This window comes from Plecotus auritus (assembly GCF_963455305.1).
Source record: "Plecotus auritus genome assembly, chromosome: 8".
Classification (NCBI taxonomy): domain Eukaryota; kingdom Metazoa; phylum Chordata; class Mammalia; order Chiroptera; family Vespertilionidae; genus Plecotus; species Plecotus auritus.
Genome location: NC_137782.1, coordinates 29140660 through 29284838, shown reverse-complemented (window position 1 = coordinate 29284838; position 144179 = coordinate 29140660). Strand labels below are relative to the sequence as shown.

Below are 144179 nucleotides of genomic sequence, written 5' to 3'. Positions count from 1 at the left end.
ATTAATGCCATATAATAGTTGGCTCATAGATAAATTCAGAGACATTTTTAAATTCATAATTTTTCCCATCTTTTTTTTTGAACTTTGTCAGACATGGTGGGCACTGGAGAGGAACAAAAATGCACAAAGACACTGTGTGGGTGAGGCTGGGGGCAGTGGCATGTCCTGCCCTCCTGGAAGGATAAATCAGAGGGCAATGTGGCAGACATGGGTCTTTTGATCCAGCAAACCCACGCCCAGGAATTAACTGTATGGCGGGTATATCAGAGTGTTCTGTAGGAACATCTGAAATGTCCATCCCTGGGACAGTTCATTCAGTCAGGGTGATGACATGCTCTGGGACCTCTAACAAGACCCAGAAAAACTAAATGCAGTCCCTGACCCTCGGCTGGGTCTGTGTCTGAAGGGACATTATTGGGTTAATGAGCAGACTAGGATTACAGACAGATCAGAGAAAAGTGCTATGCTAAGACTATTGACTGTGCTGTGTTTAGATATTAAAAAAAAAAAAGTAATCTTTATTCTTAGGAAATGTATACTGAAGTCTGTAAAGAACCCTGATGCATGCAACTTATTCTCAAATGGTTCAACAATGTATATTATATTTGCACAATATACTAATACTGTGTGCTTACATATACTTACAGGGGCGGGGGAGGAGAGGGGAGAAGAGAAGAAAGGAGAGCAAAGAGACAATGATCAGTAAAATGTAAATAATGGATGAATTGGGGTAGATGATATACAGGTGATTTATATAGGTACTATTCTTATTCTTAACTTTTTATAAGTTTACATTTATCCCAGAATAAAAACTTCAAAAATAAAAGAATGAGGCAGATAAATAAAACCAATATTCACAATCTCCAGGAAGAAGACCCTTCTTTTGGGGCGTCTTTTGCAGGCAGTGTGGTAGCACCGGCTGTTGTTTACGGAAGAACACAGTTGCCTGGATCTGAGCCCACAGATGCACAGACCACCTAGTGAAGCACTCAGAAGGGGTGAGGGCAGAACAGTCATCCCCATTCAAAGAACAAGAAAAAAACAAATGGGTGGGGGGACTAATTTAGTTAGTCCCTCGGACTTGCCATAAGGACAGAAGTCTTTCTTGGGTTTGCTGGGACCACCCCAATTTCAAATACTCCCTCCATCACCTTACTAGTGCCCTCAGGAGGGACAGGGCTGCCCAGGACATGGGCCTGCTTCCTCATAGGCAGGGTTGGCACCGGGCTTGGCTCAGGGCCTTTATAGCAACCCCACAGGTGCTCTGGCCCAGCCTGGCCAATGTCACCCGTGAGCATCTGGCTGAGCAGACGGCCCAGAATCTTGGACCCTTGTAAGAAGCAAATACTGTGCCAGCCAAGCCCAGGCCTCTCCATCAAGTCTCCCCACCCCACACGGGGGCTAAGGCTGCCTTGCCCTGGTCTGAGGGAACCTTACAGAGGAGATGGGATTGGCCCTTTCAATCCCTGCCCTGCTCGGTCCTCTGAGAAGGCAGCCCCCTGGAAAAGGGGCCAAGACCTTTCTGAAGATTTAGAAAACATGAAGCAGAGTGCAGACAACTTGCCCTGCCAGTTTTCACCACTCCCATCAGTTGGGGCCAGAATAACAAAGAAGCTTCCTCTCATGTGCCTACTCTGGTTGGTTGATAGTGTTGCCCAGGAAGCGTGATGACAAGGATTCTGAGGTACCGTCCAAGCTTGAAGGAGAGAGTGTATTGATGGTCTCTTGGCCATGTCTGCATGATGTGGAATGAGACTTGCAGCGTACAGACCATATATTTGCCACCCGGAGTTATAAGCATGACCTCAAGAAGAGAGAAATAGGGAGAGGTCATTAGCAGAATCACCGCTATTACTACTGCCACTCCCCTGATTACAGCTAGAGTTACTGAGCACCTACTATTGGCCAGGCATTTATAGATGCATCCCATAGCAGTCCTAAAGGTGTTGTAATTAGCAAGACTGGAGTCTTACTGATCTCTGAATGTCTGTTGAACCGAGGAATGGGTAGCATAACCCCGTTTTACAGTTGAGGCAACTGAGGCTCACAAAGTGCTTGCCAAGGTTCCACTGCTCGTAGGTCGTGGAGTCGGAGATGCACCCCTAAATCTGGGTGCTTTCCATCCCCCACTCTGCCTCTCTCCCATTCACCCTTCCCATTCCAGGGCCCACCCCTGGCTGCCTTTCATGAAACCACCCCCCCAACCCTAAGTCCCTCGTAGACATCGTGTCCACTGCCTACAAAGCCATGGGTGCCCCTGGGAGGCACAACAAGGTGGCCAGGGACTCATTGCCCCCACATTCAGTGGACAGGGGCCTCCCTGTATCCGTTACTTGTCCCCAACCCAGGTTCTTCCCACCACACAGCAGTGATAGATAGTTTGTGAAATACCCCGAGCTTGCGGTTGACCAGAATTCTGAAATAATTCCATTGAGACCGGAATTCATGCAATGGTCTGTATCCTGATGTGGTAAAGAAGGCAGCCCGCAGGGGTGGGCGGGGGAGGGAGTGGTGGTGGTGGTGGTAAGAGGATGTGAAGGCCCAAGAATGGTGAGGCAGCCTCCAGGCCCTGCAGAGCAAGGGCTCCTGCTGCCACCCCTCCCCTGGCCCACGGGCTCCGGAAGGCCCATCTGACAGGAGCGGAACCCTGATAAGCACCACCTGACCAGGAGGCCCCAGGCAGAGAGATTAATGCAAAATTGTCAACAACCTCCCAACGCTGCACCCCCACAAGGGAGCAGGGGCATAAGGAGGCACATTGGGAAAGGAAGGACAGAGAGGCCTCAACCAGGCATAGGCGAGAGAACGGACGGCCTGCCCCAACCCCTCAGCTTCAGCCTTGCCCCCAAACCCACAGGGCCTGGGGCTGGGCAACCTGATTGGGAAGAGGCTGACGTGTGAGGCTGAGTGATCATCATGGCGGCCGGGTTTATCGCTGAGCTGGGCCTTGGCCTGAGCAGGCCCTTGAAGTGCAGGGGGATGGAGGAGAGTCTTTGGAGGCCCTCTCAGTCTGGAAGCATCCCACAGCTGGGTTGACTCCTGAGTTTCTGGGGCCTCAGGCCATGGGGTCTCCACCAGACCTGGCCAGCCTCCATGACCAATGGGGCTTCCCTCACACGTTTCCTCACCTGGAAACCAGAAACCTGAGGGCAATCCCGTGGGTTTCCTATAGAGCAAAATGCACCCAGTGGAAGGGCTGCCCTGTACTCCAAGATTATGAGATTCACTTTTTAGGGGAAAAGTAAAAAATAAAACCTTTTCTCTGAAGAAATGATGGTACTACCAATCAGACATGGTGTACTGAAGACCCACTGGTATATTTCATTTGCTACATAGGTAATTAATTGGGTTTCCATATTTAAATCTTTAAGTCTATTTTTTTAAGTTGTATTTCCAGCATTGTTTGGGAAGCTCTGAGCCACAGGTCCCATGTGCCCCAGGCCCCACCTCCTCCAATCCACCCCTGCCCCTGCTCTTCCCTGCAGCAAGCAACCTGTGCCATGCTGCTTATTTAGGTCCTCAGTGCCATGTGGAGTCAGCCACGCCCCCACACGTTGTCCACCTGCCCCTGGCTCATGTGTCCCAAGCCAGGGCACCTCAGTCCAAGTCCCATCTATCACCCTCAAACAACTGTCCCGTGTGTCTGCACCCATTGGACAGGGCCACTGGCACCCACAGCAGGTGCAGGCACTGCCCCGGGTCGCACCATCTCTGTGCAGCCAAGGTTTCCACCCACAGAATCTAGAGTGTAAGCCCAGTGCTATCCTGGGTGGCACAGTCCCAGGAGTCTGCAGATGACACCTGGTTCCTTCTCAATCATTCCTCCACCCCCACTCGGCACTCAGCTGGTACAGACCCCCATCCCTGCTGATTTCCCTACAAGCCCGTCTTCCTCAGTGGCCAGGTACGGCTACACATGCAGGGCCCGAATACTCCAGCACAAGGACCAGAGCAGTAGTGGCAGTGGGAGCACAGGGTGCTGTTTGAACTGGGCAGCGCACAGGCCCCAAGTGGCCCAATCATCTGAATTTTTTCAAGAGGTGAAGAAAATTCAAAATTTTAGTGAGTCTCTCCTGACTTTTAAAAGTTGACCATGAATTCAACTTTTCATAACGATAATAACATTCTGCAGGAAAAGAAAATGCATCTGCTGGCCAGCTGGTGCAACCTGCAGTCAGCAGCCAGGCCTCACTGGGTCCCGCGTTACATGCGGCCAGGGTTGTGAAGGTGCAAAACCAGCTAGGCAACGTCTTCTGAGCGTCTTTTCTGGGACCAGCCCAGGGTTGGTGTGGGGCACCCACCTAAGTCAGACTCAGTCAGATCCAGGCCTCAGGGGGCTAGGCTTGGAGCGGTGCAGAGACAGATCATGGCAGCACAACGAAACAGTGTGATCTCTTGTAGAGGCATGGAGAGTTTCCCGGGGTTTCACAAGGCATTGCTAACAAGCTTTCCCCTGGGAGAGGGTTGGTAACTGGGGGACCGAAGAAAGGGGGAGGGACTTGTACTCTTCTCTTTATACTCTTCTGGTCTGCTTGAATATGTATCATTAGCATGTATTACTTTTACTGTGTTTACAACACATGACACGAATGTAAACCAATGCAGTGACACTGTTATGACATTGTAACTTGAAGCCCAGAAAGCCCAATGAAGTAGTAACTCTCCATCTAGGAGAGGGGAGGGGAGTGGCAGTAAGCCTTCTCAGGAGTGATACTGGGGGCTGGGTTTTAGAGAATGAGTAGGAGTTTTTCCAGGCAGACAGGAAGGGAAGCTTCCTTGCAAACCAAGGAAATGAGTGGCTTTTGGGGTCACTGGGGAAGGTTTCACGAGGTTTATGGAGGGACATACTTCAACTGGACTTAGAAGGATACAGAGGATTTGATAGGAAAGGGGGTTAAGGTAGCGGGCACAGCACAAGCATCGAGAAGAGGGATAAATGAGCCTGGCACATGACCAGAACCTTGGAATCTAGCTGGGATTCCTCAGGGTGGTTCCAGAGCAGGGACTGCAGCCTGAGAATGTCCCTGGTCCTCAGAGGACCTGAGTCAGAGCTACCTCTCAGAGGACCAGGAGGCCCTCGGTCTATCCTGGCAAGACAAACAACCACTTCAGCCACCCTGCAGGTTCTGAGCAATGTAGCATGACTTGCCCCCGACTGGGAGCTGATCGATCAATCACTATATTCAAAAAACTGCTGGGACCTTTACTCACCTCGGCGGGACCTTTAGCTGTCTTTTTTTTTTTTTTTTTTTTTTTTAAATATATTTTATTGATTTTTTACAGAGAGGAAGGGAGAGGGATAGATAGTCAGAAACATCGATGAGAGAGAAACATCGATCAGCTGCCTCTTGCACACCTCCTACTGGGGATGTGCCCGCAACCAAGGTACATGCCCTTGACCGGAATCGAACCTGGGACCTTTCAGTCCGCAGGCTGACGCTCTTCCACTGAGCCAAACTGGTTTTGGCGCTGTCTTTTTCTTAACTCCAGTTTCCTTAGGCACCTCCACCTGCGAGGTAATTGTGAGGAACCAATGGTATGAGGATGTCAAGTTACACCACGGGGCCTGGCTTGGACCAGGAACACCACAATAATTGCTGACATTGACCTGGTACCCACTTGCTTAAGTGCTCTACCACCAGCAATTTGTTTGGTCTTCACAAGAACCCCATGTGGCAGTTCCAGTGATAAGACTTTGTAACAGATAAGGAAACTGAGGCAAGCATGGCTACACAAAGCCAGTGAGTGTGGGAGCCGGAATCTAAACCCCAGCTGGCTGGCTCCAGCACCCACACTGTCACCTACCACACCCTTCATGCAGACACCACACTTCTTCATCCTTTCAAAGTAAAATTGGCCACCACCATCAACAGAGATTCTCCATGCCAGAGCACCAGCCATCAACTGGCAAAAGTGACCACAGCCAGCAGGGAATGCCCAGCCTCTGTGCTCTGGGCACTGCCCAGCCAACCCTTAGAGAAAGGAGTGGATTTCCTGAGCAGGGGTCGCCCTCTGGTGGTGATGGGCACAGAGTCACCACTGACCCCAGGTCTTTGGAACGAGGTAGCAAGATGAGGTGGGCCCAGCTCATACCTGGACCTCTCTCACCACTCAGGGGCCAGGAGGCCCCACATTGTGAAGGGGAAACCAAGGCCTTGAAAAAGGAGCAGAAACTTTGTCAGGGCCATAGAACATGTCCATAGAAGAACTGGAAGAAGCCAGACTTGATGCCCAGTGGCTGGCCTGTGGGATGAGGGGGGACAACAGCATTTATTGAGTGCCTGCATCGTGTTCTACATGCATGGTCTTCCATGACCCCTATTAAATAAAAAATTATTCATGGTACTTGTTAAAGACAGTAAGCATGCTTTATTCAAGGGGGACCATTACAATAGGCTCCTTTTTTTTAGAGAGAGAGGAAGGGAGAGGGAGAGAGAGAAACCGCAATGTGAGAATGAAATATCAATCTGCTGCCGCCTGCATGCTGCCTACTGGAGATCAAGCCCACAGCCCAGGCATGCGTCCTGACCAGAAATCAAACCCGCAACCTTTTGGTGCACAGACTAATGCCCAACCAACTGACCACACTGGCCAGGGCCAACAGGGTCTTATTGTGGGGGAGAGTGATGGAGCTCACCCTGAATACAAGGAAGAGGGAATTTATAACCACAGAGCAGGGTGGGGTCAGTGGATGGAAAATGACTAAGAGGAAATATCAGGGGAAAGGGGGGATTCTGGCTCAATCAACCTAACAGGATTCTTGTTGAAGGTTAACCAGGTGATCAGACATCACTTGGTAGATGGTGGTGGGTAAGGAACCTGATCACATATAACGTGTGAGAGATTCTGGCTACATTGACTTACCAGGATTCTTGCTGAAATGGGACAATGTAGTGATGAATACAGAAGCCCAAAAGTCAGGGCCTAGTTGAGAAGAGAGTTCAGAGGAGCCGAGTAGAGTTTGTCAAGGAGAGTCTTTGTCCCTCTCTCTGTGATCATCCCATTCTACGGATGAGGCCCAGGGGCTCAGACACCCTGCTGATTCCAGAGCCATCCCAAAGACCGACCTCCCAAAGAGCCACCTCTTAACTGCCTTGTGTTCCATTGGGTCCAGTGAGGTGTGGCTTAAAGCAAGACTCAATTTTTCCTTTAAAATGGGACCTGAATTAGATATGTGTTTTGCCAGCATTCAAGTTCCACCTTCACACCCTGTGCCATATGCTCCCATAACAACAATAGACCCCTACCTAGTGTTTACTGGCCCCTGTCACCTCATTTGAGCCTCACACCAACGACTCTCTCAGTTAGAAATTAATATGCCCATTTTATGGATGGGAATATTGAGGCACAGGGCAGTTGAGTACCTTGTCCATGGTCACACAGCTAGAAAGTAGCAAAGCTAGCGATTCACTGCAGGAAACTTGCCCAGAGCCAGGGAGGCTGAACTCTCTGTATACCACCTCCTCCTTATCAGGTCAGTCTCATGGTCTAACTTAGTTTTAAATGAAACTTTATCACCACCATAAGTGGAAAACCAATTGTACTTGCCTAAGTAAAAGGTAACACACACAAAGAATGTAAACCAAGTAAAAAGATTCCATGCCCCACGAAGAGTCAAGTGATTGGAGAGCCTGGAGTTCAGGAGAAGCTCTGTTTTTGCAAAGAGATTATGTGTTTAGAGGAGTGCTAGACGAGCACAGGGTCTAACCTATTACAGATTTAATAACCTGGGCCTCCACTTCTAGCAGTGGACCCTGGGTAAGGTCATCTCTCTGGGTACCCGTGTCTGTGTCTGTCAGATGTAGGAAGGGCCATGATCTGTGCCCAGCCCACAGGAGGCAACTCGGGGTCCTAAGTTATAGGTGGGCAATGCCCCTAAGTCACAGGATGGCCACATTGGCCATTAATTCAAAAGCCTTTACAGGGCCCTGAAATCCTACACACACACACACACACACACACACACACAACTAAATCACACTGCTATGTATTAAGCACATATACTCTGTGCCAGGATGTTTACTTACATATTTTTTATCCTCATAACACAGGTATCATTTGGCTCATTGTTTGAGTTAGAAAACAGGTAAAAAGAACGTAAGTGACTCGCAGAACCAAAACTCAATTCCAGGTAAGTCTGATGCCACCCTCATCCAACTGTCCCAGGCTGCTTCCTACCACCACCAACACACACACACACACACACACACACACACACACACACACACACACACACTACAGCCTGAACTAAAACCTCTCTCGAGTTTTCTCTGGCCCTCCTGTGCCCTGGGTGTGCATTAGATACCTCAGCCCAAACTGACCCTCTCTAGCCCTGTCAAATTCAAAGGGGTCTCCTCCTAAGGGCTCAATCTTCATCTCTGACAATCACCCCCTGCCCCATTCTGCTGCAGTCCCTCACCTGAGTCCGCTCATCGCAGAGCCCATCTTGCATCTGGTCTCCTCCTGGTTCCTCCTGGCTCCGAGTGGCACCCCACCCCGTGACCTGGCCTCACAATGCAGAAAACCTGAGCTCTCTAGAAGAGCTCTGGGTACCAGTGGGTGAGAGGCTGTGTCTTGGTCATTTTCATCCAATACTTCCTCACTACATGCACAGACCCACCTTCCCCACTCCAGGCCTTCTGCTGGGCAGCAAATCCAAGTCCTGCCCCTGGGTTCCCAGCCTGGTGGACGGAAGCGCCAGGCCCCAAGAGGGATGGATCAGAGAGACGGGAGCCGGGGCTGACTCAGAAGAGAAGCCCCATGAGGAAGGCAGGGCACAGGAGCAGGGAGTGGGCAAGCTGTGTGACGAGATGGTGGTGTGAGAGCACCATGTGGAGCGTCTGAGGGTGCACAGACGTGTTTCTGCAGTGAAGGTGCTCCTGGAGCACCCTGCATGCCCTGCATGCTCCTGGAGGAAGACTGTGGGTGAGGAAAGGTGGCCCAGAATGCCAGGCCTACCTGCTGTGCAAGTTCCCTCGGCTGCAAAGTGGGATAGTAGTATCTGCTGAAAGAGTGGCTCTGTTAACAGCCAGATGCATAGGTGACCAGAGCGGTGACTGGCACCGAGTAAGTGCTGAGTGTAGGCTGTTATTATGACAGTGTCTGTGGGCTTCCAAGGTCCATGAGGGTGGGAACAGTCAGCACAGCAGTGGGTGTACACCTGCCTGTGAGTCTGAGAAAAAACCATGGGTGTGGGAAGAGCACGTACACCCAAACATTGAAATGGCTGCTCACCTGTGGCTGTGTGCCTTCGCTGTCCTTTATGAGGATACACATGAAATAGAGACAGAGAGACCATCCTCCTCTGCTACTTCAGGTCATGCCAGGGCAGGAAGTTTCTGCTGCATATCACAGTGCCCCCAGCGCTCACTGGCAGGGCAGCAAGAAACCAAGATGGGCCCCACCTCGTAGAGACTAGGCTCAGCTCTCCCCATTGAGAGCCCAGCCAGCACTGGGGGAAAGCCAGAATTTGGCAAAACAGAAAAAAATCCCTGTGCCTCCTCCCTCTTCAACTGAGGATGCTCCTGGGCTCTTCCCACATGACTGGCCCCAGTACCCAAAGTATCAATACTAGAAGGGCCCTCGGATATCTCATTGTGCAGGGAGAATCTAGGCCTGGAGAGGGAAGGGACTTGCCCACGATCGCCCAGGGGCTGGCTGCAAAGTTAGACCTCAACCCAATGTATTGAGACCATCTGCTGCTAGAAACGTGAGAAATGGACACCTCTAAAGGCACTTTGTAAACAGCTACACATTTCCAACAAAAGGGTTATGCAGATCATTCTCAGAGCTGTTGAGGGAAGAGATTCCATTTCTTGAGCCAGCACTATTGGAAGACTTTACTTGCATCCTATTAATGAGTTATTTCAGGCCTCAGATCACATTGTCCCCAATTCCAGGTGAGCAGTGTGAGGCCCGAGTCTCGATTGGGTGGCACACCCAGTCAGAAGCCTGGCATGGGTATGACCACGCCTTGATGCAAAGGCAGTTGGGGGTGCGGGGGGACAACAACAGGGACTGGGGAAGATAGTGAGTGCCAGGGCCATGAGAGTGCCAGGACCAGGCCTGGGGAGGGAAAGATGGGGCCACCCTGAAGAGGTGTGCCATGAAACCTAACTTGCAGCCACCAGGGCCTGAAGGGGGCAGGGCAGGGAAGAGACCAGAAGGGAAAGAGCAGCATTCACTCACCTTTATAGCTAAAACTCTGCTGTGCTGTCCACCTTCCAAGCTGTCTCTTCCCAAGGATGTCTACCCAACCCTTCAGACTAAATCCATTGATCACATCACCCTATTTTATTTCCTTCATAGTATTCATCACTACCTGCAAGAATTTATTTTCTAGTTTCTTGTCTTTCTAAAAATCACACAAGACTTTGTCCCACTTACTGTAACACTGGTGCCTTTAGGCACAGTGCCCGATACATAGTAAAGGTATTTCTTAAATGAATCACAGGCATTGATGCGCTGCCTCCTTAACTCTGCTGAGTGAGCTCCCACTCTAGGGAGGCAGTACTTCAAAGAGCAGTGCCAAATAGTGTAAGGTAGGAACCCCCCAGAGGATTAGGGAAGGCCACCCAGGAGGTGAAGCTTGTAGAGTTCTCTGCCAGCTTCCTGCAGGTACTGGTGGGAGGCAGGCTCAGCTGCTCAGAGATCACCCTTGAAATCTCTCCCTCCAGCTGTCAATCACATCCCAGGACTCTCTCAATTGGACCCTTCTCACCTAGATCTGTAACCTTTTCCCTCCCTATGACCTCCTCACTTCCCAACAGAATTTGAATTGGCTATCTTTCTCATCCTAAAACGAATCTTTTTGGATTCCATCTCCTGAATGAAAGACAAAAAAGGGGGCCAGAATCAAGATTCTTCCCTCCCCATCATCACCTACAGGCAAATCCTATAGACCCTGTGAATATTCCAAATTCTGTCTGCTTTTCCCGATATCTATTTTGTTTATTTCTGTGTTCCCTGCATTTAGTTCAGGGCCTGCTATGGTAAATATGGAACCAGCCACTGGATGGAAACTGAGAATTTAAAGGGCTTGGCTGGGGGCACCATGGAGGCATGGCCATGGTAGGGGAGAGGCTGCACTCCACTCTGGTTCTTGGCTAGCCCAGTCTGGAGGTTCCATCTTCCCTCCCTGTCATTTCCCAAGCCTGTGCAGACAGGTATCAGACCAGTCCCCAGATCCCAGGCCAGAGCCCCAGAATTCAGCCCAACTTCAAAATGGCGCCAGGCCTGGTCCGAGGCAGCAAACCTGTGCCGAGGCCATGGGCCCTGGAGTTCATCGGGGGCGTTTCCTGTCTGAGCCTGCCGCCCCCAACTGCTGGCAGCATGGTTTCCGCAGGGCTGCGGCCGGGGCCTGCGCTATCAGCTCGGCACCAGATGCCCGGTCAGGATACTTGTGGTGAAACTGTGAGGGTACATTCAGCCCTTTGGGGTTTTCTCCCATGTCAGCCTCCAAGACAAATGGAGGAGGAAAAGTGACACCCAGCCCTCCTTCTTCAGCTGTGTTTTCCCCCTTCTAAGCCAGGAACAGGGCTGCAGGCAGCTGCTCCAGGTCAGGGGCCTGCTGAACAACCACCTATGGCTGTAGGGGCACTTGAAAGCTGCGGCCATGATGGATGCTGGGGTCAGGCCACTGGGATCGGGCATCTTGGTCAAGTATGGACAGATGGGTCTGGCCTGGGGGTATGAACATTATTCTGGAACCCTGAGGAGATGGGAAAGCGCTCCTCTCCAGGCACACACCATGTGTTAGGGCCACAGATAGGGTAGACTGGGTCTGAGACCAAGTAAGAGGTGTCAGGTACCTGGGACACCTCACTTTGCCTGGGGTGGGGAGTAAGTCTTGGTCAAGGCTTTATACACAGGGCCTCACTTCACCCCTAACCCTAGGAGTTACTGAGGCCATGTTTGCCACAGGGAAATCAAGGATTAGGGAGGTGCAGGATTACCCATGGCCAAAGACGCTACACCCAGAGCTAAGGATGAGAGGAGGCTGGGGAAGAAGTTGGGCGCGGGATGCTTCACTATAGCCCCTAGCCCAGGGCACTGGGTGAGCCACGGGCTCTGTGCCATCCAGCTAGCCCACAGCCAGCACAGGGAATCGGGGAGCCCAAGTCCCCATCGCTAGACATCTGTGCTGCAGCCCAGCTCCCACGTTGACCCCAGACCCAGTTCTAGTCTAGGTGGGGGTGGCAGTTCCCAGACCTGCGCCTCTAGGTGGTGCCACAGCCAGAGCACCTATCCTGCCTTTAACACAGGTGCAGCATCGCGCATGCGCTGCTTTTCTAGCCCAGCTGGCCATCTGCGCCTGCACACTTGGCCTCACTTCAGTGACGTGTCCACGGGGTTGAGAGACACGAGGGCACAGTGCAGCTCCCTGCCCAGGCCTGCAAGAGGCCCACCAGCATGAACCCTTGCCAACTTTTCTTTCTTTTCCAGGCTGGTGAAGTAACTGGCCAAATGGGCCGGGGTGGTACCTGGCCAGGGTGACCAGGGCCCCAGCCCTAAAGCACATAGCTAGCTGCACCGGGGTTTCCTTAGAGAAGCAGAGGCGGCGCTGCAGGGCTGCTGGGCCAGTCAGTTGGGCAATTCTAGGGGAACAGGGGGAAGCCTGGCTTGGTCCTACCTAGGAGCACCAGAAACTAGGTGTGAGTGGGCCAGGCTCACGAGGAGAACATGTAAACACTGGTCAAGTGCAGCCTCCAGTTTCCAGCCCTAGAGGACAGGATACCCCAAGGACTCAGGCTCAGGCCAGAAACTGACTGGAGAAATGGAAAGAGATAAAATGAGAGGAAATGGAAACAATTGCTAATTCTTAACAAGCAGTTGCAATATGCAACTTTATAATTACCTCACGTGATCCTTAAAGCCATCCTACCAAGTGGCTAATATAACACTGCTTCATTTTACAAATGAGGGAACTGATGCCCAAAGCCTTGCCTAAGGTCACAGTGGAAGGCAGTATTTGGATTTCCATGCAGACCCATGACTGCAGGGCTCCACTACTGAAGGAGTGTCCTCTCTCATACTAAGTCCCCATCCTTCCAATGTCCTTTTGACCGCATACCTCAGATTGTCCACAATCACTCTCTCCTCTATATTCCGTCTCCGATTTTCCACTGAATTTTCAGCTGCACATTCTTCTAATAGCTACCCTGGTCTCATCCCTTTCACAACTAGATGTGAAATGCAGACAGTATTCAAAAGGAGCCCTAGCTGGTTTGGCTCAGTGGATAGAGTGTTGACCTGTGGACTGAAGGATCCAGGTTCGATTCCGGTTAAGGGCACATGCCCAGGTTGCAGGCTCGATCCCCAGTAGGGGGCATGCAGGAGGCAGCCAATCAATGATTCTCTCTCATCATTGGTGTTTCTTTCTCCCTCTCCCTTCCTCTCTGAAATCAATAAAAATATATTTTAAAAAATAAAATAGCCGAAACCGGTTTGGCTCAGTGGATAGAGCAGCCGTGGGCAAACTACAGCCCGCGGGCCGGATCCGGCCCGTTCGGCTGTTCTATCTGGCCCGCGGAGCCGAAAGAGTGGAGGGTTCTCTTGCTCTCCCCTCCACTCCTTTACTTTGAATTTATATTAGTTCACACAAACACTCCATCCATGCTTTTGTTCCGGCCCTCCGGTCCAGTTTAAGAACCCATTGTGGCCGAGTCAAAAAGTTTGCCCACCCCTGGGATAGAGCGTCGGCCTGCGGATTGAAGGGTCCTGGGTTCGATTCCAGTCAATGGCATGTACCTTGGTTGCGGGCACATCCCCAGTGGGAGGTGTGCAGGAGGCAGCTGATCAATGTTTCTCTCTCATTGATGTTTCTAGCTCTCTATCCCTCTCCCTTCCTCTCTGTAAAATATCAATAAAATATATTTTAAAAATAAATAAATAAAATAAAATAAAAAAGGAGCCTCACCTCAGGCCAATCCCATTCCTACCACTCCACCAACAGTTCTAAGAATGTTGAAAGAATGATTTCAATGACCCTCCTAAAACCAACAGACCTCTCCCATTCTTCCTGTTGCTTGGCAACTCTAAGCAGCACACACTGATTGCTCTTCCTTAAAACATCTTTCCACTTGGCTTCCATGACACCACATGGTCCAAGCCTTTCTCTTACCTCACTGGCCACTTTCTCAACTTGTGTGCAGCGGTGTGCTCCAAGTGGCCACTGTACTTTAAAATCCTAATGTTCAGTTCTGGGTCTCTTCTTACTCAGCACCCGTCCTAGGCACCCTCACCCACCGCAACCTCCATCTCACCATTTCCACAGCCATCTTTATGCTGAACGACCCCATTTATCATTTCCACGCCAGCCCTCTCCTCTGAGCTGCAGGCCTGAATATCCACTTGGATGTCATAAGCACACTCACCTTACCATGTCTGAAACAGATCATCATTATCTCCCTCAAACCTGGCCTTACAGATCTTCCCATATTAAATGAATGGCACAAATATCCCTCAACCAACCACACCAATATTTAAGCTATTCATTCATTCAGTAAGCCACCTACTATATGTAATACACTGATCTGAACAGCTAGCTGGTAATGTAAGGGTGAGCATACCAGACAAAACCCCTGCACTATCAGAGCTAGTCCAGTAATCACACATTCTAACTGTGCAGTACGATGTGGAGATAGAACAAGAGGGTACAATAGGATTGATTGAGTCTGAGAGATCCTAGAAGGCTTCCATGAGACAGAAACTTTAAACCAGGGGTCCTCAAACTTTTTAAACAGGGGGCCAGTTCACTGTCCCTCAGACCGTTGGAGGGCCGAACTATAGTTTAAAAAAAAAACTATGAACAAATTCCTATGCGCACTGCTGGCCCGGGACGAGTCGGCTGCTAAGGACAGGCAGCGGCACCCGGCGGGCCGGATAAATGTCCTCGGCGGGCCGCATGTGGCCCGCGGGCCGTAGTTTGAGGACCCCTGCTTTAAACTGTTTCCTGAAGTATGCATAGGAATTAACTAGGTGAAGGTGAGGTGTATATACCAGAGAAGAGTGGGAGAAAGCATAGCACTTTTTTATTACTGCTCATTTCCCCATCTAAATCTCTCAAATCCATCCACGTTGGCACATCACCACCCTTGCCCAAACCATCACCTTTTGCCTAGATTACAAAAGGCTCTCAGGTTTTCTCCCCACATCCTCCAGCCTTCAGTAGTTCATTCTCAGCCCAAAATATAAATCTAAGCATGTCTCTCACACATTGGTCTGTCTTCCCTTCATTTGAGGATAAAGCCAAAAGCTTTAACAGAGTTGTACAGCCTTACCTTGTTCTGTACTTTTCCTCTGTAGCCCTTGGCTGTACCGTCCACCTGACTCTCTGCATCCAACTTCATGCCAAGCCTCAGGCTGCTCCAGGGCTTTTGCACATGCTAAGCTCTCTACCTGGAACTCTCTCTGCCGCACCATCCCCTGCCATCTATGTAACTACTACAGAGCTCAACTCAAAAGTCACTTCCCTCCCTGGCCAGTTTGGCTGTGGATAGAGCATCAGCCTATGGACCAAAGGGTCCCAAGTTTGATTCTGGTCAAGGGCACGTACCTCGTAGGCTCCTCCCCAGCCCGGGCCCTGGTCAGGCGTGTGCAGGAGGCAACCACTCGATGTGTTTCTCTCACATCGATATTTCTGTCTTTCCCTTTCTCTTCCACTCTCTCTAAAAATCAATGGGAAAATATCCTCCGGTGCGTATTTAAAAAAAAAAAGTCACTTCCTTCAATGGATCTTTCCCCAGCTCCCTTGCAGATTAAGTGTCCAGTACTGTCCAGTATATAACATCAGAGGACCCTGTCCCCTTTCCTCACAGGTTTTGTCAGTTTGTAATTATGAATTTGTGCTTGATCATTTTACTATCTGTCCTCCATAAGAATCATTCTGCTTTGTTCATCATTTCTTTAGTGCCTAGTATAGCATGTGGTGAAGAATAGGTAATCAAAAACTGCAAGAACAGAGCCCTCACTTCCTCCACTCTGTTCTGCAATCTTTTTTAAAAAATATATTTTATTGATTTTTTTAGAGAGGAAGGGAGAGGGATAGAGAGTTAGAAACATCAATGAGAGAGAAACATCGATCAGCTGCCTCCTGCACACCCCCGACTGGGGATGTGCCCGCAACCAAGGTACATGCCCTTGACTGGAATTGAACCCGGGACCCTTCAGTCCACAGGCCGACGCTCTATCCACTGAGCCAAACCGGTCAGGGCTGTTCTGCAATCTTATGAAGGCCACTTCACCTTTGTGGCCTCAGTGTTCTAATATATAACCAACTATTAGCCCGGTGCACAGAGTCGTGCACATTGAAAGGAAAATGATTCGAAGAAAGATTCGTGTGGTAATTTTGTTATTGCAAAAAATTACATGTCAAAATAGTATAATATCTATAATAATCTATAATAATAAAAGCATAAGGGAGAAACCAAGATGGCGGCATAGGTAAGCACCTAAACTGCTGCCTTGCACAACAATTTCAAAACTACAACTAAAAGACAGAACGGACACCATCCAGAACCACAGGAAAGCTGGCTGAGTGGAAATTCTACAACTAGAACGAAAGAGAAAAGCTCAGAGAATTGGAGGTACGGCAAAGGGTCTTTGTGCGCGCAGAGAGGAAGGGCGGCTGAGAGCCTGGCTGACTTTCTCTGGCGGAAGGGAGAAGGAAAGCCCCGACTGCACTGAACCCCAGTTCCAGGCGAAACCCCGTGGACCCAGGCTCATACAGGGGGAGTCTGGACTGTCAGATAGAGAGAAAGGCACCCGGAGACTCCGAGACCCGGGGGAGACCCGGGGGAGCCCCGGCAGGCAGGGGTCTGGAGGCGCGCACGCCAGAGCGCACAAAGGCTGCGGAGGTTGCCACAGGCTTTCCCTAGTGGAAGGGAGTCGGAAGCTCCTGACTGCACTGAACCCCAGTTCTGACTGCACTGAACCCCAAGCTCCAGGCGAGCCCCTGGGGACCCATGCTCTTGTGGGGGGAATCTGGACTCTCGGGCGGAGACTCGGGAGCTGGGGAAGGCAGAGGTCTGGAGGCGCGCGCACACAAGGGCAAGGCTGACGGGAAGCCAAGACTGTCTGCTCTGCCCTGACTCCACCCCATCCAAGCTGAGCACAGAGGCTTTTGCAATTTGGCAAGTCTAATCCTATAAGGCTGTCTCCAGCACCGAACTTCTCCCAGTGTAGACACAGCTGATCCTCACAGCCAACTGCCCTGGAGGTCAATTCCTCCCAGTGATACCAACAACAATCAAGCCTTAACTACAACAAGGCTGTACACACAGTCCACAAAGGGGTGCACCAAGAGTGACCACCTCAGGTTAACTGGGGAGGCCGACCCACTGGGCCATATAGGAAACCTAGCACACAAAGTTACCCTACCAACTCAGGGAAGCAGTGAAAATGTGGTGACAAAGAAACAGATCACAAACAAAAAAAATGGAGGAAAACAAACAACTGGATATAGAATTCAAAACCACAGTTATAAGGCTTTTCAAGAATATCCTAGAAAAGGCCGATAAATATAACGAGACCCTCGAAGATATGAAAAAGGACCAACTAGAAATTAAACATACACTGACTGAAATAAAAAATATTATACAGAGACCCAACAACAGACTAGAGCAGCCGTGGGCAAACTATGGCCCGCGGGCCGGATCCAGCTGTTCTATCCGGTTCTCTTGCTCTCCCCTCCGCTCCTTTACTTTGAATTTATATTAGTTCACAAAAACACTCCATCCATGCTTTTGTTCCGGCCCTCCGGTCCAGTTTAAGAACCCATTGTGGCCCTCGAGTCAAAAAGTTTGCCCACCCCTTGACTAGAGGAACACAGAATCAAGTCAAAGAATTGGAATACAAAGAAGCAAAAAACACTCAACAGAAGCAAAAAGAAAAAAAAAATCCAAAAAGTTGAAGATAGTGTAAGAAGCCTCTGGGACAACTTCAAGCATACCAAAGTCAGAATTATGGGGGTGCCAGAAGAAGAGAGAGAGCAAGACACTGAAAACCTGTTTGAAGAAATAATGACTGAAAACTTCCCCCACCTGGTGAAAGAAATAGACTTACAAGTCCAGGAAGCGCACAGAACCCCAAACAAAAGGAATCCAAAGAGGACCACACCAAGACACATCATAATTAAAATGCCAAGAGCAAAAGACAAAGAGAGAATCTTAAAAGCAGCAAGAGAAAAACAGTTAATTACCTACAAGGGAGCACCCATACGATTGTCAGCTGATTTCTCAACAGAAACTATGCAGGCCAGACGGGAGTGGCAAGAAATATTCAAAGTGATGAACAGCAAGAACCTACAACCAAGAATACTCTACCCAGCAAAGCTATCATTCAGAATTGAAGGGCAGATAACGAGCTTCACAGATAAGAAAAAGCTAAAGGAGTTCATCACCACCAAACCAGTATTATATGAAATGCTGAAAGGTATTCTTAAAGAAGAGGAAGAAGAAAAAAGTAAAGATAAAAATTATGAACAACAAATACATACCTATCAACAAGTGAACCTAAAAATCAAGTGAATTAAAAACCTGAGGAACAGAATAATCTGATGAATATAATAGAACCAGGGGCATAGAAAGGGAGTGGACCTGATAATTCTCAGGGGAAAGGGGTATGGGGGGGTTCAGGAAGAGAATGGACAAAAATCATACACCTATGGATGAGGACAGTGGGGGGGAGATAAGGGGAGAAGGTGGGGTGGGAACCGGGTGGAGGGGAGCTATGGGGGGAAAAAGGAGAAACAATTGTAATAATCTGAAAAAAGATTTATTAAATAAAAAAAATAAAATTAAAATAAATAAAAGCATAATATGCTAATTAGACCAGATGTCCTTCCTTCTGGACAAAGCCACAGCGGGCAGGGGCCGTGGTGGAGGCAGCTGCTGTGGCGGTGGGGGTCAAGGCCCTTGCACAAATTTCGTGCATCAGGCCTCTAGTAGTATTATTATAAAATTAAAACACACGTGCGATTGGCACCAGTGAGAGCTTTATATGTATCACGCATGCACAAGTCAACGTTTACTTTTAAATTGCCAGTGCGCATATGTACTGGCCCCTCGGTCAGTCGGATGATCGATGAATAAATTGCAATGTGGTTCACACTGAATGTCAACAAAAAACAACCAAATTCACCATCGACAATGACAGATCAAAACACATGCGTGTGATTGGCGCCAGCAAGAGCTTTTTATGTATCACGCATGCGTGAGTCAGCGTTTATTTTTAAATTGCCAGTGCGCATCATATGCACCGGTAGTCGGTCGGTCGGTCAGACGTACAGTCAGACGTACGTACAGTCGGTCACTTTGCCTTTTATATACATAGATAGATACTTGTATGCACACTTGCTCTAAGGAGTAAGTCCATTATTTAATGAATAAAAATCACTTGATAAGAGCATTACTAAGTTATGAGAGATTGTCAACAGGACAAAACAAATGTTTCACAGTCCCTGTTTTATTTTCTTTTGTTAGCACATGTTTTAAAAAACATGCGTACACTTGCAAAATACTCAAACATCAGGAATTAGAAGGGCATAAAACAAGGAGCTTATAGGCTTGAAAGAATATCCTAGGCTTCAGAATAAAACAAAACCAATCAAATATTGAAAATTTATTTGTTCAAAAACACAAAGATATTTTATTTTTAATGGAATTTAAGTTTTTGGGGTGTGTGTGGTCTTAGTTGTTTGTTTGTTTTTAAATTTTTTTAAAGGAACAGTTTAGGGGAAAAAACTAAGCTTCTTGTTTTGTCTAAGGCAGGGCCTGGCTTCTCTTCCTTGAAGGCCTTTTATAAAATACAGATGCCAGCATTCACTGGCCTCAACGTTCATCCCCCCACCCACACATACACACACACACACCTGCCATCTGTAAGTGCAGCACCCTGGGCCCACCCAGTAGACAACTGGCAGGGCCTACAGAGCATCCATGATGTGGTCAATCTTGGTGACCAGCTCCTGTCGCTTTCCTAAGATGAGCTTTTCGTTCTCGATATACGTGTCTTTCTTGAGCTTGCCAGCCACCAGCCGCTCAGCTTCCACTGCCGACTTCAGCACCAGCTCCTTGACCTGTGCATCCAGTTTCTGCATTTCGCTCACCTGGCCAAGGCAAGAGCAGGGCAGGGCTTGAGAGTGGTCCTCTCACCCTCATTCAGCAAGGCCCACCACCTCCCATGCCTATAGATTCCAGAACTCCCAGGCCACAGGGGCTGGCTATGAAGGGAGACAGGCTTGGCTTCAAATGCCAGCCTTACCCCCCTACCCCAAACCCTGTTCCTTCAAGCTCTGACCTTTGTGAACAAAACCCTTCACCATCCCTGTGCCTTAGCTGTAGAAGAGGATTGCAATAAATGAATGGGAAAATATGTAAAATCACTTACTGTGTGCCAGGCACACAGTAGGTACTCAAGGAACATTCATTCTCTTCCCTTTGGCTTATCAAATTAGGTGCAGAAATTCACATAGGCAAAGGACTACTGGCAGGGGTGTGGTATTAGGTCTGACTGACTCCCATGTTATCACCAACTCGATGTCAGCCTGAGGACTTTTATAGCCATATTCACTCAACATTCAACAAATATTTAGTGAGCCATAGTGCTAGGCATGATTCTAGGTTCTGGAAAAAGCACTAAAGACAGATAAGGCATCTGCCCCACAAGAAGCTGACATATTATAAATACTTAAGCACATGAATAAACAGTTTCAGAAAATGGTAGATGCTATAAAGAAAACAGCACAGGATAAGGAGAATGCTCAGGCGAGGCACATGGAGAATGTGGTCAGGAACTCTAAAGGATACCTCCAGGAGGAGGGGAGGTTCCCATCCTCCTTTATAAGCCACAAGAACTCACACAGCACGTCCCAGGCAGGATTCTCAGCCCTTTACATCAAGCATGTCAAACTTATTTCACCTTCACAACCACTATGAGGTAATACTAATAGCATTCCAGTTTACAAGTGAGGCAACTGAGGTACAGAAATGAGATAACATGCCTAGGTTTACAAAGTCTGAATCAGAGCCTGGACTTAACCCCTTCTCCTAAGTCTGGTTCTTCTCACGTGGTTCAGTCTGGCTTCCAAGGAGGAAGCAGCTGCTGTCAGTACCGGCCGTGAGGACAGACAGTGCTATGTAATCCAGCAGAGCTTTCTCCACACCCAGCTCAGATTCAAGACACCCAAACTTCCTGTTCCACCACAAGGATCGACACAATGCCACTGGGTGCAGTATCACACCACAAGCCAGCAGTGAGCAAGAGTGCCTTGTGTCTGACTGACCCAGACAGAGCAGCCATATGATGCTCTAGATAGTGGGGTACAACTATAGCAACGAGCCAAGCGACTCGGTGCTGAAAGACACTTACCTTATCGCACAGGTCAGAGCCCTCCGTCTTCAGCCTGGACTGCAGCAGTGCAATCTCACTGGTCAAGGCTTTGTGTTCCGTCTCCAGGCTCTTCTTGCCACTGTTGAGGGTGGACACATCCCGGGACTGCTTATACCTATTGACAGTCTCGTCGAAGTGACGGTAGAGACCTAGTCTCTTATTGACCAGGGTCAAGACCTGCTCTGTGATGCAAGCCACCTTCATCCTGGCTTCCGCAGCTGGATCCTGGAGGAGAGAGAGTATGAGACGAAACCAGGCCTGAACCCACTCCAACCTTCACCTCCCAAAGATCACCCACTCCCAGCTGTGCAAACAAAAATCGCCATCTTCTTGGAAAGTCAGAGAATCAAACTTGTACTAACACTGAATCTGGGCCACTTCAGCAAGGGGAAAGACTGGGGACATGAAGATGAAACAGATGTTCACTTCAAAGTCCAGCAGGGCGGACAAACGGATGTACTAATGCCAGAGTGCACCATGAAACACATAAGGTGCTGAGGAAAGAGAAATCTCAGCTCGGGTAAGGGCAAGATTCCAGGATGTTCATTATGTCTCTCCTTAAAATACTTCAAGGGAGCACTAGCCGGTTTGGCTCAGTGAATAGAGTGTCAGCCCATGGACTGAAGGGTCCCAGGTTCGATTCTGGCCCAGGATGCACATACCTCGGTTGCAGGCTCGATCCCTGGCCTCTGGTCAGGTATGTGCTGGAAGCAACCAATCAATGTGTCTCTCTCACATCGATGTTTCTCTCTGTCTCTCCCCCTCCCTTCCAATCTCTCCAAAAATCAATGGAGCCCTAGCCAGTTTGGCTCTGTCTGCCTATGGACTGAAGGGTCCCAGGTTTGATTCCAGTCAAGGGCACATGTCCTGGTTGCGAGCGTGATCCCCAGTAGGGGGTGTGCAGGAGGCAGCCAATCAATGATACTCTTTCATCAGTGATGTTTCTATCTCTCTCTCTCTCTCCCCATCTCCCTTCCTCTCTGAAATCAATAAAAAATGTATTTTAAAAAAGTGTTAATATCACCAACACTAGGAACTCCTATTGAGACACACTGCAAATGCAACATCACTTTATAGTGTTCTTGCCAAAAATGCGAAAATGCGTAATCTGAATTTAATCAGGAAGAAACCTAAGATAAATGTAAACTAAGGACAGTCTACAAACTTCAAAAGGTCTCTAAACTTCAAATATGTCAAGGTCATTGAAGACAAAGAAAGGCTGAGGAACTGCGCCAGATTAAAGGAGACTAGGGAGCTATGATAATTAAATGAGCTGCATGATCCTGAATTGGATTCTGAAGTATGAAAAATAATTGCTATAAAAGTTATCACTGGGATAGTCAGCAGCATTTGAACATGGACTGAATTACATTTCCTGAATTTGATCGTTGCATCGTGGTTATGTCAGATAATACCCTTGTTCTCAGGTTGCATACACGCTTAAGTATTCAATGCTAAAGGAGCACAAATGTCTGCAAACTTCTCAAATGGTTCAGGAAAAATAATGATGTATAGAGATTAAATGTTAACTGCTATGTCTAGGTGATGAGTATACAAGAGTTAGTTTTTATCTTTCTTGTAATGTTTCTATAAATGTGAAATTTTTTTTAAATCAATAAAAAAGCAATTTTTATAGCTTAAAAGATAGGGCTATTTCATAATAAAACCTAGACTCAACCCTTCTGCATAACAAAGTCTGTTAGCAGCTGTCCCAACTGCACTACCTTGAGCCTTGGGCAGCCTTACTGGTTTATGGAACCAGCTGGATCAACTTTTTTGCTTACATTTACACTACTGCTACCCACAGGTCCCTGTGAGCCCTCTCTGCTGTCCCACAAACTGTTCCCTCTGGCTGAGTGCCCTTCCCACCTTTTCTGCACCTCACCTACTCAAGGTAGCCTTTTCGGGCCCTCAAAAGTACACACTGTATCTGCTGCCTTTTTTCCACAGTACTCACCCACCATTAGCAACCTGTGCGTGCTCCATGATCACAGCTACAAAAACAAGGTATCTTTACAGAAAGGATTAGCAGAAGCCACAGGCAGCAGATAATCTTCTGGGCCACAAGGTGCTACCTTGGTCTATTGTGACGACCAATGCTCAGTAAGGCTAGTGAAATACATTATCAAGGGTGCAAAATGACAAACTGACAAGAAGAAAAACACAAGGGTACCTTTGTGATAGAAAAATCCAATCTGACATAGATGATGACTGTGAAGAACAAGATGTAGAAAGCAGCCACTACCAGCAGGGGCTCCTGCAGCATGAGCACCTTGTTGAATGTGTAGTGCACCTGGAGGGAGAAGCAAGAAGATGGGTTTTGACAGACCTACATGGACTCAGAAACCTGGGAGCCAAAAGGGGCTTCACCTAGCCAACAATCATCCAGGCTGCCCCACCCCACCTGCCCAGCCCTACCCCCTGAGGATGCTGTGTTCAAACCACTCCAGCCCAAGGAGGGAAAGATGGGTAAGACCTGGCCCCCAGCACCCACTCTCTGTGAATGGAGGCATAGGAGACAGAACAGTAGAGTCACGTACCACAATGTCCTGAATGTGCTGTTCTACCAGATTTTTTTTGTAGGCAACAATCACAGGGCGGCCAAATGTGTCCAGGTAGGTGTAGTGCAGCTCATCTGGGGCACGGCTGATTTCATAGGGACTGTCAACTTGGATATTCCTGGAGGCAGATGGGAATAAAATATAGCCTCAGACAAACTGCACTGACCAACTAGGTTTATTTAGGGTTGGAAAATTCCAAGGCTCAATCCAGGGGGGCTTTCAGGGTTACTAAGTTCACACTCCACTCTGCTCCCCTTCCAGCACCAGGAACATCTGACCACCCGACCCACTGCCAGAAAGTCCTGAGTATGAGACCATTTTTCTGCTAAGGCAACAACTGTCTGTCTCCCTGCAACCTGCACTCATAAGGGCTCACCAGTACTGGCCTACCCCTTGGAGTCACACAGCTCTCAGAACTTTGTGTGCATTCTACCCAATGAGAGCCTCTCAGGGACTTGAAGAGGCTCTTGAAAAGTTACTCCAAATGTTCTGTCCCTTCACAGACTGAAAATTTGTTATAGGGTATAGTTGGACATGTCCTGCTTTTGCCTGCACAGACTCATTCTCCCTTCTCCTAGTCAACAGTACTCTAGTTTTACTTGGAGGAACTACCCATTCCCCAACTGAATGTCTTCCACAGGAAGATCAATCAAGGTGCCTCTCCTTCTGGTGATCAGAGTAGACAAATAACCCAAGGAGGCCAAGTAGATGTTTCCCTTTAAAATGAATCAAGAGTGCCAAAACCGGTTTGGCTCGGTGGACTGAAGGGTCCCAGGTTCTATTCCGGTCAAGGGCATGTACCTTGGTTGCGGGCACATCCCCGGTGGGGGGTGTACAGGAGGCAGCTGATCGATGTCTCTCTCTCATCGATGTTTCTAACTCTCTATCCCTCTCCCCTCCTCTCTGTGAAATATCAATAAAATATATTAAAAAAATAAAAATAAAATAAAATAAAATAAAATGAATCAAGAGTAAAGTGACAAACAAGTATTTGTCGCTCACACCAAGGGCAGGTGCCCCTGCGGGTGTCCATCAGTTTCAGCCAACTGGAGTCCTGGAGATACTCTGGCTCTGGCTTTCCTCAGCCTAGTTCCTCAGCTTATGCTGTCATTTTAGGATATCTCTTACTCTTCCAAGTTCATTCCTTTCTGCTTAACTTGACCAACGACAGCTCCTACAGCTTGTAACGTAGAACCCTAATACACCATCTGAGATTCTCTCCTCTCCCTCCCATGCCCACCTTTCTGAACCTGGTCTATGGAACCCAGGATAAAACGGAGGCACTGCTCCATTATCCTTCTTCATTCTTTTTTTTTTTTAATCTTTATTGATTTCAGAGAGGAAAGGAGAGGGAGAGAGAGAAATATCAATGATGAGAAAGAATCATCAATTGGCTGCCTCCTGCACGCCCCCTACTGGGGGATCGAGCCTGCAACCCGGGTATGTGCCCTTGACCGGAATTGAATCTAGGACCCTTCAGTCTGCAGGCTGATGCTCTATCCACTGAGCCAAACCAGCCAGGGCTCTTCTTCATTCTATTAACATAGCACAAGGGCTGCCTGACTGTCCTGACTCTGAATTATTTCCTATTGCAGATCATCCCATCAGATTCAGGCCATCACTGTGGCCTCCTAAGGTGACTTTGGATATTGCTCCTGTCACACAAAAGCACTGTGTTTGAGGATTTTTTCATAAATAAATCTTGTTCCCTCATCTGAATCTAACTTTTCCATTTAAACTCCAGTCAAAAGGTCCCTACAGGCTTCTGTCAAAGCTATATACTGACACCCGGCCGACATGGCTCAGTGGTTGAGCATTGGCCTATGAACCAGGAGGTCACAGTTTGATTCCGGTCAGGGCACATGCCTGGGTTGTAGACTCAATCCTCAGTGTGGGACATGCGGGAGGCAGCCAATCAATGATTCTCTCTCACCCTTGATGTTTCTCTCTCTCTCCCTCTCCCCTCCTCTCTAAAATCAATAAATATATATATTTTTAAACTATATACTGAGCACTTTAAACTATATACTGCCTCCTCCACACAGATTTTGAGTAACCAAGGGCACCATCAGAGAAATGGGAACAGAGGAAAGGAACAGTCACACTCACCTGGCTCCTTCGGGCAAGATGATCTTCACAGTCAGAGAATCTATCACTTGCTCATCAAACACGTGGTCCACAAACCTCATTTTCAGTGCATACTGGTCACCTGAAGAATCAAGCAAACACATGCAATGATGTGAAAAACAGAAAATAGGACAGGAGAAAGAGGGAGTACACTCCCATCTTACACAGAGAGGAGTAAAGATGCTATCTGAAGTTAATGCACTAGGAGACTCTGGAAGACAGAGATGGTGGTAGAAGCATAGATTTTGGGTCTTCCCCAATTTCCACATAAAGACAGAGCAACTACATAACATAATAAAAAACCCATGGACCATATTCACAACAAAACTAGGTACCATGGCATCTCCACAAACTCCAAAATACAAGGGGGTGTAGTCCACAAAACACCAACAGCCACACGACCTACACATTACTAGTGTCTGTAAATGATAAAGCAGAAGGAAGCAACAGGGCAACTGATAGACCTGAGAAAAGAAGAGCCCCTGACAGACAATAGTGTTCACTTGAGAATATGGCAGGCCAGCTGGAGAAGAGCAACTAAAACTCAAGAGTCCTACACCCTGCACAGTGGGTAAGTAAAATGGGCCGCAGAAGATTTGTAAGTCTAGAGCAGTCTAGTCCCTGAGCACTTTGAAAAGCCCACCAGAGCTCCCCTTCCAGGACAGTACCCTTTTTATATTAAGTTATATTTTAAAAACTTATGTCAACTATAATTTAAAATAATTTTTTAAGTTACAAAAAAAAATCCCTAGAGAAAATGAAAGCATACCAGAAGACATGCCCACAAAACCAATTAAATTTGTTCCTACTACTTCAAACAAGCTAAAGATATTATGAAAATGACACAAGTTATGAAAGAGCAATATAAATCAGACTTATAGAAATTCAGAAAAGTTTCAGAACTCAGGAAAAATTTTAGAAATAAAAGAAAAAAATCATTTTATAAATGAAGGCTAACCTATGAGGAATGTGAATGAATAAACAGATAATGCCTTATGATAAGGTAAAAAGATAAAAAGACGTTTTATTTTTTAATGTATTTTTATTGATTTTAGAGAGGAAGGGGGAGAGAGAGAGAGAAAGATAGAAACATCAATGATGAGAATCATTGATTGGCTGCCTCCTGCACACCCCCTACTGGGGATGAGCCCACAACCTGGGCATGTGCCCTTGACCACAATCGAACCCAGGACCCCCCAGTCTGCAGGCCGACACTCTATCCACTGAGCCAAACCAGCTAAGGCAAGAAGAAAAGTTTTAAATGAAGAAAAGATTCAAGAGAAAATGCCAAATACTGAAGACTGGCAAAGATTCAACCCCCACTGAGCCACGCCGGCCAGGCATAATATCTCAGCCTTTTTAAGAATGATAAGAAAATATTCTTTCTCCCCATCTAGAAGGACTGGCAATTGTGAAATAATAATAATAATAATAACTGCAAGAAATTAAAGAAAAAGATGGTCTCTCCGTTTTCTACTCCCTTACTAAGACTGACCCAAATTATAGAGGTACTCATAGCTTGGTAGGTTGTAGCCAACGATGTAATGGGTCTTCCACCCTCCAAAAAGAGGGAAACGAGGCCGGATTTCCATCTCTACAGAGTCATCTAAAACAAGGAGGTGGCTGGTGGAAACATTGCCAATCTCATCCCGGTAATAAACATCCTGGGCAGCAGCGGGAAGAATGGTCTGCAAGAAAATGAACATACATTTTTCAGAGGAATTAATCCTAAATAGAGAAAATACTTTCTGCACCAAAATCTACATCCTCGTACTACTCAATTATAATAATCCCCAAACTATAAACAATCTAGAGGCTAACTTTTCCCCCAAGGCTTCAAAATGTCTAGATATCAAATCTACTTCTCAGAAAGGTCAATAGCCAAATTCTTCCACAAGTAAATAATAAAGAGAATCATAATTACCTTTGCAAATACCAAAGACAGAACAAAGGTAAAAACAATCTGAAAGTTATTATACAGAGGGAAACTAAAGATGGAAGAAATTACATCAAATAACTAGGTGACAGGCAAGGTTATAGAAGGGTTTTCTCCACATAATATATATTCTTTATTGTAGCTTCCAAATCTGGAAGCATATTTTGATAATCAGGGGGAGAAAATGTAATATATTTTTCATACAGCAAACCCTTCTGTAATATGTAAGTACATGAAAATGCTTATAAGATTTCATTTATAAGACAAAAAAGATAAAACTATAAAGTATGATCAATTGCTTTTTTTAAAACAGCGTAAAAGAAAAAATATTAAAATGTCAGCAATTTTAATTATGAAGGGTGGTATTATGTTTTTCCTTTTTCTATTAAATTTTCTTTAAAAAAACATAACCTAGTTATATAAATGAGGGCATTTTTATATGCATATGTGAATAGTATATTTTTTCTTGTATATATTTTTTTATTATATATATGTATACATATACACATTTTTTTTAATTGATTTCAAAGATAAAGGGAGAGGGAAAAAGAGATAGAAATATCAACGATGAGAGAGAATCATTGATTGGCTGCCTCCTGCATGCCCCTACTAGGGGTCGAGCCCGCAACCCAGGCATGTACACTTGACAGGAATCGAACCCGGGACCCTTCAGTCCATGGGCTCACACTCTATCCACTGAGCCAAACAGGCTAGGGCAATGAGGGCATTTTTTTAAAGATTCTTTCTCTTGGTTCTAACCCTGTCACCCAACCACTTAAACACCAATTAAGCCGAGGCCGGTTTGGCTCAGTGGATAGAGCGTCGGCCTGCGGACTCAAGGGTCCCGGGTTAGATTCCGGTCAAGGGCATGTACTGTAGTTGTGGGCACATCCCCAGTGGGGGGTGTGCAGGAGGCAGCTGATCGATGTTTCTCTCTCATCGATGTTTCTGGCTCTCTATCCCTCTCCCTTCCTCTCTGTAAAATATCAATAAAATATATTTAAAAAAAAAAAAAAAAAAACACCAATTAATCTTAAACAACTGCCCATATTTAGCTACTTTCAAAAAGTAAAAGAAAGAAGAAATATGACAAAGTCATAGTTTTTACCAACGTCCAAGCTTAACACTCCATACCTTAAAAGAACGGATGGAAGATATACCACTATCGGGTTGCCTCTGGTAATCATAGCGTGAAAAAGGTCCCTTAAGCACAGCTCCTGTGTGCTTCAAGTCCACATTTTCTTCCACAGCAATATTACCCCAGTGAGAGACCTCGATGACTCGGGTCATGCTGGTGATAGTAAGAAAAGGGCTGTTGTTCTCATAATGTACTTTAAAAGTATCCTGTAGAAGAAGGAAACAAGTAGTTCAAAGTTCAAATCAAACTGATTAGAAGCTACATATAAGCAACAGAATGATTAAATTATAATGTATCTAATGTATGCAACATTTTAAAAAATTTACTAAGAATTTTTAATATTATATGGAAATATTCATGTTATTAATTAGAAAAATAGGATATACAAAATTCTTTTAAGTTCCAACACAAATATCACTTATTTAAAAAAAAAAACAAAAAACTTCTACACTCTACTTACAGCAACTACGTGAGAAAAAACATATTCTGAAATGCAATACATAAGAACAACACATATAGGAAGCAGATTTAAAGATTATTTGTACTTTTTCCTTATAGTTTTAATTTTTTCCATTTTTCAATTATAGCCAACACTCAATACTACATTAGTTTCAGGTGTACAGTAGTGGCTAGACATTTATGTAACATATGAAGTGATCCCATGATAAATCTACACCATAGTTATTACTGACTATATTCTCTATGCTGCACTTTATATCCCAGTGACTATTTTGTAACTGCCAATTTATACTTCTGAGTTCCTTCCCCTTTTCACCTGGCAACCATTAGTTTGTTCTCTGCATCAGAGTTTGTCTCTGTTCTGTTTGTTCATTTTTTTAGATTTCACATATAAGTAAAATCATATGGTATCTGTTTTTGACTTATTCCACTCAGCATACCTTGTAGGTCCATCCATGTTGTAACAGATGGTTAAGATTCACTGTTTCAAAAGGCCAACTACTACTCCATTGCATGTATGTACCACATTCTCTTTATCCACCCATCAATAGATGGATATGTTAATTCCATATTTTGGTTATTGTAAATAATGCTGCAATGCACACAAGAATGCAAATATCTTTTCAAATTAGTGTTTTGGATTTCTTTGGACATATACCCAGAAGCGGGATTGCTGGGTCAGATGGTAGCACTGGCTTTAATTTTTTGAGGAACATCCATACTGTTTTCTATACTGGCTGCACCAATTTGCAATTAGGCCAAAAAGCATGAGGGTTTTCTTTCTCTACATCTTCACCACAACTTATTTAATTTCTTTATTGATTAAGGTATTACATATGTGTCCTTATTTCCCCATTACCCCCCACCTCCCATTCATGCCCCCACCCTCCTGTTGTCTGTGTCCATTGATTAGGCTTACATGCATGCATGTAAGTTCTTTGGTTGATCTCTCTCCCTTACCCCCACCCTTCCCTACCTTCCCTGAGGTTTGACGTTCTGATTGATGTTTCTCTGTTTCTGGATCTATTTTTGTTCATCAGTTTATGTTGTTCATTATTCCACAAATGAGTGAGATCATGTGATATTTATCTTTCTCTGCCTGGCTTATTTCACTTAGCATAATGCTCTCCATCTTGTTGCAAACGGTAAGAACTCCTTTTTTACCGCAGCATAGTATTCCATTGTGTGGATGTACCACAGTTTTTTAATCCAAACATCTGCTGATGGGCACTTGGCTGTTTCCAAATCTTAGCTATGAACTGTGCTGCTATGAACATAGGGGTGCATATATCCTTTCTGATTGGAATTTCCAGTTTCTTGAGATATATTCCTAGAAGTGGGATCACTGGGTCAAATGGGAGTTCCATTTTTAGTTTTTTGAGGAAACTCCATACTGTTCTCCACAGTGGCTGCACCAGTCTGCAATCCCACCAGCAGTGCAAGAGGGTTCCTTTTTCTCCACATCCTCACCAGCACTTGTCATTTGTTGATTTGTTGATAATAGCCATTCTGACAGGTGTGACATGGTACCACATTGTTGTTTTGATTTGCATCTCTCTGATTAGTGACTTTGAGCAGGTTTTCATGTCTCTTGGCCTTCCTTCTGTCTTCTTTCGAAAAGTGTCTATTTAGATCAGTTGCCCATTTTTTGATTGGGTTGTTTATCTTCTTTTTGTTAAGCTGCATGAGTTCCCTGTAAATGTTGGAGATTAAACCCTTATCGTTGATATCATTGGCAAATATGTTCTCCCATGCAGTCGTCTTTCTTGTTGTTTTACTGATGGTCTCCTTTGCTGTGCAAAAGCTTTTTATTTTGATGTAGTCCCATTTGTTTATTTTCTCTTTAGTTTCCATTGCCCTAGGAGCAGTATCAGTGAAGAAATTGCTTCGGCATATGTCAGAGATTTTTCTGCCTGTGGATTCCTCTAGTATTTTAATGGTTTCTCGTCATATGTTTAAGTCCTTGCTCCATTTTGAGTTTATTTTTGTGTATGGTGTAAGTTCACAACTTAATTTATTAACGATAGCCATTCTGACAGGTATAAGGTGATACCTCATTGTGGTTTTAATTTACATTTCTCTGATGAGTAGTGATGTTGAGCATACTTTCATATGTCTACTGGCCAACTGTATTATTTGGAGAAATGTCTCTTCAGGTCCTCTGACCATTTGTTACAGATTGTTTTTCAGAGGTTTAAGTTGTATGAGTTCCCAATATATTTTAGATATTAAGCCCTTATCAAATTTATCATTGGCGAATATCTTCTCCCATTCAGTAGGTCGTCTTTTCATTTTGTTGATGGTTTCCTTTGCTGTGAAAAAACATTTTAGTTTGATCTAGTCCCATTTGTTTCTTCATTTGTTTCCCTTGCCCGAGACATAAAAAAAAAAAAAAAAAAAAAAGTACTAAGAGCAATGTCAGAGTTTACTGCCTGTTTTCTTCTAGAAGTTTCATAATTGAGTCTTACCTTTAAATCTTTAACCCATTTTGAGTTTATCCTTGTATATGGTATAAGTGGTCCAGTTTCACCAACACCATTAATTAACCAGTTAACAGCCATGTGTCCAAAAGATAAACCAATGAAGGTCCACCGCTGCGTCTATAGACACTTATGGTGCACAAAGTGTTAAAGAGACTATCTTTACCCAACTGTACTTTTTGCCTCCTTTGTCATAGATTAATTGATCATATAGGCTTAGATTTATTTCTGGGCTTTCTACTTTGTTCCATTGATCTAGCCATCTGGTTTTATGCCAGTAGGATAATGTTGATTACTACAGTCTTATAGTATAGTTTGATATCAGGTAGCTTTGTATCTCCAACTTTGTTTTTTCTCAAAATTATTTTGGCTATTAGGGGTCTTTTGTGGTTCCATATAAATTTTAGAATTCTTTGTCCCAGTTCTGTGAAAAACACCATTGGTATTTTGATAGGGATTGCACTGAACCTATACATTGCTTTAGGTAGTATGAACATTTTCACCATGTTAAAACAGTCCAACCATGTTTATGCTTCCACTTAATTTTATCTTCAATTTCTTTCTTTGATGTCTTATAATTTTTTGAGTCCAGGACTTCCAATACTATGTTGTATATAGGTGGGGAAAGCAGACATCCATGTTTTGTTCCTGATCTTAAGGAAAATGCTTTTAGCTTTTCATTGTGGAGTATGATGTAAGATGTGGGTTTGTCACATATGGCCTTTATTATGTTGAGGTATGTTCCCTTTATTCACACTTTGCTGTAAGTTTTTATCATAAATGGATGCCATATTCTGTAAAAATGCTGTTTTGTGTGATATTGATGTGATATGGTTTTCATCATTCATTCTGTTTATGTGGTGTATAATGTTAATTGATTTGTGGATATTGAGCCAATCTTGTATCCCAGAAATAAATCCCATTTAATCATGGACACGATCTTTTTAATATACTGCCGAATTCAGTTTGTTACTATTTTGTTTAAGACATTTGCATCTAAGCTTATCAGGGATATTGGCCTATAATTTCTTATTTTTCTGTAATATATCTGGTTGTAGAATTAGGGTAATGCTGACCTCATAAAATGAGCTTCGAAGTCTTCCCTCCTCTTGAATTTGTGAAACTAGTTTAAGAACGATACATGATAATTCTTCTTTGAATGTTTGGTAAAATTCACCCAAGAAGCCATGTGAAGCCATCCAGTATAGGATTTTTGTTTGTTGGGAGTTTCTTGATTACTGATTCAATTTTGTTAGTAGTTATCAGTCTATTCAGATTTCCGTTTCTGACTGATTCATTCTTTTGGAAGACTGTATGTTTCTAGAAATGTATCCATTTCTTCCAGGTTATTCAACTTGTTGGCAAACAATTGTTCATAGTATTTTCTTATGATCCATTATACTTCTCTTTCATTTCTGATTTTATCTGGGTCCTCTCTCTTTTCTTTTTCATGAGTCTAATTAAAGATTTAGCATTTAGCCCCACCAGTGTGGCTCAGCAGTTGAGTGTCAACCCAGAAACCAAAAGGTAGCCAGTTTGATTCCCAGTCAGGGCACATGTCTAGATTGCAGGCTCAATCCCCAGTAGGCAGCCTGCAAGAGGCAGCCAATCAATGATCATCTCACATCATTGATGTTTCTATCTCTCTCTCCCTCTCTTTCCCTCTCTGAAATCAATTAAAATGTATATATTAAAAAAGAAAATGTAAGAATTTTAATTTTTAAAAAATTAAATCTATAGAAAGCATTCTTAAAAGTTAAAAACAACCCAAAATGAACAGCCCTAACTATGTAAAATGACATTTGAAGGAGAAAACAGAGGAGGAAAAAAGAGGAAGAAAACATAGGGTGAAATGATATAATTCCTAAGATTTGCTTTAAATTATTACAGAAAAAAAAAAAGGACAGCTGAAGCAAGCGTGCTGATATCTTAATAACCACTGAATCTAAGTGATGAGTGTACCGGGAGTTTGTTATACTATTCTTCATACTTTCACATATGTTTGAAATTTTCCGTAACAAAATCTTTTTTAAGATTTAATTGTTCCTTCTACCTTTAAGGCCCAACCCTAGGCTCAGTAATGGCGCCAGCTTTACTACCCACAGCAGCTACTCGAGCCACACTAGACAACACACCACATATTTTCCCATCTCTTTTTTTTTCAATCCTCATCAGAGGATATGTTTAGAGAGAGGAAGGGGGGCAGGGAGAGAGAGAGAGCAACATTGATCAGGGGGGTGGGGGTGGGTGGGGGAAAAAAAAAAAAAGAACATTGATCAGCTGCCTCCTGTATGCACCCTGACCAGGGGTTGAACCCACAACCTAGGTATGTGCCCTGACTGGGAATCGAACCCATAACCTTTTTGTGTATGTGACGACACTCCAACCAACTGAGTCACCCAGCCAGGGTTCCTATCTGTGTTCTTATCCTCAGGCCTCTGTCCTTTTTTCGATATATTTTTATTGATTTCAGAGAGGACGGGAGAGGGAGAGAGAGACAGAAACATCAATGAGAGAGAATCATTGATTGGCTGCCTCCTGCATGCCCCTACTGGGGATTGATCCTGCTACCCAGGCATGTGCCCTTGACCGATTATCAAACCTGGGACCCTTCAGTCTGCAGGCTGACACTCTAACCACTGAGCCAAACCAGCTAGGGCAAGCCTTTGACCTTCTTATTGCCTCTGTCTACAATGCCTTGTTTCCTTCTCCCCCAACTTCCACTCCAACTCTCCAAATGCTATCTGCTTTAAAAAGTCTTCCTAGGACATATATACTTTCAACAATAAAGTTTTTTAAATAAATAAATAAATAAATAAATAAATAAATAATTGTCTTCCTAAACTCACAGCCTCTATATGTACTCCCAAGAGAACAATGACCCCATGGAGTCATTCCACAGCAGGTTAAAAAACTGATCTTGGATTTCCACCTACCCTACACCACCCAACCCTATCAACTAACTAGTTGCCGCTCTAGAAGACCTTCTCTGAAGTAGACAGGGATGAACAAGACTCCACATGAGCCTACCTGACTATAAGCAGGGACATCTCTGAAAGGTCCATAATCCAGGAGGTCCTCAGATCGTGTGGGGTTTCCCAACTTGGTGTAGCTCTCCACATTTCGAGAGGCAAGCTTCACACGCATAGTTTGTGTCTTTGTGGGATAGGGGGAGTAGAAATAATGGTTGCCCTCAAACACCACAAACTGTTTCTCTGATTGAGTGATCTGGGTTGGATATGGCTGAAGCACATGGGTATAGACTGTTTCCAAAATGACTGAAATCTTCATCCCAGGATCAAGAGCAACTGGTAACTTGACCATGAAGAATCTACCACTGCAGGAAAAATGAGGCAAGAGAATTAAGGAAATTAAAAACAGCTAGGAACTCAGTCACAGCAAAATTTTGTACCCAAGATAAAAGCACGAAATAAGTCAGTCAGAGAAAGATAAATACCACATGATCTCACTCATATGTGGGATATAATGATCAACATAATTTGATGAACAAGAATAGATCCAGAGACAAATGGCGGGGGGGTGGGGGGGGGGGCCGCAACCAAAGGACTTGTATGCATGCATATTAGCATAACCAATGGACACAGACACTGGGGTGGTGGGAGCTTGCCCCGACTGGGAAGGCTGGGGGAGGGGGGTCAATTGGGAAAAGGAGACATATGTAAAACTTTAGACAATAAAAAAAAGAGAGAGAAAATAACAACCACAAAAAGATAAAAGCAGTTATATTTAAGAGATCACCTTTAACATATTAATTAAAACCTTTTAAGATAAATATCTGGATATTCATCTCAAGATTGGTTATAATAGTAAAAGTATAAAACAACATAAATGTCCAATAGGATAACAGTTTAAAAAATTCTAGTAGAGGGCCACACAATAGGATATTGGCAGCCACTAAAGAAGATACTTAGATCTATCTATATTAAACATATCCATGTACAATGTAAATAACAAATTAGTTTACAAAAGAAACAGTGTGATTCCTTTTAAAAACATACATATATACAATTGTATGTGAAGAAAGTGTCTCAATGAATGTTCCACACAATGTTTAATGGTAACCGTCTCAGGATAGGAGGATAAGCTTCATTTTGTTGTTTTTCCAATTTGTTTCATAATGAGCTTATACTCTCATAACCAGAAGGAAATAAAGCTGTTAGCATCTTAAAGAAAAAGAGATGGCCTGAAAATTACTAAAATTCATATAGAGAATTAACTCAAAAAATTAATCTGAGTTTATTATGCTAGGAGAACAATTCCTTACAGACTCAGAAACCAGTTGTGGAAAACTGAAGGCTTTTTAACATGCTTCTATGGTATTTAGAGTCCTTAAAGGTCTTCACCAGGCATATCTTTATACTTCATAACACTACTCTGAAGTACCTACTCAAAATATAGTAAGCCCTATACCTTCTCCAGAAACAGTCTTAACCAATTCTTGGTTTCAAGTCCCAATTCTGCTTCTCGTCCCATTCTCTGTCCTGAGATCTAAACTCAAATTTTCAAATGTTCATTACCAGACAACTCCACTGACTACCCCACAAGCAATTCAACATATCCAATATCTAATACCATTCATGATCCTAATTTCCTATCTCTATTAATATTGCTACCATCTAACCAATTCTAAGCTAGAAACCTCAGGCATTTTCTGATGCCTCACACTACCCTATCCCAATTACAGAATATTGGATTTATCCTGCCTTAGAACGTCTCTCAAATCCATCCCTTCCTGGCTTTCCATTGCCTCCTCCTCAATTCAAACCATTATCTCTTGCCTAGATTATTAATCTCTTAATCTCTATCTCCCCCCCAGCCCATCAACACAATTTGGGCTAAGGGACCTCAGGCTTAATTTTCATGTTAAATACTCCCAACATAACTGAATCTTGCTTTGATAATTCAGAACCATTCAGTGCTCTAGAGTCATTATTGTGAACATCAAATCTTATTGAAGCCCGGCTGGCGTGGCTCAACAGTTGAGCGTCGCCCCAGGAAGGAAAAGGTCTCTGGTTTGATTCTCGGTTTGATTCCCAGTCAGAGCACATGCCCAGGTTGTGGGCTCAATCCCTAATGGGGGCCATGCAGGAGGCAGCCAATCGATGACTTCCTCTCTCATTGACGTTTCTATCTCTCTATCCTTCCTCCAGGACTGCTGGCTCCTAACTGCTCACCTGCCTGCCTGCCTGATCACCCCTAACCACTCTGCTTGCCAGCCTTCTCGCCCCCAACTGCCCCCCATTGCCGGCCTGATCACCCCAATTGCCGCCCCCCGCCGGCCTGCTCGCCCCCAACTGCCCCCCCCCCGGCCTGATCACCCCCAACTGCCCTCTCCTCCTGGCCTGATCACCCCTAACAGCCTCTGCCTCAGCCCCACCACCATGGCTTTGTCCAGAAGGACATCCGGAAGGTTTCCCGGTATAATTAGCATATTACCCTTTTATTAGTATAGACTAGTGGCCCGGTGCACGAAATTCGTGCACATTAAAAGGGGATTAATTAGAGGAAACAATTTAATATTGCTATTTGCCCTTTCTCTATAATAGAAGTGACAGAGATGAAAGAAAATTAGTAAAATGTATATGAAAACCTTCCTCCTGTCAGAGTCTGGGGCACACCATGGGACCCAGAATCAAGTCCCTGCCCACCCACATGCGCCTCAAAATCTTGTGAGACCCAGACCTGGCCGCCACCCCCCCCCTCATTGGGATAGATCCAGACCTGGATAGTCCCACCCTTGTCAAGCCCCGCCAGGCAGGGAACATAGCCTCAGGTCCCCTGGCCTGGCACCAGTATGGGGGGCATGGCCTGAGGTCCCCCAGCCCAGACCAAGGTGGGGGGGCGTGCCTTGAGGTCCCCCGTCAAGCCCCACCAGGTGTTGGACATGGCCTGAGATCCCCTGTCAAGCCCCACCTGGTGGGGGGCGTGGCCTGAGGTCCCCCAGCCTGGCGCTGGAGCAGGGCGGGGTGGGGGGGGGAGCAGCCTGAGGTCCCTTAGCCCAGCACCAGGATGGGAAGCGCACCTTGAGGTCCCCTATCAAGCCCTGCCGGGTGTGGAAGGCAGCCTGAGGTCCCCTGTCAAGCCCCACTGGTTGGGGGGCGCAGCCTGAGATCCCCTGTCAAGCCCTGCCGGCCCGAGGTCCCATGTCAAGCCCCACGGGGGCGGGGGGCGCAGCCTGAGATCCCCTGTCAAACCCTGCCGGCCTGAGGTCCCATGTCAAGCCCCACGGGGGCGGGGGAGGGCGTAGCCTCAGGTCCCTGCTGATTGCTTGTTAAGGCTCCTTATGGGAACTTGGCTTAGCTGTGGGTGCAGCCATCTTTGTGATGGAGTGATGGTTAATTAGCATATTCCCTCTTTATTAGATAGGATGCCATCCTGCCTCTCCAAGGAATGTGCTATAGGCCATGAGTCACAGCAAGTAAGCACAGACAGCCTCCTTAAATAGCAACAGAGGGAAAGGAGTCTCTGAAATATTAACAAGGGAGAAGGGATTTAATAGAAACTTATTTAAGGCTAACTCAGATCTGGCATCCGAGGGTGGTGAAGATGCCCATTTCATGCATTCTGAGACTATAATAGGAAAATCAAGGTAATCAACATGTGTTATAATTTGGCTCCTTAGACAATGTTTTTGTAGATCAAATCAAAGCAACTCAAGGATTACATGTAATAAAAGGAAACTATGAAGATCACACAGAAAAGAGGAAATGTTATTATGTGGGAGAAAAAAAGATTAAAAGGTAGAATCACATAAAACTAAATAATATAAAAAATATTTTCTTTAAAGTAGGATCACACAGTAATTAAAACTATGTAAAATATATCTGCAAGTTGAAATGGTCCAGAACAAAAATATTTAAGTTGTCATGCTACGGTTATGGGACTTGTTTAATGCTGCCGTTAAGCTTTATATAGAATAATAAATTTAAATATGATCCCATTTATACCCATATGTAAAATCATATATGTACGGACATATGCATTAAAAACAGTTATTGTTAGAACCAATTATTATTAAAAATTTCAAAATAAATGAGGAGCCCTGACTAGTTTGGCTCAATGGATAGAGCATCAGCCTGGGCACTGAAAGGTCCCAGGTTCGATTCTGGTCAAGGGCATGTACCTTGGTTGCAGGCACATCCCCAGTGGGGGGTGTGCAGGAGGCAGCTGATCGATGTTTCTCTCTCATCAATGTTTCTAGCTCTCTATCCCTCTCCCTTCCTCTCTGAAAAATATTAATAAAATATATTTTTTAAAAAATAAAATAAATAAATAAATGAGGAAAAGTTTTTTTAATTGTCATCTTTTTAAATATATTTTTATTGATTTCAGAGAGGAAGGGAGAGGGAGAGAGAGAAAGAAACATCAATGATGAGAGTCATTGATCGGCTGCTTCCTGCACACCCCCTACTGGGGATCTTTAACAGCAAAGTAACCAGAGTCGGGAAGACAGACCACCAAGCACCTGGAAGATGCAGAAATTCACCTTTATTCCAAAAGCAGCACTGCTGGCTCAGGGGAATCAGTTCCCAAAAACTGAGTGCCTCTATCCTGCTGAACCCAGTCTTATATAGCTCCAGATTCTGTTTCTTGCTTCCGGGTCTTGTGTGGGTTTTTCTAAAAGCTATTTTGCTGAAAAGTAGGTTATAACAGACCTCTAACCTGCTAACACCTGGGGACTTGGCTTCCGTTCAAAGCCTCTGCAAACTCATTGTTCCAGGATGTGGGTCTGCACGGTGCAGAAAGCAAGGGCTAGGCTCATCTATAATAATAAAAGCGTAATATGCTAATTAGACCAAACGACCTTCCGGACGAAGCCAGGCTACAAAAGAAGTCCAGGTTCTGGATGCCTGCCAGCGGCTGAAGGGAAGCCGCTGCTGGCAGCCAGGGGAAGGAAGGCCTACTCTAGTACGATTTTCGTGCATCGGACCTCTAGTTATAGATAAGCAAGCATCCTGTTACTGCTTGGGTAGGGTTAAGCTGCCCTCACAGATCAAGCACACAACCTGGGCATATGTCCTTGACAGGAATTGAACCCGAGACCCTTCAGTCTGCAAGCTGACACTCTATCCACTGAGCAAAACTGGCTAGGGCTCTGTCAATTATTTTTAACTAGAGGCCCGGTGCACGGATTTGTGCACCGGTGGGGTCCCTTAGCCTGGCCTGCACCCTCTTGCCATCTGGGACCCCTTGAGAGATGCCAGACTATCAAACTGGCAGTCCAACATCCCCCAAGGGGTCCAGTAGTGCGTGAAGCGGCAGGCAGCCAGGGAGGAGCCCGAGCCCAGGCCGGGCACCACGCCACTCCCGCTTATCCCGGCCCCACTGCGCCTGCCGCCACTTGGTAGCACTGCCACAGAGGTGGGAGAGGCTCGCACTGCTGCAGCTGCTCTCACCAGCCATGAGCCCAGTGTCTGGCGCCTATTGGTTAGCTGAGCAGCACTCCCGCTGTGGGAGCGCACTGACCACCAGGGGGTAGCTCCTACATTGAGCATCTGCCCCCTGGTGGTCAGTGTGCGTCATAGAGACCAGTCGACTGGTCGCTTAGGCTTTTATATATATAGAAGATAGTCATTTAAGATCCCAAGATTTTTTTCTTGCCCTGGCAGGCTACCCCAGTTAGTTAAAGAATAGTCCTATACACCAAAAGGTTACAGGTTCAATTCCCAGTTAGGGCACATACCTGGGTTTAGGGTTTGAACCCTAGTCAGGGCATGTACAGGAGGAAACCAATGGATGTTTCTTTCTCTCTCTAAAATCAATGGGAAAAAAAAATCCTCATTCTGGCCAGTGTGTCTCAGCTGGTTGAAGTGTCGTCCTGTGCAATGCAGGGTCACAGGTTCAATTCCTGGTCAGGACACATACCCAGGTTTGGGGGTTCTCTAGTCGGAGCACATACCTCCCAATCTATGTCTCTCTCTCACATCAATGTTTCTCTCTCTCTCCCTCTCTCTCTAAAATCAATAAAAATTGCACTAGCCAGTTTGCTCAGTGGATAGAGCATCGGCCTGCGGACTGAAAGGTCCCGAGTTTGATTCCGGTCAAGGGTACATGCCCGGGTTGTGGGCTCAATCCCCAGTAGGGGGCATGCAGAAGGCAGCCAATCAATGATTCTCTCTCATCATTGATGTTTCTCTCTCTCCCTCTCCCTTCTTCTCTGAAGTCAATAAAAATATATTTTAAAAAATAATAATAAAAATCAATAAAAATTAAAGTATCCTCTTAGTCAGTTGCTCAATGGTTAGAGCATCAGCCCACAGACTGAAGGGTCCTGGGTTCAATTCTGGTCAAGAGCACAAACCTCAGGAAAAAAAAAAAAAAAAAAAAAAAAAAGAGCACAAACCTCAGTTGCAGGCTCCTTAATAAAGTGTTTTAATATAAATAACTAATAAGTGTCAGGCCCCAAGCTATGCTGAAGTTAAAGCTGAGAACCAGGCCAACCCCAGCATTTAAAGAGCTCAGTCTACTTCCTACAGAGAGGCATCACTTTCCATGCCCTGAAGTCTTGAAAGTGAGGGTGCTGTCTGCCCCTGGGAAACAGGATAGTAGCTAGCCACTGATGAGAGGATATCTGCTGAGGCAAACAGTTTGGAGTTCTCATCTATTGGATGGGGATCCCTAGGGCTACACAGATTAGAGACCTGGGATAGAAAATAACTGCTTTCCTGTTGTAAAATAAACTGCCACTGTTAGGGGAATCTAATTTTAGCAAGTTATCAGAGACAATATCATAAATGGGCCCAAAATATGTTGAGTCTGTTGCTTGCTACCACACACTATATTAATTAAAACAGCTTTTAGCCCTAACCGGTTTGGATCAGTGGATAGAGCGTCGGCCTTGGGACTGAAAGGTCCCAGGTTCGATTCCAGTCAGGGGCATGTACCTTGGTTGCGGGCACATCCCCAGTGGGAGGTGTGCAGGAGGCAGCTGATCGATGTTTCTCTCTCATCGATGTTTCTAGCTCTCTATCCCTCTCCCTTCCTCTCTGTAGAAAATCAATAAAATATATTAAAAAAAAAAAAAAAGAAAGAAAGAAACAGCTTTTAATATGCCAGGCACTTCCTAAGTAATCCTCCTAGCTTATGATTCTAACACTGACAGGATAAACTATAACAAGAGGCAAATACAGATATAGATATTCTGACTATTTATTAGTTTACCTTTTACCCTTAATTTTTGTTTCTCGTACTTCCAGATGGTTCTCTTCCTCATCTTCTCCCTTCACCTATAAAAAGACAAAAAAGGTTATTCCTTTTTATGTCTTTTGGCCTCTAAATTTTGAGTCAACAATTAACCAACAGCCTCAGAATGTTCACTAAAATATTCAAACTACCAGAACTTTTTACAGATTGAATTCTAGTTTCAGTAACAATTCAAAGGTGGCAGCACACATTTAAATGAAGTGTTAATCCATCTTTCCACAAACCTGAGTAGAAATGAGCAAATGCTCATGATAGACAATGTGAATAGGAGTCGTTTCAGAAGTATAATCTCCATAAAGTCCAGTTTATAGCTCCAGATTCAGTCAGAAAGTAAGGTGTGCTTAGAAGAAATATGATACCGTAATGACTATTCTCTTAATAATTGGGTAATCACTTAATGGATTGCTGTTGTCTAATGAAAACAGCAATAAAAAGCAAAGCTCTGGCCCTGGCCATTGTGGCTCAGTTGGTTAAAGCATCCTCCCATACAGGGAAAGGTCATGTGTTGGATTCCAGGTCATATACCTACGTTTCAGGTTTGGTCCCGTCAGGGTGCCTGCAGGAGGCAACCAATCGATGTTTCTCTCATTTCTTTCTTCCTTTCTTTCTTTCTTTCTTTCTTTCTTTCTTTCTTTCTTTCTTTCTTTCTTCCTCTCTCTCTCTCTCTCTCTCTCTCTCTCTTCCTCTCTGTCTAAAATCAATAAACATATCCTCGGGTGAGGATTTATTTTTTAAAATCTTTAAAAAAAAAGTAAAGCTCTGTAGCTGTATATCCCCAAAGCCAACATTTTCTTTCCTTGAGAGTCTTAAAAGTGTTCGGTGAAATACCTGGAAGTACACAAGCAAACTTGTGGAAGTGTGAATGGGAACCAGAAAGGGAAGGTAGAGAACTGGACTTTACCTTTCTGTACAGTTTAAACGGGCTTATAGTATTTGCATGATTTTTAAAACTAACCTAAGAATAAATTTTTAAAAAGCGTTCAATAGCAACCTTATGAAGTGTGTAATATTAACAACGGTTTCAAACGATTACAAAGTTAAACACGGAACCTACCCCTGTTACATTCCTGGTTGTATTAAATGATATCTAGAAAGAAGCACCTACCTACATAGAGCCAGATACTGAATTAAAGAAATTAAATTTTAACTCATTCATTCGTCCTCCAGTCGGACTACTGCGCTAAGTCGTGAGGAATGAAGAGCCAGTCTGGTGCGCAGTGGCAGCCGAACATGCCCTTCCCTGAGGCTGCTATCTTCGTTTTACCGGGCGAGGGGGATCGCTCGGCCCGCGCTCACCGGGGCCGGCCGCGGTAGCCTCCGAGGAGAGGCTAGCCCGGCGGGCCGCGGGCCGCGCCGAGCAGGCTTACGCTGACGTGTCCGGCGCCAGGGGCTAACGCCCCAACGCCCGGGCCCGCTTTTCCTGAGGCCGAGAGGGGCGCGGAGTCGAACGACAAACGCTAGGAGGAGTGAGGGCCCGCCCCACTCACCTGCACGCCGAGGTGTGCCAGCCGGGCCTCGAGCTCCGGCTCCAAGGCCAGCAGAAAGGAGGTGGCGCGGGACGTGGAGCTGCCGCCCGGGTGCGCCAGGACCACCTCGACCGTCACCTTGGCCAGGTGGCTGCTCAGATCCACCGTGCGCTTCACGTCCTCGTTGACCAATGGCGGTGCATCGGGAGAGGCGCTGCCTGGCGCTGGGGCCCAGGCCCCGAGCAGAAGGAGCACGAGCAGCCAGGAGGTAGGGACCTCCATGACAAGGACCGAGCTGAGCTGCAGGCCGCGCGAGCGCCGCCGCCCCGCCTCCGGCCACCGCGCAGCCGCTCATTGGGCCCGGGCTGGCGCCACGAGTTGGCGGCACAGGGGAATGAAGGACCCCGTCTCCATGGCAACGGGCAGCCCCAGGCGCCTGATTGCACGACCCCTCAGTTACTCAATTCTTACGGGAACTAGCCCCTGCCAATCCGCTCTCTCTTACCATTCTTCCCCTGCAATAACCCTGGCCTTTCTGCTCCTCGAGACAGTAAAATTTAACTCAAACAGAGAAAGTAAAAGCCTAGGCAAAAGTTTAAGCAGAAACAGGGTATCTGCACAGTCTCAGGATCTGAGTAATTACAAAGGGGTGAGTTTACACTGGAGAATCCTGGCAGGCACCCCATTAACCAAGTGATCGAGGTTAACATTGCCAATTATAAGACATAGTGTTATCTATAGCCACTATGTGGTACACCCAGAAATGCATCCCACTTCTGAGGTATTGCCACAGAATTGCTGAAAATGCATAACCTCAATGCAGCCATAAGAAACATCAGGCAAACCAAAAGCACCTTGACTTTATCTAGTGAAAACCATTTCAGACTTCTGTCCTTGAGAACTGTAGACACAATAAATTCATGTTGTTCTAAGCCACTAAATTTGTGGTAATTTGTTACAACGATAAGCAAGTAGTAGGTAGGCTCTCTGAGGGCAGGGAGGATTGTTCATCCCGCAGTCCCTGCGTGTAGTATCTAGATGGTCAATAAACAATTATTGAATGAATGAATAAGCTTTTCATTATAAACATTATTACCCCATTTTATGGATGAGTAAATTCAGGTATCCAAGCCAGTAAATGTCAGGTTGTTTGGAAACCTGGACTGACTCCAAAATGGAACTCTTTCACCAACCCAGGCTATAGAATAAAATCCCAGGTTTTCAAAGATAAAAAGAAGCATTAGAGATCCCAATCAAATCTTATTTCCCAAACATAAAATACAGGTCCAGAGAGGGTAACTTACCCAAAGTCATACAGCTCCTTAAGAGCAGAACAGAACCTGATCTCCCAGTCAACAAGGACCGAATAGATCATGTTGAACCCTTTAACATTATCATAATTAAGATACAATACAGGGCCCTGGCCGGGTAGCTCGGTTGGTTGGAGTGTTTTTTCAAAAGGTTGTGGGTTCAATTCCCAGTCAGGGCACATACCTAAATTGTGAGTTTGATCCCCAGTTGGGGTGCCTATGGAAGGCAACTCTCTCACATCGATGTCTCTCTCTCTCTCTCTCTCTCTCTCTCTCCCCCCCCCCCTCTCTCTCTTCCACCTCCCACTCTCTCCAAAGTCAATAAACATATCCTCAGATGAGGATTAAAAAATAAAAATACAGGGAAGCTGTTTTGGCAGTAGTCAGTTCCAAATCTAGGGAGATGCACCAAGTCCCAAACGAATGAACCAATTTGATTTTTTTCCACCAAGTGGCAATTATACTGCAAAGATATACCTGAATTATCCTGAAAAATGGCAGAACTTCAATTTCCCCTGAACAACTTCTGTCTCATTCACAGTCTCCCATTCTCTACCTCTCTCTTTTCTCTCTCTCTCTCTCCTCTCTCTCTCTCTCTCTCTCTCTCTCTCTCTCTCTCTCTCAAGATTGGGGTCCTGATCACCCTTACCCCAGTTCATGAGGCAGTGGTTCCATGCCAGGAGAGGAAGACAAGAGGAATTTAGGTTATTTCCCCCACCTCTCATCCACTGACTGTTCAACTCTTAGAGGGAGGGTGTCATTCAGAGAGAAGTTTTCTATTGTCCCCTTCTCTGGCTTTAGTGTCCTGGCTCAGAGATTTTTGCCTGGGTGGAGAAGCAGGTAGTAAAACAGATAGCTCCTCATATCTTTCCAAAGGAAATAACTTTATTTGCATCAGAGTGCGGAGAAGTACAAACCTAAGAAAACCCCCAAAAACAATGGAGGTTGTGATGAAAGGCAAAAGTGTAGGCCAGCAGTTTTCAGGAGAGAACAGGGAATAAGACAGCTGGGAGGAACTCTCCTAGGACTGGAACAAATGCCAAATAATGGCTTCACAAACTATTCCTTCCAAAGAGCCATATTTGATTGGGTTAGTTTTTTGTAGAGCAATTTATGCCCCAGGGCATTGTTGAAAACAATTGAGCAATCATATGCAATTTATGGAGTTTAACAACATGGTATAGTCAGGGAAAAAGATGAAGAGAGCCCTTACCAAAATCACTGTCATCCGAAAGTAATTGGGTAAGCCCAGAGCTGCATCTCCCTGCAACATCTGAGGGTTTAACATTGTGAGAGAAAATAGACTTCACCAAAAGAATTCAGCCAGCCGAAACTGGTTTGGCTCAGTGGATAGAGTGTCGGCCTGCGGACTGAAGGGTCCCGGATTCAATTCCGGTCAAGGGCATGTACCTTGGTTGCGGGCACATCCCCAGTGGGAGGTGTGCAGGAGGCAGCTGGTTGATGTTTCTCTCTCATCGATGTTTCTAGCTCTCTATCCCTCTCCCTTCCTCTCTGTAAAATATCAATAAAAATATATATATATAAAAGAATTCAGCCAGTGGACTATTTTGCTTCTGAAGAAACTCAGCCTTGGTTTTCTTGTAGCCTTCAATTTTATCTTCAACCACCAAAGGAAGTTCAGGAACTTCCTCAATAAGATGACTTTAAAAAATGTTTTTATTGACTTTTTTTTTAAGAGAGAGAGGAAGGGAGAGGGATAGAGAGATAGAAACATCGATGAGAGAGAAACATCATCGATTAGCTGCTTCCTCCATGCCTCCTACTAGGGGTCGAGCCTGCAATCTGGGCATGTGCTCTGACTGTAAATTGAACCAGTGACCTCTTAGTGCCTGGGTGGATGCTCAACCACTGAACCACACAGGCTGGGCTACAGGATGACCTTTTGACATGACCAGTGCTGGTAAGGCTGAGGCAGCCAGGGCAGAACAGATGGCATATCACTTCTGTGTTGTGTTCACTCTGTGGTGCCAATGGTTGGTTTTGGTTGGTGCAAACAAGCAGCCTCTCAGCAAATAAGAACTAACAGAAGCAAAACGAGAAACCATCTTTGTATCCAGCACAGGTGACCTTGCATCATCTATAACGAGGACATTGGTATCATCGAAGCCTTCAGAAACATCCCTGGAATTACTCTTCTTAATGTAAGCAAACTGAACATTTTGCAACTTGCTCCTGGTGGGCTTTGGGGTAGTTTCTGCATTTGGACTGAAAGCGCTTTCCGTAAGTTAGATGAAGGGTATGGCACTTAGCGTAAAGCTGCCTCCCTCAATAGTACAACCTCCCCATGCACAAGATGCTTAATATCGACCTTAGCAGAACCTTGAAAAGCCCAGTGATCCAAAGAGCCCTCTGAGTCCCACGCAAGAAGATTCATTGCAGAGTCCTGAAGAAGAATCATGTTGAAGCTAAGCCCGTATGCAGAGAATATGCACTAGAACACCATTCTTCAACAGGCCAAGAACTACAAGCTCTGGGTGAATAAAGCAGCAGCAGATTACAAGCCAAGTCAGATGAGAACGGTGTTCGAGAGGTAAGAAGCTTGTGGTAAGAAGAAAGGAAAGAAGGCTAATGGCATTAAGAATCAGAAGAAGCCTTCGGTGGGGAAAAAAGGCTGCAGCTACCAAGAAACCGGCAGCTGAGAAGTCCACAGAAAAGAAACCCACTACAGAAAAAAAGGAGCCTGCAGCATAAACTTACATTTTTTTATTCCATAAAGATCAAATCACTTTGGACAACTAATTTTGAATGAAAACTGATCAAAGGTGAGGGGAAAAAAATAATCAACCAATGAGCCCTGGCTGGGTGGCTCAGTGGGTTGGAGTGTCCTCCCATGCACCAAAAGGTTGCAGGTTTGATGCCCGGTTGGGGCATGTACAGGAGGCAGCTGATCAATGTTTCTCCCTCACATCAATGTTTCTCTCTCTCTCTCTCTCTCTCTCTCTCTCTCTCTCCTCTCTCTCTCTCTCTCTCTCTCTCTCTCTCTCTCTCTCCTTTCCTCTCAAAAAATCAATGGAAACATATCCTTGGGTGAGGATTAAAATTAAAAAATGAATCAATCAATGAATATATGAGTAGTACAACAAATAGATGTTTCTATCTCTCTTCCACTCTCTAAAATCAATAACAATTTTAAAAATATATATCCTTCACATCCAGGGAGCTCAACAAAATCCAAGTAGGGTAAATGTAAAGAGGTCCACAAACAGATACATTATATAAAATTGCTGAAAGTTAAAGAAAAACATCTTGAAAGCATTGAGAGAAAATGACTCACTACTTACAAGGGAATTCTAATAAGATTAGCAAACTTCTTAATAGAAACTATGGAGGACATAGAGCAGTGGGATAATATATCCAAAATGGTCAAATAAAAATACTATCAACCATTTCTGAGAAATTAGAAAATACTTTCAGGTGAATGAAAATGAAGAAATATCAGTATTCGTGGGATGCAGCTATAGCCCTGCTTAGATGGAAATTTATAACTGTAAATATCTATATTAAGAAAGAAGAAAGGCCTCAAATCAATAAATATAAGACACTAGTAAAAGAGCACATTAAACCAAGAGCAAACAGAAGGAAGAAAATATCAATGGTTAGAGCATAAATTAATGACATAGTAACACATAGTGAAAATCAATTAAACCAAAAGCCGGTTCTTTGAAAAGATCAACAAAACTGACAAATCTACAGCTAGACTAAACAAGAAAAAAAGAGAGAAGATGCAAACTCCTAGAATTAGAAATGAAAGAGAATACATTACTACTAACCTTACAGAAATAATTAAGGATTGTGAGAGAATACTGTGGCTATTTGTATGCTACCAAAATATACAACCTAGGAGGAGGATCCAAGATGGCGGCGTAGGTAAACACCTAAACTGCTGCCTCGCACAACAATTTCAAAACTACAACTAAAAGACAAAACGTCTATCACCCAGAACCACGGGAAAGCTGGCTGAGTGGAAGTTCTACAACTAGAAGGAAAGAGCAAACAGCATTGAGGGGTGCACAAGCGCGGAAAAGCTGAGGTACGGAGGTGCGCGAATCGGGAGCACTGCTGTTTTCAACCCGAAGGGAGATAAGCTCCCGATTACTCCGAACTCCAGTTTCTGGGGAGACGTGGGGGACCCAAACTCCTACGGGGAGAAGCTGGACTGTCTGCCGTGGGGTGGGAAAGTGAGGGAGGCTTGCTTGCAGGGCTGCGCGCAGGAATAATTGTTTACTGTGCTGGCGGACACGGGATGCAGAGGCAGAGCCGACTTCTGGCAGCCATCGCTGTTTGCCACGCCCTATCCTAGTGATGCCCTGAGACCCCGCCCCGCACAACCTACATACCCACCCAAGCTGCAAGCAGCGGCTTTAGCATATGAATGGTCTGCCCTATTGCAGCTTAACCTAGCAAACCTGCAGCCCGGATCAGACAGCTCCAAAACCTCCAAACCCCAAGCAAAGAGGAGAAAACTGCAGTTCTCGCTGTAGCGCCTGCTGGGTGGCCTCAGACAGTAGCTGACCTGCACCCCATTGGAGATCCAGAAGCCAGTGTACCTAGTGGTCAGTGTGAGACACCAGATTTCAACTCCTCACATCCATAAGTGACACATTCAAGAGGCAGACTCTGTGAGCACCAAAGCCCCACTGAAACAAGTCCTGCACCATAAGCGTGTCTCCAGCACAGCAGTTCTTCCATTATAGACACAGCGGGTCCTCACAGCCAATTAGCCTGGAGGTCAATTCCTCCCAGTGTACCAACAGCAATCAAGGCTTAACTACACCAAGACTTTGCACTCAGCCCACAAAGGGGTGTACCAAAGGCGTCCACCTCAAGTGATTGGGGAGGCTGAGCTACTGGCCCCTATAGGTCACCTACCACACAAAGCCACTCCATCAGCACAAGGAAGCAGCAAAATGTAAAGACCAAGAAACATGTCACGAATGAGAGAAATGGAAGAAAGCAAACTACTGGACGACATAGAGTTCAGAACCACATTTATAAGGTTACTCAAGAATCTTCTAAAAACCGCTGAGGAACTTAGTGAGACCTTTTAGGATCTTAATGAGAATACCAAAAAAATGGAAAAGGACCAGTCAGAAATTAAGCATACACTGTCTGAAATAAAGAATATACAGAAACTCGCCGAAACCGGTTTGGCTCAGTGGATAGAGCGTCGGCCTGCGGACTGAAGGGTCCCGGGTTCGATTCCGGTCAAGGGCATGTACCTTGGTTGCGGGCACATCTCCAGTAGGAGGCATGCAGGAGGCAGCTGATCGATGTTTCTCTCTCATCGATGTTTCTAGCTCTCTATCCCTCTCCCTTCCTCTCTGTGAAATATCAATAAAAATATATTTAAAAAAAAAAAAAAAAAGAATATACAGAAACTCAACTGTAGATCAACGTACCCCAAGAATCAAACCAAAGATCTGAAATATGAGGAAACAAAAAACACCCAATCAGAAAAACAAAAAGAAAAAATCCAAAAATATGAAGATAGTGTAAGGAGCCTCTGGGACAACTTTAAGCGTACCAACATCTGAATTCTTGGGGTGCCAGAAGAAGAGAGAGAGCAAACTATTGAAAACCTATTAGAAGAAATAATGACAGAAAACTTTCCCTACCTGGTGAAAGAAATAGACTTACAAGTTCAGGAAGCACACAGAACCCCATACAAGAGGAATCCAAAGGGGACCACACCAAGACACATCATAATTAAAATTCCAAGGGCAAAGACAAAGAGAGAATCTTGAAAGCAGCAAGAGAAAAACGGTTAGTTACCTACAAGGGAGCACCCATACGACTGTCAGCTGATTTCTCGGCAGAAACTATGCAGGCCAGAAGGGAGTGGCAAGAAATATTCAAAGTGATGAACAGCAAGAACCTACAACCAAGATTGCTCTACCCAGCAAAGCTATCATTCAGAGTTGAAGGTCAGATAAAGAGCTTCACAGACAAGAAAAAGCTAAAGGAGTTCATCACCACCAAACCAGGATTACATGAAATGCTGAAGGGTGTTCTTTAAGAAGAGGAAGAAGAAGAAAAAGGTAAAGATAAAAATTATGAACAACAAAGTGACATCAAATACATACCTACCAACAAGTGAATCTAAAAATCAAGTGAATAAAAAATCTGAAGAACAGAATGGACTGGTGAATATAATAGAATCAGGGACATAGAAAGGGAGTGGACTGACAATTCTCAGGGGGGAGGAGGTGTGAGGGGTGCGGGAAGAGATTGGACAAAAAGCTTACACCTATGGATGAAGACAGTGGCGGGGGGTAAGGGCATTGGGTGGGGTGGGGAATCAGGTGGAGGGAAGCTATGGGGGAAAAAAAAGAGGAACACCTGTAATAATCTGAACAATAAAGATTTATTTCAAAAAAACAAAAACAAAATATACAACCTAGATGAAATGGATAAATTTCTAGAAAAATAAAACTACCAAAACTGACTCAAGAGGAAATAAATATTCTGAATAGACCTATAATAAGTGAAGATACTGAATTATTAATTTAAAAAACTATCCACAATGAAAAGAGTAGAAGTAGATGGCTTCACTGGTATATTCCATCAAGCATTAAAGAAGAATTAGTACCAATTTTTCACAAACTCTTATCATAAAGAGAAGAGGGACATTTCCCAACTCACTTTCTGAGTCCAGTATTATCCTGATACCAAAACTAGAGAAAGCCCTCGCAAGAGAGACAAAAAACTGTCCAGCCATGGTGGTTCAGTGATTGAGCATTGATCCAAGAACCAGGAGGGTGAGGTTTGGTTCCTGGCTGGCACATATGCCCAGGTTCTGGGCTCAACCCTCAGTAGGAGGCATAAAGCAGGTGGCCACTTGATGATTCTCTCTCATCACTCTCTCTCTCTCTCTCTCTCTCTCTCTCTCTCTCTTCCTCTTTCTCTAAAATCAATAAAAACATTTTACAAAAGAGAGAAAACTACAGACCAATATATTTTATGAATATGTATGTATTGGCGGGTAAAGGGAGTCCTAATATGTGGTGAGAGGGGAAGATTTAACTTTGGGTGGTGGGCACACAGTGCAATATATAGATCTTATAACATAGAAATCAACACCTGAAACCTCTATGTTCATGTTAACCAATGTCACCCCAATAAATTAAAAATATACATATGTAGATGTTCCCAACAACATATTAGCAAAGAGAATCCAGCAACATTTAAACATAATTATACAGAATGGTCAAGTGGGCTTTTTCCCAAGAATGTGAGGTTGGTTTAACATCCAAAATCAATTAACGTAACACAGTATAATAATAGAATAAAAATAAAAGTGAAATTAAGACTTTCCCAGATAAACAAAAATTGAGAGGATGTGTTACTAGCAGACCTGCATTATAAGAAATGCAAAAGGGAATCTTTCAGGCTAAAATGAAATGACTACACAGTAACTCAATTACAAATCTATATATATAAAACCCTAAGCGACCGGTTGACTGCTCAACCAGTTGACTGTTTGACCAGTCACTATGACGCACACTGACCACCAGGGGGCAGACACTCAAGGCAGGAGCTGCCCCCTGGTGGTCAGTGCACTCCCACAGCAGGAGCACTGCTCAACTGACTGTTGGGCACCAGACGCCGGGCTCAGGGCTGGTAAGCGCAGCTGCGGTGGTGGAGAGCCTCTCCCGCCTCTTCTTAAGCGCTACTGAGCAGCAGCGGAGGCAGGCACAGTGGGGCCAGGATGAGCAGGTGCGGTGCTGCCTGACGCTTCAAGCACTACTACATCCCTTGGGGAATGTCAGACTGCTGGTTTTGGACCGATCCCCATAGGGATCGGTCTGAAACCGGCAGTCCAACATCCCTCCAGGGGTCCCAGATTATGAGAGGGTGCAGGCCAGGCTGAGGAACCCACCGGTGCACAAATCCGTGCACTGGGCCTCTAGTGAAAAAATAAAAAGCACAAATAGATGTAACTACTTAGATTAATTCAAAAGACAACATAAATGTACTTTTGTTTGTAGCTCTTTTTTTCCCTTCTATCTGATTTAAAGGACAACTGCATAACCCTGGCGGGTGTGAGTTAGTTGGTTGAGCATCATCCAATGAATAGGGATGTGGGTAATGCAGGGGAGGAGGGGCAAAAGAGAGGCACAGATCAATATTCCTCTTATACATCAATGTTTCTCCCTCTCTCTCAAGTCAGTAAAAAAAAGACAATTGCATAAAGCATTAGCATTAATTAAATATATTCTGTGGATAAAATACAAAGGCATAATGTTCCCATTTGTTTTGGTTTGTGTTGTCTAATGTCATTCATAACTTTAAGGATGATATTGTAGAATTTAAATGTTAGTCACAGAAAAAATACATTTCCTTATTTCGTTTCTCCCACAAGGCAATAATATTTGCCCATTTGCACACCTAGGTTAACAAACTTGGTGTATTTCCCAAGGGCAGAAACAGAATCTCCCCAGGAACTGGATTTCTCACCCAGGATTGTGACAATGGTGAAAACTGTGTGACTCATACTTGCCCTTGAAATTTTAAACACATCACTGTTGAAGTGCTAATAACCAGTGTGGAAACTGGTAACAGATATGAAGGTATTTTTGCACTTTAATGAAAAGGTCTCCTGAAGCCCTAACTGGTTTGGCTCAGTGGATAGAGCGTCAGTCTGCAAACTGGAGGGTCCCAGGTTTGATTCCGGTCAAGGGCATGTACCTTGGTTTTGGGCACATCCCCAGTAGGGGGTGTGCAGGAGGCAGCTGATGGATGTTTCTCTCTCATAGATGTTTCTAATTCTCTATCTCTCTCCCTTCCTTTCTGTAAAAAATCAATAAAATATATTTTTTTAAAAAAGAAAGAAAAGGTTTCCTGAAGACCTGGATGGAATGCATTAAATTTCCAGAAACAGGAAACTTTTCTGATGAAATTGAAGGTGGCCTGATTGATGGTTTGAAGCAGGTAATGTTATCTGGATTCCTCAAATCACTGTTTGCAACTTCTTATTTAAGAAATTGGTGCTATGGATCTTGGATGTGTGAATACAAAAGACATTTTAGTCCCTCTCCTTCTTATGAAGGAAGACCCTAACAAATAGCAACCTTCCAGGGGAGGTCAAGCTGCCAGACTCCTGAGGCAGATCTTGTAACAGAAATCAACTGCCTTCCAGGCACTGCCCGACCTCAGGCAGGCATGTTCCTGGCTGAGAGAGCTGACAGCCAGGAGGTACCAGGCACCATCACCATGGCAACCCATCACCAGCCACAAGTTAGGTACAAGGCTTGCAGTGTGGCTTCTTTGGAGAAGAAATTAATATAATTAACAACCTGGAACTGTAATCTGAAATCTCAATCCTCGAAACAATCTCCCAGATTTTAAAGAAATTAGGGAGGGGGTACTTCTAATCCCATCTCTGCCAGGGTTTAGCAGAGTGGGTGAGGAGGGTTGGCCTGTTTTCTCACCTGTAAATGATAACAATAATACGTGGTGGAGACGTTTAACAAACCCTTAACAAACATCGGTTTCTTTCCCAGCTTCCCATCCGCACGACCTACCACGCCCTTTCCCCTTCGCTCAGTGCGCAGGCTCACATCCCACCCTGGCCTCGCCCCAGCTCAGGGTTCACTGCCGGGACCCGCCCAAGTCGAACCAGAAGCAGAATCCTCCAACAGGTCCAAGCTGACGTCGCTGCTCGGGCCCGGCCGCCAGAGGGCGAGAGAGTCGCACGTGTGGGCTCGCACCTCCCCTTTTACGTCAGCAGGCCAGTCCCGGAAATGACGGGGTGCCGTACAAGATGGCTGTTCCCTTTGTGGTGGTAAGGGTCGCGGAGACGCTTTTCCGTTTATGGGAAACGCGGTGATCTGAGCTCAGTTATTGGAGCGCAGGCTTCTCGTAAAAGATGGCTGCCGCGGAGTTAACCGGTGTCTTTCTTGACCGAGTCGGTGGCAAGAAGTACAAGATGGCGGACGGGGAAATGGCAGCGCGAGTGCTGCTGGCGGCGCCTGCCTCTTGGCCGGACCGCCCCCAGGGGGTGAGGCTGGGCTTTCACGCTGGGCTGTAGTGTACCAGCGGGAAGGTGGTGTCCGCCGCTGGGCGCTTTCCGCCCAGGCCGTTCCCGGCGCTGTTTGGGGTGAATGATAACCCCATTGTACCTAGTGAAGGGGTTTTTCCTCCCAACGATTTAGAGAGATGGTAAAATGGGGATTTAGTGCCCTCAAACTGACTCATGTACACAAAAACACTTTTTCCTATCTTTATATACGAAACCAGAGAATAAGGTAAAATCAGTGAGAGTCCACCTTTTTAGAGGAATGACTTGCCATGGCTAGAAAGAGCAAAGCAGCACTTTTTTAAAAAAAATATATTTTATTGATTTATTACAGAGAGGAAGGGAGAGGGATAGAGAGTTAGAAACATCGATGAGAGAGAAACATCCATCAGCTGCCTCCTGCACACCTCCCACTGGGGATGTGCCCGCAACCCAGGTACATGCCCTTGACCGGAATCGAACCCGGGACCCTTCAGTCCGCAGGCTGATGCTCTATCCACTGAGCCAAACCGGTCAGGGCAAAAGCAGCACTTTTTATACTAGTGTGTAACCAACTCCAAGATGTATTAAGTGAAAGAAAGCAAAGCGCAGGAAAATGGTATCCATATGCCATTGTTCGCGTTGTTTTTGTTAAAGACTCATATAAGTAAAAATATATATGAGCTTGTGTAGGCATAGAATATCTCCAGAAAGAATAAACTGGTGACAGCGATTGCCCAATCTAACGAAAGAAATAGAAGTAAAAAGATGGGGAACAAGCCGAACCCTTGTGCTCAGTGGTTGAGCGTTGACCTAGGTCACGGTTCAGTTCCTGATAGGGCACATGCCCAGGTTGCAGGCTCTCTCCCTCTCCCTTCCTCTCTCCCTAAAGAAAAGAAAGATTTCTGTCCTCCATTGAATGGCGTTGGTATCCTTGTTGAAAATCAATTGACCATAAATTCTCAATTATATTCCCTTAATCTGTATGTCTAACCTTTTTAAAAATATAATTTTGTATTGATTTCAGAGAGGAAGGGAGAGGGAGAGGGATAGAAACAAAAATGATGAGAAAAATCCCTAGCTGGTTTGGCTCAGTGGATAGAGCATGGGCCTGAGGACTAAAGGGTCCCGGGTTCCTTTCTGGCCAAGGGCACATGCTGGGGTTGCAGGCTTGATCCCCCCCAGTAGGGAGCGTGCAGGAGGCAGCCAGTCAATGATTCTCTGTCATCATTGATGTTTTTATCTATTGCTCTCCCTTCCTCTCTGAAATCAATAAAAATATTTAAATAAATAAAATTATGATAAAGAATCACCTGTCTGCTGCCTCCTGCACGCCCCACACTGGGGATCAAGCCCGGCAACCCCACCAGGAATCCAGCCATAACTTCTTAGTTCATAGGTTCATGCTCAATCACTGAGCCACACCAGCTGGGCAATAAAAATATATTTTAAAAACAAAAAAAGATGGGGAACAGGGATGGAAGGAAAAATACGTTTTGCAAATATTAGTTACATGAAAAAAGATGCAAAGTTCTCTTATAAGTTTATATCAAAGCAAGAACAGCACATTGTTGAATGAATAAATGCATGTATGCATGCCTTTCTGCTACAAGCATACATATTCCCAGTGGCTTCTTCTGTTGCTGGTATATCTTCCTATGTTTTTAGGGTTAGTATAATAGAAAACAATGGTGGCATTGAGTGAGAATTCAAACCAAGCTCTGTCTTTAAATCATCTAGAAATGTGTTTCCAATGCTTAAAAAATACAGTAACAGTTTCAGAATTGGTGTTATCTTGGGAATTACATATTTGAATAGGAAATGAGTATCAATCCTCCATCCCAAACAACTGACCATTACTGATTCTTTACTTGTGTGCCATGCCCTGACAAGTAGACACTCTTACACATACCACTCTGGGTTATTGGATGCAGTGCATATGGTAATGTAATTAGAGTTCAGCCAAGTTCCTAATCTGTACTAAGTGCTCAATAAATATTAGCAATTATTATTTTGGGTCAACCCTGAGTTGCTTGATACAGTACATTTTTGCCTCTGAGACTTTGGTGGGGGTAGCTTTAAAAAATACACTAGTTGTGGGAGAAGTCAATCGGGGAAAAGGAGACTCATGTAATACTTCAAACAATAAAGAATTTAAATTTTAAAAAAATACACTAGTTGCTGTGAAATGTTATTATTCTTTTTATCGTCTTAGAGGCCATATGGTAAACTGGAAGACATTGAGCTTTTTAAAATATTTTTTAAATTTATTGGGGTGACATTGATTAATAAAATTATATAGGTTTCAGATGTACAGTTCTATAATACATCATATGTATATCGTGTGTTCACCACCCCAAGTCTAATCTTCCTTCACCATTTATCTCCCCTTTACCCTCTTCTACCTTTCCCCACTGTTCACCATACTGTTGTCTGTGTCGATGAGTTGTTTTTTGCTTAATCCTTTCACCTTTTTCACCCAGCTCCTCAAGTCCCCTCCCCTCTGACACTTCTGACAGCTGCCAGTCTGTTCTCTGTATCTAAATCTGTTTCTATTTTGCTTCTTAGTTTATTTTGTTCTTTAGATGCCACATATCAGTGAAATCATATGGTACTTGACTTTCTCTGACTAGCTTATTTCACTTAGCATAATAGTTTCCAGGTCCATCCATGCCAGCCTTGGGCAAACTACGGCCCGCGGGCCGGATCCAGCTGTTCTATCCGGTTCTCTTGCTCTCCCCTCCGCTCCTTTACTTTGAATTTATATTAGTTCACACAAACACTCCATCCATGCTTTTGTTCTGGCCCTCCGGTCCAGTTTAAGAACCCATTGTGGCCCTCGAGTCAAAAAGTTTGCCCACCTTGCCCTAACCGGTTTGGCTCAGTGGATAGAGCGTCGGCCTGCGGACTGAAGGGTCCCAGGTTCGATTCCGGTCAAGGGCATGTACCTGGATTGCGGGCACATCCCCAGTAGGAGGTGTGCAGGAGGCAGCTGATCGATGTCTCTCTCTCATCGATGTTTCTAACTTTCTATCCCTCTCTCTTCTTCTCTGTAAAAAATCAATAAAAAATATATTTAAAAAAAATAAAAAAAGTTTGCCCACCCCTGATCCATGCAGTTGCAAAGGGTAAGATTTCCTTTTTTATGACTGAGTAGTATTCTATTGTGTAAGTGTACCACAGCTTTTTTTTTTTTATCCACACATCTATTGTTGGACACTTGGGCTGTTTCCAAATCTTGGCTATTGTAAATAACGCTGCAGTGAACATAGAAGGTGGTTTGGTTTCAGTTTTTTGCATGTATCTGCCCAATTTTCCCAACACCACTTATTGAATAGACTTTCTTCACCCCATTGTAAGTTTTTGCCTCCCATGTCAAATATTAATTGACCCTAAAGGCATGCGTTTATTTCTGGGCTCTTAGCTCTGTTCCATTGATCTATATATCTGTTTTTATTCCAGTACTATTCTATTTTGATTACTATGGCTTTGTAATATAGTATGATATCAAGTCTTTCTCAAGATTGCTATGGCTATTCAGGGTCTTTTGTAGTTCCAAATAAATTTTGGAATACTTGTTCTAGTTCTGTGAAATATGCCATTGGTATCTTGATAGAAATTGCATTGAATCTATAGATTGCTTTGAGTAGTATGGACATTTTTTTAAATATTTTTTTATTGTTGATAGTATTACAGATATCTCCCATTCTCCCCTCCCCCTTACATCTCTCTCCTAGCCTCTTACCCCCCAGCCAGGTGAGTAGTAAGGACATTTTAATGATGTTAATTCTTCCTCTCCCTGAACACAGTACAGTATATGCTTCCACTTCTATGTATCTTCTTCAGTTTCTGTCTTCAGAGTCTTATAATATTCTGAGCACAGGTAGGAATTTAGCTTTTTATTGTGTATTCTTGAGTAAGTTACTTAATCTTTTAGGACTTCAGTCTCCTTATGAGTAAGAGGCGATTCACAAAACCTCTTTCAGGGGTCACCGTGAAAATAGTAATTAGAAATAATGTACGCAAAGTACTTTATGCAGGGCATACAGTAGGCATTCAATAAATGATCTCTAATTCAGTAATATTTCAACCTCAGAATTAAGGAACTAATACTGCACTCAGAGGCAGGAAAACTTATCTGGTCAAGGGGCAGGAGCAGGCGGCCACAGGGTGACAGTTAACACAGGAAGCCTACAAGGAGAAGTTAGAGGGATGGTAGGTCCACTGGCTTCACGGCCTCAGGTTTCCTGTCTCCATTGGGAAAATGGCGAGGCCTCCACACCAGGCGGATATGGTCTGCAGGCCGTTTGCAGAGATACTCCCTTGCCAACAGCCATGTGCACTGTTTCAGCGCACAGTGACCTCTCTGCAGCACCTTTCAGAGATATCAGCCAATGTTTCTGAGGCTCAGTCCTCATCCTTTAGTATTTAATATTAAGTGCCTACTGCATATGTTTAATTTTCTTTTTTTTTTCTAGTTTTTAATGGTGTTAAAAAACACATAACATAAAATTTACCATCTTAATTTTTGTAAGTGTGCAGTTCAGTGGCATTAAGCACTTTCACATTATTGTGTAACCATGTCTTTCATATTACAAAAGGATGAAACTCTACCCATTAAACAATACCTCTTCATTCTGCCCTCCCCCCAGCCCCTGGCAACCACTTCTCTACTTTCTGTCTTTGAATTTAACTGCTCTAGAGATTTCATGTAAGTTTGATGGTGTTTTATTTTACTTAGCATAATATCCTCAAGGTTCATCCATATTGTAGCATGTCATGATTTTCTTCCTTTTAGAGGCTGCTGAATATTTTATTGTATGGGTAGACCACATTTTGTTTATCTAGTCATCTGTCAGTGAACACTTGGGTTGCTTCTACCTTTTGGCTATTGTAAATATTTAAAAGTTATATCTATATCCTTGAATTACCATGTTTATTTTTAAAAATGGAAGACCTTTAACATACTGTTAAGAATTTAAACAAAGAAAATTTTAACAAGAAAAAAAAACAAATTTGAACACAAGGAAAATCAAAGGCTGCCCAAGAAAGGAAATGTAACCATAGTACACTGGTTGTACAGGTAATATTTACATAGTACTAAACATATGAGCAATATTTATTGAGTTTTCAATGTTTAGAGTCCACATATAGAATCAGTAAGGAAGACAATTATGGTTACAGAACAAAACATAAATATTACCAAGTTTGGTGGTGTAAAATTAAAATTACAGTTAACAGAAGTACAGAGATGGAGGTGAAGAAAAGAGTAGGTGCCAAAATAGCCTATTTTACAAAATTGGAACTCAGATACTATCTAGAGTTGATAGAACAAGAAATAAAATAATAAAATCTGAGGTTACAAAGACTAAAAACAGTGAAAAAACTGTAGGTAAGAGCAGGGTATAAATGAATTAAATCCTTCATATCTATATATGTGAAAGGCTAATATGCTAAGTGTCCATCCAACCGGTAGCTATGATGCACACTAACCACCAGAGGGCAGATGCTCAGCGTAGGAGCTGCTGAGCTGCAGTGACTCGGCAGTAGTGGTTCTTGGGTGATGCACCCCAAAACCAGAGAGGAGAGAGCCTGATTCCTCTCGAGGCTGTGCAATTCCATCTTTGGCCGCTGTGGGTTATGTTGTTGCTGGGGCGCTGTCAGTCCCAAATCTGGTTTACTGCACACTTGCATCCGCAGTCCACACCCTGTATGATAGCAACTTTACAGAGTGCCCTCTCGCACTCCGGGACCCCTCGGGATGTCGGAGAGCCAGTTTCAGCCCGATCCCCCCAGGCCAGGCCAAGGGACCCCACCTGCTGGAGGAAACCCGTAGACGCCCTTTGAGCCACAGCGCCACCCCAGGTGCGGCCGTCCAGGGGAGGGACTGCGGGAGGTTGGCTCCAGGGCATGTCTGGCCCATCTCGCCCAGTCCTGCCCCACCGGCCACCTTCTAATTAATTTTCTTTCAATGTGCACGAGTCCGTGCACCAGGTCACTAGTATCCATATAAGTATTCATATATGCAGAAACAGCAGGATAAGCATATTATTTAGAGCCATCGGAGTAACTGCCAGAAAAACAAACAGTTAAAGAGTGATCTCTCTGAGAAGCAACCTTAGGGTCAAGAAGGGATGATGCAGTTAGCTTTTTTAAAACACTTCAGTACTATTTTTTAAATTGATTTGAGAGAAAAATATTGATTTGTTATTCCACTTATTTATGCATTCATTGGTTGATTCTTATATGTGCCCTGACCAGCTTTGTCACTGACCACTAAGAGCCATGTGACCCTGACAGAGCATTTCAATTTTCTGACTCTCACTTTCCATTGTGAAAGTGAGGACCAAAAATAAAAAAAATAAATAAAAAAGTAACTCCTACAATTGTCACAAAGACTAGATGTGATCCTGCAATGGACTTTCCAAATCTTAGGAATTGGCATGCCACCTACATGGTTTGGGCCTTATCTTCAAGCCAGTTCTCTTACTTACCTAATAATTCCCCCTAATTGTTTTTGCTTTGCAAATATGGCCATGACCTGAAGAAATGCTGCCTACAAAATTGGGTTTATTTTACATATTATTTTCCTACTCAAAATAATGAGAAAATGACTGAAATTAAAAGTGGTTCATGTGTGTACCACTGTGTGATAACTCATGCAGAGTGACCATTGCCTCCTCCTGCATCAGCACTGTCACCAACACCCCTCCATTACTCTACCCTCACAGTCTTTGATTTAACATCCATGGCTTTGTTAGTAGGGAAATGAAAGAAGCCCCATATCTCTTTGATGATAGGTATTTAAAACCATTCAGTAACTTGTTGCAGACATTCACCTTGCCTGAGTCATGGTCAGGATTGTACAACTCCTACCTTTGGGTATGGAAGGGAGAACCAGATATGTCAGAAGCAGGATGCCTGCAGAGAAGGCTGTGTTTGTTTGCCCTAACTTGCCCTCAAAAGTAGCCTATTCTCTACCACCTGCAGCAGGCCAAGCCAGTGGAGCTTTCTGGTGGGGGGTGTCCACATTGCCTCATGGGCATGGCAGCAACAGGCTCCTCAGAACGTGAGCCAGAGCTTGGATTATAGCCACATTTTAGGTGGAATGCAGCTGGATAATCAGTTCTGACTGCATAGTCTTTTCATTAATTAGGGTTCAGTTACGTGACCTTGACTGGGAATAGAGCCTGTGATCCTTCAGTGAGTGGGCCAACACTCTAACCACTGATCAACACTAGCCATTTTAATCAGAAGGGGATTAGATGCTTACAAAATCATTGGAAGGCCTAGAGCTGTGGTCGGCAAACTCATTAGTCAACAGAGCCAAATATCAACAGTACAACGATTGAAATTTCTTTTGAGAGCCAAATTTTTTAAACTTAAACTACTTCTACGCCACTTCTTCAAAATAGACTCGCCCAGGCTGTGGTATTTTGTGGAAGAGCCACACTCAAGGGGCCAAAGAGCCGCATGTGGCTCGCGAGCCGCAGTTTGCCGACCACGGGCCTAGAGGAATGGTTCTGAGTGGGCTGCCAAGAATGCACCCAGAACATGCAGCAGAACTGGGAAGCTGCAGGAAGGGGGGGATCAGGAAGCTGCCACCAGAACTGTGATCCAGATATAAGGAAACCTCTGACACTGCTGCAACTGCCTCTTAATCTCTCTTAGCTTTCACAGAACTGAATTGTTGTTACAACCTAATGTCTCCCTGGCTATGCTAGTCAGCAGTTATAACTAGAGAACAAAAAGATGGCCCCTACCTCATCCCTAGTTGCATCAATGAATTTTATCTCATGAGCTAACTCTTGTCCAGAATTCTATCTTCAAGGAAGGCAAAGAAATGTAGTTTTCAGCTTTCTAGCCTCTGCAGCATATGAAGGCATACTAGGAGATTGAAATGGATGATGAGACCAGTTAACCATAACCACCAAAGTTGGACCTATGAAGCATGTTCCTCTCTAAGACCTGGGCCCAGCTGATCTCTCAAGCCTCATCTCCAGCCACTCATCCAACCCATCCACCCTGTATTCAGTAAATTACTGAGGTACTTCCAACACTCAATGTCTTTGCTCAAGATGTTCCCTTTGTCTGGGAGGGTCTTTCTTGCTTTTTCTAACAGGTGAATTTGGATTGCCTCTTTTTAAAAAACTGATATTTAGAGAGAGAGGAAGAGAGAGAGAGAAAGAGTAACATCAATTTGTTGTTTCATGTATTTATGCATTCGTTGGTGGTTTCTTGTTTGGGCTCCTACTGGGGATTGAACTTGCAACCTTGACATATCAGAACAATGCTGTAACCAACTGATCCAGGGCTATGGATTGCCTCTTTTTAGAAGCCTTCTCTTACCCCCTGGGGAAAGTCTTGTTCTAGGCTTGTATAGCTTTTTGTGTATATGATTTATTTACATGTTTGTCTCACACATTAGACAAAGAGGGCAAAGAGTAGGTTTCATCTATCTTTGTTTACATAACTGTTGGAGCACTGTCCCATACACCAAAAAGGTTATGGGCTAAATTCCTGGTCAGGACACATGCCTGAGTTGCAGGTTTAATTCTCAGTTGAGGCATGTACCGGAGGTAACCAATCAATGTTTCTCTCTCACATTGATGTTTCTCTCTCTCTCTCTCTCTCTCTCTCTCTCTCTACCTATCTACCTCTATCTCTGTCTCTTTCTCCCTTCCTCTCTCTAAAAATCAATAAACATATCCTCAAGTGAGGATTAAAAAAAAGAAGTTTGAAACGGTACAGTTCAAAGGTTTAAGTTTACTAACCTAATTAATGCATTTAACATAAAAAATGATGATGCAGTATTATTGGGATATTTTCAAAATTAATGCAGTCCTGACTGGTTTGGCTCAGTGGATAGCGCGTCAGCCTACGGACTGAAGGGTCCCGGCTTCAATTCTGGTCAAGGGCACATGGTCTGCATTGCAGGCTTGATCCCCAGTGGGGGACATGCAGGAGGCAGCCAATCTATGATTCTCTCTCATCGTTGATGTTTCTATCTCTCTTTCCCTCTCCCTTCCTCTCTGAAATCAATACAGATATATTATAAATAAATAAACGCAGAAAAATTAAATATATAAAGTTATAAAACATGAAAGGTATTCATGAAAAACAGTATGGGAAACTGTAGAAGAGAATGCTAATTTTGCTGCAAATCAGTTATCTATTTTTCATATTATCATGATCTTCAATTTGTAGCTGGATATATGGTCAACCAGACCATATATATACTACATTTCTTAGATTCCCTTGCAGCTATGTGTGGTCATACAATTAAGTTTGGCTTATAGGATGTGGGACCAAGTAACATGCACAACTTAGGTCCTCCAAAAGGAAAGAGGCATTTTTCTTCTAATAGGCAGTAAGCCATGTTGGGTCATGCAGACTAGGGCATACCTAGACACAGTTGAGCAACGATATATTTGGAGACTGCCTTCCTGATACTGCAAAGATGAGCTCAGTAATATATGAAAAGAAGCTTCTATTGGTACTCCCCTTCAATATGACAAAGTAGGTAAATGTCCTCACTTCCTGCCACCACCACACCAAAATCACAACTAAACTACAGAACAACTCATTGAGAACTGCCTGAAGATGAGCTGAACAGAAATCCTGTAACTAAGGATATATAGAAGCCACATCGAGACTGGTAGGAGGGGTAGAGACACAGAATTGGCAGGGCCCACGCTCAAGGTATAGCAGTTAAGAAATTGGAGGGATACATAGATACGGAGATCAGACTGATGGTTGCTAGAGGGGAAAAGGGTTGAGGGACTGGGGGGAAAAGTTGAAGAGATTAAGAAAAAAAATCAAGAGCCACAGTTCTTTATTGTGTATCATGGCCCACCTGCTGGCACTGCTGGTCCCAGTGGGCAGGGTGGGCGCCTGGTCCAGCTTTGTGCCACCTGGTCCTGTTCCTGACTCTGCTGTGGCGGGGACTAAAAACTGGGCTGCTGTCTGTGGCCCTTAATGTTAGCAATACAGAGGAGAAAAAGCAAAGCAAGTCACAGTAGCTGAAAAAGATCTTTCAAGAATATGGAGCCTTTTGAATGTCACCCCACATTGTAATCTCATTAGTCTTCCTAGAAATGTTTTACATGGTTGTTTCAAGTTTTATGGACATATCTGCTATCTTGCTTAAGCTCAGATTTAAAGTCATTGGTACAGTAAAAAGTGGCTGCGGGCACAAGCACCTCTATAGTAGACTATACCATTCACAAGCTGTTTGCACATGTAAGAATCAGCATTATCTCAGTTTCTGTGCCTTGATTGTCAGTTATTTTCAGAAAGTGGGATTTAAAAACCACACACGTGATTTTATTGATTTTAGAGAGAGGAAGGGGGAGAGAAAGAGAAGTATCAATGATAAGAGAGAATCATTGATCTGCTGCCTCCTGCATACACCCTACTGGGGATCGAGCCCACACCCCCGGCATGTGCCCTGATCTAGAATCGAACCGTGACTTTCAGGTTCATAGGTCGATGCTTAACCACTGAGCAATACTGGCTGGGCAGAAGGTGGGATTTTTTAAACTCCAGCTTCAAAGCCTTGATGAACTCTTCAGTTGTGGTCCTGAAAACCTATCTCTTTTAAACTATACATTTTGGATTGGTTTGGGGATTGTAGGGTTATTTATTTATTTATTTATTTATTTATTTATTTTTAGTGGGGGAGCAGAGGACAGAGGCTAATTGATACGTTCCTATGGATAAGTTTTACTTTTCCTAGCAAAATTCAGGTATTTGAATAATTATATATATATATTTTTTTGCTTTAAATTTTGTTAGTGCCATTCATCATAGGATTTTTATACTTTTTTTAATATATATATTTTATTGATTTTTTACAGAAAGGAAGGGAGAGAGAAAGAGAGTTAGAAACATTAATGAGAGAGAAACATCAATCAGCTGCCTCCTGCACACCACCTACTGGGGATATGCTTGCAACCAAGGTACATGCCCTTGACCAGAATCGAGCCTGGGACCCTTGAGTCTGCAGGCTGACGCTCTATCCACTGAGCCAAACTGGCTAGGGCGGATTTTTATACTTTAAAATGTCAACAGAGCATCACAAATGAGTTGTCATCTCAAACAAAACTATTAGTTTACACACCCAGCTGGTGTGGCTCAGTAATTGAGCGTTGACCTATGAATTAGGTCACAGTTCCATTCCTGGTCAGGGCACATGCCTGGGTTGCAGGTAGGGGGTGTGCAGGAGGCAGCTGATCAATGATTCTCATCATTGATGTTTCTATCTCTCTCTCCCTCTCCCTTCCTCTCTCTGAAATCAGTAAAAACAGTGGTATTTTTTTAAACCTACTAGCTTACAAAATGTTCCTCTGGAAGATCTTTGGTTAGGGTCTTTCTGCAAAAGGCCCGGGGGATTAATTCTTTGCTCAAAGGGCAACATTTTATTTAGCTAATTTTAAAATTCTCTTTCCTCCAATATTTGTTGTCAGGCAGACTGTGGTTCAATATGCAATACTAGAGGCGTGGTGCACGAAATTCATGCATGGCGGGGGGGCGGTCCCCTCAGCCCAGCCTGCACCCTCTCCAATCTGGAACCCCTCGGGGGATATCCGACTGCTGGTTTAGGCCTTAACCCCTAACCGCCTCTGCCTGCTGGTCTGATCACCCCTAACTGCCCCCCCTGCCAGCCTGGTCACCCCTAACTGCTCTCCCTGATGGCCTGGTCGCCCCTAACTGCCCCCCACCACTGGCCTGGTTGCCCCACACTGCCCCCCCCTGCCGGCCTGGTCTCCTCCACTGCCCCCCCACCAGCCTAGCCGCCCCTAATTGCCCCCGCACCGGCCTGGTCACCCCTCACTGCCCCCCCGCCAGCTTAGCCACCCCCAACTTCCCCCCCACCTGCCTGGTCACCCCCAACTGCCCCCCGCCCCGCTGGCCTGGTTGCCCCTCACTGCCCCCCTCTGCCAGCCTGGTCGCCCCTCACTGCCCCCCCCTGCCGGCCTGGTCGCCCTTAACTTCCCCCCCACCAGCCTGGTTGCCCTCAACTGCTCCCCCTGCCAGCCTGGTCGTCCCCAACTGCCCTCTTCTGCTGGCCTGGTTGCCCCTCACTGCTCCCCTCTGCCAGCCTGGTCACCCCTCTCTGCCCCCCCTGCCGGCCTGGTTGTCCCATGCAACCTGCTATTTGGTCATTTGGTCGCCCCTCACTGCCCCCCCTGCTGGCCTGATTGCTCCACGCAGCAAGCTGTTCAGATGTTGTGTGAGGGCATCCTGACCAATTTGCATATTACCCTTTTATTAGTTAGATTCTACAAAGTAGCTGCCAGTGCTACAAATAATGAAGCAGATAATATGTAATCAGGGTCTAAATTAGAATCAACACCTTCACATCCATTATACTTACTTAGGATGGGGGAGGGCAGGGGTGAAAACTAAGATTTTCTGGTGTGTTTCATTGGTCCCCAAACCCCTTCTAATCTGTACATGATGGGGCCCAACTCAGATGGTTTTTCTCAAATTTCGTGAAAGCAGGTCAGGGTCATTTGTCTCTGTTTAGGTAACATATGGAAACTTGTTCAATAGTAATGACATCAATTGGCTCCTGACACTCATTGTCCTCAGAGGAATGTGGATACTGCACATATGGAAAGCTGAGACAATATTTACTTACCCCCTATATCTAAAACTTCTGACATTCCAGAACTCCTTTCACAGTGTTTACATTGGCTACTTACATTTTTCAATTGAGTTAAAATTACATGTGGTAAGAAAAAAGATTTAAAATCACTCTCTTAAAAGGAAAATAAGTAGCACTTGCTATAAATGGAATGAGAGACAACTGTGAAATCATACAAGGTGGAGAGGGAAGGAATTCCTTCTTGTAAGACTTGGCATCATTTCATGTTGCCCTCTAGGCTATACTCAGGTTGAGTACTTGCTCCACACTCTGAGAACCCCAATTCAACCAATTTTGCCCTGCTGCCCTGGTCAAGGAAGTTAATTGAGTTTATCTTTCAGGATCCCAGTTTTGTGTGTGTGTGTGTGTGTGTGTGTGTGTGTGTGTGTGTGTGTGTGTGTGTTTTAGTTTTTTAGTTTGTTTTCTTATCCTCGCCTGAGGATATGTTTATTGGCTTTAGAGAGAGAGAAAGGGAGAGAGAAACATCAATTGTCTCCCATATGCGCCCCAAGGATTGAACCCACAACCTAGGTATATGCCCTGACCAGGAATTGAACCTGTAACCTTTTGGTGTACAGGACAATGCTGCAACCAACTTAGCCACCCAGCCATGACTTTGTTTTTTTTTTTATTACATTAGGGACAAGCAGAAAACTAAAGGAACTATCAACTGACCATCCTAGTTTTATGATCTGGCTGTTAACAGTTCCGTAGTCAACTCTTAGTAACCCACATCAATCACTTAAATTTTATAAAAATTATTGTGGGACAAACTCTCCACTTGTAAAATCTCTAAAGTAAATCTGTATATATTTCTTCTTTTAAAGTAATTAGCCCATTGCCAAAAGGTTTTACCAATTTATTTTTATTTTCTTTTTGATAATCCTCACCTGAGGATACTTTTTCCATTAATTTTTTTAGAGCGAATGGAAGGGAGGGGGAGAGACAGAGAAAGAGGAACATCAATGTGAGAGAGACACATTCAATTGGTTGCCTTCAATCAGTCATCTTACACACACACACGCACACACACACACACACACACAAGCGCATGCACACACACACACCCAGGGATCAGGCCTGCCACAGCAATCAAGAAAGAAGAATAGCCATAGCTGGTTTGGCTCAGTGGATAGAATGTCAGCCTGCGGGCTGAAAGGTCCCGGGTTCAGTTCTGGCCAAGGGCACACACCCGGGTTGCAGGCTCCATCTCCAGTAGGGGGTGTGCAGAAGGCAGCCGATCAATGATTCTCTCTCATCATTGATATTTCTATCTCTCTCCCTCTCCCTTCCTCTCTAGAATCAATAAAAATATTTTTTAAAAGAGAAAGAAAGAACAGCCCTAGCCAGTTTGGCTCAGTGGATAGAGCATTGGCTTGTGGACTGAAGGGTCCCATGTCTGATTCCAGTAAAGGGCACGTGCCCAGGTTGCGGGCTCAATCCCCAGTGTGGGGCATACAGGAGGCAGCCGATTTATGATTCTCTTCCATCATAGGTATTTCTATCTCTCTCTCCCTCTCCCTTTCTCTCTGAAATCAATTTTTAAAAAATCCATCGTAATCAAAACAGCCTGGTACTGGCACAGGAACAGGCATATATGCCAATGGAACAGAACAGAGACCCCAGAAATCAACCCAAGCTATTACACTCAATTAATATTTGACAAAGGAGGCAAGAACATACAATGGGGTCAAGACAGTCTCTTCAATAAATGGTGTTGGGAAAATTGGATAGTTACATGCAAAAAAATGAAACTAGACCACCAACTTACATCATACACAAGAATAAACTCAAAATGGATAAAAGTCTTAAATGTAAGTCATGAAGCTATAAAGATCCTAGAAAAAACCATAGGCAGCAAAGTCTCAGACATCTCTCATAGCAATGTGTTTACAGATACATCTCCTAAGGCAAAGAAAACTTTTTTTAATATAAATTTTTATTGATTTCAGAGAGGAAGGGAGAGGAGACAGAGATAGAAACATCAATGATAAGAGAAAATCATTGATTGGCTGCCTCCTGCACCGCCCCCCCCCCCCCCCCCCAACCAGGGATCGAGCCCGAAACCTGGGCATATGCCCCTGACTGGAACCGAACCTGGGATCTTTTAGTCTGCAGGCCAATACTCTATCCAATGAGCCAAACTGGCTAGGGCGGGGCAAAGGAAACTTTTAAGGAGAAAATAAACAAATGGAACTACATCAAAATAAAAACTTCTGCCAGCAAAAGAAACCTTCAGTAAAATAAAAAGGAAGCCCACTGTATGGGAGAACATATTTGGCAATGATACATCTGAAAAAGGGTTAATATCCAAAATATATAAGAAACTCATACAACTTAACAAAAGAAAGACAAGCAATCCATTAAAAAATGGGCAAAGGACTAAATAGACACTTCTCCAAAGAGGACATACAGATGGCCAAGAGACATGAAAAAATGCTCAAAGTCATTGATCATCAGAGAGATGCAAATTAAAATGACAATGAGGTACCACCTCATACCTGTCAGAATGACTACCATCAACAAATGACAAGTGCTGGTGAGGTTGTGGAGAAAAGGGAACCCTAGTACACTGCTGGTGGGAATGCAGACTGGTGCAGCCATTATGGAAAACAATATGGAGTTTCCTCAAAATATTAAATTTGGAACTGCCATTTGACCCAGTGACCCCACTTCTAGGAATATATCCTAAGAAATTTGAAATACCAATCAGAAAGACTATGCACCCCTATGTTCATAGCAGCACAATTTACAATAGCTAAGATCTGGAAACAGGCCAAGTGACTATCAGTAAATGAGTGGATAAAAAAGCTGTGGTACATTTATACTATGGAATACTATGCAGCAGTAAAAAAGAAGGATCTCTTACCCTCTGAGACCATGTGGAGGGATCTGGAGAGTATCATGCTAAATGAAATAAGCCAGACAGAGAAAGACAAGTATCACATGACCTCATTCATATGAGGAATCTAACAAAATAAACTGATGAATGGAGTGGATCCAGAGACAAGGAAGCATGGAACAGAGTGTGGAATCTCAGAGGGCAGGTGGGGGAGGGTGGGTGGGTGGGAGGTAATTAACCAAAGACCTTGTATGCATATATGCATGGCCTATGGACACAGACAATAGGGTGGTGAAGGCCTGGGGTGGGGGTGGGCTGGAGGGGGTCAATGGGGGGAAAAGGGGACATATGTAATACTTTTAAGAATTTTTTTTTGAGGGACAACCAAGATGGCGGCATAGGTAAACACCTGAACTTGCTGCCACGCACAACCATATCAAAACTACAACTAAAAGACAAAATGAATATCATCTAGAACCACAGGAAGGCTGACTGAGTGGAAATTCTACAACTAGAAGGAAAGAGAAAAGTGCATTGAGTCTGGTAGGAGGTGTGGAGGTGTGGAAGTGAAGTGCGGAGCGCGCATGCAAGGGGCTGGCAACTGGGTATGCTGTTGTCTTTTTCAATTGGGAGGGAGATACAAGCTCCTGACTGCTCTGAACTCCAGTTCTGGGTGAGACTCTGGGAACCCAGACTCATATGGAGAGAAACTGGATTGTCTGGCATTGGGCCGGAACGAGAGGGCAGCTTTCTCTCAGAGGTGCTCACAGTGATCATTGTTCCTGCAAAGTGCTGCAGGACACAGAGACCCGGGTCCTCTTCGGGGCAGGGCTGATGGTCAGCCATTGCTGTTTGCTCCACCCTGGTGATTCCCTGAGATCCCGCCCCACCCAATTTACAACCCCACCCAAGCTGTGGGCAGAGGTTTTTGCATATAAATGGCCTGGCCTTTTGCAATCTAAAACCTAACAAACTGCAGCTGGGTAAGAGAGCCCCAGAGCTTCCAAAAAGAAGACCCAAGGCTCCATAGCAGCTTGCATTGCTTCACAGCTGGGCCTCACCTGGGCACCTCCAAACCCCAAACAAACAGGAGGAATTTGCAGATCTCTCTGTAGCTCCTGCGGGGTGGCCTCAGGCAGTGGCTGACTTTGCACCTCCTTGGAGATCCAAGAGCCAGTGTATCCAGTGGTCAGAGTAGGACTATCCAGATTACAACTCTTCACATCCATAAGAGACACACTCAGGGGGCAGATTCAGTGAGTGCCAAAGCCCCACTGAAGCAAGTCCTGTCCCATAAGGTTGTCTCCAGCACAGAAGTTCTCCCATTGTAGACACTACTGGTCCTCACAGCCATTTGGCCTGGAGGTCAATTCCTCCCAGTGATACCAACATCAATCAAGGCTTAACTACAACAAGACTGTGCAAACAGCCCACAAAGGGGTGCACCAAGAGTGTCCACCTCAGGTAATTAGGGAGGCTGAGCCACTGGGCCCTATAGGACACCTAGCACACAAAGCCACTCTATCAACTCAGGGAAGCAACCAAAATGCGGAGACAAAGAAACGGGTCACAAATGAAAGAAATGGAGGAAAGTAAACAACTGGATATAGAGTTCAAAATCACAGTTATAAGGTTTTTCAAGAATTTTCTGGCCGAAACCAGTTTGGCTCAGTGGATAGAGCGTCAGCCTGCAGACTGAAAGGTCCCAGGTTCAATGCCGGTCAAGGGCATGTACCTTGGTTGTGGGCATGTCCCCAATAGGGGGTGTGCAGGAGGCAGCTGATCGATGTTTCTCTCTCGTTGATGTTTCTAACTCTCTATCCTCCCTTCCTCTCTGTAAAAAATCAATAAAAATATATTTTTTAAAAAAAGAATTTTCTGGAAAAGGCCGATAAATTTAGCGAGACCCTTGAGGATATGAAAAAAGACCAACTAGAAATTAAACATACACTGACTGAAATAAAAAATATTATACAGAGACCTAACAGCAGACTAGAGGACAGCAAGAATCAAGTCAAAGATTTGAAATACAAAGAAGCAAAAAACACTCAACCGGAAAAGCAAACAGAAAAAAGAATCCAAAAATTCGAAGATAGTGTAAGGAGCCTCTGGGACAACCTCAAGCATACCAACATCCGAATTATGGGGGTGCCAGAAGAAGAGAGAGAGCAAGATACTGAAAACCTATTTGAAGAAATAATGACCGAAAACTTCCCCCACCTGGTGAAAGAAATAGACTTACAAGTCCAGGAAGCACACAGAACCCCAAACAAAAGGAATCCAAAGAGGACCACACCAAGACACTTCATAATTAAAATGCCAAGAGCAAAAGACAAAAGAGAATATTAAAAGCAGCAAGAGAAAAACAGTTAGTTACCTACAAGGGAGCACCCATACGATTGTCAGCTGATTTCTCAACAGAAACTATGCAGGCAAGATGGGAGTGGCAAGAAATACTCAAAGTGATGAATAGCAAGAACCTACAACCAAGATTACTCTACCCAGCAAAGCTATCATTTAGAATTGAAGGGCAGATAACGAGCTTCACAGATAAGAAAAAGCTAAAGGAATTCATCACTGCCAAACCAGTATTATATGAAATGCTGAAAGGTATTCTTTAAGAAGAGGAAGAAGAAAAAGGTAAAGATAAAAATATGAACAACAGCCCTAACTGGTTTGGCTCAGTGGATAGAGCATCAGCCTAGGGATTGAAGGGTCCCAGGTTTGGTTCCCATCAAGGGCATGTACCTTGGTTGTGGGCACATCCCCAGTGGGGGGTGTGCAGGAGGCAGCTGATCAATGTTTCTCTCTCATCGATGTTTCTAACTCTCTATCCCTCTCCCTTCCTCTCTGTTAAAAGTCAATAAAATATATTTTAAAAAAATATGAACAACAAATACATGTCTATCAATAAGTGAATCTAAAAATCAGTGAATAAAAAATCTGATGAACAGAATAAACTGGTGAATATAATAGAATCAGGGGCATAGAAAGGGAGTGGACTGACAATTCTTGGGGGGAAAGGGGTGTAGGGGGTGCGGGAAGAGACTGAACAAAAATCATACACCTATGGATGAGGACAGTGTGGGGAGGTAAGGGCAGAGGGTGGGTGGCAACCAGGTGGAGGGGAGCTATGGGTGGAAAAAAGAGGAAAAATTGTAATAATCTGAACAATAAAGATTTATTAAATTAAAAAAAATATGAAGATAGTGCAAGGAGTTTCTGGGACAACTTCATCCATACCAACATCCAAATTATAGGGGTGCCAGAAGAAGAGAGAGAGCAAGATATTGAAAACCTATTTGAAGAAATAATGACAGAAAACTTCATCTACCTGGTGAAAAAAATAGACCTACAAGTCCAGGAAGTGCAGAGAACCCCAAACAAAAGGAATCCAAAGAGGACCACACCAAGACACATCATAATTAAAATGCCAAGGGCAAAAGACAATGAGAGAATATTAAAAGCAGCAAGAGAAAAACAGTTAGTTACCTACAAGGGAGCACCCATATAACTGTCAGCTGATTTCTCGGCAGAAACTATGCAGGCCAGACGGGAGTGGCAAGAAATATTCAAAGTGATGAACAGCAAGAACCTACAACCAAGATTACTCTACCCAGCAAAGCTATCATTCAGAATTGAAGGTCAGATAAAGAGCTTCACAGATAAGAAAAAGCTAAAGGAGGCTGCCGCCATCGTGCCAGCCCCTCGGGTTTCAACGAGGCTGGGTGACGCTCCAGAATGGGAGACAAGCCAATTTGGGAGCAGATTGGATCCAGCTTCATTCAACATTACTACCAGTTATTTGATAATGACAGAACCCAACTAGGCGCAATTTACATTGACGCATCATGCCTTACGTGGGAAGGACAGCAATTCCAGGGGAAAACTGCCATTGTGGAGAAATTGTCTAGCCTTCCGTTCCAGAAAATCCAGCACAGCAACACGGCACAGGACCACCAGCCCACGCCAGATAGCTGCATCCTCAGCATGGTTGTAGGCCAGCTTAAGGCCGATGAAGACCCCATCATGGGGTTCCACCAGATGTTCCTATTGAAGAACATCAATGATGCTTGGGTTTGCACCAATGACATGTTCAGGCTTGCCCTGCACAACTTCGGCTGACCTCCTCCCAGCCAGGCACTCATGCTGTTTCCTCCTCCCTCCTCTTCCAGATACTATTCACACTCCTCCAGATGCTCCAAATATCATACACAAATGAGCAGGACCGAGGTGGAAGCGGGCGCAGTGCGCTGCTGCTACCTAGGTATTGTGCATGATGTTTGGACGCTAGACTAGTTACATCTGACAGGAGAAGTTTGTGTTGTACCAGTGCATGCCTTGGAAAGACTTAAGTAATGCAAAAGGTTGTCTTTTTTTTTTTTTTTTTTAATCTACTGACAAGTTGCTCTAGTAACCCAAAGAAGTGAAGGAGAAAGCAGCTGCCTCACCATCCAGATATTGATTTGTTCAGATGTTTCAATGCCTCATGATACAATAAAACCACAAAAATTTTCTTAACAAAAAAAAAAAAAAAAAGCTAAAGGAGTTCATCACTGCCAAACCAGTATTATATGAAATGCTGAAAGGTATTCTTTAAGAAGAGGAAGAAGAAGAAAAAGGTAAAGATAAAAATTATGAACAAGCCAAAACCGGTTTGGCTCAGTGGATAGAGCATCGGCCTGCGGACTGAAGGGTCCCGGGTTCGATTACGGTCAAGGGCACATAACTTGGTTGCGGGCACATCCCCAGTAGGAGGTGTGCAGGAGGCAGCTGATCGATGTTTCTCTCTCATCGATGTTTCTTGCTCTCTATCCCTCTTCCTTCCTCTCTGTAAAAAATCAATAAAATATTGAAAAAAAATTATGAACAACAAAGTGACAACAAATACATATCTACCAACAAGTGAATCTAAAAATAGAGTGAATAAAAAATCTGATGATGCCGAAACTGGTTTGGCTCAGTGAATAGAGCGTCGGCCTGCGGACTGAAAGGACCCAGGTTCGATTCCGGTCAAGGGCATGTACCTTGGTTGTGGGCATGTCCCCAGTGGGGGGTGTGCAGGAGGCAGCTGATCGATGTTTCTCTCTCATCGATGTTTCTAACTCTCTATCCCTCTCCCTTCCTCTCTGTAAAAAATCAATAAAATATATTTAAAAAAATCTGATGAACAGAATAAACATGAATATAATAGAGTCAGGGGCATAGAAAGGGAGTGGACTGACAATTCTTGGGGAGAAGGGAGTGTGGGGTTACAGGAAGAGACTGGACAAAAATCGTGCACCTATGGACGAGGACAGTGAGGGGGGTAAGGGCAGGAGGGGTGGAACCGGATGGAGGGGAGCTATGGGGGGAAAAAGAGGAACAACTGTAATAATCTGAACAATAAAGATTTATTTTTTTAAAATAATTTTTTTTAAATGGTTGGAGTTGCCCAACACTTCTCTTCAAAAAGCAGAAAAATAGGAGTGATATAGCTACCACTGGGTCATAGCAATTCTGAAATCCAGTTGGGCCCATATTGTCAATTCTTTGTGTAAGATCTAATTTTGCTCCCTGGAAATGACTCTCTACAGCTGTTGAGTCCACCCTCTTGGCTCATTGGTTTTTTCTGAGTCTTTCTTTTCCATAAGAAATAGCCTACATTTGCATCTGAATAAGCTTCTCAGTCAGCTTCTTAGAAGACTGGGGGTTCACAAGTCTCTTTATTTTCCTCTTTTTAGTTTTGTGCTCTGCCTTTTCTTGTGTTTTGTTTTGTTTTTTAATATATTTTATTGATATTTTACAGAGAGGAAGAGAGAGGGATAGAGAGCTAGAAACATCGATGAGAGAGAAACATCGATCAGCTGCCTCCTGCACACCTCCCACTGGGGATGTGCCCGCAACCAAGGTACATGCCCTTGGACGGAATCGAACCCGGGACCCTTCAGTCTGCAGGCCGACACTTTATCCACTGAGCCAAACCGGTTTCGGCCTTGTGTTTTTTAGTTGTTACTTTATCTTTGAACCTAGCATTTAAAAAATATATTTATATATATTTATTGATTTCAGAGCAGAAGGGAGAGGGAGAGATAGAAACATCAGTGATCAGCCCTAGCAGACTGAAGGTCCCAGGTTCGATCTGGTCAAGGGCACATGTCAGGGTTTCTGATTTGATCCCCAGTAGGGGGCATGCAGGAGGCAGCCAATCAATGATTTTCATCATTGATGTTTCTCTCTCCCTCTCTGAAATCAATAAAAATATATATTTTTAAAAATAATAAACATAAATGATGAGAGAGAATCATTGATTGGCTGCCTCCTGCACACCCCCTACTGGGGATGTGCCCGCAACCAAAGTACAAGCCCATGACCAGAATCGAACCTGGGACCCTTGACTCTGCAGGCTGATGCTCTATCCACTGAGCCAAACCGGTTTGGGCTAAAGAATACCTTTCAGCATTTCATATAATACTGGTTTGGCGGTGATGAACTCCTTTAGCTTTTTCTTATCTGTGAAGCTCTTTATCTGACCTTCAATTCTAAATGATAGCTTTGCTGGGTAGAGTAATCTTGGTTGTAGGTTCTTGCTATTCATCACTTTGAATATTTCTTGCCACTCCCATCTGGCCTGCATAGTTTCTGTTGAGAAATCAGCTGACAATCATATTGGTGCTCCCTTGTAGGTAACTAACTGTTTTTCTCTTGCTGCTTTTAATATTCTCTCTTTGTCTTTTGCTTTTGGCAATTTAATTATGAAGTGTCTTGTTGTGGTCCTCTTTGGATTCCTTTTGTTTGGGGTTCTGTGTGCTTCCTGGACTTGTAAGTCTATTTCTTTCACCAGGTGGGGGAAGTTTTCGGTCATTATTTCTTCAAATAGGTTTTCAGTATCTTGCTCTCTTCTTCTGGCACCCCCATAATTTGGTACGCTTGAAGTTGTCCCAGAGGCTCCTTGCACTATCTTCATATTTTTGGATTCTTTTTTCTTTTTGCTTTTCCGGTTGAGTGTTTTTTGCTTCTTTGTATTTCAAATCTTTGACTTGATTCTTGTGATCCTCTAGTCTGCTGTTGGATCTCTGTATATTATTCTTTATTTCAGTCAGTGTATGCTTAATTTCTAATTGGTCCTTTTTCATATTCTTGAGGGTCTCACTATATTTATCGGCCTTTTCTAGAAAATTCTTGAAAAACCTTATAACCATGGTTTTGAACTCTATAGCCAGTCATTTGCTTTTCTCCATTTCTTTCATTTGTGACCTGTTTCTTTGTCTCTGCATTTTGGTTGATTCCCTGAGTTGATAGAGTGGCTTTGTGTGCTAGGTGTCCTATAGGGCCCAGAGGCTCAGCCTCCCTAATTACCTGAGGTGGACACTCTTGGTGCACCCCTTTGTGGGCTGTTTGCACAGTCTTGTTGTAGTTAAGCCTTGATTGATGTTGGTATCACTGGGAGGAATTGACCTCCAGGCCAGTTGGTTGTGAGGATCAGCTGTGTCTATGATGGGAGATCTTCAGTGCTGAAGACACCCTTATGGGACAGGACTTGCTTCAGTGGGGCTTTGGTGCTCACTGAGTCGGCCCCCTGAGTGTGTCCCTTATGGATCTGAGGAGTTGTAATCTGGATGGTCCTACTCTGACCACTGGGTACACTGGCTCTTGGATCTCCAAGGAGGTGCTAATTTAGCCTCTGCCTGAGGCCACCTAGCAGGAGCTATGGAGAGATCTGCAGATTCCTCTTCTTTGTTTGGGGTTTGGAGGTGCCCAGGTGAGGCCCAGCTGTGAAGCAATGCAAGCTGCTGTGGGGCCTTGGGCCTTCTTTTGGATGTCTGGGTCTTTCTGACTCAGCTGCAGTTTGTTAGATAAGTTTAGTTTTCAAAGGACCAGGCCATTCATATGCAAAAGCCTCTACACACAGCTTGGATGGGGCGGAGTCTCAGGGCAGAGCAAACAGCAATGGCTGACCATCAGCCCTGCCCTAAGAGGCCCCCAGGTCTCAGTGTCCCTTGGTAATCTCTGCAAGCACCTTTGAGAGAAAGCCACCCTCGAGTTCCACCCGCTGCCAGACAGTCCAGTTTCTCCCCGTATGAGTCTGGGTCCTCAGAGTCTCGCTCGGAACTGGAGTTCAGAGCAGTCAGGAGCTTGTGTCTCCCTGCAGATTGAAAAAGCCAGCCGCGTACTCAGTTGCCAGCCCTCTCCGCGCGCGCCTCCGTACCTCTGCACTTTATTTCCACAGCTCCTCTGGTTCTCAGTGTGCTTTTCTCTTCCCTTCTAGTTGTAGAATTTCCACTCAGCCAGCCTTCCTGTGGTTCTGGATGATTTCCGTTTTGTCTTTTAGTTGTAGCTTTGACGTGGTTGTGCGTGGCAGCAAGTTCAGGTGTTTACCTATGCCACCATCTTGGTTTCCTCTATATATACATATTTTTTAAAAATGTGCAAAACTGCCATTCTACAGAGCATTAGCTCAATCTGTTGAGATTTTGCTTCCTGGCAATTGTCAACAGTTTGGCCCAAATAAACTGACAAAAATTCTTCACAGGTTTGAATGTTTCCTACGTTGATACTATTCAACCCACTACATGAGTTAAGAATAGTTAAAAAGTTTTTTGATTAAGCAACTGAAAGAATGAAGTTTGTATGAACTAAGATAGGAAAAGACTATGAGAAGAGCTTGTTGTTAAAGATGAAGTTCTGAGTAGATGTTAATGTGTTCAGATGGGGTAAGCTGCTCCACACTCCTAAGAGCTCTTGTAAACAAAAGCCCAGATAAAATTTTAAAAAGGATATGTATTGCTTGGCTGGAGTGGCTCACTTGGTTGAGCATCATCCTGTGCACCGAAAGGTTGCCAGTTCAAGTCCCAGCCAGGGCACATACCTGAGTTGCAGGTTTGATCATCAGTCCTGGCACATACAGATTGATGTTTCTCTTTCACATCAATGTTCCCCTCTCTTTTTCTACCCACCTCCCATTCGTCTCTCCAAACATGCCCTCGAATGAAGATTAAAAACAAAAAATAAATTTAGAAAGAGATATAAAGGTAAAGGTTGCAAGGAACTGCTGACCAAAGAGATGAGTTACTAGGGGAAACAAAACCATAAACTTACATCATTTGTTTTCTAATTGGTGGGGTAACTGCTGACTCAGTGATGAAGCAAGAGGGGTTGTGAGGTGAGAACAATGGGGAGTATGTGATTAAGCATTCATCAAGTCTTAGTTTCAGCCCAGGCCTACAGAAGAAAAAGGCTGTCTTTGATCACACAATTATAATATAGGGAGTATTATTATTATTATTATTATTATTATTATTATTGATTTTAGAGAGAGAGGGAAGGATAGAGAAAAACATCAATTTGTTGTTTCACTTACTATTATTTGTTTTGTTGTTGATGGTGGTTGGTGACCGGGAATCAAACCATGACCTCCTGGTTCATAGGTCTACGCTCAACCACTGAGCCACGCTGGCGGGGCTGTTGTTCCACTTATGAATTCATTGGTTGATTTTTGTATGTGTCCTAATTGGGGATTGAACTCAGGACCTTAATGTATCATGATGATGCTCTAACCAATTGAGCTACCTGGCTGGAGCCAATAGGGCCTATTATTTAACAATGATTCCAGGAGTGAAATTTATCACAGTATAATCACCATGGGTCAGATGAGGGTGGGGGAGCGGGAGTTGAGGGGGATGAGGATGGAGGTGAAACAGGTGTGTGTGGGGGGGGGGCGGGGGGAGGGGAGCTGCTGGCTCTGCAAGCAGTTTCAGAGCCCAAAAGGGCAAAGTTATGTACTGCAAGCATCTTCAGAGGTCAAGCTGTAAAAATCCAAAATGGGGCCACAAATTATGAATTAATGTTTTTATAAGTCCTCACTCTTCTGCCAGACAAATTGTTCTGCTAATGTCTAATTCACCTCCGTGTCTCCATTACTCCACTATCATTGGTGCAGTCATTTCCAGTTTACTAGAAACATCACACACGTTGGCATCAGACATACTTGGTTCAAATCCCTGCACTACCCCTTACTGTGTGCGCTAGATCAAGTGACCTGTGCTTGGTTTCAGTTCCCTATTTGCAAAACGGCGAGAATAATCTTCCCTCAAGTGGTTCAAGTAAGGACAAATGGAGACCCCAAAGGTGTAGTATGGTTGTATAGTAGGTGCTCAGTACTGTAGACATGGAGGCTCTTCCTCACCCTGCTATAAATTCGTGAAATAACCACTGTCTTGTCTCCCACTACTCAGATTTCTCCATGGGAAAGTCTTTCCTAGAGCAAACTTTGATCATGATTAGCTCTGGGCACGCAGGATTACTTGTATGGCTGATCAGTGCCTGCGGGGAAACGGACACTAATGGAAGGTCCAGTTTATCCTCGTTTCCAACCTACTTCTTCGCGCACACACCCCCGCCCCTCGTATTCATTATTCTGGGGGAACTAGAGGATGGCTTAAACAGGCGTCTGGATTTAACATGGCGCCGTCCTTTTCCTTGCAGGAGCCTCAAAGATGGCGATAACCACTGGGAGCAGACATGTTTGTCCCACGTGACCCAGGCCCAGGCCGGAGGCTGCCAGAGCGTGACGCAAGGTCGAGGCGGGGCTCCTTCTCCGCACCCTTGACGTCGAGCTCCTCGTGACAGGTACTTCCGCTCGGGGCGGCGGCGGTGGCGGAAGTGGGAGCGGAGCCGGAGTCTTGGCCTTAAAGCCCAAGGCGGCGGCTGCATTGGTGCTGGAGTCTTGGGAGATCGCCGTAGAGTCTGCTGGAATTGAAACTTGGACTTCTCTGTCCCCGTCCTCCCTTGCACCTCCTTCTCGGCGGGAGCCCTTGTGACACGCCCGGCTCGGAGCCCCCAGCGGAGCGGCCGAGGTAAGCCGCGGGCCCAGCCCGGCCGGCTGCCTGGCCCCATCCCCCTCCTTAGCCCCTCAGTCGCCAAGGCCTCGCGTCATCCTTTTCTTGGGCAGGCTCTGGGTCCAGCCGGCGCTTGGCGCGGAGAGGCCGCGTCGCTCAGGCCTCAGGAGCAGGCCCGGCCTGGGAGAGGTCAGAGGTTGCCGGCTGTGACCTCTGGCCGGCTTGCCGACCCCTGGCCGGCGGTCACGGACGCCTTGTTTACTGGTGGCGTCAAGACTGGAGACCCGGGAAGGTTTCCTGACTTGGTGGCCGCTGGGCACTGGCAGCCCTGTGCGGCGGTGAAACGCGCTAGCCGGTTGCGTTCTTTGGAGCGGCGATCGGGAGGGTGTCGGAGCCGATCCCCAGCTGTTGTGTCGGGTTGGGACCAAGTCGCCATTCGCGCGGGCATTGATGAAGTCGCCCAGGTCTGAGCCACTTTTCTGCCTCTTCAGTTGAACAGGCCCTGACTCTTTAGTGCGAGAGGTCCCCTGAATAAAGGCAGTGAGTCAGGTCACATGCACTGGGCTCGCCTCAAACACTTGTATACATGTGACACGCCTCTGGCTCTGGGAGGCAGGGAACTTTTTATCATAAACATGTTACAGTAAACCCTGTAAGAAGTTGTCAAACTTACTGGGGGAAAGATGGTGGTTGGCTCTAGAGCTGTGTTTGAATTACAACCGCGCGTTGGCGGCCGTCTTGCTGCATAATGGTTCCTCAAACTGGGAAAATGGAGAATAATAATAGCAAACATTTGACTACTTATATGCTGTGCAGCATGGCAAGATCGTTGCAGAGATTATCTTTAATTCTCAGAACAACCATTATAAAATACCATTATTGTGCCCATTATAGATAGGGAAATCAGAGAACAGAGAGGTTGTCATTTGTCTAAGGTCACACAGCTGGTAAGTTACAGAGCAGAGATTCAAGCGCAGGCAGTGAAACTCCAGAGCACTGTACTCGGTCTGTGGGTACAGTGCTTTCAGATGACCCTGAAGCTTGTGATTTATCTTTTGCCACCTGGTCTCTGCCTGTCTCCCTCTCTCTGTCTCCTTTCTTTTCTAGTGATGTCATTTGAAACCCTCCTTTGGTAAAATTAGTTCTACCCCAAAGCCATAAAATACTCTTGTTTTCAGTTGTGACTTTTAACACATCTTTTTGTAGTGTAATGCCAGTAAATTAGGAACTCTAGAATTCTAGCAAAGTACTTAATGGAGTTTGAAAATTTTTGTTACCTAAATCTTTTGTCAAATGAAGTAAGCCTGGCTATCCTGCCATGTCAACTTTTCTTAAAACCTTAGTACATAGTGTATAGCCAGTAGGTTCTTTCTTGTTGAAAATAACTATATCTTCTCTTTGGATTCCAAAAGAATAGGCTTTTGTCTCTTGTTTGTGACTTAAGCAGCTTATTAGCTGTATGACTTCTCATCCATGGAATAATAGTCCCCTATTAGTGTGTTTCTCTCTTCAGACTTGGGAGAGTTTGTTCAGATGTAAGTCTAAGAACTGGAAAGGGAGTTGTAAGTATTTCTTTTTTTGTTTTGTTTTGTAATTTTTATTTATTGATTTTTAGAGAGAGAGAAACAGTGATTTGTTGTTCCATTTATTTATGCATTCATTGGTTGATTTTTGTATGTACCCTGACCAGGGATCCAACCTGCAACCTTGGCATATCTGGATGATGCTCTAACCATCTGAGCTACCCAGCCAGGGTCAAGTTGTGAGTATATCTGAAGATACTATCCAAACTCAAGCTTAGTATTACAATTCTAATTTCTTTTTTTTTTTTTAAATACATTTTATTGATTTTTTACAGAGAGGAAGGGAGAGGGATAGAGAGCTAGAAACATCGATGAGAGAGAAACATCGATCAGCTGCCTCCTGCACACCCCCCACTGGGGATGTGCCCGCAACCCAGGTACATGCCCTTGACCGGAATCGAACCCGGGACCCTTCAGTCCGCAGGCCGACGCTCTATCCACTGAGCCAAACCGGTTTCGGCCTAATTTCTTTTTAAAAAAATTATTTTTATTGATTTCAGAGAGAAAGGGAGAGAGAGAAACATCAATGATGAGAGAGAATCATTGATTGGTTGCCTCCTGCATGCCCCACACTGGGGATTGAGCCATTACCGGGGCATGTGCCCTGACTGGGAATTGAACCGAGGTCTCCTGGTTCATAGGTCAATGCTCAACCACTGAGCCACACTGGCTGGGCTCTTCTTTTTTTTTTTTTTTTTTTTTTTAACTTTGCTACTCAGCCTAATATATTTAAAGTGAGTAATAAGTATGGTAGTCATAAGTAATATGTTAAAGTTTAGAGGAGAGTATGATAAGCACCTTTTCATTTAGTCATCAAATGTTTTGAGTATCTGCCATGTATCAGGCATTGCTGGATATTGACTCAGGGAGACAGGCATTGTTCCTGTCCTCAAGGAATTAAAAAATGGTGAGTGATCATGGCCAAGCATTTTGTTGTGGAATGGCTTGGCTGTAGAACTTGAGGCTTTTAGAAAGAGGAGTTGTTTCTTATCTCTGCGAGTAAATCCATAGTAATCCAGTGTTTTGGCTAACTTGAAGGCTTTGTTAATTTAACAGCATTTGTATGATTTGCTCTTAGAGTATGGAAGAGAATATTACGGTTTTTAATTGATCATGTTTTTTGAAGAGTAACCTTCAACAATAAGCTTGTTTCTCCTTTTGCTCTGGTGGGAGGGAGTTCATGTCCTGCCATTTAACGCTGCAGATGCTAGCTGTTGCAGCGCCCTTTGAACAAAGACACATTTGGCATGCTGGATTTTTTCTTCTTCAGCTGATGAGGAAAGTTTAACGTAGTGCCTACCAGCCACAGTATAAAACGTATGCCACCCATCTCCCACAACTCTTTGGCTCCCTCGTTATTAAAAGGGGATCTGAGTTTGCATTTATAGAACTGCAGAGTAAACAAACAAAGGTGAAATGTAGGAGAAGGTACTAAAAATGGATTTTATAGTATATCCCTCCAGATAATTGTTAGCAACCACTTAGGGCAACATTTTTATTTTTATTTAAGTTTGCAGCAACTGGATCTAAGCCCCCAAGCCCCATAATTAACAAACCCCATAATTAAAAAGCATTGCTTTATAATAAAAGTGTGTCTTTGAATTCAATTCCCGACCCCACAACCAAGTGATGCAAAAAGATTTTGATTTTTGATTAGCTTTGAATAAATCTCTAAAGACATCTGCACTAATAACATTTTCTGCCCTAACATTTGATTTGATATTAGCCTTTCTATGCAAAAAATGTAGCAAACCCAGACCCCAGACCACACACGTATGACAATTGTCTTATGCACTGTTCCTCTCTGAGATTTGACATATTTACCATTATTGCTCTGATAAATTTTCTAATATTCCATTTATATAATTCAACACACATAGCTAAGAAAGATTTGACCAGATATTGAACTGGGAGTTACAGGTAAGGTCTTCCAGGGAAGTAAGGAGAGGAGTACTCCCTGAGTAAGACTCAAGAGTGGTTCCCCTTGGTACTGATGCCAATCTCTAAAGGAGACTGAAGCTTTAAAAATTACTCCCTTCCACCCTATTTTGTACCTACTGACTTTCTGCTGACTCTTAACCTCCCATGTAACATTGCCGTGTATTCCAGGCATCCATTCCTGTGTGTTATTAAACACTTATCTATTCATGCCATCTAATAGATCTCTATGTTTGTCTGCAGTTTGCTGCAGCAACATTCTGCAATATGTCTATATTTTCAGTTATTTATTCTCACATTTTCTTTCTATTTTCTCCCCACATATGCATTATACACAGAAATAATAGTTTGCATTTATGTTTTAAAACTTCTCAGTGGTGATTGTGGTAAAAGTGATGTGGTGGGTGAAATCAGAACAGGCTTTTTAGCAGTGTTTCTGACTAGTTTCAATTTTAGTACTCCAGTCTGATTTCAAAATCAAATTTAAGAATAGCTACTTGCAAAATGTCTTTTTGGGGAAGAAAGAAAGCTTGGATTTTGGGTCCAGTGGTGACATACAGTATTGACCTTGTTCATTTGCCTGAAGATGCAGTACTTAATGCAAGACCTTAAGCCTTGCCTATGGCTCCCTGTTTAGGTGATGTCATCACTACCGTGGATATCAGTCTGACTGATTCTGTTGTCCATTTCCTGGTCGCCTAGGACTGCTTTATGTCAGCACATAACAAATCTGAGGAAGCATATTAAGGGAGGCCTCGGCACTGGGCAGTGTTAGGAATTCTGTAACTTGCTTGATTCTCAAATGCACGTGTGTGACTGCTGTCAGATACAGTGAAGGAGGGGCTGGCTGGCTTTGTTTTCCCCTTCTCTTTCAAGTAAAGATGCCTTGCTTCTTACTACTACTTTCCTGGAGTTATCCAGCTCAGTTCAGGAATCCTTTAACAATTACATTGTGGTACATTTGAAATTAATGCAGAATAATATTGGATGTAAGCTTGAATTTTAATTTTTTTTAAATTTTTTAAAAATTGCATTGTAAGTAGTTATATCATTGGTCTCCAGTCTTTGAATGCAATTTTAATTAAAAAGTTTTATTTCCATATGACAAACCTTTTAGTTTGAGTTACTTGAGACTACATGGCAAAGCTACTATGAATTTTTAAAAAAACCAACCGTAGCAACATAGACTTTAATATGTGCCTATTACATATGGTATTTAATCAGTCTACCAACAATTCTCTATGCACCTACAGATCTGGGAATCCCTGAAGTAACTGGGTCATCTGAGTAGCCCACAGGTTAAGTGCCGCTCTTAAATCCTCTGATGGTTGTTAAAGACCATTAATGTTTTGTAGAAATCTTCCTACACAGTATTTATTTTTAAATGCTTTCTAACATTTGTGTAGTGCTTGCAATTCGGATAGGATTTCATTTAATGCTCCCAGCAACTGTGTAGGCTTAAAGGGGTAGCCATTTCTGTATTTTCTGTTTGAGATAACTGAGGCTGCGTGCTCAGGTGGCCCAGCTACCCAGAATGCTAATCTAGGTCTGTTGAAACATAGCTCGGTGTTCTTCCTAAAGCACCATCCCGTCTTCTTGATTATACATGATTGCCATAAAGGCCTCAGCATTTGACTGCTTATAAAAAATGTATCTTTCTCCCATAATTTTAGTTAAATGACATTCTCTTTCGCTGATTATTAAATCTGTCAGTTGTTATGGGAGAGGGAGAGGGAAGCTAGGAAAATACAGAAGTAAAAAGAAGAAAAATTAAATTCATTACCTAGAGCAGGGGTGGGGAATGTCTGGCCCTGCCAAGGCATTAGGGGTGAGTTAATTAAATGTTTGACCAAATATAGCAGGCTAATTTTTAAGTTGATAATTTTGTATGGCCCATGAATGATGTTATAATGACCTTTGGCAGAAAAAAGGTTCCCCACCCCTGACCTAGAGGAAGACCAAGGTGTTAACTGGTTATTTTCTTCCTATGAATATATATCTTAATACCTTCCTTTATGAAATTGAATACAAAATACGGTGTGAGAATTTAACTGGGAAGGGGACTGAACACTCTAGGATTCTTTGACCTGCGGGACTTCTAATAAACACTCAGAGATGAGAAGCTGGAAATGATGTCCTGGGGATCATAAGACTCTATATTTTTCAAATGTTTAATGGCAGTAGGTAAAGAGCCTAATGATGCATCCCGTTCCAGAATAAGGTTTATTTGCCATGGTGACACTGGATAAGTAGCGTGTTGTCCTTAATTTTCAGTAATTTATCATTACTGTATTTTATAAACTTAGAATTTGAAGTAGAACCACACATACGGAAAAGTGCACAAATAAGTGAACTTGAAAATTTCCATAAACTCAGAAGTTCCCTTGTGCCTCCTTCAAGTCATTATCATTCCCTCCTCCCCGGTAATGAGTCTGATGATTTTTAACACTTAATTTTGTCTGATTTGAGCTTTTGTATACATGGACTCATACACTATGTACTATTCTGCATCTGGTTTCTGACTCAGTATTGTTTGTGAGATTCTGTGTTGTGTGTAGTAGCAATTCCATTTTCATTATTCAGTAGTATTCTATTATGTGAAATACTAGAATGTATTTATTAACTTCTTTTCTTTTAAGAGAGGAAGGGAGCAGGAGAGATACAGAAACATCTATGATGAGAGAGAATCATTGATCGGCTGCCTCCTGCACGCCCCCCACTGGGGATTGAGCCCCCAACCCAGGCATGTGCCCTGATCGGGAATCGAACCATGACCTACTAGTTCATAGGTCGATGCCTAACCACTGGGCTACAGTAGCTAGCCTATTTTTAACTTATTGATGGGCATTTGTGTACAGTGTAGTTTATGGCTGTTACAAATAAAGCTGTATGAGTACACATTTCCATTGAGTTAATACAGAAGAGAGGAAGGCTGAGTTTTAGAGTATGTATCTGTATTCTTTTGCTAGGGCTGCTTTAACAGATACCACAGCCTGGATGACTTAAACAACAGAAATTTATTTTTTCATAATTCTGGAGGCTAGAAGTTCAAGATCAAGGAGTCAGCAGGGTTGGTTTCTTTAGAAGCTTCTCTTTTTCCTTGCAGATAACCATCTTCTGATGTTTTCATATGGTTTTTCTTCTGTACATGTCTGTGTTCTAATCTCTTTCTTATAAGGACACGAGAGGCCCGATGCATAAAATTCGTGCAAGGGTAGGCCTTCCTTCCCCCAGCTGCTGCCTTCGCAGCCCGGGCTCTTGCAGCCCCGGCCCCGGCCCCGGCCCCTGCCCGCACCTGCCTTTGCCTGGTACTGCCACACACCCTGGGTTCCCCAGTTCCATGGAGCCCCTCGATTGATTGCCCTGCTGGCCGGTGGCCTGGACCTGCCCCTGTGGGGCGATCGTGGAGCGATGGCCCCCCCCCCCCTGCCACCACCACCAATTGCATGGCACCCACCTTGGCTGGCCTGGTGCCAGTGCGTGTCATAGCGTGGTCGTCTGGAAAGTCGTTCTGTTCGGTTGTTCAGTCAATTTGCATATTACGCTTTTATTATTATAGATTAGTCATATTGATTAGGGCCCACCCTCGTGACCTCATTTAATCTTAATCTTTAAATGCCCTATCTCCAAATACAGTCATGTTCTGAAGTATTGGGGTTAGGACTTCAACATATGAATTGGGGAGACACAGTTCAGCCTATTACACTTTAGTAGTTTCTGCCAATCTTTCAAAGTTGTACCAGTTTACACTCCTGCCAGGACTGTATGAGAGTTCTACATATTCCACATCTTTGCTAACATTTGTTATTTTCAGTCTCTTATTTTCGCCCTTCTGGTATGAGCCTGCTTCTTTATGGCTCCATTCAGTACCAGCGTAGGCAATCCTTGAGGGGATGGAGAGATTGTTTTGTAGCTAAATTTGTCATAGTTTGAGAGTACAGTCAAACCTTGGTTCTTGAACATGTCCCATCTTGAACAATTCAGTTCTCAACCAAGCGGTTCATGTAAAAAATGTCTTGGTTGCCCTAACTGGTTTGGCTCAGTGGATGGAGTGTCGGCCTGCAGACTGAAGGGTCCCGGGTTCGATTCCGGTCAAGGGCGTGTACCTTGGTTTCGGGCACATCCCCAGTGGGAGGTGTGCGGGAGGCAGCTGATCAATGTTTCTCTCTCATCCAATGTTTCTGGCTCTCTGTCCCTCTCCCTTCCTCTCTGTAAAAAATCAATAAAATATATATTTAAAAAAAAATGTCTTGGTTGTGGAACAAATTGGGTTCTTGACCTGACAGCCTTTCATGTGGATATATCAGCATGACAAAAAGCGTCTCTCAGGCCACAAACAAAGGAGAGAATGCAGGAGTGTGAGTCAGGTTACCACTAAACCTTGCCTTGTTAACATCTCAGGAAATTGTGCTGTGAATATTTTAGTGTTTTTTGGCTTTTGTTGCTAGCAAAATGGACGATTAACACAGTTTTAAAACATAAAGAGGCCATAAAGAATGCTGATGTTGCCCTGGCCAGTGTGGTTAGAGTGTTGTCCTGTACACTCACAGGTTTGATTCCTGCTCAAGGGCACATACCTGGGTTTCATACCTACGGGAGACAGCTGGTCGATGTGTCTCTCTCACATAGATGTCCCCCCCCCCCCTTTTTCTCCCTCTCTCCCTTCTACTTTCTGAAAAGTAATGGGAAAAATATGCTCAGGTGAGGATTAACAAAAAAATTTAAATAAGTAAATAAATAGAGTGCTGATGTTGCTAAAGTGTGAAAGTGCTCCTGAAACAATGATCATAGGCAATTGAAGAGGCAGAAAAATTGTTGTTGATTTGGGTAAACAAAAGGAAGTTAACCTGTGCCCTGCTGGTGTTGCTCAGTGGTTGAGCATCGGCCCATGAACCAGAAGGTGTCACGGTTTGATTCCTACTGTAGTCAGGGCACGTGCCTGGTTTGTGGGCTCAAACCCCAGTAGGAGGTATGCAGGAGGTAGCGGATCGATGATTCTCTCTCATTATTGACTTCTCTCTCTGAAATAAATTTTAAAAAATTATTTCAATAAAAGTAAGCCTGTGACAGCATTTTGAAGGCAGTGATATGTGTAAACGCGAAGATGCTGCATATTTACCTCTTGAAAGATACCCCTGGAACGAGTGCTGAAAGTGATTAATTTAAGGCTAGTAGGGGATGGTTTAATAAATTAAGAAAAGCAGTGAGGGTTTTTAATAGATTAGACAGTACATTAGACATGTACTGTATGTAAGAAAGGTTAAAACAAGGAATCATTTGGCTCTCTGGAATGAATGATTTGGTTCTCGAACATAACGCTTCTCGAACAGCCTTCCAGAATGAATTAAGTTAGAGAACCGAGGTTCCACTCCACCGTAAATGCTTCTGAAATCCATTGGGACTAGAAAAGCAGAATGGCTTGAGACTAGTGAGCAGTTGGCTCTTCATAGTTATCCTTGTGGATTAGTTTTTGCTTTTATAATCTGGATCCATTCCCAGTGGTAGAATTGGCATCAAAATATCATCTGTGGGTTATAAACCTATCCATAGTAGATAGTGCTTCATTCAAATTCTTCTTTAGTTTGACACATGAGTTCTTACAATATGTATTCCTAACATACATGCTAGAAGTAGTTCTCTTTTGCATGTCCTGACTGATAATCTAGATATTAGTTGGTATTTGACAAACAGCTTTCTGGCTGAGTGATCTTGAGGTTTGTACATCCACCAAAGAGCTTAGTTTGGTTGGAATGTTATTACAAGACTTTGCCTCTTTCCCACTCTGACTTCCTTAAGGGCAGGGAGAAATCATTATTCTAGGATGGATCTTGAAGTATTACTCAGTCAACTTAAAAGATATTTTCCAGTTCTAACTTTGAATAATAAGTTACTATTTGTAGCATGTCAGTTATGCTTTTAAGCCACTAATTAATACCTATAGCTTTCCTGAATGATAAACTATGTGTTCTGTTTTCATTTGACAGATTTTTATTGTATGCTATAAGAAAACACTGCTGGCAGCTATGGGGAGTATAAAATAAAAAGCATTGGAGGTTTAGGAATAATTGTGAAAATAAGGCAGATGAGAGTCATAAAAATAGCTTAAAGAAAATGCTAGAGGTGATCAGTGGCTGGATTAAGTGGGTGCTCAGTGGATTCTTGGATAACTGAATATGGAGGGAAGACTTGGGAAACCATTACAGTTGTAGGGAAGGCATAGCACATGAATGGAGATAGGAAAATGGTAATAAGGCAGATGAAGGACTGCAGTATTTCCAATTTGAAAATGACTATATGTATGGGGGCAGATTGGGGAGGGGCAGAGGGAAAGATAGGCACTTCAATGCCATGTTTGAACAGTTTACGTTTAAAAGTATCAGCCAAACCCTGGCTGGTGTGGCTCAGTTGGTTGGGCATCATCCCATACACCCAAAGGTTGCCAGTTTGATTCCTTGTCAGGGCACATGTCCAGGTTGCAAGCTCGATCCCCAGTAGGGGGTGTGCAGGAGGCAGCTGATCAGTGTTTCACTCTCACGTTGATATTTCTCTCTATCCCTCCCTCTCTCTCTCTAAAAATCAATAAAAAAAATCTTAAAAAAGGAAAGTATCAGCCAAAGTGATATTTCACTGGATGATGCTAGAATAGGATAAGATTTGGTATCCAAATTATGAATGAGGACTAGCTTTGATGTTTGTTATAATTTATCTAAAGCAGCACATATTTAGAGATTGGTAGGACCAGGCCTGAAGTGCAAATGTTATGCTTAAACCTTCAAAGATTTGCTTCCTCAGCAGTGCCTTTAACACAGGTTAAAGTGTGGGAGCTGGTTCAGGAGATAGGATGGTGGAAGATAGTTTGTTCCTTTAGCCAGCCCTTCCATTGTGGGCTCGTCTTAGCAATTTATGAACAATTTGTCTTACTGGGTAAATGCCTGAGATGATCTAGGGTTGATATCAAAAGCTTTGTTATAATAGTTACGTGTAACTGTCTGTTTTACTAGCTATCTGCTTTCCAGTCTGCCATACCAAAAAGAAGGGAAATGGGCCCTGGTCTCTTATTAAAAGACTCTTAGCTCTTGGTTTGGTACCTGCATTTGGAAAGCTTGAAAACCGTGGGAGCATCACATCCAATCTATTGACCTGGACTTCAAAATCCTCTTAATAAGAATTCCCTCCCAAGGAGCTTGCTTCTTTATGAAAGTTGCCTTAGTATTTTCTCTCCGTAGATGAATGTGATACCTGAAACAAAGTATACACACACACACACACACAATGTCTTTACATTTTATAGAGCTCAACTGTTACCTCCCTTAAGCTTCGTTCCAGAGTTCAAACAACAGAATTTAAGTTTTAAGTTACCACCGTCTTTTTTCAGATGAGAAAATGGCCTGAAAGGACATGCTTAATGCCATAGAGTCGTGGGACCAGGACTCACACTCAGTATTCTCAGTTGGCAGGTTTCTTTAACCTTAATAGTGGTGAGAAGAATAGCAAGAATAGTATCTTCTATGTAAATTTTATTATTTAGTTTTGTTTAAGTGTGTCTTTTTTGTTCAGGTTTTTTTTTTGTGTTTTGTTTTTTTAAGAAAGAAGGATGCTTTGACTATTCCGTTTCTTTTGAAATGTAAATGTCCAGCTAGTGAATTTTCAAGCATTATCAGACTAAATAATGCTAGGTTATTAAGTAACAAATAATCTTAAAATGGCCGGAAACAATATAGGCTTATTTGCTGCTCATGCAGCATGTTCAGCATGGGTTTCCTGGAGCTCTGGGTCATTCTTACGCCAGCTGAAGGAGCGGCCACAATATGGAATATTGCTGGCTGTCTTGACAAGGTGAAAAACAACAACAACAAAAAACTATTGGTGAGTCTTAGTCCTATAGTTAAATGTCCTAGCCCAGAAATGACATGTCACTTCTGCTTACAACTCACTGGACAGAATGAGTCACATTGCACAAGAGACCAAGAAGTGTGATTCTACTATAGACTTGGAAAGCAGAGTTGGGAATATTTGGGGAAATGGTGCTAGTTTTATACTGGTTTGCTTTAATAGGTAATAACTGTTGCGGGGGGAGGGAATGCTTCCCCCAACAGTTACTGTAATTTTTAAAAATTTTTGTTTTAGTCGGCTGATACTTAAAATGCTAAAAAGAGATACCAAGCTACCCATCATCATCACTGATACATCACTTTCCTGTCCTAAGAAATCCATTCCTTGTATTTATTTTTAATTTTTAAATAATTCTTTATTGTTGAAAGTATTACGTATGTTCCCCTTTTTCCCCCCATTGGCCCCCTTCAGCCCGCCTCCACTGTGCCCCAGGCCCTCACCACCCCATTGTCCGAGGCCATGGGTCACATATATATACATACAAGGTTCTTGGTTGATTATTTCCCACCCACCTACCCACTCTCCCCTGCCTTCCCTCCGAGATTCCGCTTTCTGTTCCATGCTTCCATGTCTCTGGATCCACTCTGTTCATCAGTGTATTTTATTACTTAGATTCCACATATGAGTGAGATCATGTGATACTTGTCTTTCTCTGACTGACTTATTTCATTTAGCATGATACTCTCCAGGTTCCTCCATGCTGTCTCAAAGGGTAAGAGATTATTCTTTTTTACTGCTGCATAGTATTCCATAGAAATCCATTTCCTTTTTTGTCAGTATTTATTTTAATTTAATTTTTTATTGTTGAAAGTATTACATAGACATATGTCCCCTTTCCTCCCCATTGTCCTCTCCCAGCCTACCCCCCCCCCCCCCCGCCTGGTCCCCAGCCCTGGCTGTCACCCCCCACCCCCCATTGTTTGTATCCATTGGTTATGCTTATGTGCACACAAGTTCTTTGGTTGATCTCTCTTCACCCCCACACCCACCCTCCTACCCCCACCCCCGCCCCTGCCTTCCCTCTGAGGTTTGACAGTCTGTTCGATGATTCTGTTTCTCTCAGATCTGTTTTTGTTCATCAGTTTATGTTCCTTATATTCCATAAATGAGTGAGATCATGTGATACTTATCTCTCTCTGACTGGCTTATTTCACTTAGCATAATGCTCTCCAGGTCCATCCATGCCGAAATCCATTTCTTTTAAAGAATAAGTGTGATGCCGAAACCGGTTTGGCTCAGTGGATAGAGCGTCGGCCTGCGGACTGAAGGGTCCCGGGTTCAATTCCGGTCAAGGGCATGTACCTTGGTTGCGGGCACATCCTCAGTGGGAGGTGTGCGGGAGGCGGCTGATTGATGTTTCTCTCTCATCAATGTTTCTAGCTCTCTATCTTTCTCCCTTCCTCTCTGTGAAATATCAATAAAATATATTTAAAAAAAAAAAAGAATAAGTGTGATAAGCTTAGTTTATGTGACTTGAAATATCCTTTGCATGACTTAAGTTTAGGGCCTATTCCTTCCCTGTGTTAAAAAATAAATAAATTTTTAAAATCTTACTGGCTGGATTCAATTTTTCAGGAGTCAGGCAGCATCTCATTAGCAGATAGAAAGAAAGGAGCACTTAAGAGCAATACAAAATAAAAGACTTTTATAGGGAGGAGGGGGCAAGACAAAGAAGTTAACTAATAAAGTGGATTATTGGTGGTAAGGTAACCTTCCCTTATGGGATAGCAGGGGGTCTATCAAGCAGATTACCTCACAAGTTCTGAACAGGTAATTCCAGATTGACTAGTGTAAGATTCTGTTGCTTGGAGGAAGCTAAAACTGTAATTAAGTCAGGCATTAATTCTCGGTTTGGTGACGTGGGGCTTAGTGCAAGTGACTCCATTTTGGGTTTTTGTCTCTTTTTAACACCTGTCCACAGAACTCGGTGTTCCCTAACTTGTCTTCCTTGCTTTGGTCTTCTTTTGATGTATATCCCATATTGCCCTGAAATGCTTTACTTACCTTTTCCACACTATAGTTTATTCCCTGCTCCCTTCAGCTTGGTTTCTGCAAGTTCCTTTCATTTCTTAACTGATTGAGGTATCATCAGCTACATTTTATTTTATTGATTTTTTAAATATATTTTATTGATGTTTTTAATTTTATTTTTTTAAAATATATTTTTATTGATTTTTACAGAGAGGAAGGGAGAGGGATACAGAGTTAGAAACATTGATGAGAGAGAAACATCGATCAGCTGCCTCCTGCACACTTCCTACTGGGGATGTGCCTGCAACCAAGGTACATGCCCTTGACCGGAATCGAACCTGGGACCCTCCAGTCCCCAGGCCGATGCTCTATCCACTGAGCCAAACCGGCTAGGGCTATTTTATTGATTTTTTACAGAGAGGAAGGGAGAGGGATAGAGAGTTAGAAATATTAATCAGCTGCCTCCTGCACACCCCCTACTGGGGATGTGCCCACAACCAAGATACATGACCTTGATTGGAATCGAACCTGGGACCCTTCAGTCCATAGGCCGACGCTCTATCCACTGAGCCAAACCTGTTAGGGCTCATCAGCTCCATTTTAAAGCTTTTCCTGGCTGTTTCAGCTTGTACTATTCTTGCTTTCACTGAATCCTTGTAAATGCATTTTATTTATTTATTTATTTATTTATTTATTTATTTATTTATTTATTTTATATATATTTTTAAAATTGATTTCAGAGAGGAAGGGAGAGGAAAAAAAACACATCAATGATGAGAGAATCATTGATCAGCTGCTTCCTGCACGCCTCCTACTGGGGATTGAGCCTGCAACCCGGGCATGTGCCCTTGACCAGAATCGAACCTGAGACCCTCAGTCTGCAGGCTGTCACTCTAACCACTGAGCAAACCAGCTAAGGCTGAAACGCCTTTTTTTATTTTTATTTTTTAATATATTTTATTTATTTTTTACAAAGAGGAAGGGAGAGGGATAGAGTTAGAAACATTGATGAGAGAGAAACATCGATCAGCTGCATCCTGCACCCTGCCCACTGGGGATGTGCCTGCAACCAAGGTACATGCCCTTGACCGGAATCGAACCTGGGACCCTTGAGTCCGCAGGCCAACACTCTATCCACTGAGCCAAACCAGTTAGGGCATGAAACACCTTTTTATCTTGGCTAATATGAGGGTCATTGTCATTAGTCCTGGACTCCAATCTTACATCTGAATATTTTTATAAACCCAACTAGAGGCCTGGTGCACGAAATTCGTGAACGGGTGCAGTCCCTAGGCCTGGCCAGTGATCGAAGCACGAGTGTCTGGCATGGAAGGGCAGGTCCCAGCTGACCTCTGGGCCCTGAGCAGCACCTGGGTCCCTGGGCGCCCCGCTTACCATCCCCCTCCCCCCTCCCCCTCCCCCCTCCCCCCTCCCCCCCCCCCCCCCCGCCTGAGTCCCCACGCGGAGATATGGTGAGCATGGCCGGACGCCACAGGCCAGGGCGCATGGGCCTCTGGGCTGCCCAGCAGCACCGCACTGAAGCCAGGTGGGCAGCACATTCTCTCCCGGCCGGCCTCACAGGCCAGCTCCTGCGTGAACCCATGAGGAACTCGACTATCCCCTGCAGTCCCAGCAGCTGCAGCCCACCATGTTCCACGCCACCCCTGGTGGTCAGCACATGTCATAGTAAGCGGTCGAACTCCCAGTCAAACTCCCAGTTGAACAATTTGCATATTAGGCTTTTATTATATAGAATGACTGCCTATGAACTTCTGTTTTCTCATCTGTTAAGTGAACGATCCCCAGTTGGGGGTGTTCAGGAGGCAGCCGATCCATGATTCTCTGTCATCATTAATGTTTCTATCTCTCCCTCTCCCTCTCCCTCTCTGAAATCAATAAAATATAATTTTTAGAAAATGTTTGACTCTATTAATCTAAGAAGTGCAAATGAAACCAGTTGATCCTTATTTCTAGCTGCAGGTATACCTCGTATTATTGTGCCTCACAGATGTGTGTTTTTTTACACATTGAAAGCAAGATCCTATATAGCAAAAGGATAGACTCACTTTATTGAGACACTTGCTTTATTGCAGTGGTCTGTAATTGAACTCACAGTGTCTCTGAGGTATATCAGTATGATTAATAATGATCTGTGCTAATGATAGTTGGGGTATGATGAAATGAAAATACTAATTTATTGCTGGTAGGGAAAATTATTTATTCTGGAACTAATTTGTCAGTATATTTCAAGAATCTTCAAAATATCCATACTGTTTACCTGCATAGTAACACATTTGTGAGATTATATACATAGATTCATTTCATCAAATTAAAAGCAACTGAGTGCTTAATAAGGAAAGGAGTGTAATTATCCATATGCTGAAATATCATGCAATCTCAATGTTAATAGCATTGGAAGATATTTAAGTAGAGAAAAACAGACTGCAAAGTTATAAACAGTATAATCTCAACCATTTGCAGGAAACCTGTAAAGACCTATACCTTGATGCTAGTAGTGATTGCTCCTAGGAGATGGAATTGTGCGTGGCTTTTTTTTTTTTTCCCATTCCTTTGTACTTAGCTGAATTTTCTACAATTCAGTACTTTAATTGGAGGTGGTGAATGGGGGACAGGGCAGTACAAAAGTCTTTTTTTTTTTTTTTAATATATTTTTTATTGATTTCAGAGAGGAAGGGAGAGGGAGAGAGAGAGAATAACATCAGTGATGAGAGGATCATTGATTGGCTGCCTCCTGCCTCCTCCATGCCCCACACTGGGGATCGAACCCTGGCCTCCTGGTTCATAGGTTGACACTCAACCACTGAGCCATGCTGGCTGGGCCAAGAGTCATCTTTTTGGTTAAGATTTAGTTGTTCACATGGATGTCAAGTACAGCACAGGGATTATAATATAGTCAATAATAGTGTAATAACTGTGTATGGTGTCATAGTTACTGGAAATTTCAGGGAGAAACTTTGTAATTTTTTTAAAAAATAAATACTGCCCTAACCAGTTTGGCTCAGTGGATAGAGCGTCGGCCTGCGGACTGAAAGGTCCCGGGTTCGATTCCGGTCAAGGGCATTTACCTTGGTTGCAGGCACTTCCCCAGTAGGAGGTGTGCAGGAGGCAGCTGATCGATGTTTCTAACTCTCTATCCCTCTCCCTTCCTCTCTGTAAAAAAGCAATAAAATATATATTTTTTAAAATAAAGAAATACTGATACATGGAACAGATTGGAGGGTGCCAGAGGGGCAAGTGGTGGGGGTGATTGGATAAGGAAAATGAAGGGATTAAAGAACATAAATGCATGTCCCATGGACGTGGACAATAGTGTGGTGAAGGCCAGGGGAGGAGGACGCAGGGGCGGTGGGGGCGAGGTAGGCGGATGTGGGGAAATGGGGAAAGTCTGCAATAATGTCAACATAAAAAAATTTTAATATATGAAAAAAGAAAGATCTAGCTGTTATAGGTAGGCAACTTGGAAACAGAAAGAAGCAAGTAAAAATGTTAATAGCCTATAGAAAATCAGTTGGTTTAACTGTCCCAGTCTTATTGAAACTTTAACATTTACTCAGATATTTAGTGTCATCATTACAATTTTGTATCAGACACACAAGTAAATCAGAACAGTGATTATTGCCTCAGTCACCAGAGGGAACTTTTAAAAATGCCTAATGGAACCTGCTCCCTAGCCCTGGTAAATCAGAGTCCTTTCTGCGGTGAGAGCTGGTGGTATTGCAGAACAGCATGGTTAACTACTGGGCCTGCACGGATACCTGATAATTCCAGCTCTACCTTATTTGATTTGTGCTCTTGAATATAATAAACTCCTGGTTCAGTTTAATTCCCTGCATTTTACACTGTTACCTTTATGGCTTCACCTCCACTTGAGCCGTCATTGTGTTTCTGATCACCATGCAAAATTGTCCTGCTTACAGAAATTCAGACTTTGAAATGGCCCACTGATCCCCAACTTACTACTCTTCCCTGCTCTTCTTTTTCCCATGCTTTTGTTCTCAGCGTGCACACACACACCCCTTTGCATTGTCTGTCAGGCCTTTTCTGCCCTCACTAACCCTGCCCAGCCTAGATCCTTGAAAGGTATTTTCCCTGACCTTTTTTTTTTTTTTTTTTTAAATATATTTTTATTGATTTTTTACAGAGAGGAAGGGAAAGGGAGAGAGAGTTAGAAACATCGATCAGCCGCCTCCTGCACACCTCCCACTGGGGATGTGCCCGCAACCAAGGCACATGCCCTTGACTGGAATCGAACCCGGGACCCTTCAGTCCGCAGGCCGACGCTCTATCCACTGAGCCAAACCGGTTTCGGCTTCCCTGACCTTTTTACCTGCTTGGTGTTTCCTTATTGTGTCTGTCTAAATGGTCATTTGACCTTCTCTGCTTCAGAGGTGAGAAAAGTGATGATAACTCCAGGCTAGTGGAGAGAAACTCTACGTTTTGATAGATTACACAAGAAATGTACTTGAGGGAAAGAATCAATTCAACATATGGAATACTGTTAGTGTTTGTCACCAAAATGGCTGTTCTTCTAGGGCAGTGGTCGGCAAACTACGGCTCGCGAGCCACATGCAGCTCTTTGGCCCCTTGAGTGTGGCTCTTCCACAAAATACCACGGCCTGAGCGAGTCTATTTTGAAGAAGTGGCGTTAGAAGTAGTTTAAGTTTAAAAAATTTGGCTCTCAAAAGAAATTTCAATCGTCGTACTGTTGATATTTGGCTCTGTTGACTAATGAGTTTGCCGACCACTGTTCTAGGGAACTCTTTCTAAAGCACACTGATGAGATTTGGTTTGATAGCAGAAGAAAGAAAATGTGTTCTGAATATACCTTATTCTAGAAAGGTTTTAGAAGATGCTTATATATAATCAGATTAATGAATGTTACCTAAAATGTTCATTTCCAAGGTACTGCAGATTTTGTAATTAAAGAAAACACGGTAATTTCAAGAGAAACATCAAAAGTGCTTTATTCAAAGTAATGTCCATCGCTAGCTACACATTTCCTCCATCTTTCAGGTAATTTGTAGATACCGTCCAAATAGAACTTTTCTTGTTTTGAGGCAGACCATTCAGAAACCCAATTTTCCACTTCTTCGTACGTTTTGAAGTTCTGCTCAGAAAGTGTGTGCGCCATTGATCAGAACAAGTGGTAATCTGAAGGAGCGAGGTCTGGTGAATACAGCAGGTGCGTTAATACTTCCCAGGCACGATCTTTTTACGTGTCTATAACTGGTTTATAAGTGTGTGATGGTGCATCATCATGAAGCAAAATTACTTTGCCGTGTCTTTTTTTTTTTAATTTAATAAATCTTTATTGTTCAGATTATTACAATTGTTTCTCCTTTTTCCCCCCATAGCTCCCCTCCACCCGGTTCCCACCCCACCCTTTGCCCTTACCTCCCCCCACACTGTCCTCATCCATAGGTGTACGATTTTTGTCCAGTCTTTTCCTGCACCCCCCCATATCCCTTTCCCCCTGAGAATTATCAGTCCACTCCCTTTCTATGCCCCTGATTCTATTATATTCACCAGTTTATTCTGTTCCTCAGATTTTTAATTCACTTGATTTTTAGGTTCACTTGTTGATAGATACGTATTTGTTGTTCATAATATTTCTCTTTACTTTTTTCTTCTTCCTCTTCTTAAAGAATACCTTTCAGCATTTCATATAATTCTGGTTTGGTGGTGATGAACTCCTTTAGCTTTTTCTTATCTGTGAAGCTCTTTATCTGACCTTCAATTCTGAATGATAGCTTTGCTGGGTAGAGTAGTCTTGGTTGTAGGTTCTTGCTATTCATCACTTTGAATATTTCTTGCCACTCGCGTCTGGCCTGCATAGTTTCTGTTGAGAAATCAGCTGACAATTGTATGGGTGCTCCCTTGTAGGTAACTAACTGTTTTTCTCTTGCTGCTTTTAATATTCTCTTTTGTCTTTTGCTCTTGGCATTTTAATTATGAAGTGTCTTGTTGTGGTCCTCTTTGGATTCCTTTTGTTTGGGGTTCTGTGTGCTTCCTGGACTTGTAAGTCTATTTCTTTCACCAGGTGGGGGAAGTTTTCAGTCATTATTTCTTCAAACAGGTTTTCAGTGTCTTGCTCTCTCTCTTCTTCTGGCACCCCCATAATTCTGATGTTGGTACGCTTGAAGTTGTCCCAGAGGCTTCTTACACTATCTTCACCTTTTTGGATTCTTTTTTCTTTATTTTTGCTTTTCCGGTTGAGTGTTTTTTGCTTCTTTGTATTTCAAATCTTTGACTTGATTCTTGCATTCCTCTAGTCTGCTGTTGGGTCTCTTTATAATATTTTTTATTTCAGTCAGTGTATGTTTAATTTCTAGTTGGTCCTTTTTCATATCTTCGAGGGTCTTGTTATATTTATCGGCCTTTTCTAGGATATTCTTGAAAAGCCTTATAACCGTGGTTTTGAATTCTATATCCAGTCGTTTGTTTTCCTCCATTTCTTTCGTTTGTGATCTGTTTCTTCGTCTCCCCATTTTTCACTGCTTCCCTGAGTTGGTAGGGTAGGTTTGTGTGCTAGGTTTCCTATATGGCCCAGTGGGTCGGCCTCCCCAGTTAACCTGAGGTGGACACTCTTGGTGCACCCCTTTGTGGACTGTGTGTACAGCCTTGTTGTAGTTAAGTCTTGATTGTTGTTGGTATCACTGGGAGGAATTGACCTTCAGGCCAGTTGGCTGTGAGGATCAGCTGTGTCTACACTGGGAGATTTTCTGTGCTGGAGACAGCCTTATAGGATTAGCCTTGCCAGATAGCAAAGGCCTCTGTGCTCAGCTTGGAAGGGGCGGAGTCTCAGGGCAGAGCAGACAGTCTTGGCTTCCTGTCAGCCCTGCCCTTGCGCGTCTCCAGACCTTTGCCTTCCGTGGTTCCCGAGTTTCCGCCTTACAGTCCAGATTTCTCCCGTAAGAGCGTGGGTCCCCAGGGGCTCGCCTGGAACTGAGGTTCAGTGCAGTCAGAAGCCTCCGACTCCCCTCCACCAGGGACAGCCTGTGGTAACCTCCATAGTCAGTCCTTGTGTGCACTCGCGCCTCCAGACCCCTGCCGCCGCGGCTCCCCTGAGTCTCCCAAGTTTCTGAGTCTCCGTGTGCCTTTCTCTCCACCCGACAGTCCAAACTCCCTGTATGAGCCTGGGTCCACAGGGTTTCGCCCGGAACTGAGGTTCAGTGCAGTCGGAACTGGGGTTCAGTGCAGTCCGGGGCTTCCACCGCCCTTCCTCTCTGTGCGCGCGTGTCTCTGTACCTCAGCTCTTTGCCGCTCCTTCTCTGTGAGCTTTCCTCTTTCTTTCTAGCTGTAGAATTTCCACTCAACCAGCTTTCCTGTGGTTCTGGATGGTGTCCGTTCTGTCTTTTAGTTGTAGTTTGTAATTGTTGTGCGGGGCAGCAGTTTAGGTGCTTACCTATGCCGCCATCTTGGTTTTTTCACTTTGCCGTGTCTTCCGGCCCATTCTGGTCGTTTTATGATCAAAGCATGGTTCAAATTGATTATTTGTTGTCATTAGCGATCAGTATTAACTGTTTCACCTGGTTTTAGAAGCTCATAATACCACACCTTCCTGATCCCACCAAACGCAGAGCATTGTCTTCTTTCAGAAGTGATTTGGCCTTGTAGTCGATGTTGATGGTTGACCTGGATCAACCCATGATTTTGTGCGTTTGGGATTCTCAAAATAAATCCACTTTTCATCGCCAGTCACAATTCGATGCAAAAAAGACTTTCTTTTGTGCCATTGAAGCAACATTTTAATGATGACTTTTCTGTTTTCCATTTGTCTTTCGTTCAGTTGATGTGGCACCCATTTTCCTTTCTTTAAAATCTTTCCCATTGCTTGTAAACTATCGGTAATTGTTTGCTGAGCAACATTTGATCTTTCTGCAAGCTGTTTTTGAGTTTGACATGCATCTTCATCCAATAATGCTTGTAATTGTTGGTCTTCAAACTTTTTTAGTTGACCTGGATGTTCTTTGTCTTTCACATTGAAATCATCACTTATAAAGCATTTAAACCAGCGTTCACAAGTATCTTGAGATGGAGCATGTTCACCATAAGATTCCTGAAGTATACGATAACTTTCAGCATCACTTTTCTTCAAAATAAAGTAATGAATTAAAACTTCCCGCAAATGCTCTTTTTTGGCACGAAATTCGACATTTTTTTTTTAAATATATTTTATTGATATTTTACAGAGAGGAAGGGAGAGGGATAGAGAGCTAGAAACATCAATGAGAGAGAAACATCGATCAGCTGCCTCCTGCACACCCCCTACTGGGGATGTGCCCGCAACCAAGGTACATGCCCTTGACTGGAATCGAACCCGGGACCCCTCAGTCCGCAGGCCGATGCTCTATCCACTGAGCCAAACCGATTTTGGCAACATTTTTAAGCATAAAAAGATCTATGATGTTAACACTTTCAGCAAATTTGACATATGAAGTTTTGAAGCTTGTCAATACAACAAAATAGCATACATATCAAATTGCATATATATCAATACTAGAGGCCTGGTGCATGAAAATTCATGCACTGGAGCAGGGGGTCCCTCAGCCCAGCCTGCCCCCTCTCACAGTCCAGGAGCCCTCAGGGGCTGGAGGCGACCCGGCGATCAGGGGAAGGCGACGCCCCCATCACACCTCTACTGCTGCCACTGCCGGCAGCGCAAGCCTCAGCCAGCCCTGGTTACCTGAGCCTCAGGCGGCCCTGGGCAGCTGGGGGGCTGAGGGGACTGGGGGACTCTGGAGGCAGGAGCACAGAGCAGCCGGGTCCGAATGGGGGTGGGCCCGGCTATGCCGCGCGCCTGCCTCCCTGGCAGGGCTGAGGGGACTGGGTGCTGCCATCTTGTGGCTGTGGGTGCCATCTTTGATGGAGTGACAGTCAATTAGCATATTCCCTCCTTATTGGCTGTGGGCGCCACCATCTTTGTAAGGGTGTGGCAGTCAATTAGCATATTCCCTCTTTATTAGATAGGATATGTTTTACTCCATCTATTGAAAAAAATTCACATTAACCAGTACACCTGGTATATAACAACTTATTCTGCTCTGCCTGATTCATTTTCTCCTGTAAAAATAAGTTGTCTATATATTAGGGAACTGTTTTTGCAATTACAAATTTCTATAGGTTGTTAAAAAGTAATTACAATATTTAGAAATCCATGAAGATGGTGATGGAGATGGGTTACAGTAAGCAAAAAAACTACCAGTGGAGATTTTAATGACTGTGGCTTGGGTAGCTTCTTGTGGCAAAAGTTGTGTACAAGTTTTGTTTTGTTTTTTTTATTAGCTTTTTTTTCTAGAAACAAGTGTCCCATTCTTGATCCTGGAGAGCATTAAGTACAAAACACATCTCTCTCTCTCTCTTTTAGTATATTTTATTGATTTTTCACAGAGAGGCAGGGAGAGGGATAGAGAGTCAGAAACATCGATGAGAGAGAAACATCCATCAGCTGCCTCCTGCACACCTCCTACTGGGGATGTGCCTGCAACCAAGGTACATGCCCTTGACCGGAATCGAACCTGGGACCCTTCGCTCCACAGGCCGACACTCTTATCCACTGAGCCAAACTAGTTAAGGCCAAAAACATATCTCTTAACCTTTATCAGTTTAAAACCATTTATGTCCTAGTGAAACCAGATGTGTGATTTCTTTGGATCAACTATTGATCGACATTTGCAACAACCCCCAAATATTTAGCAAGCCCTAAGTGAAAATGTGAGAGAGATAAAATACTAGATTGCGTGCTGAGGCTTTGCGACTGCTATAGTGGGGACACATGGGACTTGCACACTGCATCCTCAGGTCGTTTCTGGGATTACTCCCACTGGGATTTGCAGACGAGGAAAGGCTCCCTGCAGCCTGTGTAAGCAAAAAGGCAAATGGAACAAACATGAAATCTGTCATTCAGGACTAGGGAGTTTCTTCTTTCTTTCTTTCTTTCTTTCTTTCTTTCTTTCTTTCTTTCTTTCTTTCTTTCTTTCAGATATTATTAATAATACTGAGTACACTAGTGAAACTCACTAAACCAAGTTATAGAAATCCCTTTTCCCATCCTCAAAATTAATGACTTTCTTAAATATTCTTCAAGAATTTCTTTGTAAAGCTTCCATTCTTCTATTTATCCTTTCCCTTAATTTACCCTTCTTTGGATTTGAAATTTGCCCCAAGTGTGATATTCTGATCTCTAGTCCAAAATGTGATACCAGACCTTGGGATGAGACTCTTAAACCTTGGTCAAGGCAGTCTCTTGGGAGGAAGATGGTAGTTTAACAGGTAGTTTGGAATATAAACTCATACCTCTTTATAGTGCTTTGCAGATATTGTGGGGAGGGGTGTTTGTTTGTTACAAATTTAAGGTTTGTGGTAACCATGTTTTGAGCAAATCTATTAGTGCCATTTTTCCAACATTTACTTGCTTCATGTCTCTGTTAATTTTGATAATTCTCTCAATATTTCAAAATTGTTCATTATTAATATACTAGAGGCCTGGTGCACAAAATTTGTGCACTGGGGGGGGGGGTGTCCCTCAGCCCAGCCTGTGCCCTCTCACACTCCAGGAGCCCTCGGGGGATGTCTGACTGATGGGGAGCGGACCTAAGCCGGCAGTCAGATAGCCTTAGTGCTGCTGTGGAGGTGGGAGAAGCTCCTGCAACTGCGCTGCACTCACCAACTGTGAGCCTGGCTTCTGGCTGAGTGGCACTCTCCCTGTAGGTGTACACTGACCATCAGGGGGCAGCTCCTGCATTGAGTGTCTGCCCCCTGGTGATCAGTGTGAATCATAGCAACCAGTCGTTCCACCGTTTGGTCGATTTGCATATTAGCCTTTTATTATATAGGATTTATTATAGTGATCTGTGATGTTAATATTGTAATTGTTTGGGGTAGGGTACCACAAAACATGCCCATATAAATAAGAGGGTGAATGCAATCGGTAAACATTGTGTGTATTCTTACTATTCCAGCAATCAGTCATCCCCACCTTTCCCTCTCCTTGGGCCTCCCTATTCCCTAAGATGCAACAGTATTGAAATTCGCCAATTAATAATTCTACAATGGCCTCTAAGTGTTCAAGTAAAAGGAAGTGTCACATGTCTCCTACTTTTAATCAAAAGCTAGAAATAATTAAGCTCAGCGAGGAAGGCATGTTTGAAAGCTGAGATAAGTCGAAAGTTCACCCTCTTGCGCCAGTTAACTTAGTTGTGAATGCACACAAGAAAAGTTCTTGAAGATTAAAAGTGGTATTCTAGTGACCACAAGAATGATAAGAAGACCAAACAGACTTATTGCTGATGTGGCAAAAGTTTTAGTGGTCTGGTTGGAAGATTAAACCAGCTGCAGCATTTCCTTAAGACAAAGTCTAGCCCAGCTGGTGTGGCTCAGTGGTTGAGTGTCAACCTATGAACCAGGAGGTCATGGTTCAATTCCCAGTCAGGGCACACGCCAGGGTTGCATACTCGATCCCCAGTGGGGGTTGTGCAGGAGGCGGCCTATCAGTGAAATCTCTCCCTCTCCCTTCCTCTCAAATAAATAAAAAGATAGATATTTTTAAAAAGACAAAGACTAATTCAAAACAATTCCATAAAGACTAAGAGAGGTGAGGAAACTGCAGAAGAAAAGTTTGAAGCCAGCCGAGGTTAGTCAGTGAGGTTTAAGAAAAGAAGCCATTTTCTTAACATAGAAGTGTAAGGTGAAGCAGCAAGTGCTGATGTAGAAGCTGCAGCAAGTTATCCAGAATATCTAGCTAAAATAATGAAGGTGGCTACACGAAACAGATTTTCTCTGCAGATGAAACAGTCTTATATTGGAAGAAGATACCATCTAGGACCTTCATAGCAAGAGGAGAAGTCAGTGCCTCAAAGGACAGCCTGACTGTTGTTGGGGGTTAATGCAGCTAATGATGTAAATTTGAAGCCAGTGCCCACTTAAACTTGCAAAAATCCTAGGGCCCTTAAGAATTATGCTAAATCTACTCTGCCTGTCTTCTATAAATGGAACAAAAAAACCTGGATGATAGCACATCTGTTTGCAATATAGTTTACTGAATATTTTAAGCCCAGTGTTGAGACCTACTGTTCAGAAAAAAGATTGCTTTCTAAATATTACTTCTCATTGACAATGCAGCTGGTCATCCAAGAGATGTATGAGATTAATGTTTTCATGTCTGCTAACATATCATCCATTCTGCAGCACATGGACCAAGGAGTAATTTTATTTTATTTTTTTTTATTTTATTTTAAATATATTTTATTGATATTTCACAGAGAGGAAGGGACAGGGATAGAGAGCCAGAAACATCGATGAGAGAGAAACATCGATCAGCTGCCTCCTGCACACCTCCCACTGGGGATGTGCTCGCAACCAAGGCACATGCCCTTGACCGGAATCGAACCTGGGACCTCCCAGTCCACAGGCCGACGCTCCATCCACTGAGCCAAACCGGCCAGGGCCCAAGGAGTAATTTTAACTTTCAAGTCTTAGATAGTAATTCTTCTGGTGGATATGAGCAAAGTAAATTGAAAACCTTCTGGAAAGGAGTCACCATTCTAGATTTCATTAAGAACATTCATGATTCATGAGAAGAGTCAAAATATAAACATTAACCGGAATTTGGAAGAAGCTGATTCCAACCCTTATGGATGACTTTGAGGGGTTCAAGACCCCACCCAGTCCAGGAAGTAATTGTAAATGTGGTGGAAACAGCAAGAGAGCTAGAGTTACATTGGAGTCTGAAGGTGGGACTGATTCTGCAATCTCATGATAAAACTTGAATGGATGAGGAGTTGCTTCTTATGGATCAGCAAGGAAAGTGGTTTCTTGAGATGGAATGTACTCTTGGTGAAGATGCCGTGGAGAGTGTTGAAATGACAACAAGGGGTTTTGAATATTACATACACTTAGTTGATAAAGCAGTGGCAGGGTTTCAGAGGACTGACTCCACAGAAAGAAGTTCTACTGTGGGTAAAATACTACCAAACACCATCGCATGTTACAGAGAAACCGTGAAAGGAAGAGTCAGTCGGGGATCCTTTCCCCCTCCCCACGTGGGAATCCATTCTGTGGGAATCTTTCTCTCTCCACACGTGGGAGTCTGTACTTGTTCCACCTTTACTATAAAAAAAGGGGGGAGGGAATCAATCAATGCAGCAAATTTTATTACTGTCCTCTTTTAAGAAATTGCCACAGCTACCCCAGCCTTCAGCAACTGCCACCCTGATCAGTCGTCAGCCATCAACACTGAGGCAAGACCTTCCGTCAGCAAAAAGATTATGACTCACTGAAGGCTCAAATGTTGAATTTTTTTTTTAGCAATAAAACATTTTTAATTAAGGTATATACATTATTTTTAGACAATGTTATTGCACACTTCTAGACTACAGTATATTGAGAACAACTTTTATATTTATTGGTAAACAAAAAAACTTGGTGTGACTCCCATTATTGCGATATTTGCTGTATTGTGATATGCAATATTCTGATGTATTCTGTTAGGAGAAACAAAAAACAACAACACCTAGTTATAGTGGAAGCCTAGAGTAAATGGGCTTCTCACAACTCCCCCTCATCTTACACTACCTTCTAACTAGCACAAGTGGGAGCTTTATAGACAAATACTGGGGGTCTTCATAGACCAGCCATGGGTATGAGGCTTTGGGCACTGAGACAGCTTAAACCTCGAGGTATGGGTAATGGGGCCTGGTTTAAGTGCATAGTAAATTGCCTCTAGTCTAGTCCCGTTCCCACATTGTTTCTGAAGCCACGGAAATGCCACTTTTCAGTAGCATAGTGCTTGTTATCTAACCATGTTTGTGGAGCTGTGGTTAGGTCTCATATTTCCTTTCAGTTTGTGGTCTTTGGTATAGTATCACCTGTTGAAAGAGAACAGTTGACAGTCAAGCATCTGGAAACAGCAGAGTGTAGCTTAAATACCTTGCCTATTATCTATGACATACTGGTTCTCTCATTACCTCTGTAATTTATTCGTCTCTGTATTTTACACACATTAAAATGATAGCAGTCAACATTTATTAGCCACTATATTTTAGTCACTGTCCTGTGCATTTTACTCATTCAGGCCTCACATCATCCTTAGGACATAAAAACCATTATTCCTATGTCCCTATCCCCATGGTCGGCAAACTGCGGCTCGCAAGCCACATGCAGCTCTTTGGCCCCTTGAGTGTGGCTCTTCCACAAAATACCACGGCCTGGGCGAATCTATTTTGAAGAAGTGGTGTTAGAAGAAGTTTAAGTTTAAAAAATTTGGCTCTCAAAAGAAATTTCAATCATTGTACTGTTGATATTTGGCTCTGTTGACTAATGAGTTTGCCGACCACTGCCCTATCCCAACAGAGATATTAGTGACTTGCCTAAGGTCACACAGCTAACAGGTAGCAAAGCCAAGATAAAAATTTCAGTAGTCTGGGATCAGAATTTCATGCTTAAGTCACTCCCGCTGCAGGTAGAACTATCAGCCTCATCCTTAAGGAAGCTAGGTGGTTAAAGATGAAACTAAAGAAAATTTTCTGAGACCCATTCTTGACTGTTTTGTTTTCCCAAGCTATAGAGCAGTGGTCGGCAAACTCATTAGTCAACAGAGCCAAATATCAACAGTACAACGATTGAAATTTCTTTTGAGAGCCAAATTTTTTAAACTTCTTCTAACGCCACTTCTTCAAAATAGACTCGCCCAGGCTGTGGTATTTTGTGGAAGAGCCACACTCAAGGGGCCAAAAAACCGCATGTGGCTCGCGTGCCACAGTTTGCCGACCACTGCTATAGAGGAATAACACCTGGCTGTTTTGGACCTACTTCCTTACCTATTGGTTTATGTAGAAACACTTATTTTTCCCAGCTCTGCTGAAGGCAGGAGTAGGATGTCACTTTGTTACTCATAGTCTCTTAGGTATTTCTGGATAATGGACCAAAGCTAGGGATTCTGGACCGAAGCTAGGGATTCTCAGAAGGAGTAAGATGGCATTTTTTAGGGCACTCACATTCAGTGTTGAATTCCGGATTCTAGAGGTGAACACAGGACTCATACTTGAGATTCCAACTGTCTGAGGAGCAGTGCTCGTCTAACAGTCTTTAGGTAAGTTGCTCATGCCTAGGACTCCTACTTCTCTGAAAGTCACTGCGTCATGCTCTGGGGACTGAGAGGTAATTAAGACAGGAGCCCTGTCTTGATAAATAAAATAAGACATGGTGTGGTCAGTTGTGGAAGAGGGTTAAGCAAAGATTACCTATCTGTTGTAGGGTATAGGAGGGCTGCCTGAAAGGTTTTCTGGAAAAAGTTGGTTCCAAAAGCCTCAAAGTCAAGTATTATTCATGTACTCCTATTTGATAATAATTCTCTACTTGGCACTGGAGGTACAGTGGGGAATAAAACTGTCTTCAAGGAGATTATTAAAAGAGGGAGAAGACAGACAAAATGATACATAAAAATGTCAAGTAGCCCTACTCAGTTTCTCAGTGTTTAGAGCAGCCGTGGGCAAACTACGGCCCACGGGCCGAATCTGGCCCGTTCGGCTGTTCTATCCGGCCCACGGAGCTGAAAGAGCGGAGGGTTCTCTTGCTCTCCCCTCAACTTCTTTACTTTGAATTTATATTAGTTCACACAAACACTCCATCCATGCTTTTGTTCCGGCCCTCCGGTCCAGTTTAAGATCCCATTGTGGCCCTCAAGTCAAAAAGTTTGCCCACCAGCCAAAACCGGTTTGGCTCAGTGGATAGAGCGTTGGCCTGTGGACTGAAAGGTCCCAGGTTTGATTCCGGTCAAGGGCATGTAACTTGGTTGCGGGCACATCCCCAGTAGGAGGTGTGCAGGAGGCAGCTGATCGATGTTTCTCTCTCATCGATGTTTCTGACTATCTATCCCTCTTCCTTCCTCTCTGTAAAAAAATCAATAAAATATATTAAAAAAAAAAAAAAAGTTTGCCCACCCCTGGTTTAGAGCGTTGGCCTTCGGACTGAAGGGTTGCAGGTTCAATTTCTGTCAAGAGCATGTAGCCCGGTTGCAGGCTCAATTCCAGTGATTGGAGCGCATGCAGGTGCAAGCACAACCAGTTAATGTGTCTCTCTCACATCGATGTTTCTCTCTCTCAACCACCCTTTCATTCTCTAAAAAAAAAAAAAAATCAGTGGGAAAAATATCCTCAGGTGAGGATTAACAAACAAACAGAAAAAAGTCAAGTAGCGGTAATGCTCTGAAGAAAAATAAGGCAGAATAAAGGAATAGAAAGCAAATAGGGGAGCGTGTGCTTCTTTAGATAAAGGGATCACCTTTCTGAGGAAGGCATATCTGAGCAGAGACCTGAAGGAAGTAGGATGTAGCTCAGTAAGTTGGAACATTAATCCAGTGATTTCCAACGCATTTTCTGAAATATGCAATACTTGACTATTTAGTCAGGGGCACTGCCCACTTTTCCCTTAGATTTTTATTGCCAAATAAAAATATGACAATGGCCAACACAACGATAGCAATCTGGTGTGAATGAATAAAAATTACACCTATTTTTTGTCACATCAGCAAAAAATATATTTTTGGTGTGCCGCAGAATTTTAGTGATTAGTTTATGTGCACTGTGAGATGAAAAAGGTTGTAAATTTCTGCATTAATCCAAATTGATCCCACATCCAAGCGGGACAATCCATTCTCAGACTACTCCACAGGGGCAGGATGACCCTGCCTTGTGCCTTTGCTTAACTTTGGGGTCCAGAGTTCTAATGACTGATACTGCTCTCTATAATAGTCCCTAGATAGTAGGAGAAATGGCCAACAGGAGAGTTGAGGGCACAGTTCTCCTGGGGCACTTAGGTGTTTGTGCCAAGGAAAGTGATTCACCTTGGTGTTTCCATCCACTTACAGTGCTTTCTTCTTCCTCCTTTTAGTTTGAAGGATGACCTCTAGGAAGAAAGTGTTGCTGAAGGTTATCATCCTGGGAGATTCAGGGTAAGTGTTTCTCATAAATTTGACCTAACAAATTGTCTTGGATTTAAACTTCACTTCCTTGGAACCCATGCCCGCCATTTGCCACTTTCTTCTCTAATTGCAGTGGCATCAGGGTCCTAGGTCTTCCTGCTATTTGAGGGCACCATAGAAATTGGAATTATTCCTTGTTACATAATCCTATGTTCTCTGATTTTTGGCATGATTTGGGAAAAGGGTGACTATTTGAACTCAGCTAATAATAGTTTTTCACGGAATCCCTTTTTGTCCAAGCTAGTTAGACTAGGGACTTCTGTTTATGTAGATTTGTTGCTGTTGGCATTGTGCCTACTAGATGTGGGCTTGGGGTATGTTGTGCAGTATCCTCCTACTGCTATGCCTGTTTCAGGATTTGAAAGAGCCTGGGACTAGGGAACTGGGTTCTGATCCAAGATCTGCCATTTAGTAACTAAGATTCTGTGGGAGGTTTTTTAGACTTGGCTTTTAAAGTGACTTATGAAAGCTTAGACCTACTGGAGGCTATATTTTTTAAAAAATTAATAATAATGAATACAGGTGTGCCTCCTTATCCCAATGATCCCTACCCTTCCTTTAAAAAGGCGCAATTTTTCTGCCCTGGCTGGTTTTTAATCACCTGAGTAGCCTTTTAAAAGTTAGCATTTGGCCCTGGCCAGATCACTCATTTGGTTAGAGTGTCATCTCAACATGCCAAGGTTGCAGGTTCAATCCCCAGTCAGGGCACATACAAGAATTCATATCTCTCTCTCTCTCTCTCTCTCTCTCTCTCTCTCTCTCTCTCTCTCTCTCTCTCTCTCTCTCTGTCTTCCCCCCTCTCTTCTTTCCTCTTTCTCCCTCTCCCTCCTCCCCCTCTCCTCTTCCCTTCTCTCCCACTCACGCACATACACTCACTCTCCTGATGATTCTGGTGTGCTGTCAGGATTGAAAGGCACTGCTTTTAGTCCTGTGTTAATCAGACTTGCCTGAAAAGAAACACCAGGCCTTGGTTTCAAATGCTTCCTAGAACTTCTGGTTCAAGTGGTCTGGGTTGGAGAATTGTGCCTTAGGCTGTGTCTGTTTTTTCAGGTCATCTGCAAATGAAAAGGAATATGCTCCTTTGTGGGAAAGAAAGGTGATGTTATTGGCCATGAGGAAGGCTTTTTGCATTATATCCAGCCTGCCTGCCTAACCTCATCAGGAGAAAAATCATACATGGCCTCTTGTTTAACTTTCTTATTGAAAAGCATGTCTGGAAGGAGAATACTTTGAGGTAGATTCTGGTATGGTGGAATATTGGTGCTTTTTCTGTTTTAGATTTGAAACTTTGAAGCAGCTGGTTGGCTGACTGTCCTGTGTATCTCTCGAATCCAATGTCTGTCTCTTGCTATTATTTCTTGGACTGAATAACAACCATTAAATGGAGAGACACCCAAGACAGCAGAGATATTTTTGGAGTGTATTTGCTGGCATCCTTCTGGAAGGGGGAAAAAAAGTTCTACCTACTGAATTGTCTGTACCAAAACTTATAAGCAGTATCCTGGCCAGTGTGGCTCAGTTGATTGGAGCGTCATCCCATATACCAAAAGGTTGTAGGTTCAATTCCAGGTCAGGGCACGTACATAGGTTGCAGATTTGATCCCCGGTTGGGGTGTGTGCAGGAGACAGCCAATTCATGTTTCTCACATCGATGTTTCTTTCTTACCCTCCCCCCACCTCTCTCCCTTCCACTCTATAAAATCAATAAAATACATATACAGGGTGTCCCAAAAAATATATACACACTTTGAATAACTATTAATTCCAGTGGGTTAACTCTGAAAAGAAAGAAACATCAATTAAGCTATTAGCTGTTAAGTGTATATACGTTTTTGGGGGACACCCTGTATATATCAGCTTTTAACATGTGGCCCACATTTGTATCCTGTGTTTTTATCCCAGGAGAAAATACAAACTCACATGAGTAATGCTGGGAATTTTGCTGTCTGCCCTGTGTGTGAGCTCAGTTTCCCGTTCTTCACAACAGGCAGGTTCCTTCAAAGCTGCAAGTATCAGAATCAGCTTCGCTCCCTTCCTAGTTGATTTATACTTGTGGTTTTTCTCCAATTTCAGAGTTGGTAAGACATCACTTATGAACCAGTATGTGAACAAGAAATTCAGTAATCAGTACAAAGCTACAATAGGAGCAGACTTTCTGACAAAGGAGGTGATGGTGGATGACAGACTAGTTACAATGCAGGTAAGCACACGTCTCAACAAGCCTCTTTAGTTCCTTGAATCTTAATCCTTTCTTCATGTTGAGACATTTCCCCTTCCTGTTCTTCAAATCCTATTGTTATATTCATGGATCATTTGCTACAGGTAGAATTGCCAGATAAAATACAAGACACCAAGCATGTTTCAAATATAGTGTGAGACATACTAAAACTTTAACTTGGACTTTCTGGGTTGTTTTGTTTGCTAAATTTAGCACAGGTCCCTACTTGTGTCTCCAAAATATCTAATTTTTTTCCTTTCTTACTATCCCTGCCTACTGCTTTAGGCAGCAAAAACAACAACAACAACAACAATAAAAAAAAAAAACAACCAACAACAACGTTGTCTCCTGTCTAGGTTCTTGCAGCAGTCATTAAATAGTATTCCTGTTTTTCTGGATTATTTTAATTTGTCTTATTGATAGCTGCCAAAGTTGTGTTTCTGTTAAGCCAATCTGTTTTGTTTATTTGTTTGTTTGTTTGTTTCATGTATCAGCTTGATTTTTCAGGGGCTTCCCTTTCTATAGTTAGGATAAAATATAGATTCCTTATATGGGTTTTTGAAAGCCTTCACATTCTGGCTACAAAATATTCTTCACTCCTGCCAGTTCTTCCAACTCATGTACACATGACTGCTTCCATTGAGGCCTCTTTGTCACATATACACCTTTACTGAAGTCTCCACCTTTTGTCCAGATGATGTCTTGAAACTTCTTCCTTCATAGAAGTTTCCTCTCCATATTATTAAAATGACATCCCTTGCCGAAACCGGTTTGGCTCAATGGGTAGAGTGTCAGCCTGCCGACTGAAAGGTCCCAGGTTCGATTCCGGTCAAGGGCATGTACCTTGGTTGCGGGCACATCCCCAGTAGGAGGTGTACAGGAGGCAGCTGATCGATGTTTCTCTCTCATCGATGTTTCTAACTCTCTATCTCTCTCCCTTCCTCTCTGTAAAAAATGAATAAAATATCTTTAAAAAATTAATAAATAAAATGACATCCCTGGATGACTGATTTTCTAGAGATAAATACATTGTGTCCTAGCAAGCACCAGATTCACTGAAATGTTTGAATGATACAAGTTATAGGTGTAAGTTTTTACGTGTGTTAATCTTGAACTGTGACATGCTCCCAGAGAGTAAGGATTTGATAATTTCTTTTTCTTTTAACATATTTTTTTATTGAAGAGAGAGAAACATCAATGATGAGAGAGAGTCATTGATCGGCTGCCTCCTGCATACCCCCTACTAGGGATTGAGCCCATAACCTGGGCCTGTGTCTTTGACCGGAATCATACCTGGGACCCTTCAGTCTGCAGGCCGATGCTCTATCCACTGAGCCAAACTAGCTGGGGTAGGATTTGATACTTTCTTGACTCACATTTAGGACACAGTTATTCTATACTGAGTGGCCAGGTTATTATGATCTCTGAACGCATAATAATCTGGCCACTCAGTGTATTTCTCTTGAGTACCTCATTTATTTGATATCAAAGATACTATAAATCATGACCTGATCAGTTTTCCCCTTTGCACTGGCTGATAGAAAGCTCAGGGCAAATAGGTGGTTGATCTCCAGCAAAAGTCTAGAATACTTTTGGTACCCATTTGAGATGTAAATACACTGAGTGGCCAGATTATTATGCATTCAGAGATCATAATAATCTGGCCACTCATTGTGGATCTTCCTTCCTCACCTCCCCCACACATGTACCTGGAGATGTTCAAAATATAACTCAGATTTAAAGAAGCCAAGCTTGATTGGTGTAAAGAAAGACAAACATTCTTAAGTGAAACTCTCTGTAGCCTGAAAATTATTTTGGAAGGAAATAAAGCGAAGTTTTCTTCAAACATCTTAAGAACTGTAATTGAAAGTCAATATATTTGGCCTCTTAAACTAAAGTAGATAATTTGTGTCTTTGCTCCCTGATAAATTTTATGTAAAGTTAAAGACTAATTGCAGAAACTTAATGTCATTTACTGTCCATAACCTAGGACAAATAAAGTTAAAGTTAATAAAGAAGCCAAGCTTGAGAAAAGAAAATTTCCAGATTACAGGAAAGAAGAGGGAACTGAAAATTAGTGATAAGCTCAGGGGCTCCTGCTGTGGTGATTTGCACTTGTATAACAGGAACTTGAGTTGTATCAATTAGCAGAGACAGGAGTTGTGACTGTACAAGGTGGGGAGCTAGAACTGAGAATCCCCTTGGAAACCTCTGCACCCACACACTTGTCTAGGACTTTGGAAAGATGTGAAAACAGGACCAAACACCTCAACCAAAGAAAGAGGCAAAGCTTGTGTGTGAAATATAGGCTTGGGGCTTTGCCTCCTTGTTGGAGAATCTCAGTCCCAGTATGCTCATATGTGTATTGAGTTTATACTCTGCACACAAATCTTTGGAAGAATTTAAAATAAATTCTATCACTGTGGGCAAAAACAAAGATGAGATTATGCTGTAGGGATACTTATAAGCCATGGAGAGAAGATGAGCTCATAGCCACATGAGGAAATAATATACCACAAAAAATGTTCACAATGACTAGAGACTTTTGAAAAAGGAATAGAAACCAAATGAAAGGAGATACTATAAAAAAAAAAATGGGGATATGGAAAACTTATAACATAGAAGTGAAAAAATAGTCATTGAAATAAACTAAATAAACAAACTGCAAATTAAAAGTAGCTGAAGAAAACAGTAAACTAAGAACTGAGCAGACTGTCTCTAAAAAAACTCAAAACTGCAGAACACCTTAAAGCAAAGTCATAAGAGCAAGTAGAGAGAAAAGGCAGATTACTTATAAAGGACCAACGGATGAGTTCTCAACAGCAACAGAAGGCAGAATGAAATGGAATACTTTTGGGGTGCTGGGGATAAAGTACCCCCGAAGATTTTACACACATGTGCTGCTTCCTGCACCAGGAGAAACAGACCTAGAGAACCAAGCTGTGGTATTGATAGTCTTGTGGACTGATTTAGAAGTCAGAGCCTAGCCCCTCAGGGCTGGGAGCCATTATACTAGAGCCACACACACTAGTAATCTGGGACCCTGGAGTGCTGGAGTAAACACCATCTGGAGAACCACAGGGCACTGAGTGGAGTCCAGAAAGAGTGGAACAGAGAATGTGTTCCTGAGAGGTGAACAAAAGGCCGGCCTTTGTGGCCGCCCCCCCCCCCCCCCCCCTTGTGCTTTTGCAGCCAATTTAGAAGACTTAAAAGTAAATGAAAGCCATCATCTTTGGACAAAGGCATCATCATCCTAGATCTTGAGGTATCCTCACATATTTTTCAGGAACTTTTAGCAGCTTACAATAAAAGATAATCCAAGTAAGAAAACAGGCAAGAAGAACAAGTGGAAATGGTAACTTCAGAGTGTTTTATATTCAAAAAATTAAGGCAATCTTACACATCTGCATAGAAAAAAACTAAAGTCATGTAGGTTAGTACAACTTCTGAAAATGAAATACAGTAACCAAAAGTTTAAAATTCTGAGATTTTTAGTGGCAGATAAGATGAGGCCTGAAAGGAAGAATCGATGATTCTCTCTCATCATTGTTGTTTCTCTCTCTCTCTCCGTCTCCCTTCCTCTCTGAAATCAATAAAAATACATCTTTGAGAAAATGGACATTAAAATGGCAGTGTTAGTATTTTTTACATTAGAGTAGTAGGTGTATTTTGAATATAGAAAATAAAATGTTTCAATTAAAAAATTAAAAAGATCACAACCATGGAACTTTTTTCTAAGTTTGAAGTTAAATTAATTCTGGAAACTTGCTAGGAATAACTGCCCACCCACCCCCCACCTCCAACTTTTCAGCTTAAAAAAAAAAAATTCTTACTTTGCCTTCTTTGTGTATCTGGAATTCCAGATACCTATTTGCTTCCACCCAAGAGTTCTTACATAGTTCTCCTCTTGTGATTCTATCCTAAAGAAGCAATCTGAAATATAGAAAAGGCTTTTATGTTAATGTTTATTATTAAGTTACTTATAATATGGAACAGTGTTTTTGTGAAAAACAGGAATGTAGTTATTCACTGAGTTTTCCTAGTTTTTGAGCAACAGTAAAGATGTGAGCTGTTGCTGGGGTGAACACTGTGGTGTTCTGCGGGGCAGAGGAGTGATACCAGAGCTTGTAGAGTGAAGTGTGGTATAAAGTTTCAGCTACATAAAACCCTACCATGTGGGTACTTAGAATAAGACATGAGCTAGTGAAGATGTTTTCTGGGTAGGTGCCAAGTGATTGAGATTTTTCTTTTGATTATCCAAATTACATAACGATGTTATTTCTCTTAAGGAAAAATATTTTATTATATTTGTCCAAGCCTAGATTTAAAATTGTTCTTCCCTATTTTCTCTTTTTAGGAGTAGTTGTCTCTTTCTACTTTCCTTATTCTCCCCCACTTTAGTCTCTTTTTATGAGAAGAGGCACACTTTGTCACCCTAAGAGATATATATTCAGTGTAGAATGTTGAAAAAACAGAAAACCGCAAAGGCGAACATATCACCAGCAGTCCCTGAACTGGTTATCTACTATCAATAGAGATCCTATTTTGCCTACTGCGTATTTACTAAATGCTTATTGTATTGGGGGCAGGCAGGATTTAGTCTCCCCACCCTGCTGAGAGGCAGATAGAATAATTAGATTTGAATTTGTCTTTTATTGCCCTTTATCCTTATATATAAGCCATCACCACATCATCATTTGAGTGGCTGCTTCCTTTACCCAGTCGTTTGAGCTGTATGCTGCTTGAGGACATTCGTGACAGCCTCCCAACTCCATTCCCACAATCAGGGCCGTCCTCTATGGCTGCTTGGACATGTCCTATTGTAGAACGGTTCTTCCCAGAGTGAGTAGTGGATGTATTGGTTAGAGTTGCCTGGGAAGGGAGTGGGTTACCAGAGTCAGGCTCCCTGCTACCAGAGGTGTGTCCAAGAGTCTGGTCGACCATGTACTGATTGTGGAAGGCCACGTACATTAGAGGAAAGGATGAGGTGGACTTCTCAGAGCTGCCCTAATAGGAGTAACCTTTGGACTTCTGGGGATTATTATTTAACAGAAAGCTGAGGTACGCTCCCTGCCCAGCACTGACATTGGTAACCAGAATAGCTTCTTCCAACCTGCCATTAGCCTGGTCTACTTTTGACCACTCTCTGAGAGAGAGTGTTCAGCCTATGTAGTTGTGTTGCTTTATTGAAGCTTCTTAAAGGTTTTAATGCTGCCATTTCCAGTCTTCCAGACAGTGTTTAAGTTATGGCTCTGCTCCTGTTTGCAACGGTCATCTGAGCCAGTTCCCAACAGTAAACTTACTGTCTAGAATTGCACAGTATGTTTTAGGACTCCATTTGGAGAGCATTTTAGGAGGTATTGGGTTTAGAACATCATGAGCTTTGTTTACCTTGTAGTAAAGAAATGTTGATCCCATAATACTGCCTTGTCCTACTTCATTGCCATTATGCATATTTACATAGTCTAAACAAGCAGCCTACCTCATTTTATATAATGAGGCTTCTCCTACCTGAAGGGGAGCTTAGTCTGTGGCCTGGGTGTAGTTGACATGTTCTCCAAGTGTTCAGGATCACAGGGAGGCAGGACTGACTGCCTGAGAAGGGCTTCACAGAGGAGCTCAACCATCCTTTTGCAAAATCTGATTCTGGATATAAAACTGGAGTGGCCCAATCCATACTCCATTTAGTTCGAACCCCAGGCCTTTCGGGGAGTTGGCTCGTGATTTGGACATAAAGTTGGAATTTACTTGGGTTATGACGATGGTCCAAGTTTTCATGTTGTCCTAAGTGGTTTTCCTATAAATAGACTGTGGATCCAATAGTTGAAGATCCATGTCAACAGGAAGTAACTGCATGATGCTTCTGACCCAGGCACTCTCCTAAACCAGGTGGCTGTTCCTCAGAGCACTGTCATCTCTCTAGGCTGACCAGGTGGCCCTGTTAGAGATCTAGGTCAGTGAGAAATCCACCCTTGCTCTTGAACCTAGCATGGCAATGTATGATGAGAACCTTGAGCTGGTCACTAGTGTCTGGTGTTCTTTTGATTAAAAGCTAGCTTTCATCTGTTCTCTAGAATGTGTACTTGTTGCCTTTCCTTTATCTCTCTGTCAGGGTTTTTTCTTTGCTTTGATTTTTATTTGAGGTATAAATAAAACATAATAAACAAGCTGTTTGTGTTTTGTTTTGTTTTTTAGATAAACTATATGCAGTGAAATGCATAGATTTATATATACAATTTAGTGAGAGATCATCTCCCTATATTCACCCCCAGACAGTTCCCAGAATACATAAATGTTCATTTTTATAGTGTGAATTTTACTTAAATATCTACCAAAGGGGCTACCACCTGGATTAAGATAAAATTGTCTAGGGCCCCAGAGTTCACACTCAATGTCACCCCTTATAGACACACATACTCAACGTTTACGCCGTTTGTCAGGGTTGTTTTAGATACTCTGGTAGTGAAATGTGTTTCCTGAATTCTGAAGTCGCTTGTCTCTGGCTGGCTCCATAATCCATCCCATATCCTCTGGCTTCCCTTACTCCTGGTGCTTCTACCCCAAGGAATAATATTTTGTCTCTCACAGATCTGGGACACAGCAGGACAGGAACGGTTCCAGTCTCTTGGTGTGGCCTTCTATAGAGGTGCAGATTGCTGCGTTCTGGTATTTGACGTGACTGCCCCCAACACGTTCAAAACCCTTGATAGTTGGAGAGATGAGTTTCTCATCCAGGCCAGTCCTCGGGATCCTGAAAATTTTCCTTTCGTGGTGTTGGGAAATAAGATTGACCTTGAAAACAGACAAGTAAGTGCTAAAAATAGTGGGAATCATAAATGGGGAGGCTTATGAACCTACCCTCATGTAGGTTATGGCTATTGGATCATAGAAAAGGCCGTCTTTTAAAAGTGACAGCTAAGTTTGGGATGACAGGTGCTGTTTTCAGCTTTGATTGGTATAATGCCACATGCCTCAAGGACCAGTACCCTGTATGTCTGTGTGCCCCCATGGGGTTGGGGGGTGGAGGAAGGAATAGCTAATGAGTTACGTGCTCAGCCCTTGGAATGGGGTCTTGCTGTCTAACTTGGTAAAGCCATGCCATCTGGGCTCCCCTATGGTGAAATAGGGACTGTGAAGTATGCAATGGTGTTCCCTTTGAAGTCATGCCAGCAAAGCAGCAAGTCCATGCTGTGGTGCTGCCTGTACTGGCCACCCCTCATGGTCTGCCTTAGGAAACAATTTGACTGAGGCTATGTGGTATTTTGCAATTTGGTCTTTTGGATTTAAAGACAGAATTACCCTGACAAGTGTTACTGATTAGAGCAGTGGTTGGCAAACCACGGCTCGCAAGTTTGCCGACCACTGATTGAGGTACACTGATTGAGGTACACTCTTTGGCCCCTTGAGTGTACCTCAATCAGATTGAGGACGTTTTTAGCAAAGGCCAGCTTAGGAGTACCCTAATTAAGTTAATAACAATGTATCTACCTATATAGTTTAAAAAATTTGGCTCTCAAAAGAAATTTCAATCGTTGTACTGTTGATATTTGGCTCTGTTGACTAATGAGTTTGCCGACCACTGGGTTAGAGCATCAACCTGCACCCCAAAGGGCCTGTGCGGGAAGCAACCAATTGATGTGTCTCTCACATCGATGTTTCTCTCTCCCCCTTCTCCCTTCCACTCTGAAAATCAATGGAAAAAATATCCTCAAGTGAAGATTAACAAAAATAAAGTCAGAATTGAATTTAAAGCCTGGCTCATGAACTCTTTTTTTTCTCTCCTAAAGAGGCCCTGCCCTGCCCTTTTTTTTTTTTTTTTTTTTTTTTTATTGCTTTCAGAGAGGGGGAGAGGGGGAGAGGGGGGGAGAGAGAGAGAGAGAGAGAGAGAGAGAGAGAGAGAAACATCAATGATGAGAGAGAATCATTGATTGGCTGCCCTCTGCATGCTCCCCACCGAGGACCAAGCCTGAAACCTGGGCATGTGCCCTGACTGGGAATCATACTGCAATCTCCTGGTTCATAGGTCAACGCTCAACCACTGACCCATGCCAGCCAGGCTGCATTGTTAATTTGAAAGTATTTCCTCTCCTATGAGAGACACTTGCTTCGCAGTGGTCGGCAAACTCATTAGTCAACAGAGCCAAATATCAACAGTACGATGACTGAAATTTCTTTCCAGAGCCAAATTTTTTAAACTTAAACTTCTTCTAATGCCACTTCTTCAAAATAGACTCGCCCAGGCCGTGGTATTTTGTGGAAGAGCCACACTCAAGGAGCCAAAGAGCCACATGTGGCTCGCGAGCCGCAGTTTGCCGACCATGGTTCTAAGGGACCATGTGAATTTGAAGGGTTCTGTGCTAAGCCCAGAATTGCTCTAGTATTTTCAAGTGAGTGTAAGCTACCTTTAGACCAGCAGCATTTAAGGCCAGGGCACAGGAGACCTGGTTTAAATCTCAATGCTAGCCCAGCTGGCTGTGATATTGGGCCATTATCTTTGGCCTCTGAGCCTCAGTTCCCTTTCTGCACTTAAAAGGAGGGAATTAGGCCCAGCCGGCATGGCTAAGTGGTTTAGCGTCAACCTATGAACCAGGAGATGGTGTTGTCGATTCCCAGCCAGGGCACATGCCTGGGTTGCAGGCTGAATCCCCATTAGGGGATGTGCAGGAGGCAGCTGATCGATAATTCTTTCTCATCATTGATGTTTCTATCTCTCTCCTCCTCCTCTCTGAAGTCAATAAAAATATATTTAAAATAAAAGGAAGGAGTTAGATTTTGTCATTCTCAAGTGCTCTCCCAATGCCTCAAGGACCTGCCTAGATCTTCGTTGGTGTAGAAGATGGCTTTGAGCTTTGAGTAAAATTACTCTGGTTTACTTTTATGTAGCATTTCTCTTGGGAACATAGACTTTTTCTTAATCATTGCTAGGTTTATTTCTGACCATTGATCTCTTTTTCCTAAGTGAATTAGTCCTGCTCTTATACCTGAAAATGGGCTGGGGTAGGGGAAAGGAATTAGGATATGAGAGGCAAGAGTGTTGTTGAGAGCTGCAGAATTCTTTGGCACTTTGGTGTGTGGCACAGGTGATGTAACATTAGCAGTAATGGGGAAGGGACTGCAAACCTTAAGACCAAGCTGTTAGGCATTTCCTGTGCTGGGACCTCTGAAGCCCCAGGAGAGACGATTCATTTCTTCTGGGATGGCTTCTTATTCCCTTCACAAGTTGCTTTTATGTGTAGCAAAGGGTCAAAAGCCATGGGTTGTAGACAGAGAGCGGGCTTTGAGTTTGAATCCTAGCTATACAATGCATAGCCAGCAGGTCTCTCTCCATCCCCTACCCACTGCACATCCTCATGCCTGAAGCCTGTTTCCTCACCTGTGCTACCTGTAGACTAGGGACGAGAATCCTCCCTGAGAAGGATTGAGTCAGTGCTAGCTGCTTCTAATATGAGCACACGTACCCCTGCTTCCTCTTCCAGGTGGCCACGAAACGAGCACAGGCCTGGTGCTACAGCAAAAACAACATTCCCTACTTCGAGACCAGTGCCAAGGAGGCCATCAACGTGGAGCAGGCATTCCAGACGATTGCACGGAATGCACTTAAACAGGTGGGTCTCTGGCAGCTGTCTGGCTCCCTGTGGTGATGACTGGCCATTGACCCAGATCCTGTCTGGCTTCCTTATTCTTAATCTTCTTTCCTAGCCGACTCTCTTTTCCATGTAGCCAGGAAATGTTTATCTGGGAAGTAATGGCACATTCTGCTAAAGCTTCTAGAAATGCCACTTGTTCATGAATAACCTGAATGATGCAGGGCAGTGAGGACTTCAGCTGAAGCTACCTTTGTTTGGCTGGGCATATTCTCATTTCCTTCACATGCTAAGGAGATCAGGCCACTTATAGGCCCCTGGTGGGATTACTCCTTCTGTTTATGGAGGGGATAAACTTGAATTTGAATCCCAGCTCTATTCCCCATCATTAGATCTAGTTGATCATTTATGAGCTTCCATCTCCTCATCTCTAAAATGAGAATAGCAGGTTTGCACAGTGGTTATACTGATTAAATGAGATGGACTTACTTTTTGTCATCAGAAAGGTTAACCAGAAGCTCTAGGAATTGTATTCCTTGAGTAAAATTTTCCTGCATTTTCTTTCTTGTGTTATTCACTCAACTATTCACAGATAAAATGGTATGTGTTGTCATGGGGGAGTTGAAGGTTTTTTCATTTTAGCAGCTTCATTAGGGCCAGTAAGGCAAGTCATGAAGCATTGTCAGTCATGTGTGGTAGTCAGACACTGATTGAGGGGTTGTCAGAGGTGAGGTGCACATCAGGCATGCAGAGAACATTAGAGGGAGCACATAGTGGTTGTAAAGGGCCAGTGGGTTCTGCTTACTCCCAGGAAACTATAGGGTCTTAGCGGGATAGGGCATCTGGACCTGTGAGCAGGGAGAAATTTGGAATGAGTTGTTCCAAAGACTAGGGGCTGCATTGAGTGTTCCATAATGAAAGGGACAGCCCTCTCCAACAAAGAACTGGTCCACCCAAAATGCCAGGAGACCCCACTGAGAAACACTGATACAGCGGGAAGGACCTGACCAGGATGCAGGCTCAGCCTTTTTGTCTCCCTCTTTCCCCCTGCCTTTAACCACTCTCACACTTAAATTAATAACCTATTGTGTTTTTCCTGATAGCATGCAAAACTAAATATGTATGAGAAATTGTTCTCCACCAGTTCCCTGTTGACTACCATCACTGTTGGAGTTTTTCTCTTTGAATATTGCTGTCTCTATAGCCTTACTATAATGCTTGTATTCTATAAACTAGCCTCTCAGGAGTGAGATTGTTAAATTTAAGAGATGATATCATTTAAGAGATGATTGGTATCATTTAAGAGATGATACCAGATTGCTTTCCCCAGAGTTAGTAATACTTTAGTTCCCACTAGCAATGCAAGTTTTCTTTTACCTCCTTGTCAGCAGGTGGTAGGCATCATCTGTAACTCTGCTGACACTCTGCCAGTCTTTGGGTTTTACAGGTAGCCAGTACAGCACTTACCTGGACACCTGTCAGTTCTCATGAGCTCTTTGTGAACTGAAATTAACTTCCCTGTATTGGAAGTAATTTTCCCAACTCTGCTGTTTTTATATACTATATATAAAGTATAGTGTTTGTATATAGATATATATAGATATATATATCTCCTTTAGCCATAGGAAAAAAGTAATTTTTCAGTTAGGTATGTCATTTTAAATTTCTTGGTTTCCTATGTCTAGCTCACATGTTTTCTTATTCAGGTGGAATTTATTTTGGCTTATGGCAGGAAACAGGGACTCACCTTTTTCTTTCAGAGGGATAGCCAGTTATCTCAAATATTAGTAGGTAGTTGTTAAATAAACCATTTTCCCCACTGGGTTGAAAAATTACCTTTGTTATATTAAATGTTCATATATATATTGGGATCTATTTCTGGTCTTCCCAGTCTGTTCTGGTAAGTTATCTGTTCTTGCCTGAACCAACTTGATTTGACTACCATTATAGTATGATCTGACCAAGTATCCCCTCACAGTCCTGTTTTTTTTTGTTTGTTTGTTTGTTTTTACTGGCAATTTTGGTACATTTTCCATTTAGACTAAGACTAAGAATTTTATTTTAGTTCCACCTTTTTCTTTCCTCACCCTTCCCGAAAATAAAACCTTACTGAGATTCTGATTGGAATTGCATTATAGCTGTTGTATTAGTATCTTCCGGGGGCTATAACAAAATACAGACTGGGTAGCGTAAACAACAAAATTTTATTTTCTCTCAATTCTGGAGTCCAAAAGACCATAATTAAGGTGCCAGAAAATTCTTTTTCTCTTCATCTCTTGCAGACTGCCACCATCTCCCTTTGTCCTCACTTGGCCTTTCCTGTGTGAACATGCAGAGGGGTGGGGATAGTGGGGAGAGACAGAGAGAACTCTGATGTCTCTTACAAGGGCACATTATCTTGTCAGATCAGGGCCCCACCCTTACGATTTCACTTTAACCTTAATTACTTTCTTATAATCCAAATACGATCACATTGGGTGTTAGAACTTCAACATATTCATTTTGGAGGGATACAAACATTCAGTCCATAACAGCTATTATTTTAGGCCTTGTGTTATATCCTTCAGTAAGATTTTCTAATTTTTCAGATCCTTTGCCTTTCATATTAAATGTATTCCCATGTACTGGTGGGAATGTAAAATGGAAAACCGTTCCTCAAAAAGTTAAACATAAGATAACCATATGATCCAACAATTCCACTCCTAAGTATATACCCAAGAGAAATGAAAACAGGTTTACACAAAAACTTGTACACAGATGTTCATAAAAGCATTACTTATAATAGCCAAAGCGTGGAAACAGCCCAAACAAACGTCCATCAAATGAAATGTACAAAATAGGCAAATCTGTTAAGACAGAAAGTAGATAAGTGGTTGGCAAGGGTTAGGAATGTCAGATGGAGACAGGGCGCTCTCTCTTATTTTTTTATTTTTTTATTTTTTACTTGTTATAGCTATTGCAAATGGAGTAATTTTTCCAAGGGAACTTTTAATGAATAGAAACATCCCTGCTCAATCTCCAGATCCTAGAACAGTTCCTGGCACACTGGTACTCAGTGCTTAAGTGACAAATTGTTTTCCTACACCAGGAAGTAGAAACCTGCTCCTCATTGGAAAAATGTTAATTCAGCAAAAATCCCACTAAACTGTCACAGTCCCTTCTTACCACAGATGGTGATAAAATTCATCCACAGCAGGTTTCTAAACATGCAGCATTTGGAAACATAACTCTCCTACACCTTTGGGGGTAAAAGAAGAGACCCTAAGTCCAGAAAAATGAGTGGCAGATAAAGAACTGGAGGAATGTTTGGAACCGAGAGGCAGCTAGCGCTCAGCTTTAGCTCACTGTTGCCTCTGGCGTTGCCCAAGTCCAGGCATCTTCTTTTTGTGTTGGTGACTGTGGACCACACTGAAAGCACCTGTGAGCTGGCTGTGGTCTCCAAGCCACCAGATTGTGATCTGATGCAGGGCTTCTGTCCTGAGTGCCCAGTGTCGATTGCTGCTCTTCCTGTGAATGTCTCTCTTCACATTGTCCTGGAATTACCACAAAACCTTTCTTCCCCTCTTGCTTAGCTTTTGAGGGTTGGGTGCCTTCTGCCAGAGCCCTCCCTTCACTGCTAGATCTGTCCCCACTCTCTACCCGCTGTGCCTAGGTGGAAATATGCCACAGGGATTCCCCAGTGCCCTGAGTAACAAACCTTTCTGTCTCTCTTTACCCAGGAAACGGAGGTGGAACTGTACAATGAATTTCCTGAACCCATCAAACTGGACAAGAACGACCGAGCCAAAGCCTCGGCAGAAAGCTGCAGTTGCTGAATGGGCAGTCCGAGCAGAGCACAGAGCCCTTCACAAACCAAGAACACACTTAGGCCTTCCAACACAAACTCCCCTCCTCCTTCAAACAAAACATATACATAAAGTAATCTCATATCCAGCTGCCAAAAGAAACCCCACCAAACACACTCACCCCTCCATACAAAACACACACACACACACACACACACACACACACACACACACACACGAGACACACACACACACGAGATACACACACGAGACACAGCAGACAGACTCCAGCAACCCAGGCCGGTGGTGGCTCCATCAGGGTCTGCCCACCCACTGCATCCGCCCTCATGTGGCAACAGGATGGGCCAGCTATAGAAATTGTTCTGGTGTAGAGTCGAATCAGAAGCCTATTCTTTTTGTCCACCAGGGAGAGAGAACTGTTTACAGTTAATCTGTGTCTAATTAGTTATCTTGATTTTTTTTTAAAAAACGGTCTTGTGATCTTTTTACCCCATCCCCTCCCCCCTCTGTGAAGGCTATCACTTGGGAAGGCTGGTGCCCCATGCTTCATTACAGGCTCACACCCAGTCTGATCAGGCTGAGTTTTGTATGTATCTGTTAATGCTTGTTACTTTTAACTAATCAGATCTTTTTACAGTATCCATTTATTATGTAATGCTTCTTAGAAAAGAATCTTATAGTACATGTTAATATATGCAACCAATTAAAAATATATAAATTAGTGTAAGAAATTCTTGGATTATGTGTTTAAGTCCTGTAATGCAGGCATGTAAGATGGAGGGTTGAACCCTGTCTGGATTGCAGATTGTTAGCAACTCAGAATTCAGAAATCCAGCTAGAGGCAGTATTCTGTACAGTAGGCACAAGAATTATGTACGCCTTTTATCAAAGACTTAAGAGCCAAAAAGCTTTTCATCTCTCCAGGGGGAAACCTATCTAGTTCCCTTCTGTATCTAAATTTTCCAAAAGGTTGATTTGCATAATACAGTGGTGTGTGCAGTGGATAAATGACTGTTGTTAAAATTCTCATTCTTCGCCGCCCCCCCCCCCCCTCCACTCCACACTTTGAAACTTCCCATTAGATCAGCATCCTGCTTATATGAGGAAAAGGAAAATCCTAACAGATCTGTCCTAGTGATTTTACCTTTGTTCTAGAAGGCACTCCTTTCAGGGTTGTGGCATCCTTAGGTTAGCAAACCTTTTTCTCCTTTTCCCCACCGACTCCCCAATATTGCCCGTTATTGCTTAACCTGTTTCTTTGGTATGGAACCCTGGCAGTTTTGTGCCCTCCCTAGGATCTGCCCCTGCATTGTAGCTTGCTTAACGAAGCACTTCCGTTTTTTCCAAAGGTCTACATTCTAGGGTGTGGGCCGAGTTCTTCTGTAAAGAGATGAACGTGATGCCAATAAAATGTAACAAGAGCAAAGACCATCTGCCTTTTCCCTGTCTTTTTTCCTTCTTCTAGACCATTGGCTCAGTAGACACCATGCTAGCTAATCATAACCAATGCTTTTTTTAGCAGAAGAGCCCTCCATAACCAGGCACATGTGGCTCTTTGAGAGAGAAAGGCCTTCTCATATCCAGTCCTGCAGTACCTATCCCTCGTTTGTTTGGTTTTTGGTTTTGTTTTGTCTTTTTAATCATGGTATTAGGGGAGGGGGGGCCTGAATGGAAAACATATTGGCCCTTTAGAGGAGCAGCCACAAACTGCTGGTGACCCGTGGACCAGGCACAGCCTGAGTGTAACTTAGCCTTTGTGTTGTTTTGTGTTTTGTTTTTTAATTGGTGTACTTACTGGTCCTTAGATATTACATAGTTCTGGATTTCTGATTTTTCATAGGAGAGCTTTGGCAGTAGGGGCCCTGTATTCCAGCATATGAAACCCACCAACTGCAACTGAAGAGAGGCCACCTAGAACCAGTTTTATAAAGTACAGCGTTTTCGTCAGTGGGTGAGTGTAGGTTTTGCAGAATTGCCCTGTTTACATAGCTCTTGGATTCTACTTTGGTGTAGAATTTTGGATTCTCAGGCTCCTCGGTTGGTTTCTTGTACCTGCACTTGGTTCATACTTCATGCATTAAAAATAGCATTCTTAGGAGCTCACCATTATAATTCCATCATGGCTAAGGGTTTGTGGCTTAAATCTTCTCTGGTCCCACTCCCTGAGCTGGGCCTAACTGGTGTTCTGTTTGGCTTCTAGAGAAACAGAGTCTTCTCCAACTTGGGGCTATGGTATATGGACCTGGTGTGATACTCAGCTCTACAAACCAGGCTACTGTTCCTCTACCTGTTCCTCAAGTCTTAACCTTGAACATGACATGAAAATGGAATTTGACTTCTGATCTTGACCATCATTCTAAAACTGATGATCATTCTAACATTAACCTACTTTACCTTGAAATAAGCTTGAATGTAACCTTGTAGGTGGCCCTGATCCCATTAATAGTTCACCGTAATTTTAATCTTGATCATAAACTGACCTTGACTCTGATTTGCACCCTCATCTTGTCACTGATGGCCATCCTATAAACATGGTCCCCTTGAAATTACATTGAAACTGACCCTTGCCCAGCTAGCACGGCTCAGTGGTTGAGCAAATACCTATGAGCCAGGAGGTCACGGTTCAATTCCTGGTCAGGGCATATGCCCGGATTGTGGGCTCGATCCCCCAGAGGGGGCGTGCAGGAGGCAGCCGATCAATTATTCTCTCATCATTGATGTTTCTATCTCCCTCTCTCTTCCTCTCTGAAATCAATAAAAATATATTAAAAACAAGAAACGGACCCTAATCAATCCTAACTTTGAAGTTAATATTAAACTCTGCTTACACTCCAACCTGGGACTAGTAAGTCTAATATCCCATCAGCCCAATGTCTGGCTGACCTTGACTTTATCATTTATATCTAAATTGCACACATACACACTATGCTCATCCAAATTTGGTTTATCTACAGTAAGAAGCAATGGCTACAACTGAAGTTGGCACTAATACACTATCTTTTTCCATATTCCTACTTAGATTCACCATAAATGTGCTTTTGAGAGAAACAAGTCCATTTGCCTTCACCAAGCAGTAAGGATTCTTGTTAGTTATCCTCCTGAGGTTCATTTGAATTTGCTCTGCCTCCCAGAAAGAATGTGAATTGAGATGAATATGTGTTGCTATATTTACATTCATCTGTTTGCTCTAACAGTAAGTCACTTTTTAATATATTTTTATTGTTTTCAGAGAGGGAGAGATAGAAACATCAATAATAATCATCAATTGGCTGCCTCCTGCACACATACATACACACACACACACACACACACACACACACACACACACACGGGATCTGACCGGGAATTGAACTGTGACCTCCTGGTTCATAGGGCGACACTCAACCCCTGAGCCACACAGGCCCGGCAGCAATAAGTTACTTTTGAGAAGAATGTCTGGGAATGAATTTGTTGTACTAACACAGACTCATTTCAATACTTCTGCTTGGTTTAATCCAAATTCACTCTCATAGTATGGATGTGAAATACTGCTGTGCTTACCTTCATCTCAGTTTATTCCAACAAGCTATGGATTTAATTATGTGAGGTTGTCCTTAAAATTGACCCTTATTCTGACTACATCAAAATAAAAAGCTTCTACACACCAGAAGAAACCATCAACAAAACGAAAAGGGGGCCCACTGTATGGGAGAACATACTTGGCAGTGATACATCTGAAAAAGGGTTAATATCCAAAAAATGTAAGAAATTCATACAACTTAACAAAAGTAAGACAAGCAATCCAATTTAAAAATGGGTAAAGGACCTAAGTAGACATTTCTCCAAAGTGGACATACAAATGGCCAAGAGACATGAAAAAAATGCTCAAAGTCACTGATCATCAGAGAGATGTAGATTAAAACGACAATGAGGTACCACCTCACACCTGTCAGAATGGCTACCATCAACAAATGACAAGTGTTGGCGAGGATGTGGAGACAAGGGAACCCCCAATACACTTGCTGGTGGTGCAACCAATATGAAAACAGTATGGAATTTCCTCAAAACGTCAAATATGGAACTAGCATTTGACCCAGTGATCCCACTTCTAGGAATATATCCTAAGAAACCCAAAACACAAATCAGAATGTATGCACCCCTATGTTCCTAGCAACACAATTTACAATAGGTAAGATCTGGAAATAGGCCAAGTGCCCATCAGTAGATGAGTGTATAAAAATCTGTGGTATGTATATGCCATGGAATACTATGCAGCAATAAAAAGAATCTCTTACCTTTTCAGACGTCATGGAGGGACCTGGAGAGTATCATGCTAAGTGAAATAAGTCAGAAAAAGACAAGTATCACATGATCTCACTTACATGTGGAATCTAAATAATAAACTGGTGAACGGACTGGATCCAGAGACATGGAAGCATGGAATAGAGAGTGGAATCTCAGAGGGAAGGTGGGGGAGGGTGGGTGGACGGGAGGTAATCAACCAAAGACCTTGTATGCATATATGCATAACCCATGGACACAGACAATAGGGTGGTGAAGGCCTGGGGTGGGAGTGGCCCGCAGGGGGTCAGTGTGGTGGGGGGAGAGGACATGTGTAATACTTTCAATAATAATGAATTCTAAAATAAATTTAAGAAAATTTTCATTGACCCTTATTCTGACTCAGATCATCCCACCAGTGTATACACTCAGTCACTGATTTTTTTAAATATATTTTTATTGATTTCAGAGAGGAAGGGAGAGGGGGAGAGAGAGAAACATCATCAGTGATGAGGATCACTGATGGGCTGCCTCCTGCACGCCCCAGCAGGCCAACACCCTATCCACTGAGCCAAACCGGCTAGGACCTCAGTCACTGATTTTAACCTTGAACTTCTTGACTCCAATCTTGTTCTTCATATGCTGGATATCCTGACCATTATCCCCCTGAAGTGACGTTGTATTAGCTTTGAAATTAACCTAGAATCTGACCTTGATCCATTAATGTTCTGATTGTGTGTCACCATTTTTTAATTGAGCTTGACTTTGAATATGATTTCACATTGATCTTAAACCTTGCACACTGATAATCACCCTGACTTTATAACCTTCCTAAATTTGAAATGATCGTGAACTTGATCTGAAATTTGAAAGTGACCCTGAACCAAACCCTAATTTTGACCCTTGTTCTTACCCTATCATTCTTACCATATTTTGCCCTCATTTTTAACCCTTCCTTGAAACTGACCTTGACTGTAATACTGAACCAAATATTGACACTGATGCTTTTCATGACCTTGAACCTTAATCTAAAACACCCTAATCATTGTCCTGGCCATGTCATGCCTTAAATTTATCCTTGATCTTGAATCTGTCATCCTGTCACTGATGATAGACCTGATTGTGAGCTGCCCTGAACTTAAAATGATTTTTTGCCCTGAAGTTAAAATGATCTTTTAAATATATTTTTATTGATTTCAGAGAGGGAGAGAGAGAGAGAAACATCAATAATGAGAAAGAATCATTGGTCAGCTGCCTCCTGCAGTCCCCTACTGGGGATTGAGCCTGCAACCCAGGCATGTGCCCTTGACTGGAATCAAACCTGGGACCCTTCAGTCCACAAACTGACACTCTATCCACTGAGCCAAACCGGCTTGGGCAACTTAAAATGATTTTGATCCTGGCCCTAATCCTTAGCTTTTTTCAGACATCTGACCTGACCCTCATCCTGGTGCCAAGCAGCATCCTAACTTTTCCTAAGTTTTGACTTGACCTTGAATCTGACAGATTCCTAACACGACCTTCTTCCTTACACTCAGTCTTCCTTACTTTGAGTCACTTTGAATTCGAGTTTGTTGTTCTTGTTTTCATTAATTTGACTGATTCTGACCCTGAATATTATGTTCCTGTGTTGATTTCATTTTGAACCTGACCCTGCTCTAGATTCTCATCTTGACACTGACAATCATCCTGACCTTTCTCAGCCTGGCCTTGAAATAATCTTACCTGTACACTGATCCTGCTACTGTACTGAAAGGGACCCATTTTGACCTTGAACCTTGTGTTGTCCTGATCTTTACCATCCTTTGGTCACAGACCATCATTCATACTTTGACCCATCCCAATTATTAAATGATCTTAGCCTTGAGATTGACCTTAACAGTGACTGACTCTGATATCTACCCTCACTTTTACCTTCACCATGACTCTGATATTCACTGCCACACCTTCAACTTGATCGTGAAGCCAACTCTGATCTGGATCATGACGTGCCCTTCCAGAGGCCTTTTCCTATGGCGTCCCCTTTCTGCTGTCACCTCAAGATACCATTTTGTTGTTTTTCTTGGGCTCTTTTGTATTCGCTAGGACTTCTCTTACAAATACCACAGATTGGGTGGCTTAAACAACAGAATTTTACTGTCTTACAGTTTTGGAGGACAGAAGTCTGAGATCAAGATGTTGGCAGAATCGGTTCCTTCTGAGGGCTTCTCTCCTCATCTTACAGATGGGCATCTTCTCCATGTCTTCACTTGGACCTCCTTGCATGTGTCAGTCCTAATCTCTTTTTTAAATATTTATATATTTACTTTTTCAATTTCATTTGACATACTAGTTTTAGGTATATCTAATCTTCTTGTCTTATGAGGGATCTTTGTGGCATCAGTCACATGCAGAGAAAGGTGTCCAGGTTAGAGCCTACCCATATGTCCTTATTTTAACTTAATTACACCTTTAAGGAGCCTGTCTCCAAATACAGTCACAATAACTTTTACTTTCTTAAAGCTGGCTTCTTGCTGGGCTTCCCCTTTCCAAGAATTAAAAACTTGTTAAGGTACAAACTACCCTCTGTAAAGGGAGAAAACTACTTCATTACTTGCCAAAAGTTGGCTGGGAGAAGGTTCCTTTAGCAAACCTGGCTGTATATTGGAATTAACTGAGAACCTCAGACCCTACTCAATTTACTGAACTTTACAGCACTGGTGTGGTGGGGCCCAGGTATCCTTCTGAAACCTCTCCAGGTAATTCTAAAGGGCAGTCAGTTGAACCGCTATAAAAATATTTCCCTAAGTATTTTGAACAACAATAATGTGTAAGGCTCATTATTGTTTCATGACAGAAGATTTAGCCTTTAAAAAAAATTAAAGATCTCAAATGTGCTCCAACTCCACCCACTACCACCACTGTTGTAATTCTGCACATATTTTTGATCCACTCCCCTACACACATCTAACCAATATTTAAAATGAGAAGATACCATACAAAACCCAGTTTTCTAGCTGCTTTTAAAAAACGGGAAGAAAATACAACACTGTGATTTTATTCGTGAATTCCTCATAGTGATAAGTAATTGATGACCCACCTTATTTAAAACTTACCTGCCTGGCTCCTGTGTTTTAAGAAACAAAACAAAACAAAAAAGAAAGCAAAATAAAAAACCAATATGTGTGTTTTATGTCAATCATATAGAAAGAAATGCAACATTCATTTAAAAAAACACTTAAACTTCTATTGCAGTACAAGTAAACTTCAGCATATTAAAAGCCATTATAGCCCTAACCGGTTTGGCTCAGTGGATAGAGTGTCGACCTGTGGACTGAAAGGTCCCAGGTTCGATTCTGATCAAGGGCCTGTACCTTGGTTGCAGGCACATACCCAGTAGGAGGTGTGCAGGAGGCAGCTGATCGATGTTTCTCTCTCATTGATGTTTCTAACTATCCCTCTCCCTTCCTCTCTGTAAAAAATCAATAAAATATATTTTTTTAAAAAGCCATTATAAAAACCTCCACAGCAAACATCATATTCAGTGATGAAAGACTGAAAGCCTTTTCCCTGAAATCATGCACGGCTCCTTACAAAACTAGTAAGGAAGCTGGAGAATTGTATCCAGCATCCATTGCCCTGTAAGATGACAGGTTGGCAAGAGACAAGGTTTATTTCTATTCCTGCTTTGTGTGTTTCTGTGTAGGAAATGAGAAAACCCCTTCTCCTTTGTTAGTTAAGAGGGGAAGCCTGCGGAACTGCTCTTCACATGCCCCTTATTGTGTGCACATGAATATATACTGGAGGAAATTGTGGCTATTACATTCCTTTGGAAAGCCAAACTGAATCTGGAGGAGGCAAGGGCTCCCTGAAAAATGCGATCCCTGAGCTGACCACTGGTGCACCTGAGTGCCATGCTGGGTGATGAACAAAGGCAGGTTGCTAGTTAGCACAGAAGCCAGCCAAAAAGTGGTCCAAGAACTAGTGGCACCGGGTTTGCGAATGTCAGGGCTGGCTGTGCACCAGACCTGTGGAAGTTGCCCGGCGTGCACTGCCCGAGTGCTGTACTCCTTTCTCCCCGGATCTCTAGGTTCAGCGGTGCGAGGAGAAGCCTTGGAGAAATTAGCCTCCAAGTCTGTGGTGGAAACTTAAAGGGAGAAAAGAGCACCCTGGCAGTCACCCTGGCAATGCTGAGTGGCCGTTAGCGGTGAGACACCGAAGGGCCTTGGACCAGCTCCCTCTTGTCATGGGGCATCTCCTTCCAGGCTGGGTTCCCAGGTCAGTTTGGTAGAGTCTTTGGCCAGCTGCTGCTCCTCAGTGAGCAGTAGGTTTCCTGGCATTCATGAAGGAGAACCATGTCAGGAAGCTAAGTAAGGTAGGGAGGGGCTCATAGGCTCATAGGGCAGACAGCCCTAGTAATGGAGGAATCATTGTGGCACCATCTACAAGCAGAGAAGGGTGTTGGGGTCTGCACAGGAGGTGTTTAAATGAAGTTTTAATAAGATTGTGGACAGGCAGGGTTGAATCTGCACTGAAGTCCAGGGTTATTAAAAGACAGGCAGCCTATGGGCCAACCCAGAGCTGCAGAAGTGTTTTGTTTTACCTCGTACAATTTTTTATTTAACCTGAACTTTAGATGCTCAATGTTTAAAAGACGAGATTACATATTTAAAAACACTATTTTTCCACTTCTCTTCAGAATCTCTTGCAGCCCTGGGCCCACCTTCTGCTTGGCACAGCAGCTGGAGCTGGCCTCAGTTGCCTCCTTATGGCTCCACTATGCCCTTCAGGTCACCAGTCCTTCACAAATCACTTCATTTTTTTTATGCTATCTACCTGTCCAGGTGGGCCTACAAGTTTGTGAACTCTGGAACATACAAAAATAAATCCTTGTTTTCTTTTGGCTTCCTGGGACAAAATTTGAAAAGCATTCCAGACAGAGGCACGGGCAGCATGGACAAGGAAGACACTGAGGTGGAGTGGGGTAGTTCTACCTGCGAACACATCTCTGGTGTTCTGATCAGACAGGCCCGGGAAGCACCACTCCCCAGTGTCCAGTATAACCACAGGGGCTGACAGTCCAACCACACAGGCCTTGAAGGCAGCATCAGGACTGTACCAGCTTTCCCTTCGCCAGATCACCCTAGAAGTCAGCTTTCAGGTCAGTCTGCCCCAGTATTTATATATATCCAGTATATTTTTTAAAATATATTTTTATTGATTTCAGAGAGGAAGAGAGATAGAAACATCAATGATGAGAATCATTCATCGGCTACCTCCTGCACACCCCCTACTAGGGATCAAGCCCACAACCCAGGCATGTGCCCTTTACTGGAATTGAACTGGGGACCCTTCAGTCCACAGGCCGATGCTCTATCCACTGAGCCAAACTGGCTAGGGCCTGCCCCAGTATATTTTTAACCCATTGGCTCTATTGAAACTCTAGACATCTAAGAGTCTATGCAGAGGGTCTTGTGAGGTGGCCAGCAATTGGTCTCCTTGGCAGGCTTAGGTGTGACCTACTGCGGTAGGCGGGGCTACAGGTGGGTGCTAGAAGAATGTTATTTCGGACTCCCAGGTAGAGATCAAAGACAGTGGTCAGCTTTGCAGAACTGTGTTGGCCTGGCCAGGGTTTAAGGGGACAGGGGATGCAGTCCCCAAAGCAAGAATGCCTTCCCTGGGGCTTTTATCCTTTGCATGGCAGCCTGTAATGGGGCAAGTTATCAGGATGATCTGTGCCCAGGGGACAGACACTTGGGCCCCACCCCAGGGAAACATTAGCAACGCCTCCGGAGAGCCTTGTTGGAGAAAAGCTCTGAAGCAGGTCCTGGACTACTAGTAACAATACCCAAGAAACCCAACTCTCTAGCCTTTGAGTCTATTCCTTCGCCAACCTTGCCGGATCATGGATCATCAGAATCTACTGGTTAAAACAGAGAATCCCACGCCCCTCCCTGGACCTACTGACTGACTCCTTAGAGAAGGGAGCCTGGGAGCCTGCATGTTAGTCAACGTCTCCAGTGGTTTTAGGATTTGGCAAGTCTGGGAGACTCCAGTTCACTGAGCCCAGAAAAGGAGCGCGTCCCAGGAGTCGGTTGAGTCGCTTGCTGCAAGGAGCTCAACTTCAGGCACTGCAGTTGGGAGGCGTGCGGGTCTCCGTGGAGACAAGACGCCAGCAAGGCCCCTGCCCGGTGACATTGGGGGAGGGGCGCGCGCCCAACGCCTAACTGCCGCTCGGAACCAGGCGGAGCCCAGTGATCAGGTGGCGGCCAGTGCCAGCCCTGGGACCTGCCCTGTTGGGATCTAACCCTAGGGAGCTGGTGGTGTGGGGGCGAGAGGGACAGAAAGGCCGGCCCTGTGACCCCTCTGGGCAAAGGCCAGGAAGGGCCGCGCCTTCCGCTTGTCCAGGAACGAGTGGAACACTGTGTGGGCGCACCATTGAAACTGCAGGCGCTAATTGGGAGAATATCCTCCCACTCTGAAGAGGCTCTGAACTTTGCTAAATATGGTAATAGTTGGGAACCTGCTCCCGCTTCCCCCCTGGAATAGAGAACCATCCTTTCAGGGGCCCAGAATCTTCAGCAGCCAGCACTAAACCTCCTTCAGGTGTAACCAGGGGTCGTTTTCATGATCTCCCCAGAGGCCTCCAAAACGATGACTCCGGCCTTGGTTGTTACCTACCGAGCCGTGCAACATCCTCATGGGCCGTTTTTAACACTAGGGTTGAAGATTTCGTCCTTGTGGAGAGCCATCCCAGCTCCCCAGAACCAAAGCTGTCCCTCATGCCACACCTGGCGTGCATGTTCTGTCAACATCCACTCCAAGCCACCCTTCAAATCGGCACTGCACTGAAGGCACTGGGCCAGCGCAGAGCGCCTGTCCCTCTGCAGGGGAGCTTACAGTGGGGAAGCGGAGACAGACCAATACAAGTTGTTTACACCTTTGTAAATGCTCAGTCCTCGCCAAGCTGAACAGCTCACCCCCAATCCTAGGATATCAAGTAGGAGAGGTAGAGCAAGATGCTGTCTTGGTCCTCACCTCCAGGCTCTCCAGACACCTAGTTCAATACTTTGGGCAGGAAAGACTAGGCCAAATCTCTGTATTCCATGAGTGCCCTTCATGTTTCATTTCTTCAAACATGTTTATTGAGCATCTACTGTGTGCCTGCTATAGAAGATTCAGTGATACATAAAACAGAGGGGCTGATCTTTGGGTGGGATAGAGAAACCAGGAAAAATGCAAAAACTCCAAGTAGTTATAATTGCTATGAAGAAAAACATGAAAACGTGATAAAGATGGGAGGCAACCCTACTGCAGAATGGGTGTATAGGGAGGGCTTCCTTAAGGAGGTGAGGTGATATGAACTTGATAGGCAACAAGGGATGGGACCTGTGAGCCTGGGAGGAAGGGAACAGCAGCACAAAGGCACGGCAGTGGGGTTGGGCTCGGCTGACCAAGGCATGAACAGTAAAGCAGGCCATGAAGAGGAGTGGCTAGAAAGCTCAGACCTTGTCAGGCATTCAAGGAGAGACCTTTGGATCTTACTCTAAGTGTGATGGGAGGCTGCCCAAGTGTTTTAGCAGAGCAGGCAGGGTCCACTGAGGGCTTTGAGAAAACCTGGGCCTCTGTGAAGATCTGGCGACAAAGAGACCCACTTGGAGGCTTCCTGCATCTGGGGCAGACTGTACAAAATGGGCAGGTCCAGAATGTAGTGTAGATGTCAGAAGAGTGCTCAGTTCCTCCTCACACTGTTCCCAGTGAGGCGTGGTTCCAGGGCCAGGCCTGGCCCACCCTCCAGGGGTTGTCTTCCGCACCCCCACCAGGGAGGCGCTCAGCTGAATGCCCGTTTCCAGCCTGTGGCTTCTCCTTGACTTTGCTTCCCCTTCCCCACACCCAGCTAAGTGGACAGACAAGAGGATTAGGTGGGGCAAGGCACTAGACTGGGAATTAGACTTGGAGTATAATCCAAACACACTGGCTGGGGCCTGCCTCTTCTCTGGACCTCAGCTTCTTCGTGTGAAATGGCAGACACAACAAGATGGGTCTGAGGATCCTTACCATTCAACCCCTCAATGGTCCCAAAGTGTTCCCCAAGGACCGCCTTGTTCAAGAATTATTACCTGATTAGAGGGGGATGAAGGAACACATTTTTTAGACCCATTTATATCAGGCTCTCAGATTGGGTACTGGGTTGGTTGGCTTTTAATTTTTTTTTCCCCTTCTACAAATACAATTCTGAGTCCTGACTAGGACCAGGAGTTAGATTCATTTCTAGATTCTCATCATTTGATGCTATACAAAACAGACAAGGTCTTGGGGGTCAAGGGAAAGATATTAAGCCTGTAAATAAAAGGTAATTTAGCTGTAGAAAATGTATGAGAAAAGGAATCAGGATGACAGAATTGAAGAAGCTTATGGAGATTAAGGGTTGGAGGCGCGGAAAAGAGGGTTCAGGCAGGCAGAACAGCTGGCAGCACCGCAGCCCATCAGACACTGTGCCTGACAGAGAAAGGAGGCCACAGGGAGGGTAGGAACACTGGGAGATAAAGTCGAAGAGATCAGCAGCGGCCCGGATGCTGCAGAGCCTGGCGTGGGAACTGCTGAAGGATTTTGAGCAGGAGAGCAACAAGCTCTGATTCACTTTTTCAAAGGCCACTGGCTGCCTCGAAGTGGAGAAAGGATTGGATTGAACTTGGGAAGGCAGGGAGAGGAGGCAGGGGGACCAGACAGGAGAAGATGATGGTAGTATGGACCAGGTGGCTGGTAAATCCCTTTGCTACTCTCTACCTGATGGAGCCATGTCTCCATTCTCCAAGCCCCCCTCAGGTAATGGCAGTTGGGGAGCAGAGTCTGGTTTGAGGTTGAGGACCTCATCTAGGGAGGAAACTCTCAATTCAGCTGTTCACCCATTCTTGACTAGTAGAAAATTTCAGGATCCCCAAGACTGGACAAGTGGTAATTGTATGAAATAAATTTGTGAGCCTTGCAAATGGCTTTCCATTAAGCTTTTCAAATGTGTCACAACCCCTGGGGGCAGGGGAGAGCACTACCTGCTCTGCCAGGTGGCCTCATGGGGCCCAGCACAAACACTTTGAGTTAGGACCTGCATAGGATTAATGCTGTGACAGGAAGCATAAGAGTACCGAGCCAGAGCTGGGTTTGAATCCCATCTCATTCAACAAATATTTATTGAGGACCTACTATGTGCCAGGCCCTGAGCTGCACTTAGGGCTCCTGCTGTAGCAGAGGTCACAGGTATTGAACAGGTCAACTTCAGAAAATTGTATAAAACAAAGTACTAGAAAGTGACTGGGGATAGCAGAGGGGTGACTTTAAGTGGAGTGAGCAGCACATGCTTTGCCACATTTTCCAGGCCAGATAACATTGGAAGTAATACTCAATCTCTCTTAAGCCTCAGTTTCCTCATCTGGACAGTGGAGGTAGAAAAACCCCCACCATAGGAATGTGCAATTCCTGGTAAGTAGACCATGCTATGTGGTGCCTCAGCTCTGTCTTGCTGAGCATGTGGCTTTAGGCTGCTCCCGCACCCATTATGGCTTTCAGTTCTTCCCCAGGAAGGCAGTCTCCACAAAATGAGGCTGCTTCGAAGACAGAGATATAAAACCAAGGTTCCCTTGCCTGCACCTCAGCCAAGAGGGGCCCTGTTGCAGCGGTGGCCAGAGCAGGCTGCCCGGGCTGACTGCACAGGAAGACACGGGAGGATCTTTTCTTGGCCAGGTTTGTCCTGGTCGCCCAGAACCCCCTGCCAGAATGACCTCTTGATCCTGTCCTGACTCCTTGGGCCTCAATCCTTGGGGCTTCTAGAGAAGAGATGTCACGCTCTACCCCAAGTCTGAGGCTGGAAGATGATCCTGGCCCTGCATGGAAGCCACTGAGGGGAGGCCCCTCTCCCAGAGGCCAGGCGGCCACAGACGCTGCTGCCGGGGTCCTTGGGAGCTCAAGCCGGGCCAGTGCTCTCTCTGAGCCTCTAAACTGGCATTCGGGTCACGGAGGTTCAGGATTGTACCCAGAAGACCCTGGCCCCCAAAGTAAAGGAAATCCCCTGAAGCAGACATAGTGGGGGCTGGGAGCCAGGCTCTCTTGTGCTGCAAGAGTCTGTCTTCCCTCTCCTCCAAGGCCTTTACTCCATAATGTTTCCCAAATGATTGAGCTCCTCTGAGTTTCCTCTCCACTGGCCAGGAGCTCTTTTACCCTGACTCACGCCCGCCAGTTACTTGAGGGCAGGGCATGGAGAAGCCATTAGCTAGTTTCTAATGCTCCTTCCCTCCTTCATCCCCTGACCCCTGGTCCAAGCTTTCTAAGCTCCAGCACCAGGCCCTGTACAGCCAACAGGCTGGAAGCCAGGCAGAAGCCCCAGTTCTGTGCCACAGGGTGCAGAGGGCAGGGGAGGCTTCTGGGGGAGGCAGCGTAAGTCTCCGGTGAGCTGCAGAGAAAAGGCAGCAGGCCCCTCGTGGTACTGCAGAGAGCAGGAGGTGGAATCAGGTGGGAGTGAAGAATGGGAGATGAAGTTAGCAAAGCAGGCAGAAGCCAGACTATGCAGGGGACATGAAGTCACATGCTTTCAAGCCCCCAAGAAAGACTGAGCAATGGCCCAGAAGAGATGGCAGTGGGGCGAGGGGAGAGCACAGGCAGGAAGACCCTGAGGACGAGGAGGAGGAGGAGGAGGGGTCAGGTCACTGAGAGTTTGGCAGTGATGGCAGCGCCTGAAATGGGGTCCAGGGGAGGACACATGTAAACCGAGCTGGTTGGTCACAAATGGTGAGAGGGATGGAAAACAAATCCTGAGGGCTGGGTACTCGCACCAGGTGGCATGAATCAGGCCCCAGGAAGGGACACAGGCATGGGTAGGAGGAAGAGGGGAGGGGTGCGTGCTCTGAGGGCAGCCTGGTCACAGGTCAAGGATTAACATTTCGCTTTAAAAGAGAAACCTCATTAGTAAGGATCCTGTAGATATTTCTGGCCAGCAGAAGAAGGATAGGGGTTGCACCATTGTATTAGCACTGTGTGCCCATCAAGAGGACTGCCAGGGGTCCTCAAACTTTTTAAACAGGGGGCCAGTTCACTGTCCCTCAGACCGTTGGAGGGCCGAACTATAGTTTTAAAAAAAAAACTATGAACAAATTCCTATGCGCACTGCGGGCCCGGGACGAGTCGGCTGCTAAGCAGGACAGGCAGCGGCACCCGGCGGGCTGTATAAATGTCCTCGGCGGGCCGCATGTGGCCCGCAGGCCGTAGTTTGAGGACGCCTGGAACGAACTCAGCCTAACCAGCTGGGGGACTCTGCAACTATTCAAAAGAACAAGTTACACCCAGATGAAGTGATGGAGATGCTCAGAGTAAACAAGCAGGATGCAGAAGTGCGCACGTGTATCCATTGCAAGCAACACGAGAGTGACAGTCACTGATGTGTGCACTTGGGTAGGTCCGGCTGTATGCCCCCCACAAGCTGTGGCCATATCCAGGCCATGGGAGTAAGGACGGTATTAGGTCTGATCAAATAATTAAATCAATACTCCCTCCCCTGGGAACTGACCGTTAGGCCACTTCACAAGGAACATTCCCTTTCGCTTAGCCCATGCCACTTGCTAAGACCATTATCCTTCCCCTCCAGATCTTCCCAGGATCCATACCTGCCCAGAGAATTCTCTGCCCAGAAAAAGCCCGCCTAGAGTCCTTTAAAGTCTCTGACTCCCTGCCCCTGGGTGCTGGCGCCATTGTGGGGCTCAGCCCATCTGGTAAACAGATGACCTAATAAATTTATAATCCCTCACAATCTTTGGCCTTGGTGCGTTCCTCCTTCGGTGGTGACCCTAACAGATAGGGACTTTGTTTTCACTACACATCCTTCTATACCACTCGGATTTTACACTATGAATGACTTTAAGAAAAAACTAACCAGATTTTTATTTTTTTTTTAAAGAGAGAGAGGAAGGGCGAGAGAAATATCAATGTGAGAACATCCACTGGTTGCCTCCCACACAAACCCTGGCAGGAATTGAACTCACAACCTGGGTATATGCCCTGACTGGGACTCGAACCGGGGACCTTTTGGTGCACGGGACAACGCTCAACCAACTGAGCCACACCGGCCACGGCAAAATTAACCAGCTTTTGAAGGCTGTGTGACTCACAGCAGTATTGGGGCTCCCACTTGCCCTTTTCTCCTGTGCCACCACAATGCCCGGTCCAGCGCTTATACAGTTCTTGGAGAACCGACAGAGGGAGGTGGCTACATCCTTTCTGGAGATGAAAAACTGTTCCTGTTTAAGACGACAGGTTCAAATCTCCAATCGTGCACAACTCTTGCAGCGTCTCGGGTCCTATCTCTAGGATGGGGAGTCTTACTTGGCATCATGGTGCTTGGTCCCTGGAATGAAGCCCTCCCTTGAGGTTAAATAACGCAGATGTGTGCGCGTGGGCCGGTGGCAGCTAAAGACTGGGGCACAGGCCCTCTCCCTTAATGTGATTCCAAGTACAAATAGCACTGATGCTGTGTGAAGTCCTGCA

The 144179-nt window shown here is 44.0% G+C and overlaps 3 protein-coding genes across 3 annotated transcripts; 2 read left to right on the top strand and 1 right to left on the bottom strand.

Moving 5' to 3' along the window:
• Window positions 1–19444: 19444 nt before the first annotated feature.
• On the bottom strand, window positions 19445–44143 carry RPN1 (ribophorin I). Its single transcript, XM_080683941.1, has 10 exons — window positions 43803–44143; window positions 42274–42338; window positions 35122–35428; window positions 29149–29358; window positions 27574–27766; window positions 26061–26160; window positions 23931–24069; window positions 23564–23683; window positions 21370–21615; window positions 19445–20107 (listed from the first exon to the last, which is right to left on the bottom strand). The coding sequence occupies exons 1-10, from the start codon at window positions 44061–44063 to the stop codon at window positions 19925–19927; spliced, it is 1824 nt and encodes a 607-aa protein (XP_080540067.1). The 5' UTR covers window positions 44064–44143; the 3' UTR covers window positions 19445–19924.
• Window positions 44144–54845: 10702 nt separating this feature from the next.
• On the top strand, window positions 54846–128841 carry RAB7A (RAB7A, member RAS oncogene family). The gene is made up of 7 exons (XM_080685563.1): window positions 54846–54896; window positions 81068–81438; window positions 111714–111774; window positions 113878–114004; window positions 120611–120829; window positions 123499–123627; window positions 127326–128841. The coding sequence occupies exons 3-7, from the start codon at window positions 111722–111724 to the stop codon at window positions 127419–127421; spliced, it is 624 nt and encodes a 207-aa protein (XP_080541689.1). The 5' UTR covers window positions 54846–54896; window positions 81068–81438; window positions 111714–111721; the 3' UTR covers window positions 127422–128841.
• On the top strand, window positions 74295–75116 carry LOC308255972 (nuclear transport factor 2-like). Its single transcript, XM_080683843.1, has one exon. The coding sequence runs from the start codon at window positions 74345–74347 to the stop codon at window positions 74726–74728; it is 384 nt and encodes a 127-aa protein (XP_080539969.1). The 5' UTR covers window positions 74295–74344; the 3' UTR covers window positions 74729–75116.
• Window positions 128842–144179: the final 15338 nt, after the last annotated feature.

What these genes read in the sequence shown, in the direction of transcription:
- RPN1 (XM_080683941.1), bottom strand. Translation starts at nt 44,063, where the DNA reads ATGGAGGTCCCTACCTCCTGGCTGCTCGTGCTCCTTCTGCTCGGGGCC. An exon ending in ACAAAAATTAAGGGTAAAAG is followed by an intron (nt 35,429 to 42,273) that starts GTAAACTAATAA and finishes TTTTTCCTGCAG; the next exon opens with TGGTAGATTCTTCATGGTCA. An exon ending in GCTCTGACCTGTGCGATAAG is followed by an intron (nt 20,108 to 21,369) that starts GTAAGTGTCTTT and finishes TGCCTTGGCCAG; the next exon opens with GTGAGCGAAATGCAGAAACT.
- LOC308255972 (XM_080683843.1), top strand. Translation starts at nt 74,345, where the DNA reads ATGGGAGACAAGCCAATTTGGGAGCAGATTGGATCCAGCTTCATTCAA.
- RAB7A (XM_080685563.1), top strand. Translation starts at nt 111,722, where the DNA reads ATGACCTCTAGGAAGAAAGTGTTGCTGAAGGTTATCATCCTGGGAGAT. An exon ending in ACAGACTAGTTACAATGCAG is followed by an intron (nt 114,005 to 120,610) that starts GTAAGCACACGT and finishes TGTCTCTCACAG; the next exon opens with ATCTGGGACACAGCAGGACA. An exon ending in CACGGAATGCACTTAAACAG is followed by an intron (nt 123,628 to 127,325) that starts GTGGGTCTCTGG and finishes CTCTTTACCCAG; the next exon opens with GAAACGGAGGTGGAACTGTA.